General features: G+C 42.9%; 2 protein-coding genes and 1 non-coding gene across 4 annotated transcripts; 2 read left to right on the top strand and 1 right to left on the bottom strand.

Moving 5' to 3' along the window:
* Positions 1-554: 554 nt before the first annotated feature.
* On the bottom strand, positions 555-627 carry TRNAK-CUU (transfer RNA lysine (anticodon CUU)). Its single transcript has one exon. It is a non-coding gene; the product is annotated as a tRNA-Lys (tRNA).
* A 104-nt stretch (positions 628-731) lies between these two features.
* NRM (nurim) lies at positions 732-13,663 on the top strand. The gene is made up of 4 exons (XM_073598897.1): positions 732-963; positions 5,173-5,372; positions 9,841-10,017; positions 13,212-13,663. Exons 1-4 carry the CDS (start codon positions 786-788, stop codon positions 13,509-13,511), a joined length of 855 nt encoding a protein of 284 aa, XP_073454998.1. The 5' UTR covers positions 732-785; the 3' UTR covers positions 13,512-13,663.
* Positions 13,664-32,466: 18,803 nt separating this feature from the next.
* PPP1R18 (protein phosphatase 1 regulatory subunit 18) lies at positions 32,467-133,814 on the top strand. 2 transcript variants are annotated; one of them, XM_073598896.1, is made up of 5 exons: positions 32,467-32,484; positions 78,524-78,668; positions 82,345-83,753; positions 124,187-124,379; positions 128,491-133,814. In XM_073598896.1, the coding sequence occupies exons 3-5, from the start codon at positions 82,488-82,490 to the stop codon at positions 128,508-128,510; spliced, it is 1,479 nt and encodes a 492-aa protein (XP_073454997.1). In that variant the 5' UTR covers positions 32,467-32,484; positions 78,524-78,668; positions 82,345-82,487; the 3' UTR covers positions 128,511-133,814. The 2 variants fall into 2 exon arrangements, with proteins under 2 accessions (XP_073454997.1, XP_073454996.1); XM_073598895.1 differs by lacking the exon at positions 32,467-32,484 and adding an exon at positions 63,095-63,225.
* Positions 133,815-144,179: the final 10,365 nt, after the last annotated feature.

Genomic DNA, 144,179 nt, shown 5'->3' with positions numbered 1-144,179 from the left:
TTAACCCCTTCCCTTCTGGGCAGCGTGGAGAACGAATTAACCAACCTGTAAGAACCTGCTTAAACTTTGACCGTTCATTCCTAATGGCACCCCAAACATGGCGCGATTTTCCAGCGATGATCGTGCGGCAATTGCAGCAAAATGTGCGTGAAAAAAAATTAAATCACGTGAAGCTTGTCACCCAAAAAGGTGCAGGAGCTTCTTTTTCGCAACAAATGTGCATGGGGCACCCTCTCAGGTGAAAAGTCTTCCCTATGAGCGCCACATTAAAATGTGTGAAAAATCACCCCCACAAAATTGCACACATTCCCGCTATGTGAGGGGTGAATGGGGCCTTAATTGCTGTTACCGTAACGTATAGTGACACGCTGTATGAAAATGTCGCAATCTGTTAAAAAAAGGACATTGAGAGGATTCCGTGTAAAAAAACAGTCAAGGATGATTCCAGTAGACTATAGTCTAATTTTGTCTACTCTGGGAGGTAAGACTGAAAATCACGTTAGATATTTTCCATAACAATCTTTATTTCCATTGTATGAGAAAAAAATACTTATCGCCCAACGTGGGGCTCGAACCCACGACCCTGAGATTAAGAGTCTCATGCTCTACCGACTGAGCTAGCCGGGCACTTGGTGGCAGTGCTTGTACCTGGCTATGTGTCTTATATCATAAAGCAGGCGTGGTTAGGAGACGGTTTAGACTAGAGCGTGGTACTGAGTTGGCTGGGGCGGGGTTTTGGTGTGGCCGGGGGCGGAGCAGTGGAGTTTAGAGAACTGAATGCGAACATGTCGGCGGGAAGTGAGATGAGCGGTCCGGTGTCTCCGGGACCCTCCATGCCGGTGTGCGCGCTTCTGGGTCTAGTCTCCTTGCTGTGCTTTGTGGCTGGGTTCGGTACCGGGGTGGAGTTTGTGCGGTTCCTGTCATTCGGAGCTCTGTTGAGGAATATCAGTGAGGGGTCGGAGGGTGAGTGAACATGGCGGGAAGGTTATGGTGACTTTAGCTTGGCTCACAAACGGATGAGGGGAGTTTATATGAGGTCGGGTCACGTGATTCTTAAATGTGCCCCTGCAGGTGCCTGATGGTCCTGTGACTTCTGGGGTCGGTGTGTAGTTGTGTCCCTGAGGAGCTCCCCACATATTATACAATGGAATTGTATGATCTCCTTTAGGGTTAATATACATTTCAGGCACTCCATGCCCTTCTGCAAAGACATGAGTGGGCAACAGGGAGATTTTAACCTTTTAAAAGCCTGCAGCAGTGTGTGTGCAATGCAAGTGGTTCTGGTGTGGCCCTAATCACATGAATGGGTCGTGTTGGGCTTCGTTCACACGGGGTGATTACATCCATACTCTGTGTAGGGCCGTGTTCCCACAGGTGTGTGTATTTGTGTGCCAACAGTACTATTGGGATGCAACGCCAGCACAGCCGCTGCGCCCAATATGACATCTGTGTGGGTGCATTTCCCTGGTCTCGCCCTTTGTGTGCGTTCAGGGACCCGCACCCACATAGATGTCACGTTGGAAACGACGGCTGTGTCTGTGCTGGCGCTCCATCGCAATAGTCAACAATAGTATGGAGATGTACACACCTGTGAAAACACAGCCCTGCATCCCAATAGACAGCAATGGGTGGGACACGCACAGGGCATGGATCACCCCATTTGAACAATGTCTATAAGCAGAGGTGTTTTTTGTTTTTTTTTATTGAGAATAGATGCAGGAACTCCCCCCTTTTCTAGTTACCCCTCGTCTCCGCCCCCCCCCCCCCCCCCCACCTTCAAGCACCAATCCTTGGTTCCACTCCCTATCCACCTCCCAGGACCACTGCTTTTTAGAGAATACAGAAGCATGTAACATTTGTGATACTAAGTAATCTGTATGGAACTTGTTGATAAGAAAAGCAATAAAAATAGATCCCATACAGCCAGTAACAAAAGATCTTCCCAGCAACAATAGACCCCATGCAGTAGCAACAGATCTCCCCACATCCAGCACAATAGACCCTTCAGCAGCCAGCAAGAATAGATCCCCCCCCAGCAACAATTGCCCCCCCAGCAAAATAAAACCCACCCCCAGCAACACACACACATCAAAATGATATCCCATCCAGCCCCCCCAGACAGCATCAACCGACCCTGCAGCACACCCCAGTACCCCTTGCCATTACATACACTCAATGCTGCAGGTGGCGGAACTGCATTCACACTGGAAAAAAAAAAAGCCTTGCCCATAAGCCTAGTACACAGTACGCCGAATGTTCAGTGGCATTGGCTGGTTTAGTAGAAACCGGCTGACTGGGCCTGTGTGTACAGCAGCTGGTCTGACAAAAGCTGGCTTGATCAGAAGGGGCACGATGGAGAAAAAGGTCTAACGATCGGCATCCAATCAGCGCTCTCAGCCATTGGCTGAGCGCACTGATTGGATGCAGATCGTGTGTTCTGGTGGTGGGGGGCGCCCCTGTCAGAACACAATAGCTCAGCGGGGGAGATCGCTGTACTAACATTACATAGTACAGGGGCTTTTCCTCAGCGCTAAAGTTGTTTGTTTTTGTTTTGTTTTTTTTTTGTTTTTTTTATCGTTCAGTCCACTGGGTTGAAGGGGGGGGGGGACCCCTCAGTGCGTGCCAGGCTTTTAGGCATTGATAATGCCTGATGATAGTAACAAGGGGTAAAAAAACAAAAAACATTGCAGCCACAAAGCATCACATCCGCAGCATGTGAACAACATTGGCTGCCTTTTGTAGCTTAAAGGATTAGTTCACCTTTTACAAAAAAATGCCTATACAGATAAGGGGCATCTGCACAGTTTGTTTTTATCTACAGCTCTGACTAAAATTGATTAATATCCTTGCTTTAGGTGTAGGCCATTTATGTATCTCCTGAGCCTGGCAGGAATGCTCCCTGAATGTTGCTAAGTGAGGCCCAGCTGGTACTGCTCACCACCTCCATCACAAGAGTGAGCGCTCAAACTGAATCAGGGGAGAGAGAGAGAGCATGTAAGGGGGGTGAATCAGAAAGAGCTCACTCCTGTGATGATGAAGGTGATCAGTAATGACTAGGCCTCACTTGGCAACATCCTGGGAGTATTCTAGTCAGGCTTCAGAAGTGTGTAAATGACCCACAACTATAGCATGGGCATTATTCAACTTTAGTCAGTTTGTTTTTATCTACAAATACCCATTATCTTTATTTTTTGAAAGGTGAACTAACCCTTGGGGGGGGGGGGGGGGGGGCACTATAAAACTGCCGCCCTTCCCCTTTTTGACTGCAAGTGTGTACGGGTCCTTAGAAATTGTTCACACATGCCCATGGGGGTGTAAAACAAGGCAGTTGAGCCGTGGTTTTACCGTCCACCAACATGCAGTTTAAGTTTAGCTGCTGCGATTGTATGTTACTTTTGGCAGGTGGTGCCTCCGCTGAATATGACTAATGCAATTCTATGAAGTTGCGCAACAACTGCGTGCAATGTGCACAATTGCAGTGTGGAAGTATGGCAATTATGGGGTTAAATCAGGTGGTGAGGAGGCAACTGAGGTTCCTGTCAAATACCTGAAACTCTGTTTGAGCTTGGATCACTTGACTTTATAGAGGAGCAGCAGTTCATGCTGCACATGAGAATGAGCCCCAAGAGCCACCAAAATATTGTAGTTCAGGTGCATGTCAGATTAGGTCTGGTAAACTGCCATGTATTCCATTTTAGTTCTTGTACTTAAAGTGGAGTTCCACCCAAAAATGGAACTTCCACTTTAAGTGAAGGTGATCCCCTGACATGCCACATTTGGTTTTTTTGTGCATGTCCGTCTGAGAAGCCACAGCCGGGCGCCCACAGTCAGAATCCCGGCACCATGGGGAGGGGGAGAGGAGCTGGGCTTCATTCGCCCGCATCGGTGTACCGTGGGACAGGTGAGTGTTCGATTATTAAGTCAGTAGTTGCTGACTTGTATATGGGTGGAACTCTGCTTTAAGGCTTGATTCACACCTATGCATTTAGTGCTTTTTGCAGATTTGCACTACAGAACTTGTTCCATAGGAAACCATGTTAAATGGACTGTAGTGCAAAAAACACTAAAATTGCATAGGTGTGAATCAGGCCTAAAAACCCCTGTCAGTTTGTTTTATACTGACTCTATTCCATTAGGTAGATTTCCCTTCTTTGTTTCTTCTCCTAGAGATGCAACGGGAAGTGAGAGGAAATGTCTACAAAGGAATGGATTGTCCTCTTGGTTGTGCTGTGCATACAAAGTTTTGGAAGTTGTTGTTTGCATAGACTTGGGCATGTTCTCCAGCTCATGTGTGCCAGCACTGAGTGCAGACACCAAGCACTGTCAGAATATGTGTGTTTTTTTTTTTTTTTTTTTTTTTTTATCGATATGAAAGGTTCCTCTACAGTGCATAAAGCTGAACTCCGGGCACAAAAAAGTTTATTGAAATATATTCCTCAATGGTCACCAAGGAAATAAATCCACTTTGTGTGCACAAATGCCTTTGTGCACCTAGATATTAGCTTGTAAAAGTAGTGGTGACATCATGACTTTTTCACCTCTGCAGAAAGCAAAGCTGTGGGAGGGACCCAGCAGGCCCCTCCCACTACAGGAGATAAGACCAGGCACCCTGCACAAGGACTGAGAGCAGCAGTGACTGGTCTTGATTACGGGAAGCTCCTACAGAGACAAGGAATACTGCACAGATCTTGAAGAAGTACACAAAGTGCACCAAGATTCAACTAAGAATACACATGCTGCTTCTATATAGACAGTTTTGCTTATCTCAGAGTACAGCTTTATTACAGCTAGGTAAGATAAATATTAAAAAGTGTTTCTTGCAAAGAAAGTAGTAAGCACTCGTCTGCGCTGCCACTCTATGGTGACGAGAAACTGCTGAGCGAAGAATCTTGTGACACTCTGGTGGCCTACCTGGTCTCCCACCGCGCGCTCTCATTGTTACATTCTGAAGACTCTTCAGCCAGCAGTTTCTTTTCACCATAGCAGAGATTGACAGTGCAGTCAGCGATGAGAGATGAGTATTCACTTCTTTCCTGGGAATATTTTATTTTCTGTAGTCATTATGGTGAAAGTCTCTCTTTAAACGTAATCTTCTTAATGTTGTATAGAACAATCCACACTTGAACCTGTAAATAGACTGACACTTGCTAACTGTTATCTTTCCTTTCACAGGTGAGTCCCCTCTGCTGTGGAAAGATGCTATTGGAGACTCTGAGTTCCTGCGCTCTCTCGGGATAAATTTGGCCTTGCTTCTTGTATTTGTTTTCCAGCACAGCCTCATGGCCTGGCCTCTATTAAAGGAGGGGGTGACTCGGGTGTTTGGTGTTCTTCAGCGCTCCGTTTATATACTGTGCACTGCTGTCTCCCTCCAGGTACTGTGTCAGTCTTAATAAAAAGCATCATGGTTACACCTTCTGTTATGCATTTTCTACTAGAATAGGAAACAAAACAAAAAAATGCAGTTCTTTTTACATTTAACATAAACTTGTAAAAAAAAAAAAAAAAAAAGTAGTTTTCCTTGAAAGGAGATATACTTTTTTTTTTCTATGGATCACAGGAGTGCAGTTAACTCTACGTGTGTGTGTAATATAATATATATACCCGCTGTCGGGTGACCTCATAGACCCGGTCAAGGCTCTGAAAAGGTGCCGTCCATATGGTCGGAGCCTGGACTGGCAGTTGGCTCAGCCTCTCAGCGAACTGCTGAGAGTCTTCTCCCTCCCCCTCCACAGCTCAGTTCTCCAGTGGGCGCTGGAGGGGCAGAGCAGAGAGCCAGTGATTGACATTGCAGGCTAAAGACTGAGAGTTGAGTAATCAGCAGCGTTTGATTCCTCAGTTCTTGGTCTTAGAGGTTGCAGAGGAAAGGTGCAGCTGGGATCGGTGCTACAGCCATTTGGGTAAGTAATACATTTTTTTTTTTTTTTTTTTTTTTTCTTATCCCATACTTCTCTTTGAAATGATAAAAGGCTTCATTTTCAATTCAATGACTATTAGTGCCTTAAAGTATTCCCCTTGAAATCTTCTACATTTTGTCAGGTTACAACGAAAAAACGTAAATGTATTTTATTTTGATTTTATGTGATAGGCCAACGCAATGTGGCACATAATTGTGGAGTGGAAGGAAAATGATGGTTTTTCAACATTTTTTACAAATAATCATATGAAAAGTGTGGCGTGCATTTGTATTCAGCCCCTCGGAGTCAATACTTTGTAGAACCACCTTTCGCTGCAATTACAGCTGCAAGTCTTTTTGGCAATGTCTCTACCAGCTTTGCACATCTAGAGTGACATTTTTGCCCATTCTTCCTTGCAAAATAGCTTAAGCTCTGTCAGATTGGATGGGGAGCGTCTGTGAACAGCAATTTTCAAGTCTTGCCACAGATTATCAATTGGATTTTGACTGGGCCATTCTAACACGTAAATATGCTATGATCTAAACCATTCCATTGTAGCTCTGGCTGTATGTTTAGGGTCGTTGTCCTGCTGGAAAATGAACCTCCGCCCCAGTCCCAAGTCTTTTGCATACTCCTAAAAGGTTTTCATCTAAGATTGCCTTGTATTTGGCTCCATCCATCTTCCCATCAACTCTGACCAGCTTTTCCTGTCCCTGCTGAAGAAGAGCACCCCCACAACATGATGCTGCCACCACCATGTTTCAAGGTGGGGATGGTGTGTTCAGGGTGATGTGCAGTTTAAGTTTTCCACCACACACAGTGTTTTGCTTTTAGACCAAAAAGTTCAATTTTGGTCTCATTTTGACCAGAGCACCTTCTTCCACATGTTTGTGTCCCCCGCATGGCTTCCTGCAAACGGGACTTCTTATGGCTTTCCTTCAACAATGGCTTAATTCTTGCCATGTTTCCATAAGTGCCAGATTTGTGGAGTGCACGACTAATAATTGTCCTGTGGACAAATTGTCGCACCTGAGCTGTGGATCTCTGCAGCTCCAACAGAGTTACCATGGGCCTCTTGGCTGCTTCTCTGATTTAATGCTATCCTTGCCCGGTCTGAGATATATATATATATATATATATATATATATATATATATATATATATATATATATATATATATATATATATATACATACATACATACATACATACATACATACATACATACATACATACATACATACATACATACATACATACATACATACATTTTTAACCTAACCTTGCTTTAAACTTCTCCACAACTTTATCCCTGACTTGTCTGGTGTGTTCCTTGGCCTTCATGATGTTGTTTGTTCCCTAATTTCGCGTACACATGATCGGGATTTGGGTCAGAAAAATATAAGATGGCTTTTCCGACGGGATTGCTGTAAGCTTGTCTTGCATACACACGGTCACAAAAAAGTTCTCTGAGCTTTCAACTGCCAAAAACGCGGTGACATACAACACTACAACGAGCCGAGAAAATTAAGTTGAATGCTTCCGAGCATGCGTGATTTTTCGCGCGTCCGAATTGCATACAGACTATCGCTTTTTCGGATAGGAACTTTTTCCGACCGAAAAATAGAGAACCTGCTCTCAATCTTTTGCTGGCTGGAATTCCGCCAGCAAAAGTCTGATGGAGCATACACGGTCGCATTTTCCGACCAAAAGCTGACATCGGTCTTTTGCTGGTGGCATTTCTGATCGTGTGTACGGGGCATAAGGTTCTTTAACAAACCTCCTGAGGGCTTCACAGAACAGCTGTATCGATACAGCAATTAAATTGCACACAGGTGGACTCTATTTACTAATTAGGTGACTTCCACTAGATTTTAGTTAGGGGTATCAGAGTAAAGGGGGCTGAATACAAATTCATGCCACACTTTTCACATTTATTGTAAAAAAAATTGGAAAACCATTTATAAGTTTCCTTCTACTTCACAATTATGTGCCACTTTGTGGGGTTCTATCGCATAAAATACATTTTTACGTTTTTGGTTGTAACATGACAAAAGGTGGAAAATTTCCGGGGGGTATGAATACTTTTTCAAGGCACAGTATACAAGTTGTTTTTACCCTTGTGATTGCCTTTTGTATTGGCTACCAAAAATTACCTTTATAACACATAATCATTACACCTTAAAGCCTCGTACACACCATGTGATTGTTGGCAGGGGATTGTGTGATGACAGACTGTTAGCCTAAAATCCGACTGTTAGTACGCTCCTTCAGACAATTGATGTCCAACTTTCGGCCAACAAATGTTGGATGGCAGGCTAGTAAATTTTCGGTGGACAACGGTCTGTTGTCAGATTTGGGTATTGTCTGTACACAAGTCCAAAGTACAAACACGCATGCATGGAATCAATGCTCATCAAACGCAACATTAGCAGAAGGTGCCCAAAGGGTGGTGCTCAAGAGCTGAAATTCCACGTAGTACGTCACTACGTTCGTGTTTGTTGGCCGACAATTGTGTGCCGTTAGTATGCAAGACAATATCCAGGCACACACCATTTTGACAAAAGTCTGACGCTATGGCCAACAATCCGATCGTGTGTATGAGGCTTTAGACTGGGTCCAGACTGGAGCACGGAACAGCTCACAGCAGGAGTCCGGTGCTCTTTATTCACTGGTTCAGGTCTAAATTCGGCCCAAATTTTTGGCTTAATTCAGACCTGAAATGGACCAAAAGACGCACAGGACTCCTGTGCAATTCGCATCAGAGCCGCTCCGGAGATGTGTGAGAACTGGCTCCATAGAGAGCCGGGCACAATCTCCTGTTAAGTGAATTGGATGCGGAGAAATTTGCAATAGTGTGAACCCAGCCTAAATTGTAACGCCACCTTTTGTAACATACAATGTATCACCCAACCCTTAAGATCATTAACCCCTTTTTAGGGCGAACATTGTGGACATGTAGTTTACAACTGATAGTGATATCTGGCAGCATAGCAGGGTTAAAATGACTTAGATGGGGGAAGCTAAGCAGGAATTCTATGCACGTAAAATCTGCAAATAGCATGAAATTTATCACAAAAATTGATATGTTTAATTTAGTTGGTAATATTATGCCTAGAATTTGCATGTCCTAGCTTTTCAAATGTTTTATGCTTGTCTACCTGCTTTGATTTGGTGTCCTGGTTGTGCACGACCCTAGATATGGCTCTAATGGGCGCTTACACCTACAGACCGGAAGATTTTCCCCCTTAATGACCAGGCATTTTTTTTTTTTTGCGATACGGCACTGCGTCGCTTTAACTGACAAATGCGCAGTCATGCGACGCTGTACCCAAACAAAATTGACTTTTTTTTTTCACGCAAATAGAGGCTTCTTTTGTGGTATTTCAACCTTACCTCCCCGCCCTTTTTTTTTTTTTTTTTTTTTCTCTTTCTATAAACAAAGACAATTTTGAAGAAAAAAAAAAATCTCTCTCTCTCTCTCTCTCTCTCTAGGGGGTGATCAAGGGATTAAATGTGTTCCTAACTGGGGGGGCGGACTGACTGGAGGAGGAGATCAATCGCTGTTCCTAATCACTAGGAACAGCAGAACACTCTCGCCTGTCAAAACGGGGATCTGTCTGTTTACATTGATCCCTGTTCTGGCTCTCTTTCCCGGGATCGCGGCCACGCGCATTGTGTCCCCCACCGTGCAGCGGGTGCACGCCTGCCTTGGTTCTTAAAGGAGCCGATGTACAGCTATGGCGATTTGCGGGATTGAGCCAATGTATAATGACGGCAGCTGGTCAGCAAGTGGTTAAGGCATTGCCATGACATCAACTACAATACTGGTATGCTGAATTGATATCTGATGTGAACTACATGTACTTTTAATGTCTGGTTGTACAAATTTGTGACATCTCAAACCTTTGCCTGATAAAAACACATGTTTTTCCTCTATTCATAGATCATGATGAGATACTGGCAGTCTTTCCCACGTGGGCCCTTCCTGTGGAATGTCCCTACTGCTCCATGGAGTGCATTATTCCCTGTAATCTGCGCTCTGCTACACACCATATCGTGGCTGCTTATTTTCAGTGTTCTACTTATTTTTGACTATGCAGAGCTCATGGGAATTAAGCAGGTAAGTGGGTGGGGTAAAACTTGACACCTTTTTGTTTCCTAGTCCCTTGTGTTTTTCCAGAAACCAGAGATACTTCTATTGCTAAAGTAAAATCAGGACAGCAGATAAAAGTGTTACTAAGGTATACTTGCCTGCTCTGTGAAATAGTTTTGCACAGAGCAGCTCAGATCCTCCTCTTAGGTCCCTCTTCGGTGCTCCTGGCTCCTCCTTTCTGTTGAGCGCCCTCACAGCAAGCAGCTCCGTGTTTATTCTGACATGGAGCCACGGCCCAGCCCCGCCCTGCCTGTCACTGACTTTGACAGCAGCAGGAGCCAATGGCGCTTCGCTGCTGTCTCAGCCAATGAGGAGGTAGAGTCCCGGACAGCTGAGTCTCTTGCACAACATTGCTGGATCTAGATGGGCTCAGGTAAGTATTGAGAGGGGCTGCTGCACACAGAAGGCTTTTTATCTTGATGAATAGAATGCATTAAGATAAAAAAAAAAAACCTTGTGCCTTTACAACCACTTTAAAGTTTTCAGCTTATCACTATGGATTCAATAAACACATTAGGGTACTTTACCTCAAAGAGCACTGACTAATTATAGGATTAACCCTTTGACTACCAGGGATGTGTTTCAATCAGAGGGCTTAAACAATGTCACAATTGCCAATGGCAGTAACAAGCTTGTTTGTTTTTAAATCAAATCTGAAAAATGCAAAAAAACTGTGTAGTCTTCAGGCTCTCCCACTCCTCGTGGGACTTTGAGACAACAGCAAACAGTTTTAAAGAAGGCATCGGTTTCCCAACAACAAAAATTTCCCTCTCCCTCTCTCTCCTATTTAAGCGGTAGTAAACTCCTTTCTGCTATTTTTGCCTACGGGTAAGCTTATAATAACTTACCTGTAGGTAAAATGAATATCTCTTAAATGTGCACAGTTTAGATGGTATTCTAGTGAGCAGCAGCTGGTGACATCACTGGCGCATACGCTCTAAAGGAATGGCATGCTCGTGTCGTTACTTAAGAGCTATGACTCCTGCGTGCATACACGGTAGTGATGTCATCACGGCTAGGCCATTCAAAGCGGCTGGAACCCACGAACCTTAAAAGCAACATCGGGTGAAGATGGAAGGCCGGTCTGCAGTGATAGCGCACTGCTGGTGGGCTTCTTTTTAAGGCAAGTCCCTCCATAATGTGGCAGTAGGCGATGCACATTTTATTACCTTGCAGGGATTTTTTTTTTTTTTTTTGAGAAAGTTTACTACCGCCTTTATGTACCATATGCTGTGAAAGAAACCAGAATACCTGTAGAATTGCCCACCTTTTGAAAAGTGGTGGACTATCTTACAGCACATAGATGTCTTAAAGTGCCAGCATTCTGCAATGGGGCTCTTTTATATCTCCTACCATATTATTATTGGCCTTCGGCGGAAGCCGTCATCCACCCATTTTAGGCACCGTAAGGGCAATCTTTTACATCTTCTCACTAGCGGGTGGGACAAACCTCACCCGATTCACGCCACATACTCTACTTTCCCAGCCTCAGTGTTATGGGCAATTCAAGCCCAAGAGCAGTGGAGTAGGGTATTTTGCATATATATTTGGGCACCTTAAAGGCTATGGGCAAAAGAAAACTTTTTAATACTTGCCTGCTCTGTGCTGTGGTTTTGCATAGAGCAACCCTGATCCCCCACCGATGCTACTGGCCCCTCCTTCCTGCCGAGTGTGCCCAGAGCAAGGTTTGGTCCTGAGCCGCTGCTCTGTCTGTCCATTCAGACAAGGAGGCACTGCTTAGCCGCGCCCCATCTCTCTCCTCATTGACTCACTGACTTTGACAGCAGCAGGAGCCAATGGTGCCTGCTGCTGTCTCAGCCAATGAGGCAGGAGAGCCGAGCACTTGATTGAGATAGGGCTCAGGTAAATATTAGGGTGGCCTGCTGCATACAGTATTTTTTTGTTTTGATCTTTAAAGTGAAGCTCCGCTTGTTCGCACTCCCCTTCCACTGTACATTTGCCACTTTTTGGGGTTACTTGGTTTTGACAGGTACCTGCTCCCACGTCCGGGTAAGATCGGCGATCTATGACATTTCCGGCCTCTTCTCCCCCCGCTTAGGTCCCAGAAGATAGCAGGACCATTCAGAAAGTCTAGCATAACTCATGCATTTGCAGTAGGGAACCGACTGTGAAGACGGAAGGCTTTACTGCCGGTTTCTCTTACTTACAATGCCAGCACCTGGGGTGCCAACATCGCACGATCCCCGGACAGGTAATTTTCTTTGTATTAAGTCAGCAGCTACAGTATTTGTAGCTGCCGACTTTTTTATTTTTTATACTGGAGCTCCTCTTTAATGCTTTAAGATAAAAAACCTACCTTTTTAGATCCACTTTAAAAGTCTTGTGTTTTCTAAATTGAGGGATATTGGTGCCCACCTGTGCGATCCTAGCAATACGTATATACATGATCGGTTTCTCAATGTCTTCTGCAATAAAGGTACCCGGAAGTGCCCAGCTCTGAGCAGCAATTATTGAATGAACTACAAGTCCCATCTTCCACCGTGGCAGACCGCTTGTAGTTCTCAAACTGCAAGGGAGCTGATGAGCATCTTTGTAGTTCATTCACAAGCCCTGCAGCTTTCAAACTGACTCAAATTTTATTTTTTACTGCATTTAACTGCCTTTTGAAGAACAAAAGCAGTTGTCTGGGTATAAAAAAAAAAAAAAAACACAGCAGCAGTTATTTCCCAAGATTTGTCAGCCAGGGGTGTCTGCATAGGTTACTCAGAGCCAATTTAGGTGCAGTGTTGCTACCATTTGGCTGTAATTGACCAAATCGGGTAACAGTAATGTTTGCAAGAATAGCTAGTCTTGCATAATCTATAACTATTATCAGCTGCACCAGTTTTACACTTTCTGTTTAAATGCCAGAAGCTACAAGTGGGATAAGCATTCAATACTTTAAAGCAGGGGTCTTCAAACTATGGCCCTCCAGTTGTTCAGGAACTTCAATTCTCATCATGGCTAGTCATGTCTGTGAATGTCAGAGTTTTACAATGCCTCATGGGAAGTGTAGTTTTGCAACAGCTGGAGGGCCGTAGTTTGAGGATCCCTGCTTTAAAGCGTCACTTCTGGTATTCCTAAGGTTCCCAGCAACTTAGAATGCAGGCAGTGAGCTGAAGTATTTTAAACTCCTTTCTGTTCAATTTACTTTCTCACAGGTGTATTACCACTGCTTTGGAATGGGTGACCCCTTGTCTCATAAGTCGCCTCGTGCTGCTCGCCTCTATGCCCACCTCAGGCACCCTGTCTTTTTGGAATTACTTGTAATCCTGTGGGTGGTACCCTCCCTTCCTCCGGATCGCCTTCTCCTGGCCTCTGCCCTCACTCTGTACGTCTCCTGTGTTCATCGACTGGATGTCCAAGATTACAGCTACCTCCGTTCTCAGCTTGAGAAGAAGTTTTCACTTTTCACCCGTGAGGAAGCTAACACTGACCGGGAAACGTGGAAAAATGACTGAGACAGCTTTGTAATTTTGAGTTTTGAAAAGTATGTATAGGAAAAGACTAACTTGGTTGAAGTATTTTGAGCTGTAAATAAGTGTTGGTCTACGGAAAACAAGTGCCTCGGATGGACCTTGACTGTGGTATACGATGATGGATAAACTTTTTTTAAGAATTTTAATAAGGAAGAAACTTTGCCTCTTAAACCCCCCCCCCCCCCAACACCTCCTCATTGGATTTAAATTATTTCTTTTATATTTGCCAAGTTTTAAAAGTAAGATAAACTCGATCATGTCTAGAACAATACTTTCGAGATTAAATCTAACTTGCTAACCGTGTGTTTAAAAAAAAAAAAAAAACACCCATGGGTTGGCATATTTATGAATCTGCAGCAACTTTTAAGGAAGCAACCGTCAACGTTGTCCATCATCTGGTAATCCTAGACAAGGCTCCATGTACCAAAGGACTGGGTTTCACCGTGTAACTCCCATGAGCACAGCTTCCTGTAGAGAATTGCTCTGCTTTTTTGTTTGTTTTTTTTTTTTTAGCTAGTGCTGCCATGCAAAACCTGACCATGTGATTGGGAGGTACATATCTCTACAAAGCTATTTTTGCTTTTTGATTATACACTGAAAACAAAAAGGGGGGTGGGGGGGTCTTCTTCTTCCTTTTTTTTTTTTTTTTTTTTTTTTTTTTTTTTTTAATTTATTTTATTATTTTAAAGCATTTTATATTTTGTGGAAATATTGTATATTTCAAATAAAAAAAAAAAAAAAAATATGAACAGTTCGTGTCCTGGTTAGAAAACTTTAGCATACACTAGCTTTAATGCTTACATCATTTGGAACCATGCCCTGTAACTTTGGCCTGCAATGATGCAGTTCATTTAAAGCAGAGGTACAGGTAGTTTATTCTCGTCTTTCCTCCAGCTACCCTGTCCCTCTTTACCGCCTGCATCTTTTCCTTTGTGCCAGGTTTCGGGCATCTTCATTGGCCAGCACAGGGTGACATCACATCTGCAGAAGCCTGTAATTCTGGCATACTGGGGATTGGGGTGGGTCTGCTTTAAAAATAACCAATCACCTGTGGGAATCTATATTATTCTGAATCTCTACTCTTGAGTTGTTTATAGTGCAGTCTTACTTTTATTAATTGTATTCTCTCCTTGCTGGGCTGTAAGACCTGAGGTCTGTGTTGAATGCATATAATCAAGATATTTAAAGGTTCTGTTTAAAGGTTGAAAGGATACACCGAGTGGGTTACGCCAGGGAAGCAAGGACAGAAAGACCAAGGGATATCATCGTTAGATTCAGGTTCTATGAAGACAAATGGGAAATTTGGAGGAATCTGAAAGGAAAACCACCAATTAGGGTCGAGGGAGTAGAAATCCAGTTCTACGCAGACCTCGCGCAAGAAACCCTAATAAGAAGAAGATTGCTGAAACCCCTATTGGAATTAATGAAAGTACAAAACATCAAATATACATGGGATTCCCGGCCTGTCTGAAAGGATATAAGGAAGGGAGGTCTGCTAAATTACGATTCCCGGAGGAATTAGAAGAATTTTGTAAAAAGCTGGACATTCAGATTCCGGAATTACCAGGCTGGACACCAGAAGATTAGGGGACTTACTAAGTCCCCAGCCGGGGGGAGAGGGGGGGGGATGGGATAATAATAGAGAAGAAAATCAAGTCAAGATAAGAATGGAATAGGCAGGCCACCCCACTCCAATAGCTAATCTAAGGAGTGGGAAGAAGCTGAATACCTGGAGCTCCACCTTTTGATTAAGGGGTTCAGAAAGGGCTCAGATGGAGATCCTGGATGACTTTAGGGGCCAAGAGGGGCCAATTGGGGGGGGGCGGGAGGGGGGGGGGAGAGGTGAGGGGTGGGAAGGAGGGGGGGGAACACAAGGTGCAAAGGGAAAAAACATATATAACTCAAATTAAGCCAGAGAAGCGTAGCTATCAGGTAGGGGACAAACATGACAACTCTTAAATTTTTGACATATAACGTTAAAGGCCTGAATTCACCCTCTAAAAGATACAACTTATTAAGAGAACTGAAAGAGCAGGGAGCAGGAATAGTGTCATTGCAAGAAACTCATCTGACATATGAATCGAACAGCAGATTATGGTCTAAAAATTTCCCGACATGGTACTATGGAGATACAATATCTAATAGAGCAAGAGGAGTGGCAATAGGAATGGCAAAAGAAGTACAATTTAAATTAGATGGAAGAATGCAGGATACGGAAGGAAGATTCCTTTTTATAAAGGGATCTTTAGGAGAGTTGGATTGCACTATTGCAAGTATTTATGCCCCTAATAAAAACACAGTAAAATTCCTGATAAGTACACTGGAGAAACTAACAAATTTTAGGAAAGGGGGTCTGATAGTGATGGGGGATCTAAATGTGTGTCTAGAACCAACGTGGGACAGTGCGTCCGGTGTGCAGGGGACGAATAACGTGCAACTTAGAAGGTTGAGACAGAAACTACACGAGAACCAACTGGTGGATATATGGCGAATTTTGAATGGTAGAACAAGAGACTATACGTTTTACTCCCCTGTACACCGGACGTATTCCAGACTGGATTACATACTACTGGAACACAGGTGGCTAGAGAGGGCCACTGAAGCAAAAATAGGTGTCGTCACACTGTCGGACCACGCCCCTGTAGTAATGGAATTGCGCATCTCCCAAACGCAGAGAAAAACCCCCCTATGGAGAATAAATGAGGATCTGCTGTCAGATGAGGGGGTGATTCAAAGGGTGGAAGAGGAACTCAAACAGTACTTTAGGATAAATGAAACTGGAGACGTCTCGGGGGCAGTGGTCTGGAAGGCCCATAAAGTGTACATAAGGGGAATACTAATAAAAGAGGGAGCCAGAAAAAAAAAAGAAAGGAACAACAGAATGGGTAATCTTACGACTGAAATATTTAACATCGAACAAGAACACAAAAAAATGAGAGGACTCCATAAAGAAATATATCAAAAGTTGATAGATAAAAGAGATGAATTTAAAAGACTGGTAGATCAGAAAACAAAAGAAAAATAATTTCTAATTGAGAAAGAGAGATATCAGTGGGGGGATAAAACAGGGAAACATCTGGCCAGAATGCTAAAGAAAAAAAAAAACTCGTAATTTCATAGGCAGGATACAGACTAAGCAGGGCTCAATGGTTTATGAAACAAAAGAAATAGGAGAGGTATTTAGAAACTATTACAAAGAGTTGTATGCAGGAGAACATAAGGGGGAGCAAGAAAGGTCAAAGAAAAAAAAAAAGATAAGGGAATTTTTAAAGAGTGCAGGGATACCCGAGATTCAGGAGAGAGATAGAGAAGCCCTGGAGGAAGCAATTTCGGAAGAAGAAGTAAAGGAAGCAATACTAGAGGCAGCACAAGGAAAAAGTCCAGGGCCAGACGGATTTACTGCAATCTACTACAAAAAATTTAAGGATATCTTAATACCGAAGATGTGTCAGTATATGAATGTGTTAGGAAAAGATTGTAAACTGAGTAGAGAGGCACAAACGGCCCTGATCACGGTGATCCCAAAGGAAGGAAAAGATACAACCCTCTGCTCCAGCTACAGACCCATATCACTATTAAATACAGATACAAAGATCTATGCAAAAATATTGGCAAAAAGGATGAAGGGGCTAATGAATTCATTGGTCCATCCTGACCAAACAGGGTTTGTGGCTGGAAGAGAGGGAAAGGACCATGGGGTGCGAACACTACTCCTTCTACAAAAAATAAAAGAGGACGGGGCCCCCGGTCTACTCTTGTCCTGCGACGCTGAAAAGGCGTTTGACAGAGTAGACTGGGGGTTCATGTTCCAAACATTAGAAAAAATGGGAGTAGGCCCAAGGATGTTGGAAAGAATAAAAATATTGTATAGACAACCGAGAGCAGCAATCAGCATCAACGGGGTACTCTCAGAAACTTTTGTAATGAGGAGAGGGACAAGACAAGGGTGCCCCCTGTCTCCACTTCTTTTCATCCTTTCATTAGAGCCCCTTCTTGCAACATTAAGAAATGACCCCGATATTAAAGGACCAAAAGTGGGCAATGAAGAGCACAAGGTATCGGCATTTGCCGATGATGTACTCTTCTATATAATTAAACCAGAAAGTACCCTGCCAAAATTAATCGGAACGATAGAACAATATGGAGAGCTCTCAAATTTTAAGATAAATATGGGAAAATCTGAAATCCTAAACATAAACCTAAGAAAAGCAGATGAGGAAAATTTGAGGAAGAAATTTCAATTTATATGGAAAAAAGAAATAAAATACTTGGGCGTAAAACTAGCTAACTCCCTGGATAAAATCTATAAAGGGAACTACATCCCCCTACTGGATGAAATCAGAAAAGAGGGTAAAAAAATACAAATTAGACCAATTTCTTGGATAGGCCGGATAAACGCCATAAAAATGACCCTGCTTCCAAAAATTACTTATAAATTCCAAATGTTACCTATAGATCTACCAATATATTACCTCAGAAAACTAAAAACAATACTAACAAATGTAATCTGGAAAAATAAAAAACCGAGGGTATCTTTAAAGACGCTAAGAAAAGGAAAAAAGAATGGGGGTTTGGCGGCTCCGGATATTGTAACATATTATAACGCAATAATCCTGTCACGAGCGATAGAATGGGTAAGGGATAATCAAGAAAAAAGATGGGTAAATCTGGAAAAATTTTATAGTAAGGCACAGCTAGGAGCAATTATTTGGAATCCCCCCCAACACAGAACGATAGATGAAAATACACATGGGTTAACACGGGTGGTAATTAAGATGTGGGATAGAACTTACAAACAGTTAAATAAGACTTATAACTCACCACTTATAAGAGTAAACGATAATGAGTTTTTTGCACCGGGGAAAGTAAGTATAGGGGGGAAATGGATAAAGAAAGATAAGGTGGAATTAAGAGAGATAATGAAAAAGGGGAAAATTAAAACAATGCACGAGTTACAACAGGATACAGAAACATGGGTGATGAATGGATGGCGGTATGCACAGTTAGAAAGATTTATTAGAAAACTACCACAACCTATAAGATCAGGAGAAGAGTTGACGGGATTGGAAAAACTATGCACGTTAGAAAACACAAAAAACACCATATCAAAATTATATAAATTATTACTAGATGAAGACGAAATAGAGAAGCCCAGTTATATTAAACAATGGGAAAAGGATTTGGGGACACTGGTTGAACTTAACACGATAAAAAAGATTATGAACCTTACCCACAGCTCGGCGATAGATGTTAAAACAACCGAAATGAATTATAAGTGTTTAGTGAGGTGGTATATAACACCAGAGAGGGCCAGTAAATTCCAAAAAGAATCATCGGCAGAATGCTGGAGAGGATGTGGGGAAATAGGTACTATGGCACACATATGGTGGAAATGTCCGAAGATTCAAAAATATTGGGAAAAAGTTTTGAGTATGGTCCAAAAAATTACGGGCAAGGAGGTGAAAAAAGAACCATGGTCGGTGCTCTTCCACGGCATTAAGGAAAGTGAGAAACAATATAAAGCCTCGTTGGTGCCTCATTTAATTAATGCAGCAAAAAAACTAATACCCAAAAATTGGAGAGAAAAAGAATCCCCACAGATTTGGGAGTGGATTAATGCCGTGGAGGAAACCTACACCATGGAGAGGTTTTATGGTAGCAAGGAAGAAGGGGGTGAGGGAAGGAAAGATAAATGGAAGAGTTGGAGAGAGTTTAAAAAAACATGGAGTTACGCTGAGAAAATTAGGTATCAGTAGAGTTATATATGGGAAGAGGATGTACACCAGGGGAATAAGGGAGGGGGGAGGGGGGGAGATGAAATGATGTATACTATTAAGGGAAAAGAGTTATTGAGATAATAGAACAAAGGTTGTTTTTGTTTTTTTGTATAGCTTTTCTTTTATTGTTTCTAATTTATCTCTTTCTTTCCTTTCTCTTGGTCTTTATATACAAGGGAGGGTAAAGAGAAAGAAGGGAGGGGCCTATATTGAGACAGGAAGAATGCTACATTATGGGAGATCTGTATCGTTCCTACCCCTTCCTAGTTTAATTCAAATTTTATAGTTGATATGAAAATTAGCCACAGTGATGTGAAGGAAAAGAGAGACGTACATGAATGGAAAAGTTGATGGTTGTCTCACTAATTAAAGTAAGCTGAGTGGCAAAAAAAAAAAAAAAAAAGATAAAAAAAGGAAAAAAAAAGGAAAAAAAAAAAAAAAATAAAGGTTCTGTTTGCATTGTATTAAAGCTAAAGGTTTTATTGGTTATCAATTTTATACTTTCATCCAGCAGTATGTAAGTTCGTTATAAGCCCTGAGCTTAGGCAAGTGACAGTGCAGCCCCCGTATGGGCCTTTCAGTCTTAAGCCGCATGTACACGATCGGATTTTCCGACGGGAAATGTTGGATGTGAGCTTGTTGTCCGACCGTGTGTATGCTCTATCGGACAATTGTGAACTTTCCACCAACAAATGTTGGCTAGCAGGTTCTCAAATTTTCCGCCAACAAATGTTTGTTGTCGAATTGTCTGATTTGTGTGTACACAAGTCCGTCGGACAAAAGTCCAAAGTACAAACATGCATGCTCCGAAGCGGCCGGTCTTGTAAACTAGCGTTCGTAATTAAGAATTAACATTCGTGACGTGGCAAATTATGAAATCTCCAAATGCAGCGCACAATTCTCTTCTTTAATGGGATAATAATGAAGCTGCTTTGCTGGAGATACTGATGGAGTTATTGCAAACAAAGTTTCAAAGGCTTTTTTTTTTTTTTTTTTTTTTTTCTAGTGATATCAAGAATAATATTTATGCTTTATTTTATTTTTTGGGGGGCAAATTACCACAACACCATTATCCCCTAGTTTTTAAGATACAATTATGTTTGTTTGTGTCCCTTGTTACATTTTATAAAGTACAATGTAAAATTACCTGCCTACTCCCAAACTGTAATTTTAAGTAAAACACATAGCCAAGTATTATTCTTCACAATTTTTTTTATTGTGCATTGAAATAAATAAATTAGACGTGCTGTTTGCCAATAGAACTTAAAGGGGTTGTAAAGGTAAGGTGTGTGGTTTTTTTTTTTTTTTTTTTTTTTTTCACCTTAATGCATCCTATGCATTAAAGTGAAAAAAAAAACCACCTGTCAGTGACCTGCCCCCATTTTACTTACCTGAGCCCTCGAACTTGTCCCACAGGGACGAGCCTTCTCTCTGCCCGCGGTTCTCGACTGTTGATTGGATAGATTGATAACAGCGCAGCCATTGGCTCCCGCTGTTGTCAATCAAATCCAATGACGTGCCCGCTGGGGGGCAGGGCCGAGTTCTGCGTCTATGGAATGCTGCACACCTGCAAGGTAACCCCCCAGGAGAGCGCTTCTCCCAGGGGGTTATCTGATGCGGGGAGGAGCCGAGACAGCCGCTGAGGGATCCCCAGAAGAGCAGGATCGGGGCCACTGTGTGCAAAACCAGCTGCACGATGGATACTAAATCAAATCATCATTATTATTCAACCCCAAAAATGTCAAAGCAATAACTCCAAGGCCGATAAGAAATAGCACGTTATCTCCTCTGATTCCACAATATGTCTGGTTGATGAATGGCCGTTCAGAAACTAACTGTAAAGCACTAAATGAACAGCGCGAATCAACACTCACCAAACTTCTAACACAAAATTAGCAGAAGGAGCCCAAAGGGTGGCGCTAAAGAGCTGAAAAACCACGTAGTACGTCACTACGTTCGTAATTGTTGGTCAACATTTGTGTGACCGTGTGTATGCAAGACAAGTTTGAGCCAACACTCTTCGGACAAAAGTCCACGGTTTTGTTGGCCAACAATTCGATCGTGTGTACTACATTACACTTCTGCTTTGAGGGGGAAAAAAAAAATCTGCAACGAAATAACAGTGCATGCACCTATGGCTGAGAGGTAAAGCTGCATTGTTATAACCAATAAAAGTGATTTTTGTGCTTGGCCTGTGCAAATCAAAGCAAATGGATTTCCCCTTTAATTTTTAGTTAAGTGATACTGTATATTACACTTGGGGACAGGGCTGAATCTATATCTGCACACACCAGTGAGAAATTAGATCAGGAGAAACAATGTTTCAATAACAGAATAAAAGGTAATCGACACTAATATTGCATAGTAAGCTGACTCCTTAAGAGAAACACATTCAACATGTATCAGTCATAAATGTAAACCAAGTTTATGCAGGGAGGGGGTGGGGTTATGGTAATTCAGATAAAGGACAGGTAAAGAAACAGCACTAAATGTTTCATCCTGTAAATTCCATGGGCTGAACGTGAGAAAATCAAGCTGTGTATGGCTACCATGGTGGATCCAGGACTACAAATACTGTTAACAGTAAACCAGCAAAAAAAAAAATGAAAGAATACAGTGATATGCATAAAGAGTTATGTGGGGACGCCCTGTCTATACAAATTTAGACCTCCAGATCTCGCACATGCTCAGAGCAGCACACGCGGTGTAATAGGTTGTAGGTCTGGTTTCCATAGCAACAGGAGTGTCAGGAAGTTGCCACCCCTTAGCTATGGAAACCTCTCCTCCCCCTCCAGGAACATTAGAAATATAAAAAGCTCCTGCAGAAGGTAATTACTTTTTAAAAGATGCTAATTATAAAATGTATACCTTGCTTCTGTGCAGATTTTTTATATATAAATATATATTTATATATAATTACCTTCTGCAGGAGCTGCCCCATTAAACCTGCCCCATCATACTGCCCCCATTAAACCTGCCCCATCAAATTTCCCCCATCATGCTGCCACCATCAAAAATGCCCCCATCATACTGCCACCATCAAAATTGCCCCATCAAAACTGCCACCATCAAAATTGCCCCATCATACCGCCACCATCAAAACTGCCCCATCAAAATTGCCTCCATGAAAACTGCCCCATCATAGTACTCTTTTATAAATGATTAGTAAAGCCTGTGCTGTCCCCCGGGCTCTGTATATAATCAGAGCTAAGATGTTCCAGCCACCGCCCATCACTGTATAAGAAGCATTGGTAACCATGGCAACAAAAGCCTGGGTAACCCTTTTTAAAAATGCCGCTATCCGCCGCCTTGCATCGTATCATTTCCAGTTTTGAAATAACGCGATGCCACGGCCCAGCTATGCCTATTGCCTCCATCATACTGCCTCCAAACCTGCCCCATCAAATTGCCCCCATTAAAATTGCCCCATCATACTGCCCTATCAAAACTGCCCCCGTCATGCTGCCCCATCAAAATTGGCCCATCAAAATTGCCCCATCATACTGCCACCATCAAAATTGCCCCATCAAAATTGAACCCCATCATACTGCCCCATCAATATTGCCCCCATCGTAGTACTCTTTTATAAATGATTAGTAAAGGCTGTGCTGTCCCCCGGGCTCTGTATGTAATCAGAGCTAAGATGTTCCAGCCGCCTCCCCCACAGCCCATCACCGTGTATAAGAGCCTTTGGTAACCATGGCAACAAAAGCCTGGTTGCCCTTTTTAAAAAAGGCGCTGGTCGCCGCCTTACATCGCGTCATTTCCGGTTTTGAAATAAGGCGATGCTACGGCCCAGCTATGCCTATTGCCTCCTGGGATTGATGACAAACATCTCCCAGGAGACATTGCAGACCAGGAAATGAAGTGCTCGGCTGCGCTCGAAAGGAGGAACCGAAGATTTCAATCTTCATTATAACAGTGAGTTTAAAAAAAAAAGATATGCGAAATCGTTTTCAGCATACACAGCGGCTTGGGATGCTGAGGACTTCAAAAAGTGGGTGGAACTCCGCTTTAACATATGAGGGAGAAATGGGGGGGAAAAAAAAACCCTATTGGTTTTGTAGTGAAAGGGTTAAAAAAAGAATTTGGTTTGGCACTAAAAAGTCACATGACTCTGCCTATGATGTCATCGGCTGAGCCACTATAAACAGGCGCAGGAAAGGCAGGCAGCAGAAGCTGAGTGTTCACTGAACAATGAAGACGTGTTTTTTTATCTCTCCTGAGATTTTTCTTGCGATTTTATTGGATTTGATTTCATTCAATTCAATTTCATTGCGATTTCTATTGTACATTTAAAGCGTGTTTTTTTATTCTTAATCATGAACCGATTTAAATGTAATCAGCTTCTTTCTCTGAAAAACACCAAAGAGAAACCCAGCAAAGGGCGGGCAGCTATGTTAGAAAGTATCTGTTACCAGCCTGCAGATACCCCAATCAAAAAGTCCCCCAAAATGAGGACCCGGGCGTTTGTGCGCGGCTGTTTCAGAGGCGTTGTGGGATTTTTCAGTTTCGGCTGTAAAGCCAACGGACATCACCGGGATACAGACACCGAGTCTGGTAAGTAATATGGATAGTGATAGATACAAAAAGTACTCCTACACTCAAAGCAGTGTTGCCAACCTACCAGATTGAAATTTACTGACACAACACCCAAAATTTGCTGGCACAGCCACGTTTTTACTGGCATTTACAAAAGTTACAAAATTACAGTTTTAAGTGCAAATGAGAGTATTTAGGCTACAAATACAATATGCAATTAGCAATATGATTTAAAGTAGATAAGGCAAAAAACATATTTCTTATTTTATTTTTAATATAGTAAGTAAGTAGCTCAGGGACAGGACTCAGGAGGGCAAGAAATTAGAATGGGCGCACACACATAAAATTGACTCTCACAGTGACACTGACAGCAGTGTGCAGCAGCACAGATGATGATAAGACCTCACTGACACAACACATCCCCTCCTGAGTCACAGTGACAGTCTCTGTCCAAGCCAAGCACTCCCTTCCAGTCCACTCCAGTCTAAACAGCACTGGTGGTCCCGGTCCCAGCTTGCCTTGCTTCAATACCACAGACCCACACACAAGGCTTTGGCCACTCTCCTTGACTCCATTGTACCATGACATCACACGACATGCTCAGGCACCACCTCCGCAAGAGCCGCCCAATCACACTAGCAGGCAATGGGATGGTCTCAGCCAACTCCGGACCAAGCCGAGCGTCAGAGCCATATTTTTTTACTGGCAACCTTTTACTTTTACTGGCAGGAGAACATTGCCTGTTTTTTTACTGGCTGCCAGTAAAAATAATGACGGTTGGCAACACTGGATCAAAGGCATCTTCATCCCAAAATGATTTATTTTCAAAGAATTTTAGAACAAAAGGAGATAATAAAGTGGTTGTTAAGCCACTATCTGATCTTTATATCATCCCCTCTGTCAGATAAAAAGCTGCATCCTAGTGCCTGTGTGTTATTTAAAAATAAACGGTTTCTACCTGTATTAAAGCAGAAGTAAACCCATCGATTTAAGTTTCAAAAAATATTTCTATTTCTGGCATGCCGAGAATGCTAACTGTCACATTGGTTGTGCTCTCAAACTGTCAAACCATCCAATGGCTGGTGTCATAACGGATCACATGTGCAGCATTATGGCAGTTTGAAGATTAATCACTTCAATACCAGGCACTCCCCCCCCTTCCTGCCCAGGACAATTTTCAGCTTTCAGCGCTGTAGCACTTTGAATGACAATTGCGTGGTCATGCAACACTGCACCCAAACTACATTTTTATCATTTTCTTCCCACAAATAGAGCTTTCTTTTGGTGGTATTTGATCACCTCTGGGGTTTTTATTTTTTGCTAAACAAACTAAAAAAGACCCAAATTTTTGAGAACAAAACCTTTTTCTTAGTTTGTCATAAAATTTTGTTTTCTCCTTCACTTATGGGCACTAATGAGGTGGCACTGATGGGCACCATGATGCAGCACTGATAGGCGGCACTGATATGTAGCACTGATGGGCACTGATAGGCGGCGCTTTAATGGGCACTGACAGGCGGCATTGAGGGGCTGTGACAGATGGCACTGATGGACACTAATAGATGGCATTGATAGGCAGCACTGATGATGATGTACTGATAGGGGTTACTGCTGGGCACTGATTGGCACTGTGATGGGCACTAATTGGCACTGTGGTGGGCACTGAGAGACTTTGTGGGGGCACTGCTGTAAGCTGTTGGGCACTGATTGGCACATCTGATGGGCACCTCTCATGGGGGCTGCGCTGATAATCAATGTGCTGATTATCAGCACAGACCCCCCCCCCTCTGACAGGGAGAGCTGCCGATTGGCTCTCCCTGTCAGTGCGAACCGAGGACTGCCGTTTACCGGCACTTCTTGGTTCACACGATGATCATGTGGTGAAAAAGCCTCTGTCAGGACACCGGTGTCAGAACATGCAGCCCTGATACATGGGAGTCAGCACAGAGAGGGCAGGGTAGAAACTGGTAGGATCAGCCAGCTATTTCATACACAGCACAAGCACTGTGCTCTATAACAGGCTTTAAAGGAACAGGATCTTCTTTAATGGTGCCAAAACACACAAAAAAAATGTTGTTAGAAAAACATCTTTATTGGAGTCCAAAGTAATAAAAGAAACGGGGGGACAATGAATGTTGTCCACATTTCATAAAAACAATTTAGTGCACATGTACAATATACACATAAAGTAGCTACTGTAACCAGTGTGATGCTGGTTGCTCGACATGTTTCACTTTTCAGCTTCTTCAAGAGCTTATAAAGCAATATGTAGCTACAAAAAGACATACAATCAAAATGAAAAATAAACAGCAACAATAATTCCAAAAATTTGCATAAAGAATTTTTAGTAAGTATGCATGACCGTAAAACATTTCTGTTATCAAAGTAAATGCGTATCAAAAAGATATAAGATATAACAATATAAATAATATGTTCAATGAATATCCATGAGTCTGAGCACTATACAGAGGAGCACACATGAACATAAAACTCACCATGTATATAGAATGTAATCATGCTAATGCACACTGATGTAAGAAGAGGTGCCAACACCAGCAGCGGCAATTGATGGCAGGAAAAGCACAATGGGGACGGTGGAAATACTAGAAATGTCAAAATAAAAGGGGATATATGTATATATGTGTAAAATATATATGAACTGAGGAAAGAAATATGTCAAGGATACATAAAGGCCTCAATCAATTAGATATACAGCTTAGGTTTACCTTAAATGTCATTCAAATGCTCCTTCCACAGAATGTAGAGGGTAGCAACAGACCAATCCAGGACTATTTCTTTCAGTGATGAAGGAACAATTTCATGAAGCCATGATGAATGCGGACACATTAAAGCAATAGCGTCCCCCAGGCCACCCACAATGTGCCATCTGATAACAAATAGAGATCATGCACCCATCAGCAAGACCAACATACACATAAGAAGGGCCAGAAGATAAAACCTACTAAGCGTATCCTCAAAACTCACCGCATCTGTCAGAACAAAGACAGCGGCCACTAGGCCAGACGGCACTGGTGGCGCCAGCCACAGAGCCAGCCATGGAGTGGGAGGTGGCCGCTATGTCTTTGTTCTGACAGATGCAGTGAGTTTTGAGGATACGCTTGGTAGGTTTGATCTTCAGGCTCTTCTTTTTTTTTGTTTCAAAAATTTTTATTGATATTTCAAATAGAAATATTTCAGGCCCTTCTTATGTGTATGTTGTTCTTGCTGATGGGTGCATGATCTCGATTTGTTATCAGATGGGACACTGTAGGTGGCCTGGGGGATGCTACTGATTTAATGTGTCCGCATTCATCATGGCTTCATGACATTGTTCCTTCATCACTTTGGAAGAAATAGTTCCGGATTGGTCTGTTGCTACCCTCTACATTCTGTGGAAGGAGCATTTGAATGACATTTAAGGTAAACCTAACCTGTATATCTAATTGATTGAGACCTTTATGTATCCTTGACATATTTCTTTCCTCAGTGCATATATATTTTACACATATATTATATATATATATATATATATATATATATATATATATATATATATATATATATATATATAATATATATATCCCCTTTTATTTTGATATTTCTAGTATTTCCACCAGTCCCATTGTGCTCCTCCTTCCATCAGTTGCCACCGCTGGTGTTCGCACCTCTTCCTACATCAGTTTTGGTCCCTTTAGTAGTGTGCATTAGCTCGATTACATTCTATATACATGGTGAGTTTTATGTTGATGTTATGTGCCCTTCTGTATAGTGCTCAGACCCTCATGGATATTCATTGAACATATTATTTATGTTATATATTTTTGATACACATTTACTTTGATAACAGAAATGTTTATTTACAGTCATGCAAACCTACTAATAATGGTTACAGTAGCTACTTTATGTGTATATTGTACATGTGCACTGAATTGTTTTTATGAATGTGGACAACATTCATTGTCCCCCATTTCTTTTAAAACTTTGGACTACAATAAAGATGTTTTTATAACAAAATATTTTTTGTGTGTTTTGGTACCATTAAATTCCCCTTCTGTTCTAAAATTCTTTGAAAACTATTGATAGATACAAGATAACTGAAACCCTTTGTTGTAGATACAAGATAACTGAAACCCTGATGTTGTATACAAATATATATATAATGTAGGTGAAGGTGCTAAATCTGTCTCTTTTTTTATTGCAGATGTATGTGGTATTTACTGCAGACACAGCTCACAAGGCAGGACTACCCCAGTGAGCGAGACAAAATATGAAAGCTACATTGGGACTTCACCAGTATGTGACGTTCACAAGGAGACACCACCAGCGTGTGACGTTCACACGGAGATGCCACCAGCATGTGACGGTCACACGGAGACACTACCAGCATGTGACAGTCACACGGAGACTCCACCAGCATGTGTCGTTCACACAGAGACTCCACCAGCATGTGACGTTCACACGGATACTTCACCAACATGTGACATTCACATGGAGACTCCAACATGTGATGTTCACACAGAGTCCACCAGCATAAGACATTCACATTGAGACACCACCTGAATGTCACATTCATGATGAGACTGCAGCACAATGTGACGTTCATGTTGAGAACCCATCAAAATACTAGGGCAGCCATTTGAATATTTGAATAAGCTTGAGGGCAAGCTTAAAGAAAAGGGTAGGCAGATCCTGGTGGTAGGGATTCTGTTATTAGAGGGACAGAGAGGGCAATCTGTCAGAATGACCGTGAATGATGAACAGTATATTGTTTCCCGGTCGCGCGAGTTCGGGACATTGCAGATCGAATGGATGGATTGTTGGATGGGGCTGGGGAGGACCCAGCTGTCATGGTACATATTGGAACCAATGACATTAGAAGAAAATGGAGCACCCTACAAAATGATTTCAGGAACTTAGGGGCTATATTGAAGAAAAGGACCTCCAAGGAAGCATTTTCAGAAATACTGCCAGTACCTCAAGCCACACCAAGGAGGCAGCAGGAGCTTAGGGAGCTTAGCAAGTGGCTGAAGAACTGGTGCAAGAAGGAGGGGTTTGGCTTCATGGAGACCTGGACTGACTTTCCAATTGGTTACTTGCTCTACAGCAGGGATGGATTGCACTTAAATGAGCAGGGTGCAGCTCTGTTGGGAAAGAAAATGACCAAAAAGTTGGAAAAATGTTAAATCAACCATGTGTCATTCACATTGAGACTCCTCCAGCATGCAATGATTCTGTTGATACTCGGGCAGAATGTAACTTTCCCACTAAGACTCAGATAGTGGCGTTACCGCTGAGACTCTGGCAGAATGTGACGTTCACAATGAGACTCCTCCTGAATGTGTTATTCACAATGAGTCTTCTCCAGAATGTGATGTTCACAATGAGACTACTCCAGAATGTGATGTTCACAATGAGTCTCCTCCAGAATGTGATGTTTATAATGAGACCCCTCCAGAATGTGATGTTTACAATTAAACTAATCCAGAATTTGCCGATCACAATGAGTCTCCTCCAGAATGTGACATTCATAATGAGACTCCACCAGCTTCTGAATCACAAACTATCAATGTAGTTGGACAAACAAGACAATTGGCTTTTTCCTAGAAGAAGACTCAACCAAAAGTCTGGGGAACCATCCCAGGGACCAGGTACGGCTGGTATGGAAGAGGGAGAGAGGGAGGAAAAGAGAGGGGGGTTGGGGGAAAGGAAGGGGTGTGGAAGTTCCCCCCAACCCTCATCCCCCTTCTTTCCTCCAGCCTCCCTTCCCCCCTCTCCTTTCCTCCCTCTCTCCCTCTTCCATACTCCCCCTCCCCCTTGTTCTACCTTTCCCTTTAGAATGTGATATTTTTAATTAACCTTAAAGCTTAATGTCTACATTTGGACAAACAAGACAATTGGCTGTTCCTAGAAGAAGACTCAACAAAAAGTCTGAGGAACCCTCCCAGGGACCAGGTACAGCTGTACCAACACAGGTCCCTACACTGGTGGCGGCTGCCACTCCAGTAACTGGAGGGACTTCCCATCAGCCCTCTATTTCCCTTTCTGCAGTTTCTGTAGAAGCTTTAAGGTTAATCAAATATATCACATTCTAAAGGGAAAGGTAGAACAAGGGGAGGGGGGAATATGGAAGAGGGAGGGAGGAAAAGAGAGGGGGGTTGAGGAAAAGGAAGGGGTGTGGGGGTTCCCCCCCAACCCTCATCCCCCTTCTTTCCTCCAACCTCCCTTCCCCTCCTTTCCTCCCTCTTCCATACTCCCCCTCCCCCTTGTTCTACCTTTCCCTTTAGAATGTGATATTTTTGATTAACCTTAAAGCTTAATGTCTACATTTGGACAAACAAGACAATTGGCCGTTCCTAGAAGAAGACTCAATGAAAAGTATGAGGAACCCTCCCAGGGACCAGGTACGGCTGTACCAATGCAGGTTTCTACACTGGTGGTGGCTGCCACTCCAGTAATCGGAGGGTCCTCCCATCAGCCCTCTATTTCCCTTTCTGAAGCTTCTGCAGAAGCTTTAAGGTTAAGCTTTAAGGTTAATGAAAAATATCACATTCTAAAGGGAAAGGTAGAACAAGGGGGAGGGGGAATATGGAAGAGTGAGAGGTGGAGGAAAAGAGAGGGGGGTTGGGGGAAATAAAGGGGTGTGAGGGTTCCTCCCAACCCTCACCACCCTTCTTTCCTTCAACCTCCCTCCCCCTCCTTTCCTCCCTCTCTCCCTCTTCCATACTCCCCCTACCCCTTGTACTACCTTTCTGTCTACATGTCTATATTTGGCAACTCTTGGAAGACTTGGTTTGGTTCCCCACGGGCCTAGCAGGCTGTTTACCACCAACATCTCAGGCACTTTTTTTACAGGTGATTATGTTTGATGTATTGTCGATCTACATTAAGTAATTGATTATGTTGTGAAGTTTGGAGGCCGGTAGGCTTTTGAGGTGTGTGTTTGACCAGCTATAAGAGGAGGTTGGAGGCCTGTATGTTTTTGAGGCGTGTGTTGGACCGGCTATGAGGGGAGGTTGGAGGCCGGTATGTTTTTGAGGCTTGCGGTGGTCCGGCTATGAGGGGAGGTTGAAGGCCTGTATGTTTTTGAGGCATGTGTTGGACCGGCTATGAGAGGAGGTTGGAGGCCGGTATGTTTTTGAGGCGTGTGTTGGACCGCCTATGAGGGGAGGTTGGAGGCCGGTATGTTTTTGAGGCGTGTGTTGGTCCGGCTATATGAGGAGGTTGAAGTCCAGTATGTTTTTGAGGCGTGTGTTGGTCCGGCTATATGAGGAGGTTGAAGTCCAGTATGTTTTTGAGGCATGTGTTGGACGGGCTATGAGGGGAGGTTGGAACTCTTTGGTGTGCTGGTTTGGGGGTAAAGCAGGCAGTGAAGAGGTAAGTAAATAGCAAGCTGGTCCAAACTGACTAAACGCTTGTGGACAGCCCACTATACATAAAGTGCGGCAGGGCGACCCCTCTGTGCCAGATTTCATACCTAGTATATAAAGCTGCACGATTCTGGCCAAAATGAGAATCACAATTTTTTTGATTAGAATAAAAAGATCACGATTCTCGTAACTTAATTTTTTTTTATGGAGAGAGAGAGATTGATTGCTGCAATCGTGGCAGGAGAATCGCGATAATGATTCTCCGCGATTATTTGTGCAGCTCTACTAGTACATGATCTGACACTTTCGGGTCTGGGGATTGCGTGTGCCACCGGTACCGCAGACTCTGCCGACACCTGATGATTATACAGTACACAGGCAGAATGACGATCTCCCTATGTAAACAAAGCCAATCACTGTTCTGTTAGAAGGGAAGGTATTGATCCTGTGTGTCTGCAAAGCAGGTAAATAGATCAATGCCTTCCCCTAGTCAAAGCACCTCCCCCACAGTGAGAAAGCACAGGCTAGGAACACATTTAACCCTTTGATTGACCCTGATGTTAACCCCTTCCCTGCCAGTGTCATTAGTACAGTGACAGTGCATATTTTTAGTACTGATGACTGTATTAGTGTCACTGGTCCCCAAAAAGTGTTAAAAGTGTTGGTTAGTGTCTGATTTGTCTGCCGCAATATCGCAGTCAAGTCACTGATCGCCACCATTACTTGTAAAAATAAATAAATACAGTCAGTTCCATAAATATTGTGACATCGACACAATTCTAATCTTGTTGGCTCTATACACCACCAAAAAGAAAAAAGTACAATTGTGTACAAAAGAACACAAATCCAACTCAACCAAACGAGAACCAAAAAAAAAAAAAAAGCCTCCTTTCCCTGTTGATGCCTAGTATGGAGAAACGCAGCGTCGGGCAGAGCTAGAGGATCAGACGTCACTGGCGTGAGCCGCGGCTGTGTTTTTTCGCTCTGAAGTACCTGCTTTTTGTCCATGTCAGTGTTGCAGTGTTATAATAAAGGAACCTTTATTTTTAAAAGGGACTGCACCATGAAGCCCTCTTTTTTGTTTCCATGACTCATCCTTTGAAAATCCCCATTCCTACTCGCAAACACGGGTCCCACGGAGTATAGTGGAGCCTGGACTTATCGGTGGAGGAAAGGATCCGGACGGACGTTTGAAACTGCCGCCCTTGCCTGAGTGTTCCCTTCTGTCTGTGCCCATTAGACCTCCGTAATAGGGGTCCTACGGTTCTGGTAAGTAGCCATCCGGTATTTCTTATTATCCCTTGGCTATCCTGTGGGACTATATTCAGAAAAGGATCTATTGGGGTTTTCCATTTAAAATCTACTTCTAATGGACTCTATAGAATACTTTATGGACTTTTTCCTGTGTCTTTGTTAGCACAGTTCTTTCTTTTTCAGCACAGGTTTAATTTATATTAATTCATATTTCAGCACAGGTTCAATTTATGTTAATTTATTTTGAAATGTTTTGCTTGTTTTTTGCTGTTTTTTTGTTCTCATTTATTTATTTATTTTTGGTCCTCATTTGCTTGAGTTGGGTTAATGGTGCACACATTGCACGGATTTGTGTTCTTTTGTACACATTTGTACTTTTTTTCTTTTGGTTGCGCATCTATTTCTAACTTTACACATACTTCCAAAGCTGAATATTCCATTTTTTTTGGAGATTGCAGCAACATCACATATTATTAAACTGCATCAACTGCATATTTTTATATATATTGATTTTCATTAGTATCTATTGGGGGTAGCCCGGATTGTCCACGTTACACTTTATACACCACCACAATGAATTTGAAATGAAACAAACAAGATGTGCTTTAACTGCAGACTTTCAGCTTTAATTTGAGGGTATTTACATCCAAATCAGGTGAACGGTGTAGGAATTACAACAGTTTGTATATGTGCCTCCCACTTTTTAAGGGACCAAAAGTAATGGGACAATTGGCTGCTCAGCTGTTCTATGGCCAGGTGTGTGTTATTCCCTCATTATCCCATTTACAAGGATCAGATAAAAGGTCCAGAGTTCATTTTAAGTGTGCTATTTGCATTTGGATTCTTTTGCTGTCAACTCTCAATATGAGATCCAAAGAGCTGTCACTATCAGTGAAGCAAGCCATCATTAGGCTGAAAAAACAAAACAAACACATCAGAGAGATAGCAAAAACATTAGGTGTGGCCAAATCAACTGTTTGAAACATCCTTAAAAAGAAATAACGCACCCGTGAGCTCAGCAACACCAAAAGACCAGGAAGACCACGGAAAACAACTGTGGTGGATGACCAAAGAATTTTTTCCCTGGTGAAGAAAACACCCTTCACAACAGTTGGCCAGATCAAGAACACTGTCCAGGAGGTAGGTGTATGTGTGTCAAAGTCAACAATCAAGAGAAGACTTCACCAGACTTCAGTGAATACAGAGGGTTCAGCACAAGATGTAAACCATTGGTGAGCCTCAAAAACAGGAAGGCCAGATTAAAGTTTTCCAAACAACATCTAAAAAAGCCTTCACAGTTCTGGAACAACATCCTATGGACAGATGAGACCAAGATCATCTTGTACCAGAGTGATGGGAAGAGAAGAGTATGGAGAAGGAAAGGAACTGCTCATGATCCAAAGTGTACCACCTCATCAGTGAAGCATTGTGGTGGTAGTATCATGGCGTGGGCATGTATGGCTGCCAATGGAACTGGTTCTCTTGTATTTATTGATGATGTGACTGCTGACAAAAGCAGCAGGATGAATTCCGAAGTGTTTCGGGCAATATTATCTGCTCATATTCAGCAAAATGCTTCAGAACTCATTGGACGGCGCTTCACAGTGCAGATGGACAATGACCCGAAGCATACTGCGAAAGCAACCAAAGAGTTTTTTAAGGGAAAGAAGTGGAATGTTATGCAATGGCCAAGTCAATCACCTGACCTGAATACGATTGAGCATGCATTTCACTTGCTGAAGACAAAACTGAAGGGAAAATGCCCCAAGAACAAGCAGGAACTGAAGACAGTTGCAGTAGAGACCTGGCAGAGCATCACCAGGGATGAAACCCAGCGTCTGGTGATGTCTATACGTTCCAGACTTCAGGCTGTAATTGACTGCAAAGGATTTGCAACCAAGTATTAAAAAGTAAAAGTTTGATGGATGATTGTTAATCTGTCCCATTACTTTTGGTCCCTTAAAAAGTGGGAGGCACATATACAAACTGTTGTAATTCCTACAGCGTTCACCTGATTTGGATGGAAATACCCTCAAATTAATTAAATTACATCTTGCTTGTTTCATTTCAAATCCATTGTGGTGGTGTATAGAGCCAGAAAGATTAGAATTGTGTCGATGTCCCAATATTTATGGACCTGACTGTAAATATATCCCATAGCTTGTATAATCTATAACTTTTGCGCAAACCAATCAATGTACATTTATTGGGATTTATTTTTTTATTTTTTACCAAAGACATGAAGCAGAATACATGTTGGAATAAATTGATTAGGAAATTTGATGTTTTACATTTTTTTTGGATGTTTTATAGCAGAAAGTAAAAAATATAGATTTTTTTTCTTCAAAATTATCAGTCTTTTTTTTTTGTTTGTTTATAGTAAAAAAAAATAAAAACTGCAGAGGTGATCAAATACCACCAAAAGAAATTTCTATTTGTGGGAAAAAAAGGACGTCAATTTTATTTGGGAACAGCGTCGCACGACCGCGCAATTGTCAGTTAAAGTAATGTAGTGCCATATAGCAAAAAATGGCTTGGTCATGAAGGGGGTAAATCTTCCGGAGGTCAAGTGGTTAAACCTCACTAGAACCCGGGTTTAGGCTTTAACAGAGCAAAAACAGGAAAAATTGGAGAAATAGGTTGTTAGTGGTTTGTATGCCCTTTAGAATGGCGGATTTATGAAATGTTAATGAATTTCTTCTGAGGTAATGGGAGCCGGGTATGTGCTCTAAATAGACAGCGCTATCACAGGCTCTGCCTCCCATCCTGCAGGGGGCACGTCACCCCTCCCCCACCATGCCAGCACTTGGCATACAGCAGGATTATCTATATTTATCTTGTACTCCTTTCTTGTATATATTAAACTACATTACTGAAGCCCTGGCCCTAAAATGAAGGGGGGCCACATCTCCCTTTTTATCTAATAAAGGGTTTCTCAAGGGGGAGGAGCTGTTCTGGGTGGTCAATGTGGATGGTGAAGCAGCCTGAGACAAGTCACCCTGACCTTATCAAACATGAACAGATCGGTGAAATGGGCCATTTATTGATACCTAGGGAACATCAAAGCCTAAGTTTAGTTACATTGTCTAAAAAAAAAAAAAAAAAAATTAAATCAGCACAAGGGATGATATTTACATTCCACAAGCAGTGTCCCTGGTACTGGTTGCTGCTGTATATGTTGAAGTCTTCAATCTTCTGCCCTAACCTCCCCCCTCGTGTCAGTAAATGTCCAGCAGTGTTGCAGGGGTTAACACAGCCACTGGACCTATCATAAGCCCTCATCAAGAGTGCCAACTATGCTTGCCCTTCCCCACTCCCCCCCCTCCAATCATAGAAGCTGTACTATAGCTTCCATGAATGAAAAGCGCTCTATGAATGGAAGGAAAGGATGAAGGAAAGAAAGATCTACCTCCTCCATTCATAGAGCATTTTCATTGATGGAAGCTGTGGTAGCACTTTTATGAATGGAGAAGGAGGGAAGGGGGGGGGCAGAAAGGGTGGGCAGTCCTGAGGAGAGATTATGGCGGGTCCAGTGGCTGGAGAGCAGAGGATGGAAGATTTCCATAGACAGCAGACACCAGCACAAGGGACACTTCTCACGAATGGAAGTACCGTCCCTTGTGCTGATTAAAAGAGAAGTAAAGGTTTTGGGTTCTTTCCATATTTATACTTACCTAGGTGGATGAAGCATCGGTCCCCCGGTGCCTCTACACTGAGATATAAACTAAAATTGTGCGCTAGCATGAATATAACATATAATGTGTTTCTGCAATTGAGAAGCTCCTTGGGGTAATACCCAGAGCTATAGCATGTTTAAATCCCAGTGCAGAGAGATAACAAAACAAAAAGATTATAAAACATATCATATCTCAATAAAAAATTAGTAGAAAAAAAGTAAAGTTCTAAGCATGCGATTGGACCCCCAATCGCTGGAAAGACACCACATTCAGTCCATGAAAGACAAGTTGGTAAAAAACAAAGTATGTGAAGAGGAAAAGCCGTTCCTTTGGTGTGTCACATCAGGGTAGAAAAGTGAGAGATGCAGAAAAAACACTTCCAAGTCACTGATAGTTGCGGGAGAGGAGTAATGGATGTACCCTTACCCCACTTGTTGGACCTCCTCTGTGGCGAGGTCATACGAGCTTGCAGATATAACCCTCTGCAGGGACAGATGGATATCGATGTCCGGGTCTTGTTTACGAGCACCACCAACTTTAAGCTAATCTTACTGCTGCAGCATCAGGGGGGAGACTCATGATTCAGAGGATCCTCCTCTACTGCCACTTCCAGCAATGTCTCCTCTCTACTTCCTCCCGACTCACCTCTCACCCGGAACTTCCTGTGTGTGGATGAAGCATCGTACCCCCCGTGCCTCACAACTGAGAACTGAGCGATCGAACACCACTGATGGCTCAGTTCTCACAGCTCCCCGAGCAGAGAGCTGCTGACTGTCAATCATCAGCTCTCCACTCTGCTCCTCCTCACTCATTGGAGCGCTGAGCTGTGGTGAGGGCGGGAACGGCCATCTCAGACTCTCAGCAACTCGCTGATAGACTGAGACGGGTGTCAGTCCAGGCACCTGGCGGATCCAGACTTTATTGTCGTGATGACGACAATTCCTGTAACGTCACAGGAGTGCAAAACGAATTGCACTTCTGTGATCCATAAGAGAAGCCCAGCCAAACGAGCTCAGGCAGGTATGCCTGGAGGGAGCCCACCCCTCCTTAAATGTACAGGGATGCACAGGACACCCAGCAGGGGCACAAGAAGAGCTGGGGTGCCTTGATGTGGCCACTGCAGCTTACACATACAATGCATCCGGAAAGTATTCACAGCGCTTCACTTTTTCCACATTTTGTAATGTTGCAGCCTTATTCCAAAATTGATTAAATTCAGAATTTTCCTCAAAACTCTACAAAGAATCCCCCATAATGACAACGTGAAAGAAGTTTGTTTGAAATCTTTGCAAATGTATTAGAAATAAAGAAGGAAAAAAATCCCAAGTACATAAGTATCACAGACTCCTCCCATGTACATAAGTATCACAGACTCCTCCCATGTACATAAGTATCACAGACCCCTCCCATGTACATAAGTATCACAGACTCCTCCCATGTACATAAGTATCACAGACCCCTCCCATGTACATAAGTATCACAGACTCCTCCCATGTACATAAGTATCACAGACCCCTCCCATGTACATAAGTATCACAGACTCCTCCCATGTACATAAGTATCACAGACTCCTCCCATGTACATAAGTATCACTGGCTCCTCCCATGTACATAAGTATCATTGGCTCCTCCCATGTACATAAGTATCACATACTCCTCCCATGTACATAAGTATCACATACTTCTCCCATGTACATAAGTATCACAGACTCCTCCCATGTACATACGTATCACAGACTCCTCCCATGTACATAAGTATCACAGACTCCTCCCATGTACATAAGTATCACAGGCTCCTCCCATGTACATAAGTATCACAGCCTTTGCCATGACACTCAACACTGAGCTCGGGTGCATCCTGTTTCCACTGATCATCCTTGAGATATTTCTACAACTTAATTGGAGTCCACCTGTGGTAAATTAAGTTGATTGGACATGATTTGGAAAGGCACACACCTGTCTATATAAGGTCCCACAGGTAACAGTGCATGTCAGAGCACAAACCAAGCCATGAAGTCCAAGGAATTGTCTGTAGACCTCCGAGACAGGATTGCATGGAGGCATAGATCTGGGGAAGGGTACAGAAACACTTCTGCAGCGTTGAAGGTCCCAATGAGCACAGTGGCCTCCATCATCCATAAATGGAAGAAGTTTTGAACCACCAGGACTCTTCCTAGAGTGGGCCACGCGGCCAAACTGAGCAATCGGGGAGAAGGACCTTAGTCAGGGAGGTGACCAAGAACCCGATGGTCACTCTGACAGAGCTCCAGCGTTTCTCTGTGTAGAGAGGAGAAACTTCTAGAAGAAAAACCATCTCTGCAGCACTCCACCAATCAGTCCTGCAGTGGCGGCCCGTGCATTGTGGGTGCACGGGCACCGCCCCCCCCATCCTTGTGCCTGGCCCCATTCAGGACGGCGGATGCATGGATTCCTATGGCGGGGGCGGGAGGAGGTGGTACTTTTTGAAGCACCTGATTAGAGCCAGAGGCTCTAATAGGCTTCAAAATAGGGTGGGCTTGGGGCGCAGAGCATGCACCCTGATCCCACGAAATTGTGTGACAATAGCGAATTAGTTTTCGCTATTTTTACACTAACCTTCCTCCCCGCCAATCAGGAGGCAAGGCATCAGACCTGCTTCCCGTTTAGCCAAAGCGCCAGGCCACCCTATTGGATGCCTGGTGCTTAGGAAGAGGAGCGGAGGAGACACACACAGGAGCGGAGGTCCCTGCCACTCTGGTGCACTTGGAAAGGAGCAGCAGCGTTAAGTGCCAGGGGGTCTGTCAGAGCCGCACGCGCATTGGGGGGGGGTTGGGGGTGCTGCCAGAGCCGCGAGAGGTCGGTGGGCACAGTGACTGTATTTGGTGGGCACAGTGGCTGCATATGATGGGCACAGTGACTGTATTTGGTGGGCACAGTGGCTGCATATGATGGGCATGGTGACTGTATTTGGTGGGCACAGTGGCTGCATATGCTGAACACAGTGGCTGCATATGATGGGCACAGTGACTGTATTTGGTGGGCCTAGTGGCTGCACATGATGGGCACAGTGGCTGTATTTGGTGGGCACAGTGGCTGCACATGATGGGCACAGTGACTGTATTTGGTGGGCACAGTGGCTGCACATGATGGGCACAGTGGCTGTATTTGGTGGGCACAGTGGCTGCATATGATGGGCACAGGGGCTGCATTTGAAGGCAAAGTGGCTGCATTTGATGGGCACAGTGGCTGCATATGATGGGCACAGTGGCTGCATTTGATAGGCACAGTGGCTGCCTATGATGGGCACAGTGGCTGCATTTGATGGGCACAGTGACTGCATTTGATGGGCACAGTGGCTGCATATGATGGGCACAGTGGCTGCATTTGATGGCACAGTGGCTGTATTTGATGGGCACAGTGGCTGCATTTGACGGGCACAGTGGCTGCATTTGATGGGCACAGTGGCTGCATATGATGGGCACAGTGGCTGCATTTGATGGGCACAGTGGCTGCATATGATGGGCACAGTGGCTGCATATGATGGGCACAGTGACTATTTGGTGGGCACAGTGGCTGCATATGATGGGCATGGTGACTGTATTTGGTGGGCACAGTGGCTGCATATGCTGAACACAGTGGCTGCATATGATGGGCACAGTGACTGTATTTGGTGGGCACAGTGGCTGCACATGATGGGCACAGTGGCTGTATTTGGTGGGCACAGTGGCTGCACATGATGGGCACAGTGACTGTATTTGGTGGGCACAGTGGCTGCACATGATGGGCACAGTGGCTGTATTTGGTGGGCACAGTGGCTGCATATGATGGGCACAGGGGCTGCATTTGAAGGCAAAGTGGCTGTATTTGATGGGCACAGTGGCTGCATTTGATGGGCACAGTGGCTGCATATGATGGGCACAGTGGCTGCATTTGATAGGCACAGTGGCTGCATATGATGGGCACAGTGGCTGCATTTGATGGGCACAGTGGCTGCATTTGATGGGCACAGTGGCTGCATATGATGTGCACAGTGGCTGCATTTGATCGCACAGTGGCTGTATTTGATGGGCACAGTGGCTGCATTTGATGGGCACAGTGGCTGCATTTGATGGGCACAGTGGCTGCATATGATGGGCACAGTGGCTGCATTTGATGGGCACAGTGGCTGCATATGATGGGCACAGTGGCTGTATTTGATGGGCACAGTGGCTACATTTGATGGGCACGGTGGCTGCATATGATGGGCACAGTGGCTGCATTTGATGGGCAAAGTGGCTGAATTTGATAGGCACAGTGAGGCTGCAATTGATGTTTTTTTTAAAGTGTTTTTTAGAATTTTTCAGTTTGTTTGCACCCCCCCAAAACATTTTGAGCACCAGCCGCCACTGCAGTCCTGTATGGTAGAGTGGCCAGATGGAAGCCACTCCTCCAGTAAAAGGCACATGACAATCCGCCTGGAGTTTGCCAAAAATGCACCTGAAGGACTCTCAGACCATGAGAAACAAAATTCTCTGGTCTGATGAAAAGATTGAACTCTTTGGCCTGAATGGCAAGCGTCATGTCTGGAGGAAACCAGGCCCCGCTCATCATCCTGACCAATACCATCCCTACAGTGAAGCATGGTGGTGACAGCATCGTGCTGTGGGGATGTTTTTCAGCGGCAAGAACTGGGAGACTAGTCAGGATGGAGGGAAAGATGAATGCAGCAATGTACAGAGACATTCTTGATGAAAACCTGCTCCAGAGCGCTCTGGACCTGAGACTGGGGCGAAGGTTCATCTTCCAAGACAACGACCCTAAGCACACAGCCAAGATAACAAAGGAGTGGCTACGGGACAACTCTGTGAATGTCCTTGAGTGGCCCAGCCAGAGCCCAGACTTGAACCCAATTGAACATCTCTGAAGAGTTCTAAAAATGGCCGTACACCGATGCTCCCCCTCCAACCTGATGGAGCTTGAGAGGTCCTGCAAAGAAGTGTAGCACACTCTACCAGTAGGTAGGTGCTAGTAAGGGTTATATTAGTAGGGTTTGTTCAGCACAGGCAAATTTAGGCAGGCTTATGCTGCAAGCTAGGCCTGTCTGTTTTGATCTGGGGGCTGGGAGTGGTCAGAGTAGCAGTGGGTGTGATCACATGTGCTCCAGTTCTGAGGCGCCTCCCCTGCTTCCAGGGAGAATGTTCTGGAAGAGAGGCTGGGTCAAGAGCTGGAGTGGCAGGCAGCTCATGTGGGAGCACTGACCAATACCTATCTGGCGTTGGCAGGGGGTGGGTCTCTTTATGAGCTGAGGTCACATGCCACTGAGGAGGAGAAGGTGGCTGGTTGAAGTGAGGAATGGAGTGCTAGACAGCCGCAGGAGGACACCCCCATCTGGGGGGGTGTACCGATCGTAGGAGGAGGCCCGGGGAGAGCTGTGAAGGAATATTGCCTCTACACGGTCATTGGCAATGTCTCTGTCACCACACAGTCAGTGGCCGGGAACTCCTGGACCACTCCATGGTCCAGACAAGTTCCTCATCAAAGACTCAGGGCTGGAAGGTCGGTGAGTGTTACCACAGTGGATGGCTGGAGGTGCCAGGGAATCTGTGAGGGAACTCTGCTTCTACACGGTCATTAGCAGAGTCTTCATCATGCACACGCTGGATGGTGGGGAGTCCTGGATCAAAGAAGAGACTGTGGGGATCTGTGTGAAATCAGTGTGGCCGAAGGGCACATGGTTTGCAAGTTGGGCAGGCTGGGAGCAGCAGTCCATTTCCTAGAAGACAGGCTTTTAACCTGCTAGGCCTCCGGGGAGAGGTTCTGCAGGCCTCAGACCTAGTAGCAGCGAGCCACCAGAGCCAGTATAGGGGCTTATTCAGAGTGAGTTCATACTACCCAGTAGAAGAGGATGTGTCATACTTCAATTAGCAAATACAAGTTTGTGCAAGAGGAATCAAGTTTGCACAGGAGGAAGCAAGTTCTGGGCAGGAGGTGAAGAGATCTAAGACCATTGCTTTTACATGGTCAAAAGTGATGTTTCTGTCCTTTACATGGTGACAGATGGAGAATTCTTATGTCGCGTACACATGAGCGGACTTTACGGCAGACTTTGTCCGGCGTACTTTTCGACGGACTTTACAACGGACTTTCCGAATGAAGGGACTTGCCTACACACAATCAACCAAAGTGCGACGGATTTGTACGTGCTGACGTATAATAATACAGGATTTATATAGCGCTGACAGTTTACGCAGCGCTTTACAACATTAGGGCAGACAGTACAAGTACAATACAATTCAATACAGGAGGAATCAGAGGGCCCTGCTCGTTAGAGCTTACAATCTAGGACGTATGACCAGACTAAAACAAGGAAGTTCATAGCCAGTAGCCAATAGCTGCCCTAGCGTCAGTTTTTGTCCGTCAGACTAGCATACAGAAGAGCGGACATTTCGACCGGACTCGAGTCCGTCGGACAGATTTGAAACACGTTTCAAATCTAAGTCCGTCAAACTTTTGAGAAAACAAAGTCCGCTGGAGCCCACACACGATCAAATTATCCGACGGACTCTGGTACGCCGGACCAAGTATGCCGGAAAGTCCGCTCGTGTGTATGCGGCATTAGAGGAGTAACAGTCTGCATGGAGATGCAGAAGAAGATTTATACCTAGTCTAACATGCACATTCAATCTTCAGGCTCTAACTTTATTCAAAGTGTACTAAAATCCTTAAATACGATGACAATGATTAATTCTCTGGGCATCCCATATCCCTATCCCTATCCAAGCTGTACCCCCCAATAAAACAACAAAAACAAAGCTCGCAAAAGTCTGTTCATTCTCTGGAAAGGATGTGCGAAGTCTGGCAGTGGGGTGATTTGGCGGATTGTTTGTCAGTAGTGCTAACACCATGGCTACAGAAAAATGGGAGAAACTGCCCAAAAATAGGTGTGCAAAGCTTGTAGCATCACACTCAAAAAGACTTGAGACTGTAATTGGTGCCAAAGGAACTTCATCAAAGTATTGAGCAAAGGCTGTGATACTTATTTACATGGAAGGAGACTGTGATACTTATGTACATGGGAGGAGCCTTGAATACTGATGTACATGGGAGGAGTCTGTGATACTGATGTACATGGGAGTAGTCTGTGATACTTATGTACATGGGAGGAGTCTGTGATACTTATGTACATGGGATTTTTTTTAATTCTTAACCACTTAAAGTGGAGTTCCACCCAAAAGTGGAACTTCCACTCATCAGATTCCTCCCCCCCTCCGGTGACACAGTTGGCACCTTTCAGGGGGGAGGGGGGTACAGATACCTGTATATTACAGATATCTGTACCCACTTCCGGCATAGATAGCCGCAGAATCTGCGGTTATTTACGCCACTTCCTGCTCCCTCCCCGCTGCCTGCTGGGAAACACACAGGTCCCAGAGGCAGCAGGGACCATCCGTATTGCGCTGCGCGACTCGCGCATGCGCAGTAGGGAACCGGGAAGTGAAGCCGCACGGCTTCACTTCCTGATTCCCTTACCGAAGATGGAGGCGGCAGCACCCGAGGACGGAGAGACGCTTCGGCCTCGGGTGCCGACATCGCGGGCGCCCTGGACAGGTAAGTGTCCATGTTTTAAAAGTCAGCAGCTGCAGTATTTGTAGCTGCTGACTTTTAAAAAAAAATTTTTCGGCGGCGCTCCGCTTTAAGGACCGGGCCTATTTTTCAGACTTATTATATTATATATTATATTATATTATTATATGTAGTTATTTACAAGTTAAACATTTTTTTTTGCTAGAAAATTACTTAGAACCCTCAAACATTATATATATATTTTTCTAACACCCTAGAGAATAAAATGGCGGTGGTTTGCAATACTTTCTGGTACATCGTATTTGTGCAGCAGTCTTACAAGCGCACTTTTTTTTGGAAAGAATACACTTTTTTGAATGAAAAAATAACTCAACATTAACCACTTGCCACCCACCATATAGCAAAATGACGGCGGCAAAGTGGTTTCGATATCCTGACCGGACGTCATATGACGTGCCAGGATATCAAGCCACTGCGCGTCCCCGGGGGTGCACATCGCGGTGATCGTTGTTGAGGTGTGTCAGTCTGATGGAGACTCTTTACCACGTGATCAGCCGTGTCCAATCACTGCTGATCACAGTGTAAACAGGAAGAGCCGTTGATTGGCTTTTCCTCACTCACTACTTTCAGACGCGAGTAGAGGAGAGCTGATCAGTGCTCCTCTGACAGGGGGGGTCTCTGCTGAATGATTTTTTTTTTTTTGTTTATAGGTGATCAAATACCACCAAAAGAAAGTTCTATTTGTGGGAAAAAAAGGACATCAATTTTATTTGGGTACAACGTCGCATGACCGCTCAATTGTCAGTTAAAGTAACGCAGTGCCTTATCACAAAAAATGGCCTGGTCATGAAGGGGGATAAAACCTTCCAGAGCTGAAGAGGTTAAACCCTAATGGTGGTGATAATCACATATTCTGATTGATCTGCTTCAATAGAAATAATCGATCTATAGATGACAACCCATTCAATCAATATGATACATCTGGGGAAGTGGATTTCAATGGAAAGCATACAATCATAATCATTAATAAATGCATTTCTGTTTCCATGTTGTAATCCCATAATCTGATTGGTCACAATAGTAGAGTGGGAGTGGTTTAGATCCCTCTGACAAGTCTTTATCACTGTCTGGGGTCCCCATAGTGGAGATTTAGCCCTCACTTCCTCCGGGGTCAGAAAGGCAGGAAGTGAGCAGAATCTCTCCCATAGCAATAAATAAGGGGAAAAGGAGCATCTACTCTACACACAGCAGCCATCTTGGATTGCAGAGTCTCTTTCCAGGGATAAATGTTTTTGGGGACCACTAGGATTCCCCCAAATGGTTACAAGGGAACCCATACTGAGAGAAATATGTAGGCTGCCATTGCTGATCGCTTTCTGAAAATGCTATACTCCTGGCTGGCTCTGGCTCTGGCTTCCATGCTTTCTGCATCACTGCATGTTCATTTAGAACTTCTTCCCAATCAGTGATGGAGAACGGACAGAAAGCAATAGATCAGACTGAGAGCCAGGCAACGAGTAGATTCCGTCTCTGTATTCTCCCATAATAAACAATCCAGGGGCTTTACAAGACACCCCCCCACCACCACTACCCTCAGAGCAAATACTCTAATTTCGTTACTCAACCTCTGATTGGTTGCTATTGGTTACATGTATGTATACTTGTTCTAGAGAACATAGGGCCCTATACATGAGATGTCAGCTAAAAAGGTAAACAACCTTGTTGTCATAGCAACCATTTTGTTTACAAACCTGAGCTGTAAAAAAAAGCATCCTCCCGCTGTCTATTTTACATCTCAGATGTGTAAACAAACCGTATGCTGTGGCAACAAGGTTTTTATATATATATATAAAAAAAACAAAAAAACATAAGGGCCCTCTACATGAGAGATCAGCTAGAAAGGTAAACAACACTGTTGCCATAGCTAGCAGTTTGTTCACTTGTTTACAAACCAAAAAGGTTTGTCAGCTAAAAGGTAAACAAGCTTATTGTCATAGCAACCATGTTGTTTACTTGTTTACAAACCTGAGCTGTAAAAAAAAAGAAACACATCCTCCCGCTGTCTGTTTTACAGCTCAGGTTTGTAAAAAAGTAAAAAAAACGGTTGCTATGACAGCAACCTTGTTTACCTTTTAGCTGGTAACAAACACCATGCATTACATCATGAAATCAATATCCAGATTTGTTATAAATGTGAAAAAAACCCCCAAAAAACAGTCCTTGAAAATGTTCATCCACAAAATTCTGTGTTATTGTATTTATCAAACGTCATCCCATCCCCCGTGCTTTTATAGAAGTGATCCTTAAAATTCAATATAAAAAGTGCTCCCCCAACAGTGATGGTGCTAATGCTCCTCCCTCCAGAACCCTGAGGACCTCTGGGCCAATCACAGGTTATTCTATCACCAAGAACCAACAAATCAGCATTTCTTCATCCAATAGATTTATTCTCCCCTCAATGGATTTCCACCAATCACCCAAAAAGGAAATGACAAGGTCATCGTACAATGCGCTTTTATTAATAAATCCCCTTTAGAAGCTCCTCCCACAATCTATATGCTTCCACATTCCAGTGCCCAGACATCCATCCATCAGCAGATTACTATCCATTAATATCCTCCAAGTAGTTCCCCTAGCACCGCCATTCCTCCCACCATCTTCCCTCTCTATACAAACTATTCTCTTTTCACTCTCATTTCTCTCGTTTGGCTTTTTAATAAAATTACATTTAAATATAAAATTGCCCAATGAATAACTGCTTGTCTTTGACAGACTAAGATGTTCCTACGAGTCCAGCTTAATCCACATGCAGTGCAGCATAGGAGCTGTTACATTGTACAGAAACATACAACAAGAAGCTGCAGTCCCACCACAAGTTAGAGGAATTAAGTGGTTAGCTCTTCTGCCTGGCAGCACCGGGGTCAATGCTTCAATTCCCAACCACAGCGCCACCTGCCTGGAGTTTGCATGTTCTCCTTGCACCTGCGTGGGTTTCCTCCGGGTACTCTGGTTTCCTCCCACACTACAAAGACATGCTGGGAGGTACATTGACCCTAGTATGTGTATGAATGTGAGTTAGGGTGCTTAGATTGTAAGCTCATTGGGGGCAGGGACTGGTGTGACTGTACAATATACAGGATGGAAATAGATGACTGAGCACAGCTGCAATGTCTCCTGAACTGACTGAGCATTATCACATGACCTACCTGTTGGATTGGCTCTGCAGACTCCTCTTCTCCGTTGCTGATACCTGCAGGTTTCCTGCCAATCCCCTGGACAGGTTTGTTGGTGGCAGGGGTCCTCTGGGCTTGTACAGCCCTCTGTGGAGACACCAATTACACAGCGAGACCCTTTATCTCCATTACCCCCCATAACCCAGAAATTGTGGGGAGCCCCCTCTAAGAAAATATGCCCCCCCATTTTCCTTTCGTCTTCTGCAGCTTTGAGAAGGTTTGTGGTTTGCAGGGACTCATCTTAGGAAGGTCCAGTATTCACTGATCAGAGCCATAGACGTTCCCTGTCTGCTTACATTCACAGCACATTTTACAGCTATTCATACTCAGGAGTAAAGGAGAGAAAATACTTTCTTCCAACATTTCCATCCAAAGAAAACATGCGCACTTTACACATGTCTGCCCGCTTCTAAAAAAAAAGTTTTTGTATGGTGGTCACCGATAAAAAATGGAAATATGGAGGAACACGGCGTGCCGTGGTGACAGCTTTCCACCATATCAGTCTCCGGTCACATTTGCACGTTCCGGTAATGCGCACAGAAATGCACATTTCCATGCAATCCCGGAATGTGCAAAAATATGTGCCTCATGCTTGTAGTGCCATTTATCGTAAATGTCCCCCCAAAACGTGAGACCCCAATACAAGAAATGTGGCAAAATGCATGGGAAATAAATCAAAGCAGATCTTCCATTCTATTACTAGAGTAGGACCGACTAATTCAGGGTACTTTGTTGCAGTAAGTGGGCTTAGCACTATATGACCATATAGTGTTACCAAACCCCCGTATTTTTTTAATATGTTCAGGTGTTTTTAACTAGCCTTGCAGGAAATGTGATTCTTGAATGTGTGCACTGTAATATGTTTTGTACTGCTTGCAAGGTCTTATAGCAGCACCATCTTGAATTTAAACACATTGTAGGGTGTGCCCCCCAAATATGTTTTTGAATAAATCAAAGTGGAACGCGCCATGAGCTACTTTGCCACGCTTGTGGGGCATAGGGCAAGGCACTGAAATCAATGGGGGCACTATGCTTGTTGGGTGTTTGTCATCCAGGTGTATGTCAGAGGTGTGACTGGGGTCTTCATCATTTCACAAACTATGGAATGCTGGGAGAGCAGAAATCAGCAAAAATCTCCAACAGTGAAAGGGTTCAAATGACTATCTGAGCACTCAGCCCCCCCCCCCCCAGCCCCATGTATAATGTGCTGCACCCTCTTTTATACCGAGTCCCCACCATCCCCCACATACCAGATAAAAGAGTGAATAGAAATAAAGACAAAATTTTTTTTCATTTACAATACAGTAAGGGGGGACTATAACCCCTGTCAGGTTTTATTTGCCATCTGTGTCACCATTGGGGGGATTTCCCTTCACTTCCTTTCCCATAGACAAAAAAGATGTAAGAGAAATCCTCCCAAAGTGACATCATCCCTGGGTGTCACCAGAACTAGTGTCCCCATTGGAAGTATTCCCCTCTAATTCCTGTTCTGGTGACAAGCCAACATCTGGGATTTTCTTTCACTTTTGTTGGTAATGGTAAATAGAGAGAATGAATCTCCCTAAAGGGGGCACAGACAGCAATAAAAAGCTGACAGGGGTTCTAATCCCTCTCCACTCCATCCAACACCAACAATAAAAATATTTTCCTTTATTTATGATTTAACATATGAGGGAGAAATGGAAAAAAAATGATTTGGCAGTGAAAGGCAGTGAAATGTGTGCGTGGAGGGGAGGGTTTACTTGGTTTGACAGTTAAAGGGTTGAAACAAATGAACAATATAGTTTGGTAGTGAAAGGGTTAAAAACTGAAAGAAAAAAAATTGATTTGGCAGTTGAAGAGAATGAATCTCCCTAAAGGGGGCACAGACAGCAATAAAAACCTGACAGGGGTTCTAATCCCTCTCCACTCCATCCAACGCTAACAATAAATGGGATTTCCTTTAGTTATACTTTAATCACTTGCTTGCTGGGCACTTAAACCCCCCTCCTGTCCAGACCAATTTTCAGCTTTCAGCGCTGATGCACTTTAAATGACAATTGCGCTGTCATGCTACACTGTACTCAAATGAAATTTTTATCATTTTTTTTCCCACAAATAGAGCTTTCTTTTGGTGGTATTTAATCACCTCTGCGGTTTTTATTTTTTGTTAAAAAAATTTAAAAAGACCGAATTTTTGAAAACATTTTTTATATTTTTTTATATTTTGTTATCAAATTTTGCAAACAGGTAATTTTTTTCCTTCATTGATGTACGCTGATGAGGCGGCACTGATGGGCACCGATAGGTGGCAGTGATGGGCACTGATGGATGGCAATAATGGGCACTGATCAGCACTGGTTGGTTACACTGATAGGCGGCACTGCTAGGTGGCACTGATTGGCACCACTGGTGGGCATTGATAGGTGGCACTCATGGGCATTGATAGGTGGCACTGGTGGGCACTGGCAGGTGGCAATGGCAGGTGGCACTGGCAGGGGGTACTGGTGGCACAGATGAGGCAGAATTGCCTCTTCCTCTTCGGGACCAATGTCCCTTGCACATAAGCCGGTGGTCGGCATTTTTTTTCTCCTCACGCTGTCAGCATGAGGAGGAGAAAAAAATGATTACCGAGCTTTTGTTTACATTATGTGATCAGCTGTCATTGGCTGACAGCTGATCACGTGGTAAGGGGCCGGGATTGGCCCCTTACTCGGATCTGTGATCGCCCGAGTCTCAGTGACTCGGTGATTACAGCGCGCGCCCTGCAGGGGGCGTGTGCAAAGGGGGAAATTCAGGTCCGCGCCGTGGCCGTCATTCGGCTATAGCGCGGACACCGAGAGGTTAAAGCGGTGTTCCGGCCGAAATTTTACTTTTTAGAAAAAAATACCCCTATAATCCTCATGAAGCCAGACTGTATCTCTTCCTCTATTCCATGCATGCTGGTTACCCAGCATGCACCTCCAGATCTCGCACATGCTCAGAGCAGCACGAGCAGTGTAATAGGTTGTAGGTCCGGTTTCCATAGCAACAGCAGTGTCAGAGGAAGTTGCCGCCCCTTAGCTATGGAAACCTCTCCTCCCCCTCCAGGAAACAGGAAGATTATAAATCTAGAAATATAAAAAGCTCCTGCAAAAGGTAATTACTTTTTAAAAGATGCTAATTGTAAATGATATCCCTCGTTTCTGTGCAGATTATATATATATATATATATATATATATATATAATCTCTTGTTATTTGTACATATATATATTTGTACAGAAATAAAGCATATCCTTTACAATTAGCATCTTTTAACTACCTCCCACACGGCCACTGCACATAAACGGCCGGGTGGTCCTTTCCTCATTCTGAGTGCACGTTCAGGAACGTCCCTCAGAATGAGTGCTCACAGTGCGGCCACATTCTGTGACCATTCTGATCACAGGATCCAGCTGAGCAGAGATTGGGATATGGGCACTGTGATTGGCCCTCCCGATCACCTGACAGCTGTGTCCAATCACAGCCGTCACAATGTAAACAGAGACGCGTGTCTGTGTGACAGGTCTCCCCGCCGAGCTCAGTGAGAGCTCAGTGTGGGGGGGGGGGGAATCTACAGATCTGTGACAGCTCTCTGTGTGAGGATGATTTTACACAGCTGTTACAGATCGCCCCACAAAGTGCACCAAGCACCACTGATATACCCCTGTCCCTATACACATTTCAGTATCCCAATAAAAAATCTGTCTGTCCCCCATCACTGCCAACACCAAAACACCAAATACACACAGATTTGGGTTATTTTTAACAAAGAAATGTAGCAGCATAATTTTTGGTCAAAATTTATCAACACAAATTACTTATTTGCAAAATGTCATTACAGAAACTAATGCCGCGTACACAAGAGTAGACTTTACGGCAGACTTTGCCTGGCGGACTTTTCGACGGACTTTACGAGGGACTTTCTGAATAAACGGACTTGCCTACACACAATCAACCAAAGTCCGGCGAATTCGTACGTGATGACGTACAACCGGACTAAAATAAGGAAGTTCATAGCCAGTAGCCAATAGCTGCCCTAGCGTGGCTTTTTGTCCGTCGAACTAGCATACAGACGAGCGGACTTTTCGACCAGACTCGAGTCCGTCGGATAGATTTGAAACACGTTTCAAATCTAAGTCCGTCCAACTTTTGAGAAAACAAACTCCGCTGGAGCCCACACACGATCGAATTGTCTGACGAAATCCGTCCGCCGGGCAAAGTCTGCCGTAAAGTCCGCTCGTGTGCACGCGGCATAAGAAAAATGCATTGTTTTGGAAAATTTTCGGTCAGTTTTTATTTGTAGCGTAAAAAATAAAAACCCCAGCGGTGATTAAATACCACCAAAAAAAAGCTCTATTTGTGTGAAAAAAATGATAAAAATTTAATTTGGGTACAGTGTTACATGACCGTACAATTGTCATTCAAAGTGTGACAGCGCTGAAAGCTGAAAATTGGCCTGGGAAGGAAGGGGGTGAAAGTGCCCAGTATTGAAGTGCTTAAAAAAGTAATTACCTTTTGCAGGAGCTGCCCCATATTGCCCCCATCAAAATTACCCCATCATACTGCCCCCATCAAACTTGCCCCATAAAAACTGCACCCATCAAAACTGCCCCCATCAAAAATGCCCCATCAAATTGCCCCCATCATACTGCCTCATCAAAATTGCCCCATCATACTGCCCCCATCAAAATTGCCCCATTAAAACTGCACAATCATACTGCCCCCATCAAAATTGCCCCAATCAAAATTGCCCCATCATACTGCCACCATCAAAATTGCCCATCAAAACTGCCCCATCATACTGCCACCATCAAAATTGCCCCATCATACTGCCCCCATCAAATTGCCCCATCATACTGCCACCATCAAAATTGCCCCATCATACTGCCCCCATCAAAATTGCCCCATCATACTGCCCCATCAAATTTGCCCCCATCATACTGCCCCCATCAAAATTGCCCCATCAAAATTGCCCCATCATACTGCCCCCATCAAAATTGCCCCATCATACTGTCCCATCAAAACTGCCCCCATTAAAATTGCCCCCATCAAAACTGCCCCATCATATTGCCCCCATCAAACCGACCCCATCAAAATTACCCCATCATACTGCCCCCACCAAAACTACCCCATCAAATTGCCCCCATCATACTGCCCCATCAAAATTGCCCCATCATACTGCCACCATCAAAATTGCCCCATCAAATTGCCCCCATCAAATTTGCCCCATCAAAACTGCCCCATCAAAACTGCCCCATCAAATTGCCCCCATCGTAGTACTCTTTTATAAATGATTAGTAAAGGCTGTGCTGTCCCCCGGGCTCTGTATGTAATCAGAGCTAAGATGTTCCAGCCGCCTCCCCCACCGCCCATCACTGTGTATAAGAAGCTTTGGTAACCATAGCAACAAAAGCCTGGTTACCCTTTTTAAAAATGGTACTGGCCGCCGCCTTGCATTGCGTCATTTCCACAGCCGAGAGGATTTCAATCTTCATTATAACAGTGAGTTTAAAAAAAAAATGCCAAATCGTTTTCAGCACACACAGCGGCTTGGGATGCAGAGGACTTCAAAAAGTGGGTGGAACTCCGCTTTAACCGCTTCAGCCCCGGAAGATTTTACACCCTTCCTGACCAGAGCGTTTTTTGCAATTCGGCACTGCGTCGCTTTAACTGACAATTGCGCGGTCGTGCGACATGTCTCCCAAACAAAATTGATGTCCTTTTTTTCTCCACAAATAGAGCTTTCTTTTGGTGGTATTTTATCGCCTCTGCGAGTTTTATTTTTTGCGCTATAAACAAAATAAAAGCGACAATTTTGAAAAAAACGCATTATTTTTTACATTTTGCTATATTAAATATCCCCCAAAAATATATAAATTGAATTTTTATTGTGACTGCAACATTATGGCGGACATGTCGGACATTTTTGACACATTTTTGGGACCATTGTCATTTATACAGCAATCAGTGCTATAAAAATGCACTGATTCCTGTGTAAATGACACTGGCAGTGAAGGGGTTAACCACTAGGAGGCGGGGAGGGATTAAATATGTCCTAGGGGAGTGATTACTAACTGTAGGGGGGATGGGCTAGCAGTGTCACTACACTGATCACTGCTCCCGATGACAGGGAGCTGTGATCAGCGACACTTGTCACTAGGCAGAACGGGGAGATGCTGTTTACATCAGCATCTCCCCGTTCGTCCTCTCCGTGAGGCGATCGCGGGTATCCCCGCGGCGATCGAGTCCGCGGGACCCACGACCCGACTCACCGAGCTCCCGGCCGGCGCGCATGCGCACCGCCGCCGGCGCGCACGCAATGGCACGGCGGGAAATTCAAATAGACGTACCTGTAAGTCCATTTGCCCAGCCGTGCCATTCTGCCGACGTACATTGGCGTGCGCCAGTCGGGAAGGGGTTAATAAAAACAGTGATCTTCAATGGATGATCAATGTGTGGTATCTGATGTAATCTGTTTTTATTTGATTCTTGTCTTAAAGCGGGGTTCCACCCAAATTTTGAACAATATCTGTATGTATTCTCTTCCTTGCCTAGATGCTGACATGCCGTTTAAAAAAATTTTAATCGCCGTAATTACCTTTTATTTTTCTATTTTTCTTTGCACTTCCTGGTTCTCCTCCCGTGGGAGTAGGCGCGTTTCTAGCCTCTCCCAGACTCCTGGGAGCTAGTCTCAGGCTTCCCAGGATGCCACTGAGCATGTGCAGGAATGAGCAGTGAATGCTGGGAGCACAGCATTCACCACATCCAGGAAATAAATGCTTGTGGGCTTCAAATGCCCACAATGAAGATGGAAACCGCCTGCAGTGAATAATATAAGTTATTCTTTCCGACGAAATCTGACACAGGCGGACATATTACACACAATATGTGAGTATGTAATGTTGAGAAGAAAAGTTTGTGAATGAACAAAAAAAAAAAAAAACGATAGATAGGTGGACCCCCGCTTTAAATATGTGATAAAAAAAATGTATTTCATCTGTGTGATTTTTCAGTGGCACATATAAAGTCCCGTAGAAGTAGAAGAACAACAATGGCGCCACTCTAAGTGCAGTATTAAAACAAATTTAATGAGCCATAAAAACAGGTACTCACAAAAGTGCAAGTATTCAGGCATGTAAGTGCTGGGCAGGAAATGCCAGGTGTCCCAGGGGTTTGTTCCGGTCACGTCCTCAGATGTTGTTCCGCTCGGAGACGAGATGTGCTGCTGTATGGGCGGCAGATCCGGCTGCTGGAACGCACTGTGTGTGACGTGTGGATCTGTGGGAACGAAGGCACTTCCGGGTCTGTGCAGGGGTGACGAATAGGCGACGCGTTTGCGGAGCTGCGCTCCTTCCTCAGGCCTAACGTGACCTGTGATTGGTCTATTATGTTATAGTCTGACATGGGCTGGGATTGGAGGAAAGATCTGTCAATCACTGTTAGGCATAGGCTGTGTGCTGGACGCTGTGTGCTGGTATGACTGCGTCTACAGCTGTGTCGAATCCTAGTGCAAGACAGCGGCATGTGTTTGCAAGAGGAGAAAAGATGATGTTATTAATTGAGATCATATAGTCTATAAGAAAACAAGAGGGAAAAAGAGAGAGAGGATGTTTAATTAAACCACAAAGAAGGAAAAAGGATGGGCATATGTTGGTAAATACATGTGTAGCTGGAGTTACTGCTGTTAGATGAACTCCCTATTGTGACAATGTTGTAAATTAAGAATTATGCATACCTAATGAAATGGGGAATGGGAAATTTAGAGAGCTCAATAAACTATGGTACACAAGGATAATAGGAAAATATTGTGTTATTACAAAATGATTATGGTAATAGAATGATGGTGATGGATTGATAATAAGAATTGTGTTGTTAAAAAATTATATATATATATATATATATATATATATATATGTGTTATAAAAAAAAAAAAAAACGTAAATAAATAAAAAATTAATAAAAAAATTGATTAAAAAATATATGCTGGAGAAATATATATAAAAAAGGGATATTAAATACATAAAAAAGGAATATTATATGTATAAAAAAGGAATATTATATATATAAAAAAAGGTAAGATTGTTGAGAAAATAATGAATAGATATTTATAATGTTGGGGTGATTTTGATATTTTTGGCAGAACTGCTGAATTGTGAAAGGGGGTTGGGATATGATTTGGTAGGAGACCGCACTGGTAAGTTTTTGATTATGAAAAGAAGGGGGGAAGAGTATATCCTGCTAGGATTTGGAAGTTGAACATGATGTGTTAGTGGCCAATAATACATCAAATGGAAAAACCTGAGGGTAAGGGGGGGGGGGGGGGTGGGGGGGGGAAAGATGGGGGGAAAAGAGGCGGGGGAAAGAAGGGGGAAAAAAGGAAAAAAGGGGGGGGGGGGAAGAAAGGGGGGGAAAACAAGAGGAGGGGGGGGGGGAAGGAACAGAATTCATCCTAGAGGCCACAGAATTCTGCCTGACCCACAATTATTTTGAGTTCGATGGCGATTTTTTTCTCCAAACAAAGGGCACAGCCATGGGTGCGAATTTCGCACCCAGTTACGCGAATCTAACCATGGGCTACTGGGAGGCCAACCACATCTGGCTCAACAACCCCTTTACCTCCCATATAGTGTTCTATGGGAGGTATATAGATGATATCATCATCATTTGGGATGGCCCGGAGTCGCTTTTCTCTGACTTCATCAAACACTGCAATAACAATGAACATGGTCTCAGCTTCACCTCCGAACATGATCAGTCCCAACTCGCATTTTTAGACCTCCTACTTTTTCATGACAAAGGCAAAATTCTGGCCAAAAACTATAACAAGCCGACAGCAGGCAACTCCTTCTTGCACCATCAGAGTTGCCACCATCCAAGATGGATTGCCAATATTCCCAAGAGCCAGTTCTGCAGGTTACGCAGAAACTGTACTAGACAATCTGACTACATCACGGAAGGGTCCCACTTAAAACAAAAATTCTCAGACAAGGCTTTCCCACCAAAACTCATAAACGAAGCCTTTGATCTTTATCTGTCAGAACCCCCCATATCCATTAGCGAAACCACCCAATCCGCAACACAGCCGGTGAGATTTGTAACCCAATTTCACTCCAAACACAAAGCCATGGAACGTATACTCACCAAACATTGGTCGATCCTTTTACAGGACCCACATTTAAAATCCACCATCACTCCCAAACCCAAATTCACCTATCGAAAGAGCAGAAACATCAAAAATCTGGTAGCACCCAGCAAATATAAAAGTCAACAAAATCCCAAGACAACATCTCTCTGTCTCGTCCCCCTCATTGGGATGTACCAATACCGTAAAAAACTATGCCTCACATGCAGCCATGTCCATCATGGCCAGAAAGAATTCACCATCAAGGGACAGACTTATCAGATCAGTAACTTTTATAACTGTTCCACAGAATTCGTCATCTATTGCTTGACATGTCCTTGTGGGTTACACTACGTAGGCCGCACCATACGCACGTTGAGAAAGAGGTTTGGTGAGCACCGCCGCCTAGTAGAGGCAGGAGATGACCATCACAGTGTTCCCCTCCACTTCCTACGCAAACACAATCATTCTTCATCTGGTCTCAAGGTCTGGATCATTGAGTCAGTTCCCAGTACGTTCCCACTGGCAGAGCGTTTTAAACGCCTTTGCCAGAGGGAAACTTACTGGATATTCACTTTGGACACTTTGACCCCTGGAGGACTCAACGAGGAAATAGAGACAAGCAGTCTCATCTGACTACTCTCCTAGTCCTCCAAGCCCCACCGGGATGCTCCAACTCCCAACATTCAGTCTGTCCTCTAACCCCCCTTTTTTTGCTTTCTGAATCAGGAACCCCAGCAACATCAACCAATCTGTTCCTTTCCCCCCCCCCCTCCTCTTGTTTTCCCCCCCTTTCTTCCCCCCCCCTTTTTTCCTTTTTTCCCCCTTCTTTCCCCCGCCTCTTTTCCCCCCATCTTTCCCCACCCCCCCACCCCCACCCCCCTTACCCTCAGGTTTTTCCATTTGATGTATTATTGGCCACTAACACATCATGTTCAACTTCCAAATCCTAGCAGGATATACTCTTCCCCCCTTCTTTTCATAATCAAAAACTTACCAGTGCGGTCTCCTACCAAATCATATCCCAACCCCCTTTCACAATTCAGCAGTTCTGCCAAAAATATCAAAATCACCCCAACATTATAAATATCTATTCATTATTTTCTCAACAATCTTACCTTTTTTTATATATATAATATTCCTTTTTTATACATATAATATTCCTTTTTTATGTATTTAATATCCCTTTTTTATATATATTTCTCCAGCATATATTTTTTAATCAATTTTTTTATTAATTTTTTATTTATTTACGTTTTTTTTTTTTTTTTTTTTTTTTTTTTGTTTTTTTTATAACACATATATATATATATATATATATATATATATATATATATATATATATATATATATATATATAATTTTTTAACAACACAATTCTTATTATCAATCCATCACCATCATTCTATTACCATAATCATTTTGTAATAACACAATATTTTCCTATTATCCTTGTGTACCATAGTTTATTGAGCTCTCTAAATTTCCCATTCCCCATTTCATTAGGTATGCATAATTCTTAATTTACAACATTGTCACAATAGGGAGTTCATCTAACAGCAGTAACTCCAGCTACACATGTATTTACCAACATATGCCCATCCTTTTTCCTTCTTTGTGGTTTAATTAAACATCCTCTCTCTCTTTTTCCCTCTTGTTTTCTTATAGACTATATGATCTCAATTAATAACATCATCTTTTCTCCTCTTGCAAACACATGCCGCTGTCTTGCACTAGGATTCGACACAGCTGTAGACGCTGTCATACCAGCACACAGCGTCCAGCACACAGCCTATGCCTAACAGTGATTGACAGATCTTTCCTCCAATCCCAGCCCATGTCAGACTATAACATAATAGACCAATCACAGGTCACGTTAGGCCTGAGGAAGGAGCGCAGCTCTGCAAACGCGTCGCCTATTCGTCACCCCTGCACAGACCCGGAAGTGCCTTCGTTCCCACAGATCCACACGTCACACACAGTGCGTTCCAGCAGCCGGATCTGCCGCCCATACAGCAGCACATCCCGTCTCCGAGCGGAACAACATCTGAGGACGTGACCGGAACAAACCCCTGGGACACCTGGCATTTCCTGCCCAGCACTTACATGCCTGAATACTTGCACTTTTGTGAGTACCTGTTTTTATGGCTCATTAAATTTGTTTTAATACTGCACTTAGAGTGGCGCCATTGTTGTTCTTCTACTTCTACAGTTCGCAGAGGATTGCTTCTTCTTTAACAACAGGGCTGCCTTCTACAATTGCTTTTAATGGACTTTAATTCAGTTTTATATTGGACCGCAACATCCTACAGTTGCTGATGTTTAAAACACCGTTTATACTTACCATTTCAGATTGTCATTTTATGTTATAAGTTATACAGCACCCAATCACCCCATCTACTGTTCACAAGTAGACCTATCACTGCTGTCTGACCATATTGAATATAGCGCTCACATCCACATGTTACATATAAAGTCCCACCTATGTTCTGTCCTTTATGAGCAGTGAAGGGTTCTTACAGTTTCATTACAGAGTGATATGCACTAATTAGTGGTGCACTGAAAGGACATTTTCGTACCGAAAATTCAGGATGCACTTGGCCGAAACCGAAAATTACAGTTTTTAATAATTATATATATTTTCATATATAATTGTATTCAACTTTTTAATTTAATATCATGAATTTAAATGAATATGAATTTATTGTCTGGCCATTATCAGGACCTTAAGCACAAGAAAAGCGCATCCCCAATAAATTCTATGTATGTATTCACTGGTCCATTGCGCTTCCATTGTGGTGTTAGCAAAACTGCAGCAAGCAAAATTTTTAAGTTAAAAAAAAACGCACCTCCCTCCTTGAAATGCATTGAAAACGCGGCAAGAACACATAAATAACACACCTGTTACATTTTTGATGCAGTTTTTGAGTCATATGACCTATGAAAAACACACCATAAGCACAGTAAAATCGCAGCAAAATCACGTGCGTTTTCGGCACCATTATCGGCACCTTTTTCTCTATTGGCAATATGACGAAAACACCATTTTTGGCCGATATGTTTCGGCTGCTGAACTTTTGGTTCATCTCTAACACTAATTGCCTGCAGTGTATGCAGTGACTGGGGTGTATAACTGCATGCAATCCTTCTAGTGTAGTATGTCCATTATGATGATTTAGTACAGACATTGCAGAGTAGGTTATCATCCTTGGTGTGATTAGGATGCCATCGATCTTGTGGCCGCCAAACTTGAATCTGGAGAGTTCTGTGTTAGTCATCCAGCGTCCTATAGAACGGTCAATCAATGCACTAAGGGGTTGCACTTTAAAATCCATGCAGTTGTAGGCTTATGAGTAAATGTATTTAATCTTCTGGTGGTGTTTTTATTAAAAAATTCACTTTTGTTAAGACCATGATACTGGTAACCTTCAAGACATAGTAATATTGTAGAATTATAGGTCAAATAAACTGCATTCACGCTTAATCAAATATCACATGGCACAGACTCAGGTTTTGGTGCCACCTTCAGTTGAATGGACACTGGCTAAAAAAAAAACAAAAAACAAAGCAGGAATCTCCTGCCCCAGGCATAACCCCTCCCAGCTCAGCTAAGCCCATTTTTGGCTAGTGTTCTTAGATGATGGATGGTGCCCATCTGTGTCTCTATGAAGATTAATTTTGTGGGCTTTAGTTTCCCTAATTCCTGGTCTGCTCCTAAAACCCCTGATAGAGAATTTCTTCCAGACCAGTCGCTATGGCCAGCAGGCCGAGAGGGACCAGACCCTGCAAGTAAGAATAGGGATGGCCTGTAACAATGCCAGTTGGCACTGGATCCTGTGGGCAGTGATCTCCAGGATAGTGTACAAGGTGAACTCGCTGGCCGGGTGCTCCACAGATCCACGGCAGTGATCAAACAAAGTAAAAGTTGCGTGCCTCTGGGCTAAAGTGGAGCAGTTAGTAGTCTTTTCCTGGGTGTCCCTAGTGCAGCGGGGCTGTTTCTCAAAGTTACAGCGCAGTTGCGTTGTTTAAAAGGGACAGTGCATGCCCGATGTCGTCATTATGCATACATGCGGGCTCCATTTTGCTGGTTCTTTGTGTGAGCAACACATGTTTTACAGCTCCTGCAGCTTGCTTCAGCTACTTCAGTTCCTGCATGGTGCAGCAGGTTTCTGCAAAGGGTGCAACAAGTATCTGGGGATATCTACTGTTCATCTCTTACCAATCCTACCAGGTATTCAGATGTCCTTACCTTATGAAGTTATAATCAGTTGGGTGCCTCCTTCCAGGTCCCTTGCTGACACTGTTTTCACATGCAGGATCCACTAGTCCCGTGCTGCACTCTAACCATGCTGAGTGGTCCCCCTTACTTCTCTTGACTCAACATTAGATCTTTTCTGGATCCTATGAGGACCTAGCTAGTGGGAATTGTTAATGAAAGAAGGACTGCAGCTGGAAGTAAACAGAAAGGTAAGTGAAAAATGGGATTTAGAGAGGTTTATATTTTTTATTTTTTTTAGCCCAGCGATCACATAGAGAGGGTTGAACATCCCAACTTTTTTTTCCTGTGCTCTCTCAATTACAGGAAGTGATTATACTTCTTAGGCTCATCTGGAGATGGTGTTTTTCTCTCCAAGAGATTTTCTCAGCAGCACCCCATGTAGGTGGAATTCTACAAGAGATGGGGCTCTCTGGCTTTGCCTACATGAACAAGACCCTAATGGTACCTGCGTATGAGAACCCATCTTTAAAATGCCACAGATAAGAGGTTAGAGTCCCTCTGGTGAGGGCGGATCTGCAGCCTGCTGTAGGAGTTTGCCAAGCCCTTAAAATATCAGCAAAATGTTTGCTCTGTTCCAGAGAATCAGACCCAGGGGCATCTAACAACTGGCAGTTCCCAGAAGATTTTTTGAGAGCACTGAATTTCTTGGGGAATACTATAGAAGATTCCATGCGGCATCTTTCTTTTTAATTTGGAAAAAAAAACACAGAAAAAGCAATTCAGTACAATACCGACAGACCATAGGTCACAAAGCTGAGGAATACAACCATTATTTCTACAGTTTTCCAAAAGAAGAGTATAAGAAACATCACCTAGTATAAATATGGCAGCTTTCAAGGACGGGCACTATGAGTAGTATCCTATAACTCAAGTTTTGGATGGCGGAACTTCTCTGCAAGAAACAAATTGAGAGGCTACTTTTTGAGGATAAATGCTTGTTCAGACCATTCTTGGATGCCTTTATCCAGAAGGTGACTGTGGGTAAAAGCATGCTATTTCCCCCAAAGAAGGCAAAAGTAGCAAATCAGAAACTGGTGACAGTTTCCGAATCAAAGCAAGTTCTTTGCATAAGCAACAATGTTCAGGCTTTTGGAGCTAGACAAAAATCCTCTTTCCAGCGAAGGGGTGCCCCCACTCAGTACGGGATTGGGGATATTTATTGACCTTTGTGACCGTCTGTACTCAGGAAGTCACAGAAGACTGGATCTGCAGCTATTGAAGTTCATGGCTTTGGCCCTCCATGCTTTATGCCCTTCCCTGGCTTTAACAGCAGTTTTCTTTGCAGCTCTGGAAAGGCTGCTATCCCAGGGGATCTTACGGCTTCTATTTTTAACTATTATGGTTCCCAGGCAAAAAGAAAGGCATGCGGCCTATTCTGGACCTTAAAGTGGTAGTAAATTCTTGATAAAAATAAAGTATCTTCCTGTAAGGTAATATCATAATGTGCTAGTATGTACTGCTGCGTGCTGTCACCACTGCAGAGGCTTTCATCTTCACCCTTTGGGCTTGAATGGTCGGGGCGTGATGACGTCACTCCCACTTATGCGCGTGGGAGTCTTGACCACGGTACTCAGCTCTGAAGGAATGCCACAGATATGCTGTTTCTTCACAGCGCATTTGCCGGTGACGTCACCGGCTGCTGTTTGCTAGAATATCTCCTAAACTGTGCACGTTTAGGCGTTATTCATTTTCCCTACAGGTAAGCTCTATTATAAGCTTACCTGTAGATAAACAAAAATTAGTTTAATACCACTTTAAGAGTCTCAACAGGTTACTGAATACATAGAAATTCAGGATGAAATCTACCTGATCAGTGGCTGCTTTGCTTCAGAAGGGGGACTTCCTAGCATCAGTGAATATAAAATGAGCCTAACTATATATCCTTATTTTCCGGCCATTTCCAGTTTGTGCCATTACTGTTCAGCCTGTCCACCCCCCAGACTGTTTACCAAGGTGTTGACTCCAGTTCTGGGGTTCAGGTCGCCACTGTGAAAGGGCCCTTACAGTCAGGCTGTTCCCGCTTGTCAAAAATAAAGTTCCTTATATATCCGATCCCTCATCATAACAAATATTCACTATGAGCATTGAGGAAGTGGGTAAATTTTGATCCTTGCATTTCCCCTGTTCTCCCACTAGCCTCTGCCATTTGACTTAGATTGTCTAACCGTGATATGCAGAACAGATTTTCTTTGTGCAGTACATTCAAAAGTAGGTTCCTAGACCAAACCCAATAAATCATGCTATTGATCCCATTTTGTGTGGTTGGTATATGATTTTGCGAATGCATGTTTCCTGTAGTGCTACAACTAAACAACAGAGGGCAGAAAAGTACCAACTCATTTTTGAGCTAATAATTCATTGTTTGGAGATTGCTATATTAACATTTACAGCAGGAAGAGATAAGCCATAAGTGGAGATGTCCTTAGATGCTCTGTATCTGCTGAGAATGCGTAGGGGGCATCTGCTTATTTTTCATGTATTTTGTCTGACAGTACAGAATATAATTATGTAATACATATATATATATATTCTTTTTTTAGGCAAGTCATTTACCTGTAAAAGCTTCCCTTGTGTAGACATCCAAAAGCCGTGACATCGCTGCTGAGTATTGCTATCCTAGATGTGATATCAATAGACTCAGAGCTGTCATTAAAGTGACACTGTACAATCTTGTTTTGCTTCTCCCCTGGCTGCTGCTTATATGTTTATGAAGGGAGGGTGGAGGAGCTGGGCCAGCACTGAGAGTAGCTAGACGCTCTCAGAAGAGGAGAGGGCTATGACATGGCTGGAGGCAGGGGGTTGTGCTATGGAATTGATTCTTCCTTGAGTAGTCCTATTTGCTAGCATGTTCAGAGGCACATTGCAAGTCAATTAAATCTTTGTGGAAAGGAAAAACACTGCAAGTAAGCATTTAAAATACTTAATTTTTCTGTGCTTTTACCTGCAATTTTTTCAGTTGATTCTATATTATGCTCTATATCTGCAACTTGATTTTGATGTACTCAGATGGTCATGTTCTAAATGGTTTTGTTGTGGCTTTTTTTTAAGTTTTTTTTTTTTAATTAAGTTTACAAGATACAAGTAGAAAGGATAGTGTAAAATTGACCACTGTTGACAATCGTAGGTACGTCCGAATGCTGGTTAAGGTTGTAGATGTTGCTATATTATTTAAATCAGGTATGCCAAATGAGACTGTGTGGGAGACTGACAGACCCAATGGCCCTGAGTGGAGATCAGAGTAAAGACAGGATAAAGTCAAAAGAGAAGAATGTTTTTTCTTTTTTTTCCCCTTTTATACTGACCTAGGTGAATACAGCATGGGACCGATGCTGCATCTGTCCCCCAGCATCTCTACACTGAGAACCAAGCCATCGAACACCGCAGATGGCTCGGTTCTCACAGATCCCTGAGAGGAGAGCTGCTGACTGTCAAACAGCAGCTCTCCTCTCTGCTCCTCCACGCTCACTGGAGCACTGAGCTGTGGAGGGGCGGGGATCGGCCATCTCAGTGGCTCGCAGAGACAGGCATCAGTCCAGGCACCTGGCCGATCCAGACTTGATTGTCGTGATGACGCGGTGCCTGGACTGATTCCAGTGACATCAGCAGAGAGCTGACTTCAGCCTGCTCTCTGCTGAAAACAGGAGTGCAAAACTAATTTCACTCCTGTGACCCTTAGCAGAAGTCCAGCCAAACAAGCTCAGGCTGGACTTCTTCTCCTTTAAGGTTTGGAGAGAGAGGAAGAAAAGAAGAGAAAAGAAGAAAAATTCATCAAGACGGGGAAGGGGATCGTGGTAGGCTGGTCTCAGATCCCCAGTTTGTATTGGGACTCAGGTTAGCTTCAATTGAGATGTTGATCTGGGCTGGTATAGACAGTCCAGGTAGGAGGAATTATGGAAAGGTAGGAAACCTAAATGTTGTATTAGTTATATTTTGGTTTTGAGTGCAGGAGAATTTTAACATCTTGGAAGTTGGCCCAAGCTTACATACAACCTTCTAGAACATGCACAAGTGGCTTGTGTAAACTGTGATTTCTACATGTCTGTGATGAACCGAAAAAGGCAAGACTCAACTAAAGAAAGCCACATGTTAAATGGATCTCACCAGTGGTGTAACTAGAACCTTCAGGGCCCGATGCAAGAAACCATGAAGACCCCCCTGAGCCCCAGACGGGGCCCTTCCTTCAAAGCCTAGTGGAAAAACACCAGGGCCCGATTTCAAGTGACCCTGGTAGTTCCGCCACTGGCGTCAGTAGTTTGTTTATTTTTAATTTTTTTACAATATTATTTTACATTTTTTTTACGGAGCCCCATGGGGGGCTTTGGTGAGATATCAGGTGTCTAAAAAGACCTCTGATATTTTGCCTTTGAGAGAGAGAAAGGAGATTGAGGGCTGGGTCCTCAATCTCCTTCTCTGCAGCCTCAGCTGCACTGAATGAATGGATAGGAATAGCTCTGTACAGAGCTTCCTGTCCATTCATAAACTGAAGCATAATAAACACGGATCACTGACTCTTCATTCAGAAACGATTCATCCTGACAGATTCCCAAATGTTTGTTGATCTCAGGGTCGCATCTACAAGGGGTCGCAATTGCAACCTGGTCCCATGTCTCCCACCCTCATACACCTGGATCGGAGAAGTGGTGGGGGCAGCTACATATAGATGAATCGATCTCTCCATTTTCCTCCTGCAACCACTTAATGCCTGCAGGAGGTAGAGGAGAAGTGGCCATTCAGCGGCTGCAGGAGGAAAATTGAGAGATTGGCTCCTCCTCTATATGCAGCCTTTGCTTCTATCCAGCTTCTGTCTGCTGCCCCTTTGTGCTCTCCAGCCTCCCTGTGCTCTTTCCCAGCCCCCCCCCCCTCCGCTTGTCCTCCGCATCTTTGCCGGTGTCCTGTCGAGAAAGGTCTGCCCTGTACTGCGCGGGCGCAGTGCTTGCGCAGTACAGAGGATAAAGGAGGCGCCGAAAGTCTCCGAACATGAACAGCTGTTCATCAGCTGTACGCGGCGCTTGCGCAATTAACACTACATCGTGCCGTGCGCTCCCGATGCTCGTGCAGCTCTGCAAGGGGCGGGTGTAGGGGCAGATGCATACACAAGAGGCCGGCCGCATGATGGCCAGAGCTCATAGGATACAAGCACTTATTTGTTTCTTAGTTTTGCGAACAGTCTTGATATTTACAGTTTACTTGTATATTTTTTTTGCACAAATGTATTTTTACATGTAATTTTGATTGTATATTTACATATCAATGTTGCTATACATTTAGAGATAAGTGTTTGAATAAGTGCACTGTTTTTTTATTAGTTATTATTTTATGCAGTGTTGGAGTTCACTAATCAATGGTTGCAGCTGTTTTGATTATTTTTATGGCTAGCTCTTTCTGGTGCTTCTATTTATATATATATATATATATATATATATATATATATATATATATATATATATATATATATATATATACAGTATCTCACAACCGTGAGTACTCCCCTCACATTTTTTTTTGTAAATATTTTATTATATCTTTTCACTGAAGAAATGACACTTTGCTACAATGTAAAGTAGTGAGTGTACAGCTTGTATAACAGTATACATTTGCTGTCCCCTCAAAATAACTCAACACACAGCCATTAATGTCTAAACCACTGGCAGCAAATGTGAGTACACCCCTTAGTGAAAATGTCCAAATTGGGTACAAAGTGTCAATATTTTGTGTGTCCACCATTATTTTCCAGCACTCTCTTAATCCTCTTGGGCATGGAGTTCACCAGAGCTTCACAGGTTGCCACTGGAGTCCTCTTCCACTCCAACAATTACAGAACAATGCACTGTGTCTGCGTCTCTCCCTTCAGCTGGAGGGAGTGGAGGAGAAATCGGCTTTCAGCTGCTGGAGGGAGAGACACAGACACAATGCATTGTTCTGTAACTGTTCCCCTGTCCAGCCGCACTGATCCCCCTGCTGTCCAGGCCCCCCTGTGTGCCCAGGTCCCCTACAGGAGGCCTGGTGGTACCCCTCCTATTGGCGGCCCTGGTGTCACCCCCCCTGGTGTCACCTAGGTGTGGTCCACACCCCTGTAGCGACTTCACTGATCCCCATTAGGATTGGTCAGACAAGCATGCAAGAGGCAGCGGTATCCCCTCTGTAAACCCACTGTACACCATGCATCATGGATCACTTTTTAGAGAGTGGTAAAGTTTGCCACTAGTGTGAAAGAGTCCTTAAACAACATATCTGAACATATGATGTGAATGAGGCCATGGTGAATTGAAAGAAAAAAATATACAATATTATTTTGAGAATTGCATCTAAAATCTGCTAGTCTGGTTTTACAGATATGTTGTGCTAGTATTTCTGTGTACACTCTGGCATCGCAGGTGGTTCTTGTCTTCACGGAGGATGCTGTTAGGGGAGACTCAGAAATATTGCCCGGGAACAGCTTGTACGGCAAAGGCAGTGCATTGATTTGAGTCCCAGCTGGAGACTGGAATCTGGCTTGCTTGAAATGCTGACCATCCTGATAGGTGACTGAAGCATTCCTCACGCCTTGGTAAAGTAGGAATGAGTTTCCGGTCAGGACTGCAGTGAAAGGCGATTGTAGTAAAATAGCACAATGGCATTGGGGTTTATTTACTAAAGCTAGGGAGGGCAAAATTAGTCATATTTCTGCATAGGAAACAATTAGCTTCTAACCTCAGCTTGTTCAATTAAGCTCTGGCAATAAAACCTGGAAGCTGATTGCTTTCTATGCAAAATTGTGACTAATTTTGCCCTCTCTAGCTTTAGTAAATAAACTCCTATGTTATATTCTTGGGTGAAGGGAAGATTCCAAGATTATTTAATGTTGTGTCGGGTATGACTGGTCTCACGCATGCAGAAAAGTCTTTTGTGATCAACTTCAAGTTGTTCTTTTCAAAATAATCATTTCTCTAATTATGGAAAAAAATCACAAAGAGGAATAAGAAAAGTTTATAGGCAATGGCACTCCTCTTTAGTAGGTGCAGATTTCCAACTTTTTTTTTTTTTAACACCTCTCAGATGTATCAGCAACTGTTTATCCTTTTCTCAGCAGAATTTCCCTGAGCGAGAGGTCTGTCTATTCGTGGACCTTAGGCTACATTCACATAGGTGCATATCTTCGGATACTTTGTTGCATTCAGAGGTGGCCGCATGCTGCCATAATGCACGGTTTTGTGTTTGTTTTTTGCAGGCCCAGCATAGGGCAGTCTATTCAAGCGACAAATGCTCCCAAGTAGCTCCTGTACCTTTTTTGGGCATTGAACCTTGGATTTTTACCGCACATTTTGTCATTTTCTCCTAGCCATGTTTGACATGCCATTAGGAAATAATGGTGCCGCAAGCACGATGGCTGTTTCTGGGATTGCACTCAGAAATGCTTGTTTCTGCGTGCGTTCCTGGAACGTGAAAGTGTGAATAGAGCCTGATTTAGTGATTATTTATTTGTTAAATTTTTAAGCTAACGAATGGAGGTAAATGAAGAGCATTTGTCGCTGGCAATCTTGCCACTGACATGATCTACTGTTCAAACTCCGTTGCTCAGTGACTGAGCTACAGATCGCTGTAGGATTAGCAAGGTAGAAATTTTATAAAAAATAACTGATTTCTTTAGCAAAAATTTGGATGTGTAAAAGTGTAGCGCTATTAAACCATAAAGAAAAATGTGTAACCATTAAGGTAGTATTAGAGTAAACTCCCTAATACAAGTACTGAAAAAATCCCAATGTGCAAGGGATAATAAAGAAATACAAAACTAACCCAATGGGGAAATAACACGTGTTACATATATAATACAGTGCATGTATACATAAATATCCTTAATAGGAATGAATAAATAATGGTGACAAAAATAAGTGATAATACCACAGTAGATAATTGGAATGTGAATAAAGTGCCAATATACAGACACAAAATGACCTGGTAAAAAACAAAAGTCCAGAATATATTGACCCAGTGTGTTAATAAAAGTCCAAGGATAGAGAGGATAATCCTGGAAGCACTTCCAGACAGATATTCGTCAGACGTCAAAACACTTCAAAGAGACTGAGATAGTGAGTAAGCCACCACCAATGAACATAAGGAGGCTTACCAGATGTTGATGACTTGGAGAGGCTTATACCACCCAAGTCATAAAGGCTTTTGAACCAGCTAGCTGGGAAGGTACATCTGCCTGGGCAGGCACAACGGATCCTGGGTCAGATCTACAGCTTGGCACAAACGATCTCAGACGACAACATAGAGGTAATACTCCAATGGGAGCCAGAGGTTCGGTGTTTACATACCATGGGAAAATAGATTAAAAAACTTGCAGATCGTGATACCGTTTGACATAGGATTTATTAAATAAAATAAAAAGTTGTAAACTCACATGATAGAAGATCATCAAAAGCATTCATATAAATACAAGAACAGGAGCGGTATGTGAAAGTAGGTCCACCCGACGCGTTTCAGCTAAAAAGCCATCATCTTCATTTCTATTAAGGATATTTATGTATACATGCACTGTATTGTATATGTAACACGTGTTATTTCCCCATTGGGTTAGTTTTGTATTTCTTTATTATCCCTTGCACATTGGGATTTTTTCAGTACTTGTATTAGGGAGTTTACTCTAATACTACCTTAATGGTTACACATTTTTCTTTATGGTTTAATAGCGCTACACTTTTACACATCCACACATGTTGCTTTGGTCTATAGCTGTGTTAGCTGCTGTTTGTACCTTTATTCCACACAGCGCTGTATTTCCCCCCCCCCCCTCTTTAGCAAAAATTTGCTTTAAAAAAAAAAAAAAGAGGATGGCCTGTTTAAAATGGTCCTTAAGAGAAAGGCTTGTTTGGATGGGATCCATAAGATATGTTCCAGAGGTCACAGGGGTAATAAAAGAGCAAAAACACACTCAATAGGTACATTTACACTTCTTGAATTTAATTTACAATGTGCGTCTATAAAGTTTGGTTAATGGCCCGATATCTCAACGGCAACATGAGCCAAGTGCACACGCATGCACATGGCTATCCAGAGACATGTCGAGAAGTGCCACCTAGCATGGAGTACACATGACCTTCAGGGTAAACCCACCACGAATGAACATCAAGTTCTGCTATAAATGGTGGAAACCGGCGACGGAGACGTATAAAATGATGGGGCAAGGGTACAGGACGGAAGCTATGAGTAGAAAATGTGTTTACGTCAAATGCTTTCACAATGGGGATAAAATGACTGAGGATGGGCCACATTTGGGCCGGCCGTTGACGAGCAGAACCCCAGACACGATGGAGCGAGTATGACAGATGCTGGCATGAGATCAGCGACTGACTCTACAATTGATGGCGGAGGAATTGGGCATTAGCAAGGACACGGTGTGCACCATTGTCTGCAAAGATTTGGGTGGAAGATCTGTTCCTGGTTTGTGCCGCACAAGCTGACAGACGAACAGAAAGCAAAACGGATGGAAATCCCCGTTGCAGGGGATAAGACATGGTGCTACATGTTCGTTCCAGAATCCAAGCAGCAAACGGTAGCATGGCGTTCACTGTCTTCCCTGTGACCCAAAAAGAGTCGACTGTAAAAGTCCAAGGTCAAGACAATGTTTTGCAAACGTGGCGGCAATCCAAGAATGTGTGACAGCGGTTCTGTGATTGATTCCTAAAGAGGCCTTTGCTGACAGTTTACAGAAGCTTTATGAAGGTTGCCAAACGTGTTGCTGAAGCCTGGCGAGTATTTTGAAGGCCAATAAAGGTAATTTGTTTGTATCTTCTGTTTTGTTTGCTTTCTGATACCATTCACCGAACTTTTTAGACACTCCTCGTAGATAGACAATAGGAGGGTGTGATTCAATAATGCATTGCAACACTTTTCTGTTTTACATTTTTTTTAAAAGCTATGCAACAGTTTTCCTGCTATTTCTGATGTGACAGTTTACATTCTGTCACTTTAGCTGTGATAAATTCCTTAGGAAAATCCGCCATGTTGGTAATAAGTGGAGGTAAATAAGACCTCTTCTATGTTGAAGTAAATTGTGTCGCATATATAAGCATTGTGTTGCAGACAAAACTCTGCAATAAAGTTTATATACACCTTACCGACAGGATTCATGCTTTTTGCATTTTTGCTTGATGTATTTTCTGTGGAAATCAATAGGAACGCATATTAATGTATACAGTGACGCATGTTGATGCATAATGGTGCATGTAAATGGGTAATGACACTCATCAACGTGCACGATGAGGTGATGATGCACTTTCAATACAAAGTGCATTGCAACGCACATTTAAAATGCTCAACAGCATGTTAATATGCATTTATATGCGTTTCTATAGATTTCAATGGAAAACGCATTGGGTATAGATACATAGTTGTAAACCCAGCCTTAAAGGAGAAGTAGAGCCAAATATTTTTTGGCCATACTTCTCCTGTGGGTCACAGGAATGCACTTCGTTCTGCACTCCTGTGACCCGATTTCAGCTGACAGTTGGGCTTCAGGCTTTGGAATGATCCCGACTATACAGTTGGGATTCACCCAGATGCCTGAATCGGCAGCTGGCTCGGCCTCTCAGAGAGCCACTGGAAGACTGAGACAGCCACTCCCACCCCCTGCACAGCCAACTGCTCCAGTGAGCACTGGAGGGGCAGAGCACAGAACTGGTGATTGACTGTCTCTGCTCACTGAAGACTGAGGTCTGAGCAGTCAGTGGTGTAGAAGAGGCGGGGGACAGCTGCAGCTTGGATCAGTACTACAGCTATCTAGGTGAGTATGTATGTTTGTTTTTTTAGATTCCTGAACTTCTCTTTTAAGTCTAGGTTTATACTTGTGTGTCTGAACGTTCATCCATTTTTTGTGCATTTTTCATGCGTACCTATCAAAGTTTTTAAGGGGCCAAACATGCAACAAAAAAGTCTTATCAGACTATTGAATTATGCGCTGGAAGCTTCTTGTATACAGCAATACACTTTACTTTCATGGAGGATTGCGGTATATATCTTTACATCATGGAGACAGGAAGAGAACAAACAAGTGCATTGAGCATAGATAGACAATACATCCTGTTATATCATAGAATACATACTATGACACTATAATAATACAGCACTGCCTGCTGCATAGATAAGTATAATGCATACAGTATATAGTTCACAGTACTTTACATTACATGCTGTTGTCCTTCCAAGAAAAAGAACCTTTTTCCAGTCGTACAGAAGCTCGCTGCATAGGTTTGAATATGCCCCAAAGACAATAATGGGATTCCTGTTGTCGCACAACATCCAAAGCACAGCAAACCACACAGGTGGGAACAGAAACACTAAACTGTTACTAGTTGCACCATTTGTTGCCTGGATGGGAGGCAGATTTTTGATGAATGTCTATAGCCTCCCCCAATCCAGCGACGTCACTGGCGCATCCACTCTGAAGGTCTGGCATACTGTACCGGACCTTCAGAGCACCGTGCCGTAACCGAGGGCTCCAAAATGCGTGCGCGGGGGTGACGTCATCGCAGCTCTGCCCATACTTTTTATTATCTGCTGTCCTCAGGGACAGATCCAATCCAGAGATTCCACTGTGTGGTGATCTCTGAATTGGATCTGTCCCTGGGGACAGCAGATAATGGCATCATTGGCATTGATGATTTGATTAATGATTTGATTGGTGTACTGCTTGCTGCACCGGATCTGATGACCGCAGGGAAGATGGCAAGATGCTGTGACCTGCCGACAACAAGGTGTGTTGCTTGCTGGACCATGGTAGACTGTATCTGATGGCTGCAGCCAGGGAAGATAGCAAGATGCTGCTGTGACCTTCTGCTTGCTGGACAGAACTGATGTGGGTGTGGGTCACTGTCCACACCTGTGCTGTGGACATCCCCCCGTTATCAGATCAGCTTAGGGTGGCTCAGCTCAGCTACTATACCTGGGTGGTGGATACAGCTATATTTATATTATAATATTATACACAGGCATAGTAGCTGACTAAGCTGCCCACCCTGAGCTAGTCTGATGGGGGGGAGGGGGGGCTGGACACACCGCTATATTGTGTGTGTGTGTGTGTGTATATATGTATATACAGTATCTCACCAAAATTAATTACAATCATATATATATATATTTTTTTTTTAACATTAGCATTGTTTTGGGAATATAATTTTGGCCGCGGCTATTTATCATTGTTTTATTTTAATACCATATAACTTAAGAAACTGTATATCACCATTAATACATATAACACCTTTTCTAAAACACACCCAGCTCAGCCACTCTGACTCAAGCTGAAATAAACTTTCAATACTTAAAGTTTATATTTCATTTTTTATCAACAACATTCCCCAACCAACAGGTGGGTGACATTTTAGGACACCCCACCTGTCACACCACCCCAAAAGCCTGCGGCCAATTCTATACTAGTTTGGAAATCTAAATTTAGTATGTCCAGGCCAATTTCTGACAAATGAACCCCATCATCCCGGTATAGGCCCGGACGCCCACCTTTTAGGTCAACGTGTATAAAAGACAACCCTTAAACTGGGCACATGAACTTTTCCATGGCTTTATTAATTCTCTTACGTACTCTTTCTAATGGTTTTAACATCAAAGATTCAATCCACCGCAACCGTGGTATAATTTCTGAAGAAACTACCATTAAATCAGGAAAAGATAGTTTAATTTGGTGGATAGCATGCTGGATATTCAAAATTAAATCCAGAGTTTTCTGTTGAACAACATCATTGCCTCCCAAATGTATTAAAAGGATATCCAGGGCAGGACAGACTAACCGAATCCTACCAAATTCAATTAACAATTAACAATTCCTCCCATAACATACCCCGTCTCCCAAACCAATAAACTTGAAACGAAGGATCCAATCCAAGATTAGTAGAGTATGAATGAGATGCAGCTCTCCTGTGTGCCCAATAAGTGAACGAGTGTCCACTCATGGAAGGCCACTCTCGGGCAACCTATAAAAACTAAAAACAATTAAATAAAACGTTAAGGCCGAACATACAATTTATAGGAATCAGATTTCCATCTGCCCAATGTTTTAATATCCTTGCAATCAAGACCAATTCTAGCAGCTTCCGTAGCAGCTCCAGTTCTGAAATATTATCATTTAACTGCAAAGACTGGCACCATTTAGATAAAACCTTATTAGATTGGAATTTGGTTAAAGGTGATCCGTTTGCATGTATGAATAAAAGGGCAACACATCAGGGCAAGTAGCTAAATAAGTCTGCATACGCATCACAGGGAAAATCGGCGAACCAGGGTATGAAGATAAAATAAGCCAGGTACCTTTGCCCAATTGATCAGTTTTGCTGGAACGAATAAAGAGTTTTAGTTTTCTTTCTTCCATAACCACATGTTGTTGCAGTAACCCTGTAGGGTTCTTTTTATTAACAGAAATTATTTCAGAAATGCGCAATGCTGCAAAAAAAGCTAAAGTAAATACAGCATTAAAAAGTATAGCCTCATAAATAGAAAAGCAAAATGAACTAGTCCTCATGCATAAAGAAGTAAGTACATCAGGGGTAATAGGACTCCTGTCATCAGGGGAAAAATTACCCTTCTTGTATCCTTTCAATGCTTGGCGAACTGTAAAGAAACTCAGACAAGACGTCAAATTTTTTTATTTTTTGAAAAAAGGAAATTCCTGACAGTGACTTGTATATATGAGACCAGGAATAATGTTTACTCATTAGAGACTCTAAAAATAACAAAACTACATGTTCAGAACACAAAAACATGTCCATGTTATTAGTGTTCAAAAATTGCAACCATAACATCCAAGAAGATTCATAACCAACCCATGAAGAAGAAGCTAGAGATTGTTTAATACAGTCAGAAACGAAATAATTTCCCATACACGTTGAGGGCATTGCGTACCTTGAGAATTTGCTGTTGGCAACAAGAAAAAGAAACGCTCCATCTGCGAACGAGAAAGTGCATCTGCAAGTGTATTCTCCTTACCTGGAATATATTGTGCCTTGACCCAGATATTTAAACAAAGACACTGGTATACCAAGTAGCGCAGTAGAGAATTAACTGGTGGTGACCTTGAAGAGAGGCAATTAACATCAAACAGAACACCCCTGTTATCAGTGCATACAAGGAGCCTTCTATTTACAAAATGCTCTCCCCAAATCTCAACGGCCACTATTAAAGGAAATAGTTCCAGTAAGACGATATTGCTACAAAAACCTTTGCTTATCCAATCAGCAGGCCATGGAGCCGAACACCAATGAGTGCCCCAAATAGCTCCAAAGCCAACGGATCCAGCAGAATCAGTAAACAAATGAAAATTGCTATCTACAATAAATTCCTCATGCCAAAATGTCTTTCCCTTAAAATGACTTAAGACATTAAACCAAATCAACATATCCTCTTTTAAATCGGTGGTCAACCTTATATGTAAAAATGGATTCTTCAATACAGAAATAGCCATATAAAGCCTTCTAGAAAATATTCTACCTATTGGCCATACCCGAGTAGCAAAAGCTAAATGCCCTAATAATGACTGCATGTCCTTTAACAATATTTTCTTTTTTCTAATTAATGACAACAGCAGCTCGGTAATTTTTAAAATTTTTTCTAAAGGGAGCCTAAACTCTTTTTCAACAGTATCAATTAAGATACCTAAAAATTCAATGCATGTTGTGGGCAAAATAGTTTTTTTCCCCTGCCAAAGGAACCCCGATTCAGTACAGGTTTCACAAAAAAAATTTAACAGGGAAATACATTGCGCAGAATTCGCAGCCCCCATAAAGAGAAAATCATCAAGGTAATGTATTAAAAAAGGAGAGCCTGACTTGACCGAAACCACCCATTCTAAAAAAGTAGAGAACGATTCAAAATAAAAACAAGAAAGAGAGCACCCCATTGGAAGACATCTGTCAAAATAAAACTTACCGGCAAAATGAAAACCCAAGGAATTAAAGTAGCTGGGATGTATAGGGAGCAACCAAAAAGCTGCTTTTACATCAGCCTTAGCTAATAAAGCATTGTCACCCAATAGTCTAATTTTTTGTATCGCACTATCAAAAGAGGTATAATTAACCGAAGAAAGATCATTATCAATTTGATTGTTTAAAGAAGAACCCAGAGGAAAAGATAAATGATGGATTAAACTGTAAGAATTAGGTTCTTTTTTGGGTACCAGCCCCAGAGGGGATCATCGAAAATCTTTAAAGGGCGGGGAAACGAAGGGGCCTGAAATCCTGCCCTCCCGAAGCTCTTTTTGTAACTTTTCTGCCACTACTTGTGATAGATCCGAAGCTGAAGAAAGATTCTTCACTATAGAACAACCCGAATCTTCAAATGGTGGAAGAAGAAAACCATTTGAAAATCCATCAATTAATAGAATTGCCTTCTCCTGATTTGGGTAACATTGGAGCCAGGGGAGGATGCTTTCCAATTTCACTGGGGTGGCTGCTTTTAAGAATAAAGCTCTCTATTAGACTGTGATTGATGATTGTATGACATTTTTCTAAAACATTTAGACACTGGGTGTGTACCGGCGCATAAAGCACATTCATGCTTATATTTACAATTAGCATGCCATTTACACATACCATCATTGTAAGCAAAACATATCCCTTTTTTGTATTGCATAGGCGTGCTAGTATTGGTAGTTGGTAATGATGGTCTAGAAAAACTGGGTCTTGGCGGAACAAAAAGATTAAGCCGAAGACCAACATCTTTTGTACCCTACTGTAGACCTGACTGAAATGCCTAGACTAAACTAGACTGCTCAGTACAGACATCCCCAAATACAGGCCCCTAAGTACTCACCCTCCCTTCCACAGACCCTCAGTACAGACGCCCCTTCACAGTAAAGACGCCTCAGGACAGTCACCCCCCCCCAGTACAGACCCCCCCCCCCAGTACATACACCTCAAGACAGTATTTTATATATATAGATATATATATAGATATATATATATATATCTATCTATATAGATCTATATATATCTATATATATATAGATATATATAGATAGATATATATATCTATATATATAGATATTTATTTATTTATTAATAAAATAAATATATATATATATATATAGATATATATATATATATATATCTATATATATATATATATATATATAGATATATATATATATATAGATATATATATCTATATATATATATATATATCTATATATATATAGAGAGAGAGAGAGATAGATAGATATCTATATATAGATATACATCTATATATATAGATATATTTCTATCTCTCTCTCTCTATATATATATATAGAGAGAGATAGATAAATATCTATCTATCTATCTATCTATCTATATATATATATATATATATATATATATATATATATATATTGATATATATATATATATTGATATATATCTCTATTTATAGAGATATATAGAGATATATATATAATATAGCTGTGTCCAGCACTCCCCCAAACCCCCCATCAGACCAGCTCAGGGCGCCAGACATGTAAACTCCTCCCACAGCTCTCAGGTGTAAGTGGGTGGCGTGGCGACACCATAGCAACCCCCCCACCCCCCTCACCTAAGGCTGTCACACCTCAGGCTCAGGCCGATGGCAGACACCCCCTCATCACAAGCCAACACCCTCCCACCCATTACAGCACCAGCTCTGGGCCAGGGCAGGGCGGGCGGCTCACAATACACTGGTGACCCATCCCATGCGGCAGCTGGAGAGGACAGTGTGCAGCTGCGCCACTCGGGTGGAGATAGTAACATGTGACAGGCTCAGCAGGGAAGTAGGAGGAGGAAGAAGGACACAAGCCAGGCCACGGCGCTGGAGGTGTTCCAGCCGTGTCAGCTGAAAAAAAAAAAGAGAGCTTTCCTCAACCTCGGGAGAGTCGGGAGGGTGTCACCCCTCTAGCGGGTGTCACCTGGATGCGGACCACACCCCCGTAGCGACGCTACTGTCTCTAACATCCACCAGCTCTGTGATGTCATGGAGGAGTGGAAGAGGACTCTAGTGGCAACCTATGAAGCTCTGGTGAACTCCATGCCCAAGAGTGTTAAGGCAGTGCTGGAAAATAATGGTGGCCACAAAAAATATTGACACTTTGGGCCCAATTTGGGCATTTTCACTTAGGGGTGTACTCACTTTTGTTGCCAGCGGTTTAATGGATGTGTGTTGAGTTATTTTGAGGGGACAGCAAATTCACACTGTTATACAAGCTGTACACTCACTACTTTACATTGTAGCAAAGTGTCATTTCTTCAGTGTTGTCACATGAAAAGATAGAATAAAATATTTACAAAAATGTGAAGGGTGTACTCACTTTTGTGAGATACTGTACATGGATTGTAATTCAGCCAACTTGTGCACAATCAGCCTGTTGGGTTTTTCCCGATCACTGCCGCCGGCTGTAGCTGGAAACACTGATCATTGTATTCTGACGGTGAGGAAGGCTCCCCGGCCGCTAGCCGAATACAATAGCAGGAGTGACTCCCCCATCCACATTGAATGTGTTGATGAGGAAGTCAGTAGAATTAAGCAAAAAAAGGAATTGTGTACGGCCAGCCTAAGAAACTCTTTATGAATTGCAAGGCATGGATAGTCTTCGGGATATTTTTTTTTAAATCTGTATAGCTCTCTCATTGATATTTTTTAAAAAGTAGACAAAGATTTTCCTGTTCTAACATGAAGCTTCTGTGTGCTGATTGTTTAATTGGGACTTTTGCGCAGAAGAGACGAAGAGGAAGTTATGATGGGAAGTGAGCAGTCAGCATCGGAATGTGGTTTTGAGTAACATTATCGGAGCGTTTAGCAGAAGCCCCTCAGCAGTGGCAGGGTTAATAAGCCTGTATCACCCCCCCCCCCCCCCCCTCCTCAGTATCTCCACCCTCCCCCTTTACTCACAGCATTATTCATAGCAGTAACCTCACCCTCCACCCCCTCTCTCTCCTTCTGTCTCTGATTCAATTTCTTCTTTCCACACACCCTCTTCCTTCTCTCTCTCCTTCATTTAAAGGGATTTTATTCCACATTATCTTATCCAAAAAGAGAAACTTTAAGATTTTTTTTTTATCCTCCCAAGTAGAAGCCCCTCATATTCTAAAAATCCCAACTTTTCTCCTGGAGAGATCCTAGAAGAATCCTTCAGGATCTGGCTGTGATTTCTGTGACTGCTAACCCCAGTACTCACTGTAAGCATTTGTTGTTATTTTCACCGAAACTTAGGTTGTAGGAGGAGAGTCGGCGACAGTTATCCCTGGTCCATTGCCACGGATGGACGTTCACGTCAGGATGGGTCACTGGACATAGCGAGAGCGAGCGAAAGATTTGGAAGCTTTTGTGTCCAGCTTTGGAGAACAGGCAAGCAGTGGTATGTACATCTGTACTGTCCGTCATGTCATTTCTGAATATCGCTGCTTAATATAAGGTGTACACGTATGGATCGTCTCACTCCTAGACCCATATATATATATATATATATATATATATATATATATATATATATATATATATATATATATGTCATTCTATAGTATGTGTATACTGACGATGAAGTCTTTCACGCTGGATAATGTACACATAACTACACTTTTAGTCTGTTTTATATGTGTGCATGTATATAGTTTATACTGTGTATGTATGTTTATATATCTATATTATAAATATAACACTGGGCCTCATATATGTTCCGTCTTCCTATTTACAGCCCATTACATTTTCCTTTACAAGTTTCTAGGGAAGCTTAGAAAGGGAAAGGAAGAATCTGATTGGTTGCCAAAAACAGCAAAGACTGTTCCCTTTTTTTTTTTCTTTTTTTTTACTATTATATTATTTTTTTTATTATTATACAGGATTTATATAGCGCCAACAGTTTACGCAGTGATTTAAAACTTGAGGGTAGACAGTAAAAATACAGTACACTTTAATACAGTAGGAATCAGAGGGCCCTGCTGCTTTAGAGCTTACAATCTAAGAGATATATTGTATGTTGTAGTGTGTGCTGCTTGTTCTTTCTCTGTAATGCTGTATGTTGTACTATAAACCTCTATATACTGTACACCTTTATATTGCTTTTTTAATAACATACATTAACATACATTTAGATTATAACTTTTTTATATACAATAGATTTGTGTCATACCCCTTTTTACACTGTACCCCCTATACATACTGTACATTATAACTGTGTAAAATGGTAAATATAATTTATTTTCTTTGACACATACAATCATCAATGCATTTATTCTCGATCTGTCCTTACAGTAATGGGTACTTGCTCTATATGTTGCCTGTGTGTCAGATTTCATAGCAGAAGCCCCCCTTGTATGTGTATATATTAGAGTGTGTGTGAACAGCTGCGCCTTTGTCTTGCCATTGTCTCTATAGACTGGCCTGATTACCCAAACTGTGCATGTCTTCCAATCACGACTGTCTGGACTCAGCTCAGTGACACTTGTCTTGTCATTTGTGCTGTCTTTGCATCAGTCTAATTGCTCTGTGTTGCCCCTACAATATTATGAAGCTCTTCAATGCCCCCTTCGCCCCCATTTCTAGGATCTGTGTCCTGCTATATTAAGCCTGTGGTGTCTACCCCCCCCCCCCCCCCCCCGCCTTTCCTTGTCTGGTTGTTCTAAGATGTCTCACTATTCTGTGACAATGCATAGAGCCCAATCTAAGGAGGTATGTACTCTCTCGTTGCCTTGATGGCTGATTCTACTGTACTGTACTGTCCAGTTCCTTTGTCTAATTGCACTCGAGTGTCTCACTCCCTTTTTATAATGGTGCTACCCCACTGTCTTCTGTGATTGCACTGTGCTGTCTCAGATCTCTAAATAATTCCACTTTGTTGTCTCAAATCTCTATATGATTACACTTTGCTGTCTCCCTGCTATGAATGATTGTGGTGATACATCCCTACTATGTATGATTATGCTGGGTTGATTCTCTACTATGTATGATTGCGCTGTGTTGCCTCTCTCCATCTGTTATGTACAACTGTACTGTTTAACTCCTATGCTACCTACATGTGATAAGCTTTGGCGTCTTATTCTGTATTTTTTTTATCCATTTTTTGACTTTTTGATTGGTGTTGCTTTATTACCATTCCTAAGTCCATTGTGATCCTTCAGTATATCAATTTATCTCCAGTCTACACCATCCTTGCTGTTTACAAATCTTTGGCTATCTCTCACAACAAATCCACAATATTGCATAAAATATTATGCCAGCCTATCCTGTTCTTCAAAAGAAGATAGGAGGACCTTGTCACAACCCACCACATTCTACCGGTTTAGAAGGTTTACATTTTTGTTCTATAAATGCCACTAAGGCTACTTTCACACTGGAGCGGGCGGGCACCGGCGGTGGTGAAGCGGCGCTATACCATAGCTTTAGAGGCGCTATTTGGCCACTAGCGGGGCGGTTTTAACCCCCGCTAGCGGCCAAAAAAGGGTTTAAACTACCCGCAAAGTGTCTCAGCGGTGGCGATTTGCCGGCAGGTTTGCGGCGCTGACCCATTGTTTTCATTGGGAAGGGCACTTTAGGAGCGGTGAATACACCGCTCCTATAGCGCTGCAAAGATGCTGCTTGCAGGACATTTTTGACCGTTCTGCAAGCGCACCGCTCCAGTGTGAAAGCCCTCGGGAAAACCAGCAGCCGACCGGCTTACAATCAGCTCTCTCAGCCAATGGCTGAGAGCACTGACCGGAGTGTTCTGGCGGGGGGGGGGAGCAGAGGTGATTGCTGTACTGACGTCGGAATGTTAGTACAGCGGCTCCAACTGGGGCTGTCAGTTTTTTTTTCATTCAACCCTCTGGGTTGAACAAAAAAAAAACTTGTGTGTACTAGATTTAGTCTGTAGTGTGCCCTCTGAATGAATCAAGGTAAATGGCCACAATGACATCGATATGGCCATTGAGAAACCAGACATTGCACTTATTTCTTGTTTTCAGTGTCAACATCCACCTCTTTATCTCTTCTTACATTTCTTTTATGAATTTTTTCCATTCATATGCAGCTCATGTGTTTTTATAGATTTTCCAAACTTGAACTATTCTGCAATATTATAAACTCAACCTTCTTTCCAGCACGTTTAATTCTTTTTTTATTCATCTTGAGATTATTTTATCACAAAATATATGCTATATGTCTTTTTGTGTGTTTATTGCTCCAATATACCTTTTTAGCATTATTCAGAGAATTTTGTTGCCCACAAAGTAATGTCCCTACTACAGTCACAGACTTTTTACGGCCAATCGGATGCCAAATTGGAAGCCAATTTATATACCGGTACCTCTTTGAGGTGTGGAAGGAAAGTGAAGAACCCAAAGAAAACTTAAGTCAGTCATAGGTGGCTTGAATCTTGGCTGGTTCAGCAGGGACCAGCCAAGATTAGAACCTTCTATGGGGAGGGTGATTGTCCCCAAGTCAATCCACTGATCGACTTTGTTACAACCAGCATCTCAGATTTTTACATGCAATTTTTGCCAGCCGCTAGCAATAATCACTGTGTTCTCCCAGCAGGGATAGCTTCCTGCGCCCCCCCTGCCTGGAGAACACAATAGCTCCATGGGAGGGATTCCCAATATCAACACTGAATATGTTAATGGAGGAATCTCGTGATTTTCTTTCCTGCAACCTCTGGTTGCAGGAAAGAAAATCGCATCATGTATGGCTTGCCTTGCACAGCATGTGTAGAAGAGGCTTCATGCACATATGCACATGAACAAAAAAAGATTCTTCTATCTGCACAAACAAGGTGAATGGAGGAATCACTCCCCCCAGGATCATTGTATTCTAACAGCGCAACCCACAACTGTCAGAATACATTTACAGAGGAAAATTTTCCAACATGTTTCTTCAACAGAAGTTGATTAAATATTGGCCTTCTGTCAAGTGGTGGAGGCCACAAACTGATTGAAATTTGGCCCGTCCCTGCTAAACTGGCAGAATTTCAGTCAATGTTTGGCCAGATTTATTTTGCTGCTTCTTTTGTTTCTAGATCTCCTGCTGCCATTCCTTAAATTTTACTTTTTTTTCTTTCCCAGGAGTATAAAAAAAAGTAAAGCACACTAAATTGTCTTCTGTACAACAATGCCGCCTTGGAAGATACTGGTCACTGTGTTTGGACAATAGGCCAGAGCTGAGTCCACAATCACACTATATAACTGGATTCCACTGCCAGGACGTGATGGAAGTCCCCGACTGGAAGTTCCATCTACTGGAGCGGAAAAGAAAAGAAGAGGAAGAGGGAAAGAGGAAAGAAAGGGAAGAGGAGGAACGACTTGCCAAGATGCCTGCCTGGAAAAGGGAGATCATTCTACGACGAAAGGCCAAAGCTGAGGCATCAATGTTGGAGAATAAAGTTGAAGTGGAAGGTGGGGAACAGGAGGAAAGAGAGAAGATCACTATCATCGAGGAGGAGGAAAAAGAGAGCAGGGTCCTAAGGGAAAACATTGGGCCGGTTCAGCAAAATCCTTTTATCCAACAGGAGAAGCAGAGGAGGATCCCAGAGTATTCCTGTACAAGGTCCAAGCCTGTCACGGAGCAAACAGTCCCCCGCACTGCAAAGACAGAAGACATAGTCAGGGATCCTCACCTGGCTAATGAGGTGATGGACCAAGAGGCTTGTTTGGAAGACCACCAGCCTCTTTCTGTAGATGGTAAGGGAAGGGTGAGCAGGTTGCTTAGCCGTTTTGGAGGCTCAAGGACAGAAGATGAGAACAGTGATCCTTGTTTGCAGCAGATGAATGGAGAGGCAGGCTCGCCATCCAAGACACTGCCACCCAGTCCTGTTATATTAACTGACTTTGAGACCCAGTCTTCTACTGCTTTTGCCAGCCCTTTTCTTTCTTCTCTTTCCTGTCATCGAGCTGTCACGGGAAGCCAGACTTTAACTCAGGAAACCACTCTCTCCTCCCACGTCTCCCCTTCCCCTTCCTGCATTGACTCTGAGCCAGCTGAGCTCTCGCCCTACGTGGCCCCCACGGCCATGAGTGGCTTCAGCAACAGGCCTAGCATGACAGAAGAAGTCAGGTCTTTTCCTTTCCAGCTACGTCCAGCATCTGCTGGCTCTCCCAGACAGTTCAAACAGACTGCCCAGATTTCACCAGCCAAAACCAAGCCAGAAACCTTGAAACCCAGTCCCGAGAAATTAGTGGAAGATGGAGAAAGAAGCCTCAGTCCATCCACGACTCCTTCCAACCTCCAAACCTTCAAAAGAGCACCGGTGGAGAGCCAAGCCATGCAGAGGAGGAAAGGTAACACCATTACTGTCAACCCACGTAAAGCGCCTATCTGTGAGAATGGTGTCGCTGCCACAGAGACTAAGACCCCAACTTCTAAACCAGACTCGGGCAAGAAGCGTTATCCAACAGTAGATGAGATCAAAGTAATTGGTGGCTACCTGGCTTTGTCTAGGTCCTGCCTTGCTAAAAACACCAGGGACAAGAAAAAGGTAAGACTCTATATTTGTTTGCTTTATGTGTTATTGCTGCAGGATTTGCTTCCATTTTCTATATTCATCTATTGATCATTTTCCTTACTGCATAGCATTCATTTTCCTTCATGCATCTACCTCTTTGAGAGTTTAAACACCTGCAAACTTAATAATCAGGAAAGGTAAAGCCCAGTAACCCAAAGCAACCAATTACATTTCAGTTTATTGAATCAATTTTTTAAACAAGAATATAGATTAGTTGCTCTTGGTTAGTGCACATACTTTTAGTCCAGCTTATGCCCCATAGAAACTGTTTGCAGTAAGCATGGTGTCCTCTGGAAATGAGGGGCACAATGCATACATGTTTTTTGGGTTTTGTGCACCCCCTGATTGCATCCTGCTGTACATACTTGGTAAATCATTCACTGGACACATCCCAGACCCTGCAGGAGGAAAAGTGAATGCTTTTTGCATATGTACAGCAACCATTGTTGCAGGGAAGACATAGGAAGATATTTCCCACCGCATTAAAGAGGCCCTGTCCTCTCCCTCCCATACTGAGAAAAGGTTCTTAAATATCCAAGCAAACTGGCTTTATTTTTCTATTTCCCTTCCTGCTGGGCAATAGACTTCATATTTGTAAGCACCTCCAGCACTTCCAGGAGTGTCGGAGGCTGTGTGTTCTACAGAGATCAAGTAGCTTTCCCCTTCTTGGCCCTGATGTCAGCTAAGGTCTTGGCAACTGAGGAAGCCTTGTATGATTTCTTACGCAGTATGTTTATATTGTTGGGCACAGGGTGGTGACAGGGTCTCTCGGCAATCTGCCCTGTGTTTTAAAACCTGGCAGGATTGTTTGCCATGAACATCGTGTGCTTTGCCAAATGCCATTTTTTTTTTTCAGTAATGCATTTTAGTGTCGGGATTAGTAGTTAAATGTGTACAATTTCATATTTATATAGCTTTCCTATATCGTCATAATAAATCATGTTTACTGATATTTCCACCTTGCATATTTCAGCATGTTATAACTTGCTACACCTGTGTTGATATTATTCAGCAATTGTGCAACTTCTTCAGCTGATAATGATATAAAACACCTGGCAATATAAGGGTATGTCCCTACACAGATAGATTCCCATTGAATTTAAACTTCCCCTGTAATGAGAATTGGGCCACATATGAGTGCTCTAAGCAAGGAGACCATCTCACCCACAGTGCTTACTGCTACACACAGATTTTCTTGCTAGTTTATGTGGACACTTTGTTTTAATATAGAATAGGGAAGGAAGTGTTAAAGGGAAGGCATAGTATATTCAGTCTGTTCATATTTTAAGTTATTTTTGCAGTTAGCCCTAAAGTAAGCTTTTATTTGACTTCCTAAATGTGCTTATTCATATTCAAATTATTTCTTATTTTTGTTTTTTGTACCTGTAGAGATTTGTAGATGAGGCACAAGTAATACAGATCTGCTATTAAAATGGTTTTGCTTCCCTTCTTAAAGAAACACTGGGGGTTATTTACTAAAGGCAAATCCACTTTGCACTACAAGTGCACTTGGAAAGTGCAGTCGCTGTAGATCTGAGGGAGACTTGCAAGGAAAATAAAAAACAGCATTTTTGCTTGTACATGATTGGATGATTAAAAAAGCAGAGCTTCCCCTTATTTCAGAGCTTCCCCTCAGATATACATCGATCTACAGCGACTGCACTACAAGTCGCTGCACTACAAGTGCGCAAAGTGGATTTGCCTTTAGTAAAAAAAACCCATTGTCACTTTGCCCTGAATAGGCAAAGTAACTATGTATGTGAAAAACACTCCTTCCCCAACCCATTGATATCATCTCTCCAGTGATCCCCTCATGGGAGCCTAGATTTGTTGGGAGCATCACCCTCTCCATCATATGCTCAGGCTTAGCAATAGTCTGCTGTGTCCAAACCATGCATCATGGGTGGAGGTAACATGCTCTCCTGTACCCGGGAGCACTGAGTCCTTTCTACTGGCTGCAATGGTGGAAGGAGCAGCAGGGTACACTGGAGAAATACTGTAAGTATCAATGGGTTGGGAGGGTGGACACACACAAACACTGTCAATCTTCCCTGAATGTACAAAGTGACCACTTCTCTTTGAAGTAAATTTAAATCTCAGCTGGATGACGTGTTTTACAATGAGCAATTACCATTTCTTTTATTTGAATCAAATACTGTTTTCACATACTTTTTGGCATTTCAGTGCTGCTGATCTCCTCCTGACTTTCAGCCATTTCCTCTTTACATGCACTTACTCTAGCACATCATAGCTATAAACTGGTTTACTGACAGCAGTGAAACATTCCTGAGAAATATTTGGCAGCATGTCCGCTTGTAGTCTTAACCAGGTGCTCATGTGACATGGTGACACAGTTGATAGATGGATGTCAGCCTACAACAAAGTATATGTAACCATCAACACATATGGTGACACAGTTGATAGATGGATGTCCCCCTACAACAAAGTATATGTAATCATCAACACATAATGATAAGATTATCTACATAAAGCGGATCTTTTACTAGTATTTGAAAGCAAAATAAAAGGCTATATATTACCCTTTAAAGCTGGCCATAGACAAACTTAGTCCAATTCATTACAAATCAGCTGAAATTTTAATGTTTGGTGACTCTGCACTCCCCACCCAGCTCAACAAGGGTCGAATTAAAAATGGACTTGTTTTGTTGGAAAATTATCGGCCAAACAGTGACTGCAGGCTATCCGATGCAGCGCCACTGTATTCAGACAGCTGTGGTTGCCTTGGCTGCCTGAATCCAATTGATATATAAAATCCAGTGACAGCGCCAAAAAAAACATCCAAGAATCTAAGTTAATTTAAAGCGGAGTTCCACTTAAAAAAATTAAGTCAGCAGCTACAAATACTGCAGCTGCTAACTTTTAATAATCGGACACTTACCTGTCCCAGGGTCCAGCGATGTGGGGGAATGAAGCCCTGCTTGTCTCCCCCTCCCCTCTGCGGCGCCGGCATTGTCACTGTGGGCGCCCGGCTGTGGCTTCACAGCCAGGCACGCAATGCGCATGCACGAGCCATGCGGCGCGCTGTGACTGGCCGGGCAATCATCTGGGACCTGTGACATGTCCCAGATGATTGCCGAGAGGGAGGGGGGAGAGGTGAACTCGCTTCTGGTGCCGCGGTGCGCTGGGAGGAAGTGGGAGCTGGAACCCTCTAAAAAGAGGGTTTCTGCTCCCCCCCCCAAAAAATTACATGCCATCCATTGTGTGTGCCACAGCCGTGACTCCACCATGTATGCGCAGGAGTAACATCATTGCGACTCGGCCATTCAAGCAGCGGAAGCTCGCGAACCCGGAAGGAAGACTGGGTGAAGATGGAAGCCCTTTCAGCTGGGACAGTGCGCTGCCGGAGGGCTTCGTTTTAAGGTAAGTCTTTCATAATGTGCTAGTATGTAATGCATACTAGTACATTATGACATTACCTGCACTGGCCCAATTTTTATTTTATTTTTTCTTATTTACTACTGCCTAAATACCAACACCATACCTTACAATTTGATTATACAATCTTCTTTTAATCGGCGCCTTAGGTTTTTGCACTGTGATTATCACTGCCCTTTATAAACCATATAAAGAGCCAAGTTCTAGCGAATGAATGAGGGCGACAGAAAAACATCATTCCCAGTTGGCACACTACTGGGACCCCTCCATAAAGGGACAATGTTGTAGGAATGTCATTAGCAGTGTGCACCATCCTGCTGGGGAAGACTCTGACCTCTAACTTGTCCCAGCCTGTCAGTGGAATGATGATAACATTCTACTGCATAGATAGAGAGCAAAGTTATGTGTGAGGGGGCGAGACATCAATGGGGGAGGGAGGGACAGAGAACAGCACTAATGGACAAATTCAATTTTGTAGAGAGAGAGAGGAAAGAGAGAAAAGAAGGGAACTTTTATTTCCTGGAGATGAAGTTTTCCTTTGTTCACAGAACGCTTGGAAAGTACAGCTTTACCATTAAAGTGACAAGTCTTCAATCCCGTCATCTCAAAATGAAGGAACACATTGCCTTTTTGCTTGCCTTACATGGAAGTCTTATTGCTTGAAATCTCTGGGCCAAAAATCTTCTGTGGGACATTAGTTAAAAGTGCTGCACAGTTAAGCTAGTCATACACAGCTTGAACCATGGCTGAAATTCAATCGATTCTCCCATCCACACAAAATATTGTGGATAAAGGAGAGTTCACTGCCATCTATTGTATTCAAACCCAAGAACAAACAGGGGCGCTGGATTCAGATTTTCGAAGGCTCCGTTTACATATGCTGCAGTCGCAGCTCACAGCAGGGGTTTGGTACATCCCTGTTCACCGATTCAGGTGCAAATTAGGTCCGAATTTTTGCCTGAATTGGCACCCAAGTCTGAAACAAAGACGTACAGGACCCTTTTTAAGTGCAGCCCCGGAGCTGTGTGAACCGGCTTCATTGAGAGCTGGTCACACTCTCCTGTCATGCGAATTGGATACGGGGAAAACCCGGCCTAAGGGTCGCTGAAATTGTCACTGGGCGCACTGGTTCCAGTTTGACAGCAATCCACAAAACAGGGGCAACCCTCAGGAATAGGGAAAGGACCCAGAGTTGGGAATCCACATACATTTAATCCAATGAGAGCGCCAGACATTCAAGAGAGAATTCTGCTATGAATAAATTTTATCATTAAAGTGGAGTTCCACCCAAAAAATGTAACTTCCGCTTGACACACGCACGATTGCACATGATGATGACTTAAAGTGGCCTTCCACCCATATAAAAGTCAGCAGCTACAAAAAGTGTACGGACACTCACCTGTCCCACAGTCCAGCGTTGCGGGCAAACAAAGCCCTGCTCCTCTCTCCCTCCTCTCTGCGGCGCTGGCATTGTCACTGTGGGCACTCGGCTGTGGCTGCACAGCCACTGAGCATGCGCGAGCCGCGCTGCACACTGTGACTGGCCGGGCAATCATCTGGGACCTGTGACGTGTCCTAGATGGTTGCCAAGAGGGAGGGGGGAGAGGTGAACTTCCTTCCGGCGCCGCGGTGCCCCCTGGAGGAAGTGGGAGCTGGATCCCTCTAAAAAGTCCTGCAAGCAGCATCTTTGAGGCACTGTAGGAGCGGTGTGAAATCAATGGGCAGCGCTGCCGAAGTGCCGGGAAAGCGCCACTGCAGCGGTGTTTTGCGGTGCTTTTAACACTTTTTCGGCCGTTAGCGGGGGTTAAAAGCGCCCCGCTAGTGGGCGAAAAGGGCTGCAAAAATGATGGTAAAGCGCCGCTAGAAATAGCGGCGCTTTACCGCCGACGCCCCCAACGCCCCAGTGTGAAAGTAGCCTTCCTATAGTACAGGTATTATTGGAGAGCTTCCTTTAAACCAAAATGGTGAGAGCAAAGAATAATCGCTCTTATTTCATAAGGCAATGCACCAAGTAATACTGTTCTTCAAAATATAGTATGGCACAGCAACCAATCAAATTTTAGTCAAAGGGGAATTTTGATTTGTTACAGTGCTTTATTCCACTTTGCACTTTTGATTTATCTGATTTTAAAGGAAATCTACATAGAGGTAATAGGGGCTATGGTTTCTGTTAGTTGTCTGGATGTCATGGTGATCTTTTGGCTTTGCTACATTTTGATGCACAGACTCAGAACAAGTATGAGGAGCAGGTTGTTTGATTTCACTCATTTACACGCTTGTTGCAGGTCAGCGATAAGTATTGAAGCCAAAGACAGCAAGGCCATTGTCATAGGAGGTTGGCAATGGCTATAGTTTTTTTTTTTTTTTTGATTATCAACCAATCATACTTTGAAATTCAGATGTAAATTGAACACCAGATATTGTCAAGTTCCATTGAGTTCTAAGTACATGTAAATATGCGTGCCTGTGTTTTTGTGTTGGTTAGTCTGTTTGTTATTAATGGCCCTTTCAAGCACGGCATCCTATAATTTAGGTTTAGCGATCCTGTAATTTTCCTGGGAGACGGTTTTTCGGTTGATATCCCCAGAGACAGGGAGTAAGCCTTCAGCGGCTCTCGTATATAACGATCACTGAAGAAAAACTGTATTTCAACCAGATTCTATCTCGTGCTCTCCCAGTGCAGGTGGAAACATGAAAAGTAGAAGACGACTGGCTGCTGTGGTTAACAGAGGTTTCAGCTTCTTCTGGGCTAATCTAGAGATATTTTAAAGAGACCCTATCGCCAGACCATCCATTGCAACAAAAATCTTCCCACAAGATTGTGCATTTAACATTTTCTGTATCGTATCTACCCATTAAAGATTCCCTTTTGTTGACATCCAAAAGGCCTAAATCTCCTGCTGGGTGCCACCATCTTGGATCTGGTGTCAGCAGATTCAGAGCTGTCACTCTAGTGGCATTCTTTAATAGTCCCCTTCACTCCCCCCCCGGCAGCTATATAAAGTTATGTAGGGAGGTGAGGGATGAAGAAGCTGGGTCAGCACAGATAGTAATTGCACGCCTGCAGAAGAGGAAAGAGAATGATGTACGAGGAAGGAGGGGGCTATGCTAGGAAATTGACTCTTCCTGGAGTAGTCAGTTTTCAAAGGTACATTGCAAGTCTGAGTAAAAATAATTTATGGAAGGAAGAACACTGCAAGTAAGCATTCAAAATACTTGATTTTTTTTTCTGTGTTTTTATCTGCAATTTTGTAAATTGATGGCAGGGTCTCCTTAACCAAACAAGTGGCCTAAAGTTGGCTGAAATGTGACATTTTGTTCCATGACATAGTGCTAGTAAAGTGTGAATTTAGCATCTGCTGTCAGTGAAAAGATATCATCAGATGCTAATGTCAGAAAATATATAGCGACAGAAGATGATAGGTTTTCCTATGTTGGCTTTTTATGGCATTTGTTAATTTATAATTCTGTCTCAGCATCTATCTTTTGGAAAGTGTCTAAGTCTTCATGTACATGGGACTTTTTTACAACCTCTCCTGAATGATTTAACTTGACAAATAGTAACCCACGTTTAAAATGTCCGTTTTGCCGCGTTTGCGCCCAGAACCGTTTAAAAAAAAAAAAAGAAAAGAAAAATAGCTAAAAATGAAAAACTCCTGTAAACGAACTTTGGCTAAACGCGAATTATCGCTTTTAGAATCATTTGGCGCTTGCAATGCCTGTAAACGCAGCTTCTGAACGCATTTTTTTCCGTTCCAAAAAATGCCTCTAAACTCGACTGCCTAGAAACGACTTGTAAATGACCCTGTGTACATGTACTGATAAGATAACAGAGAGGAGAGTTCAGGAGCAGTTGCAGCAGCAGTGTACATGAGGTCTAAATGACTTTGTTGTCAAAAAAAGAAAAAAAATGTAAAGAAGTATAACTTGCAAAAAGGGGGTTTATACCCAATTACTCCAGACCATCCCTGTTCACAATGGCTTCTACACATTCAACACCTCTGAGTATTGTCAAGATGCCTAGTTCATCTACTGTGCTTTGTGGTTCCTTTCACTGGTCCCCCTTCATTACTTCAGGACACAGAAGTGACATAGGAGATCAGTGGAAGAGACCACAGCAAACAGTAGAATTGTATAATAAAAATCAGAGGAGCAGGCAGTGGGAAAAGTAAAGTTGGCCATATGGATCGAAATTTGTCTGGTTCAACAGGGATCTGCTGAAATTCAGTCCATCGTTGGCCCTTTCCATTTGAGAAGAGTCGACCTAGTGATCAATTCCTTTGGAATGGGACTTTTGGAAAATTTGTGTTTGATCAGCGCATTCAGCCAATCCATTGCAGAACTGATCAGTGTAGTAGGGCAGCAGAGGAGTCCCTCTGTCGGAACACAATAACACAGCAGGGAGAATTCCCCTATACACCTCAAATGTGTGGATGGGGGAATCCGTTGTGGTGTTTTTTTTTTTTTTTTTTTTATTGGCTGGCTGATCAAAAAAAATCATCTATGGCCATTAAGCCTGTTCTTTACAGGTCCTGAATTTTTACAGTTTTTTTTTTTTTTAAACCCAGGGTCATAGCGACTCTAGAGCTGGCCGTAGGTGAATAGAATTTTAAACAAAAATTCTTAGGAAAATGCTGGAGAAATCATACGAACATTTTCACAATGGTCTCAACATTCGTTTGTCATTTTCGTTTGCTTTTGTATCATTTGATTTTGAATTATATGGACTTCACTGAACGGAAAACCACATACACTGTTAGAAATTTGTTCATTCGGGAACATTTTTCCAACCTGCTCCTTCAAATTTTCTTGCCATTGTAATGGAAAATGAATGCCGATTTGACCCACTAATGATCAGATAACTGAACAAACTTTCCTAGAACCTTCTTTTCATTTGAATTTCCCATCTATGGCCAGCCTAATGTAGAGCATTTTTGGGTGAGTTGCTGTCCAAATGGCAGCCAGACTACTACAAAACGACCACAAATAATCTCACCAACTCAGCCCTTTTAATTACTGACACACTAATTACACAGGACCTGTGGCTGATTCAATGAGGATAAAGCAATGACTGAATCTAATTTACAAGGGAACCCTGTAGAACTTAAATATATCAGTAATTAAAGGGATTAGACAACAACTTTGGCAACCACTGACACCACAAGGACCCCAGCCAATAATCCAGTTGTATCCTAAGATTACTTACTCGGTCGGTTACCCAACCTCAAGACAGTCCAGGTCATAGCTAGGAATTCCTTGACAAGTGAGCCTTGGTGGATTCATCTCCTATCTACACTGACCATTACCGTAAAAGAGCAATTTTCCACTGTCAGTGTAAGGGGACAATTTCTTTTTGCGACTTTCTGATCAGATCATTATACCATGAGCTTTAGATATATAATTAGATTGATATTATATAAGCAGGGGTTTCTGAGACCTGGAAATTAATGCAAGAGTTCTTTTGGAGTAAAAAGGTTTAGAAAGGCTGGTATTGTATAATGTGACTTGGTTGCTCATTCCCATTGAACCTACACTGCATTTTTAAAAGAGAAGCTCAATGTGATGCCGTGTACACACGAGCGGACTTTTCGACCGGACTGGTCCGACAGACCGAGTCCGGCGTACAATTCGATCGTGTGCAGGCTTCATCGGACCTGCAGCAGACTTTTTCGGTCGAAAATCTGATGGACTTTAGATTTGGAACATGTTTCAAATCTTTACATCGGAACTCTGCCGGACCCAGTTCCTATCGAAAAGTCTGCTCGTCTGTATGCTAGTCCGACGGACGAAGACCAACGCTAGGGCAGCTATTGGCTACTGGCTATCAACTTCCTTATTTTAGTTTGGTCGTACGTCATCAAGTACGAATCCGTCGGACTTTGGTGTGATCGTGTGTAGGCAAGTCCGTTCATTGGGAAAGTCCATTGGAAGTCCGCCGAAAGTCCGTTGTATAGTCCGTCGGACCAGTCCGGTCGAAAAGTCTGCTCGTGTGTACGCGGCATTAGGGTTTACATTCATTTTAAGGTTGATGGGAAAGAATGCTGGAACACCTGTTTTGGAGCGGGATGCTGCTTATTTAACACCTTGGGTGAATAGACTTCAGAAAAGATTATAATTTATTATTAGACAGATTTTTTATAGTGCCAACAGTTTTCAAGAATATTATAAGCTCAGTTTTAGAAAGACTGAGTTTGAGGAAGTGGTGTGACATGCATAATGATATGTCGGCCTGATAAAAAGGTCCATACAGCACCTTTTAGCATTTTGTAGATTTTACATCAGTTTTAGTACATGACAGATTCTAGGAATAACTCCTCTGTGCTGTTTGTTACCAGACTGACCACCTCCTAAAGAGATTGTAAACCCATTCTGTAAACTTTTCCTACAGGTAAGCCTATAATAAGGCTTACCTGTAGGTACTATGAATATCTCCTAAACCTGCTCTGTTTAGGAGATATTCACACTTTATGGAGCCGTTGATGTCACTGGCGCATGCGCTCTGAAGGGCTGGTATACCCGTGTGCTATCCCTTCATAGCTCCATGCTGTAGTCCCTGACTTCCGTGCGCATGCACAGGAATGAAGTCATCGTTACAAGGCCAATCAGACGGCTGGAGGACCTGAACCCGGAAGGAAGACCAGGTGAAGATGGAAGCGTCTGTCAGAGCTAACAGCGTGGCGGTGCAGGGCTTCGTTCTAAGGTAAGTAATTCATAATGTGCTGTTATGCGATGCATACTAGCACATTATGCATTTACTTTGCAGGGTTTAAAAAAAAATAACAAAATGGTTTACTTCCTCTTTAACCTTTGCTGTGATAAAAATAGTGTGTATGGTGGCCCCATAACTAGAAGAGCCCATTTACATATGTGTGGTTAAGGAAGCCCATTGAAATGAATTTACTGACAACGTGCAAAAAAGGCTTGAACAGAAGACATGCCACACATTTTTCAGCGCATAATGTGCGCTGCAGCTCGCTGCAATGCATGTGCATTTGCTTAGTGTATTCAGGTAACAGTTCAATGAAATCTAATTTTGGGAAAGTAAAAAATGCATTGCGTTAACAACCCATCAAACCACTTCTATAAGCGTGTGTTATTTGAATAATGGGAGTCAGCTGATGTAAACAGGCCCGCTGTCAATGCAGAGGTCACTCTGATTTTGGCACTCGTCTGATTTGTATACTGGCAGCCTCCAGAATCAGAAACAGAGTTGTAATGGTAATTGGTTATATAAAAAGATCTTACATGAAAAAAAAATGGGGGGTAGAGAGAATGCTAGGTTAGGGGTGTTCTTTAAATATCATATCTCCGGAACAATAAGGATGGCCATTTCTCCCGCTACCGATTGTAATGATGAAAGGTAGCTTGTTAATGTGTTCCAGTAACTGGATTCTCCGTGTTACACTGTGTATGAGACATATTGGCGGACGCGGGTACAAAGATAGCTGTGTGTTGCACTTACTGGATATGTACATGTAAATACAGGAAGCTAGCGGTACAGTACACAGGAAGTTCTTTAGAAAGATGTTTGTTACAGATTTACACAACATGATGTGACTTTGTAACCCCGTGAAGTTGGATCTTGTTGGATGTTCTTATTAGTAAACTGTGTGTTTGGAATTTATTTTTGATACAGATATATTACCAGGATTTAGAAAGTGAAAACATTTGTTTGTATAATTGCCTTTTGGTTAAAGTATAACCAGAGACCACATTTTAGACTTGGATAGAGTGTGGGGGGGGGGGGTTATTACTTCTGTTGTGTTTTTATTACTGTCTGTGTCCCCATTAGGGGCATTTACTAGCTGTACTCCCGTGCACATCACATGTGATGTGTGTGCGGTGCAATTTCAGCCATACATTTTGTATGGCTGAAATCGCATCACATCCGCACCAAAATGGTGCAGGACCCCCCCCCTCCCGCACCTAAATTGTATGGCATGAGTTTTCACACTCATGCCATGTGATTCTGGCAATCCCACCGTGCTTTGCAATCTGTTTCGGGGTGTTGTTAAGATAACATTGACACCCGCAGCAGATCGCATGGATCATGTGCGAGTGCAATGCGGTGTGGCAAACGCACAGGATTCGCTGCGTTTCCCACATCCCATACGTTTGAACCTGGACTGAAAGTAAAAGTATAAGGAAATGTCAAATTTTAGGTTGTTCCCAGAAAAGTAACAGAGAATATGTGCTTTTCAGCCACGTGCTAGTAGATTTTTGTACATAAATTTGAAAGAAAATTCTCAGTATGTCTGTTGATCTACAAATCACAGGTGTCAAACTGACGGCCCTCCAGCTGTTGCGCATGAGGCATTGCAAGGCTGACTTACAAGCATGACAGGCAGAGGCATGATGGGACTTGTAGTTCCGCAACAGCTGGAGGGCCGCCAGTTTGACACTGATTATTTTATTTTACATCATCTCTTTCTATGTTTATACTCATATGAACACTTACAGTGTTAGGCCAAATGCGACTGCATTAATATATTGTATGTTGCCTTTTCCTGTATGTTTTATTGGACTGTTTCTATGTGTGCGTGGTGGTCATCTTCCTCGTCCCTAAATGTACATTTAACTTCTCTTTCATTGGCATTTTACGCCTTTGTAAAGAGAGAACAGTCAATAAACCTTTTGTTAAAGGAAAAAAAAAAAGTAGTATTATTTAGATAGGTTAGATACATTACCGATATCAGTGTTCGTTAAAGCGGAGCTCCACCCAGTAGCTATGGTATTTGTAGCTGCCGACTTTTAAATTCTTTTGGAGGAGACTGGACCTCCTCTTTTACTTGTGATCTGCCCGACTTTTTCTGCTCATCAGCTATACTTATTGTTAGTGTATTTTATGTGTGGCTCAAGACAATTCCTCTTCCTCCAACGTGGCCCAGGAAGGTCAAAAGGTTGGACACCCCTGCTTTAGGCTGGGTTCACACTTACTCACACAAATTGGATGCAATGGACAGGAGACTGTCCATTGAAAGCCAGTTCACGCAGCTCTGAGGCGGCCGTGGTTCGCACTGGAAAAGGGTCCTGTGCATCTTTGGCTCTATTTCAGGTCCGAATTCAGGCAAAAATATGGACCTGATTCGCACCTAGAAGGGAGAACAGTGACGCACTGGACCCCCTTCTGCGAGCCACGGCCACAGCTATTTTGAACCGGGGCCTCAGAGAATCTATAAAACAAAAAACCATGCGCTTACTCACAATTGCAAGCAGCTAACAACGCAAATAGAAATTTTTGCTAATAAACCATATATATTTATAAATAGTTAGCGCTAATAGTGATGCAAAGATAGAAAATTATGAAATGGAAATATGATGTTAACAAATATTTTTAAACACTTGATACATATCCATATAAGATAATTGGTCATTAAAATAAAAAGTCCATTTTTGTATAAACAATTGTGATCATCACGTGACAAAACAACTAAAATGCTGACAGGAATGTCCCAAAGGTGGATGAAGGTGTTCCAGAAGTAATAGACCCAAGAACTGATGTATACCATATGGGTCAAACAAATTTAGTGGCACTCTGAAGCACATATATATTCTTGAAAGCCTTCAAAGGAATCCAGTGTGAGGAAACATAGGATTGTGCAAATACCAACACCCAAGTGAATGGAGGCTTACCAGAGAGTTGGGACTCACAAAGCATATACTGTGCGAGTCAAACAGGCTTGAATTGCCAACTGGCAAATACCAGGGGAGCCGCGAAGGCGAACTGAAGACAGAATCCTAGTGGTTCATTCACACAGATATCTTCTCCATATAGAAGTCAAAAACGTCCTCGGACATAACCTGGTCTGTGTATCAGCCTTGAGGCTCAGAGAATCAGAGAATCTATGACACTCTTCATGAGTTCCGATCGTCACCCTGCTTTACCCACCCAATCAGCCTGCATCGGCATCCTACATGTGGCTGGTTTCCCATACATTCTCCATTCATTTTGGTTTTGCTGATCTTACAAGTTACACACACTTGGAAAAATTAATTTGAGACTCTTTAGCTTTCCGTTTTGTGGTTTTGATTCAGTTCTTAAAGTGACCCTGTCATCACATGAAAAAAAACTAAAACCAAGGTATCCTGTAAATGAGGATGTTTTATATATGCCTTTCCAATGTGCTATGTGTTATATCTTCGCTCTTTTTTTTTTTTTTGCTGTCTGTGCTTCCTTTGCTATATTTGCCTTTCCTTGTCAGTGGATTCAGATGCAGGTAAAAGTGTGTTAATTAGTGTCCCACTTTCGGCCGTTGGTGCTGATGGATGTCACATCATGTCACAAACACTTTCCTGTGTGCAGTGAAACACTCGGCGTGTGTGGAGGCACGTTCTGCCCCACCAGCTGGCCAGACTAGCTGCCAAGACTTCATGTTGCTCATTAATATCAGCCAGACCAGCTTGTGCAGAAGCTCAGTGTGGTCTGTTCTGATATTTTGGAACCAACCACCCGATTTGGGAAAATTACTTTGTATATTTTTTTTGCGAGAGGACACTTCTGTTTTTTTTTTTGTTTTTTTTTAACTAATTTGAACAATTCTACACAAGAATATACAGAGATCAGTCATAACATTATGACCACCCAGCTAATATTGAAAAGGTCCCCCTTTTGCCACCAAAACAGCCCTGACACATCGAGGCATGGACCCCACTAGACAAAGCATCAAACTGCTTCTGCTGGCTTGTCTTCTTTGCCTAGTGCATCCTGGTGCCATCTCTTCCCCAGGTAAGCGACACACACGCAACTGGCCATCCCCATGATATGAAAGGAAATCTGATTCATCAGACCCGGTTACCTTCTTCCATTGCTCTGTGGTCCAGTTCTGATGATCAGGTGGCCATTGTAGGTGCTTTTGACTGTGGACATGAATTGGCGTGGGCACCCTGACTGGTATGCGGTTACTCCACCCCGTATGCAACAAACTGCGATGCACTGTGTTTTCTGACATCTTTCTATCGAAACAAGCATTAACTTTTTCAGCAATTAGATCGGACTACATGGGCCAGCCTTCACTCCCCATGTGCATCAGTAAACTTTGACCCTGTCGCTGGTTTGCTGCTTTGCCTTCCCTAAACTATGTTTGGTGGGTACTGATCACTGCAGACCGGAAAAATCCCACAAGAGCTGCAGTTTTGGAGTTGCTCTGATCCAATCATCTAGACATTACAATTTGGCCCTTGTCAAACTCGCTCAAATCCTTAGGTTTGCCCATTTTTTTCTGCTTTCAACACATCAGCTTCAGGGACAACATGTTCACCTGTTGCCTATTATACCTCATCCATTTTCAGGTGCCATTGTCAAGTGATCATCAATGTTATTCACTTTATCTATCAGTGTTCATAATGTTATGGCTGATTGCTGTGTGTGTATACATTTTATTTGTATGTACATGTTATTTCTTTTTGTGGGCAGGCGTGTTAGTCCCATTCAGAAATAAACCAATAACAAGTAAATGCACCCATTTATACACTAGGGCAGAATACGGCGCTCAAAGAGTTGTATATCTCTCAAAATTTTGTCCATGTAAAAAATGGTGGCATCTATTTGTAATACAAGCCGCCTATGTAAATTTACCAGGCACTGGCTATTTCACTTTAACAAGTCTTTAAACTATGTAAACCTTAAAAATGAACTTCGATGCTGCATCTACCTCCCGCCAGCTTTTAGGCTGAGAACTGAGCGATCAAACACCGTCAATCGCTCGGTTCTCAGAGCAGTGATATATATATATATTTTTTACAATTTTACCCTTTAAATATTTATTTATTTATTTTTTTAATTATTATTTTATTTTAATGTTTTAAACAGACCCCTGACATCTCCCCTTTGAGACAGGGAAAGGGAGTGAGGACACTGAAGATGAATGGACAGGAGACAGAGGCTCCTGTTCATTCATAAACTGAGACATCGTAAACATAGATTACAATGCTCAGTTATGTGAATGGACAGAGTCAGTGATCACTGAGCATTCAGAAAAGGAAGGAGCTCCTTCCTCCGCTCTCCATCCTGACAGATCCGGGACAGGGGGGACCAGAGGAGGACAGAGGGGGCCCGGTGGAGCAGGGAGGGCATGGCGGGGGACCGGAAGAGCACAGAGAGGGGGACACGGAGGAGAACACAGGGGACAGTCAGGGGTGATCGGTGCGGGGGTGAGGGGAATTACAAGCACCAATCTCCCTGTATAGATTTCAATAAAACAGCTGAAAGCCGTGGGGGGAGAAGTGGCTTTATTGAAATCTTTACAGGGAGATCAGTGCTTGTAACTCCTCCCACCGCCACACCGATCACCCCTGACTGCCCAGGTATCAGGTGAAGCATCGGAGCATTTGCAGGAGTACAAGTACTCCTGCAAATGCTCGGTATCGGCACAGATACTAGTATCGGTATCGGTGCAACCCTAACTATCAGTCACCACTGTCTGCTCTGCCTCTCCAGTGCTCACTGGAACACTGGGCTGCGGAGGGGGTGGGAGCGGCCGGCTCAGGCTCTCGGCTGTTTGCTGAGAGGCTGAGTCGGGTGCCGATCCAGGAATGTGGGTGGACCCTGACCACATGGTTGTGATCTTTCCCGACGGGCTCTTTGGCGTCATCTGACAGTGGGCTTTAGCTCGCTGTCAGTTATAAATGGGTCACACTCCTGTGATCCACAGGTAAAGTACAGCCAAACAAGCTTTGGCTGTACTTCTCCTTTTAAATTTATACCCCATTCAGACCCTTGAAGTGCATTACCACACTTGTTAAAAGGCTGTGTGCTTAGGCAGGTTCTTAAGTTTTAATGGGCTGCCAATACGCTTTTGTGCCCCTTAAATCAGAACTGACCTTTTCATTGGCATTCCAGCACATCACAATGTATAGTAGTACGTTACAATGAGTCTTTTTTCACCCAAAGTGAAAGGGCCAAAGTGCACCCCCCCCCCCCCCCCACCCCCCCCCCCCACCCATAGGCTGTGAGCTGCTTTAGCACACAAGGCTGCCACCTCTTCTGCCTAATGCCGTGTACACACGGCCGGATTTCCCGATAGAAAAAGTCAGATGGGAGCTCTTCGTCGGACATTCCGACCGTGTGTATGCCCCATCGGACTTTATCTATCGGCATTTTCAACGGACTCAGATATAGAACATGTTCTAAATCTTTCCATAAATGCAGACGGAGTTTAGCCCATTGGCAAGTCCGCTCGTGTGTACGCGGCATTACCCTTGGTCCAGCCATGCTATGGTGCAATGCATTGCAGTGATGCAAAGGTATAAAGCTAACCCTAAAAATTTACAGCAGAGGGGATTTTTATGTGATTCATTGATCCTAGGTGTTTACAAAGGGCTCAAATAACCCCATATTATATAAACTGGCAGATGACTGTTGTCCTGAAATCAGGTGAAAGACTCTCTGAATGTTCACATTTGGGCATTCATTTGAGTGATTCACATCTCTGGTTCACATAGCACTGAAATCAGCATTGCTCTGAGAAGAGATGTTTTTTACTGTTGCAAAATCCTTCAGATTTGGCTTTCAGAGTGCAGTGATGTAGCAGAGGATACAGGATTGGCGTCACAGGCGGAAATGGAAGCAGTGAGTAATACTGCTATGAAGACATAGCTGGTGAGAGGAGGAGGGGTGAGCACAGTACAGAGGGGGACAGCTGATAATGGCTATGGCAGCTGTTACACTGTTCATGATATTAACCCAAAAGAATTTCTGTGCAATGTCATGTTGTGAACAGAATATTTTTTTCTTTTATACATACAGTATATATACCTGTAAAATCAGTTCTATTTCATTTTTTTTTTTTTTTTTTTTACAGAAGGGTACAAAGTAAAAATGTACTCATAACACTACAAAACCAATCAGAGCAGGTCGAATGTGTTATTTAAACTTTGCCACGCCCACAAAGAATCACAGCCACAGCACGTGTACAGCTCTGTCCGTCTGTATTGTTACAATTTGAGTAGTCAGCCAAAGGGCAATAAAACCACGGCTCAGCCGCCTGTCTGAAAGAGCCCAAAGACTGCATTCACACCTGGGTATTTTGAATCACGGGCAGATTTGCCGCGATTTCAAAACGCCCAGGTGTAAATTACAAATCGTACAACCCACATTTCAGATGCCATTCATTTGAATGGCACATAAAAATGCAGTGCGGTTCTGCCGCAATTGACGCACGATCAATCTTGTTAACTGCATCGCTTGAAGCATGTCGCCTAAAAGAAGCTCCTAAACTTATTTTGTTTGACAAGCTTCACGCAATGCGGTTTGCTGCAATTGCAGCGCGATTTATCGCGGGGACAATTGTGGCAGAGCCACAACCCATTATTAGGTGCCATTCAAGTGAATGGCATCTGAAATGTGCATTGTGCAATTTTTTATTCACACCTGGGCACTTTGAAATTGCGGACAGAATCGCGGCAAATCTGCCCGCGATTCAAAATGCCCAGGTGTAAATGCAGCCAAAGAGGTAGGTATTATACCTCTCCGTTTGCATGGGGCATCATTCTGAGTTTTTTTTTTTTTTTTGGGGGGGTGGGGGGCGGCAGTGTTATTTTAAAGAGACGTTGTTGTGTAAGGTCACCTCCTGATCACCTAATACTTGCCTCACCAGCACTACTTTACTGCTCCTTCCTTTTCTGCATCTGCCCCCAAAATACCCAGTGTTGGCTGCTGTTGGAGCTCAGGAGGAACAGTAATACCACCCCTCCTAGTGTGACAGCATGCAGTCACAGTGCCAGGGAAGCGTGATTGAGGGCACTCCCAGCACAATATACTGTAGTGTCACCACCTGTGCGCATATATGTGGCAGCACTACATAAAGCCCACCTCTGTGCTGCCACATATATGCATACACTAAGTGGGAAGGGGTTAATCATGAACCTAGACCATGAATGGTCTCCGGTAAGTGGAGAGGATGGAATATCATGCATTAGTGTGAAAGGCTGAGGGAACAAATGACTTGCAAATTGCTGTAATAAATGATTAGGAAATATAATACACCTCTCTATGTTTTCGGGGATCTTCAGTATTAATGATAATCTATTGAATAGTGTTCTGTGTATAGGGAGAGTTGCATAACTCCTTTTTTTTTTGTGTTCAGTCCTGTGAATGGAATTCTAATGCTTGGGGCTTATACACAAAACAGCCAAAAGGGGAATACTTGGTTCTCATGTCTGCATGAGAGAGGCAATGAGCCAGGTGACCTCATACATACGTGCCGTCCTCTCTTCGATATGCCAAAGTGAACTCCAGCAAATCTGTTTGGTTTGTTTTGGACAGTGTGGGCAAAGGTGAAGACCTATATTAGGCTGGGTTCACACAATTGTGAATTGGATGTGGGTTTTCCGGCTCTCTATGGAGACGGTTTACACATCTCCGCAGCGGCTCGGGTGCGAATTGCACAGGAGTCCTGTGCGTCTTTTGGTCCATTTTCAGATCTGAATTCAGCCCAAAATTTGGGCTAAAATCAGACCTGAAATGGTGAATGGAGAGCACCGGACTCCTGCTGTGAGCCGGAACGTGCTGCGGTGTGAACCCAGCCTCAATGTTTTATTACCATCTGTATTCCTATTTGGGAGATTTTCCCTCACCCACTGTCAGAAGAGATACAGTGAGGGAAAAAAGTATTTGATCCCCCTGCAGATTTTTGTTCGTTTACCCACTGACAAAGAAATGATCAGTCTATAATTTTAATGTTAGTTTTATTTTAACAGTGAGAGACAAAATAACAACAAAAATATCCAGAAAAACGCATGTCAAAAAAGTTATAAATTGACTTGCATTTTAATGAGTGAAATAAGTATTTGATCCCCTATCAATCGGCAAGATTTCTGGCTCCCAGCTGTCTTCTATACAGGTAACGAGCTGAGATTAGGAGCACTCTCTTGGGTGGGTTTACACTGGTTCGACAAACGCTCCGACATTGGAAGCTCATGTCGCATGACGTGTGAAAATCAATGTTTCCCTATGAGAGCCGTCTTAACTAGTCCGACATAAGTCGATCTGACTTTGAAAATGCTCCCTGCACTACTTTGGTCCGACTTTGATCCTACTTCAGCCCAATGAATATTACTGAAGTCAGATCAAAGTCGGATCGCGGTCCTAACTGATCCGACTTCAGCATACGACTTGTGCTCTGATGATCTTGAAGGGGAACTCCACGCCAAATTAAAAAAAAAAAACAAAAAAAAACGACATGGGTTCCCACTCCAAGAGCATACCAGGCCCTTCGGTCTGGTATGGATTTTAAGGGGAACCGCCATGCCGCAAAAACGGCATGGGTTCCCATCCCCCCAAAATCCATACCAGACCCTTATGCGAGCACGCAGCCCGGCAGGTCAGGAAAGGGGGTGGGGACGAGCGGGCACCCCCCCCCCTCCTGAACCATACCAGGCCGCATGCCCTCAACATGGGGGGGGTGGATGCTTGGGGGCAGGGGGGCCCTGCGCTCCCCCACCCCAAAGCACCTTGCCCCCATGTTGATGGGGACAAAGGCCTCTTCCCGACAACCCCTGCCGTTGGTTGTTGGGGTCTACGGGCGGGGAGCTTATCAGAATTTGGAAGCCCCCTTTAACATAGGGGCCCCCAGATTCCGGCCCCCCACCCTATGTAAATGAGTATGGAGTACATTGTACCCCTACACATTCACCTAAAAAAAAGTGTCAAAAATAAAACACAGTACACATGTTTTTAAAGTAATTTATTAAGGCAGCTGAGCCGTCTCTTCCGAGCTGCCTTAATAAATTACTTTAAGAACATGTGTACTGTGTTTTATTTTTGACACTTTTTTAGGTGAATGGGTAGGGGTACAATGTACCCCATACTCCTTCACATAGGGTGGGGGGCTGGAATCTGGGGGCCTCCTTGTTAAAGGGGGCTTCCAGATTCCGATAAGTCCGTAGACCCCGACAACCAACTGCCAGGGTTGTCGGGAAGAGGCCCTTGTCCTCATCAACATGGGCACAAGGTGCTTTGGGGTGGGGGGGAGCAAGGCCCCCCCCGCCCCAAAGCACCCACCCCCCATGTTGAGGGCATGCGGCCTGCTACGGTTCAGGAGGGGGGGGGGGGGGCGCTCGCTCGTCCCCACCCCCTTTCCTGACCTTCCGGGGTGCCTGCTCGGATAAGGGTCTGGTATGGATTTTGAGGGGACCCCACTTCGTTTTTTCGGCATGGGGGTTCCCCTTAATATCAATACCAGACCCAAGGGCCTGGTATGCTCTTGGAGGGGGAACACGTGCTATTTTTTTTTTTGCATTGTCAGGATCAAAGTTGGATCCCCGTTCATTGAAGTCGGACGGATGTCGGACTTCAAGTCGTAGGGCAAAGTCAGATCCAAAGTCGTATGACTATCGTGTCGTACCAGTGTGAACCCCGCCTTAAAGGGAGTGCTTCTAATCGCAGCTTGTTGCCTGTATAAAAGACACCTGTCCACAGAAGCAATCAATCATTCAATCACATTGGATTTTTTTTTTGTTGTTCTTCTGTCTCTCACTGTTAAAATAAACCTACTATTAAAATGATAGATTGCTCATTTCTTTGTCAGTGGGCAAATGTACAAAATCAACAGGGGGTCAAATACTTTTTTCCCTCACTGTAGGAACAGAAAATCTCTCAAGTGGGGAAGCAAGCAAAATACAGTAGATAAGGGAAGAATGCCTCTATTATCTTTATTATAAGAAGGTTCCCAAGCAAACAAAGGTAAATCACAAAACTGTTAAGCCCTGTACACACACAGGCTGAATGTTGGGAGACATCGTTTGGTTCAATAAAAACCGGCCGAAATTCAGCCCATGTGTATGTGAGCGATGACAGGAGTGTTCTTGGCAGGGGGAGGGGCATCCCCCTGTCAGAACACAACAGCTTAGCTGGGGAGATCGCTGTACCAACGTTGGATCGTTAGTACATCGGTTTCTGACCGGAGCTGTCAAGTTGTTTTTTTTTTTCATTCAACATGCTGGGTTGAATGTAAAAAAAAAACTAATCGTGTGTACTAGGCTTTTTGCTGGCCATAGATAACTAATTTTTTTCAAAACAAATGGATTCCTCTATCCACACAAATGAGGTGGATAAAGGAATGCTTCCAGCTGAGATACTGCATTCTGACAGAGGGGACTCAGAATTCACTGATCTGCAGCTGCAGCCGCTGATCAACAAAAGTTTTCCAATATTCCCCAATAAAATGATCTAACAGTTGACTTCTTGCGAGCGGAGAAGGCCATGTATGGATTAAAATGTGAACGGTCCCTTGTGAACTGGTTGGATTTCGATCCATCTGTGGCCAGCTTTCGATTCTTCTCCTCAGAATTTCCAAAGAACTTAAATCATTACCAATTGCATTATCATAGAGTAAACATTTGGTAGTGGCACTAAATGGATCAGTTCCAAATCTTAACATACCCAACAGCTAACATAATGACAATCTTTGTCTATTGTATGCAATATCTATTTGTATCACTGGGATCAATTATTGGATATAAATGAGGTTGAAGATTTGGTATGTAGCAAAGTTCTGGGCCTCCTTGAGTCTAATGAGAACCTCCAGAGCCAGGGACAGCTGACATCCTTTTGTATAGAATGGGTTGCTAGGCATAGTGGGTACAATGTAAAGTAGATTCATGGGTGCCAGACACTTCTTGAATGCAAAGAGATTTATTTTCTCTTGAACAGAACAGTGGGAAAGAGTGTTTAGGGCCAGGATACCCTTAGAGAGTTGCAATGTCAATTAGCAGACTCTGGGACTTCTACAGGTAGACAGCCATGCAGGGAAAGGCATTCAGCAAGACACCACATCTGCATGTGTAGGAGCGCTGTCTTCTATGGCAACAGTCTTAGAACAGTTCCTAACATAAATTGTAACAAACTCCTTTACTTTTATGCAGTCACTTCTTATAGACTGTCAGCCCACTGAACTCCCAGTCTCTCTCACTAGACTTGCTGTTTCACTGCCACTGAATCCAGTGAGCTCTTCTAATCTTCTTACTTTAGTATCTTCCTCAAGCGTCACCCCCGCTTGTCTGCTGAATCCCTGGCTTGGCACTCCAGATACTCCTCAAGTGTCACCCCACTGGCTGGGTCCCTGGCTTGGCACTTGCTGAAGTTTCCTGATTCTTCAACGTCCGTGGTTGGTGAGAATACTGCTCCGGTACTTGCTTCAGCTACTCACTGTGGTCCCTGTCAACAAGGTGGTTGGTCCCTTAGTGGCGATAGCTTCCCCTCTACCTCTGACCACGACAGGTTCTCTGGCCGGCAGAACTGTCACTTCTATTTGGACTGCAAGCTGCAATCCCAACCTTACGCTGCTCTCCTGCTTCTGGATAGGCCCTCAGACAGCCTAGCAGCCACATGTGCCCTGGATATACCCAAACTCCAGCCTAGCAGCCCAGGTAGCACAACACACGTCCACCCAGACAGCCGTCCAGGTCCCAAATAAATAGGCTCTCCCAGCAGGCCAAGGGACCCAAGAAAATCCCTGCCCATTGGCTGAGATACCCTATCTAGTCCTAATCTGTTCTTGCAATGCCCTTGTCTTATCTAATGTCACCAGTAAGGATGGGCTCAGGCGTGTTCGCACAGCCCACATGCAGAGCCCACCAGGAAGTCGGCACGGCGCTGCGCTAATCACAGGCAGTGAGACATTTTCCCGATGTGCGGCTGCAGAGATCGGGAAATGTCTCACTGCCTGTGATTAGGGCAGCGCCGTGCCGACTTCCTGGTGGGCTCTGCACGTGGGATGTGCGAACACACCCGAGCCCATCCTTAGTCACCAGATACCCGGCCATCTAGTGACAGACGAGAGAAGTGCAGCAATTCCAGACTTGAAAAATCAATTGATCCCTCACAATTGGCCAAGGCAATGATACCTGGCAGGTAAATTTAGGAGCAACCCTACCTAGACATCAGGGTGCTACATCCTCCCCCTGCCTACAAAACTACATCTCGGAGTTTGCAGAAAAAAATATTTGAACTCTCAAGCCTGAGGGCGAATGTCCTGGCAAAAACTGGGATAGTTGGGGAAACAAGGAAAGAATAACAATGACAACAGTGCATGTGGCGCACCACATGAAATAAACATGAGTATCAGATACATGAGAAATGGTAGGTCATATATGACAGATTAATATAAAAAATGATGTACAATTTTAAATGGGACGTACCACCCAAATATCTAAAGGCAGACATAAGCAATGACCTTACTTCCTAACTATCTATCTAATGTATACAGTGATAAGAGGGCATAAAGGGTTAGTGTTGTCGTCGGGTTGGATCCCCGTCTCTCCTTGTCCAAGGAAGACGTACCGATGCAGCAACACCTGAAAGAGAGATAAACAGCAATGCAAATGCATCCCATCCTATAATAACATGGTGCAATATGTATACATATGTGATTAAGTGGTTTTTAGTTGTTTTCAGCCGAGAACAGCATAGCAGTGTAAATACACCCCATAATATATCTACATTACACACATGAAAGCGGGCCCCATTCTCAGCTGAGAATGCTACCCCCTTTTTTTGATCAAAAACAAAACTTCCCTAATGTTTCATCAAGCAACAGTCCCGATGCATGGATTAGTCCGTTATTCACAGAGAAGGTAAGAATTTGCCCCTTTGCCACAGCTCATTCCACCTAACTAACTACACACCCAGTGTCCATGACATGTCACAGTCCATCAAATTTCACTCGGGGTGGACAACACTTTGCAGCAGTTCCCCTTCTTCCTTAGGGGTAATTCCGGGGACAAAGAGGCACAGCTGCGTTCAGACAACAAGTAGCCAGGCCATGGTGCAAGGACTGCACTCTGGGACACAGGTCCTCTTGAAAGGATGTCCTCAATCTGTCATTATGACAGCCGGGGACTGAGAAGATTTTCTTCATTAATTGGAGAAACAAAAACCTGCGGAAGATCACAGGTCACTTTTCAGAGTGAAGCACCCTGAGAATTTCTATCACTAGCCACCGTGGCTCAGGTGGGCACTCCCTGTATCTTCCGGCAGCATTCAGTCCAGCACAATCTCAGCAGTACAGCCCTGGAATGTTCTCATCTAGCAACAACTTTTGTGCAAAGGTGAAGTGGCTTACAGCATAGCGTCCTTAACTTCATACAGCGCACATCTGTAATCCACACAGGGTAAAGAATAGATGCACTTTCATAGAATTCACCAGTAGTACCCAGGATTGGGCAAGATTAAGGACTTTCCTTTAGCATTCACCGTAGTTACAAAGCGTTTAATGTCCTTCTTGTCTGGCCTACGGATAATTACACTGTCCAGATTGATTTTCTAGCCGTAGCCCCAGGTGTGTAGCACTGAGAGGTATCTTTCAACCACTTTGGGTGACAGTTATGGAAAGTTTAAATGAAGAGGGATCTGGAGAAAACTGCACACAGCTTCATCCACCCACTGGATCTCTTCATCCAAATTTTCTTCTTCCAGGTGAGCTGGTATACAGGGATACAGATACCTGTATTCATCCGCCACTTTCTCTATAATGATTCGCTGCACTTTAGACAGCCGAGGCAGAGTTCTAGGGTCTCCGTACCCAGGCAGGATCCTTACATTTGGAACACACTGAACCGAGCACCCAGCGACCAAATCTGGCTTATAATCAGGCTTGGTTACGGGCATTGGCTTGGTAGAGCGAACTTTGGGGACCCATCGAGCCCAACGGTCCTCCTCAAAAGATTTGATCATATTTATCAGCGGGGCGATATTAGCAGACAACTCAATTTTCACACTAGTGGCCGTGGCAATGGGAACTTCATCCTCCTCTACTTCACTCATCTGCTCCTCATCACTTTCGCTCCACTTCCCTGTCCAAGATATCACACGGCACAGTGGTTGAGAGAATTCTAGACAATATATCTATCACCCATTTGCAGTATACATCAACAACACGGCATAGCCACATAACGTGAATGAAGTCTGCACGCTAGTTGGTACATCTAGTACACGAATATAAATTGAGTCCGCGCAGTGGATATGGGTACAGATGGAATATAGAACTGCTGCCTCTACAGGTACAATTCCACCTGGGTGGAGTGTACTAGAATATGTATAGAAAACAAGTGTAGATGTGGCGCTGTTCTAGTGGGGTAAATATTTGATGGTAAAACCGCCGTTTTATACCTTGTGTAGTCTCCTAGACTAGGTATGAAAGCTGGATAGTTTAAATTATACATACTATAAATTAGTGGCAAGTGCCTCAAACATTGTGTGTGTGCACATATATCACAGTGTGGTGCTACGGATTTATAGTGTCCATTAGCAATTAGACTAGTTCAAACAAAAAATGAGTGGATGAATAAAAAATATAAAAAATAAAAGAACCAACGTGTGTTGCAGCCTCTGTTGCTCAGTTTGCGGTGGATTTTGGATTGTGCTACAGCCTCTGGCGGCTGCTTGGCAGTGTAGTTTCAATAGCCCTAGAATGTTTTTCAATGTGTATTGTTAACCAAAGGTGGTATGTGGGTTACAGTCCGTGAATGTTAGTCACAAATATTATATACTATTTTGCAAATATAAAAATGGAATCACATTTAAATATATGCCCAATATTATATCACATACAATTGCATTAATGAATTTTTTAGTAAAGTGCAAGAAATGGTTCGTGATCAAAATATGTGTGCTAGTTTAGCAGCTATTAATTAGCAAAGTGACTAGTGCTCAAAAGGTTAATTAACAAAGTGACTTGTGCTCCAAAAGAAAAACCAGTACTTGCTGGAAAAACAATTTTGTTTTTAAAAATCTTCTTATATGGCAAAGTGACTTGTACTCAGAAAGAGTGAGTCCTTATTGAGAGACAATATTATTTAAAAATCTTCTTATCCAGGTGCTGGCTTGGTGATAGTGCTTCTTAATCGTGCTCCTAATGTGCTTACACTCACCGTATAGCCTCACCCCTGCAGGGGTATTACGCGGTCACAGTATCTGCCACTGTGTAGCAACCCTGGATGGCTCCGGTCCATGCTTTAAATGTTGTCTAGTGTTCAACATATAAAAAAGAAGGGATGCCCATAGCGTAAAACCGTTTTAAAAGCTTTATTTTAACATAAGCAAAGATCGTACTCACATTTTAAAAGGTTAGTATAAGCATGAAAGGATAAGAACCGTCACAAATGGCACGCTCCTGTAGACGGCCAATGACGAAACGCGTAGGGAGGGGTTTACGAACGTCTTGCGTCACCTCCAGTCAGACAAACACAGGCCATTTGTGACGGTTCTTATCCTTTTATGCTTATACTAACCTTTTAAAATGTGAGTACGATCTTTGCTTATGTTAAAATAAAGCTTTTAAAATGGTTTTACGCTATGGGCATTCCTTCTTTTTTATATGTTGAACACATTAAAAGTCGCTAGACAACATTTAAAGCACAGACCGGAGCCATCCAGGGTTGCTACACAGTGGCAGATACTGTGACCGCGTAATACCCCCAAATTTCCCCAAAAGCAATGATATGCGATGTTCAGGATATGAGGAAACATAGGGTTGTGCCAGAGGGGTAAATCTAGATTTGTATCATCAAATTTGTCCATCTGTTTAGCCTCCCTTGACACCATATGTGCCAGAGTCAGAATAGGTATGCGTTCCATTCCCAAAGCTGACAGTGGAGCCTCTAAAGCTATCAGCAAGTGTTTAAGTTTTAACACCCAGGCCAGATGTGATTCCATCATCTCTGGAGTGACAGGTGACAACCAGTTAATCAAATGGCGTAATTGCCCTGCCAGATAATAGTAGTAGCGCCATGCCAGCTTTAGCTTTAGGCCACTGTAGAACAGAGAGTTTCAGTTTCCGTCTATTGTTTGCCCAAATGAATGTTGTAAATAGCGTATCTAACATTTAAAAAAAAATGATTTATGCACCACCGTGGCTATATGAGAGGTCACATACAAGCATTTTGGAAGAAGAATTATCTTTATCAGATTAATTCTGCCTGCCACTGACAGAGGTAGCCTGGCCCAAATGCAAAGTTTAAGTTAAATCCTCTGGAGTAAGGGGTCTAGATTAAGACTCAAAGCCTCCGTTTGTGATAAGGTAATGAGCACTCCTAAATATTTAAAAGAAAACACTACTTTAAGAGGGAAAATCACTACATCTCTAGAATATGTTTGGGGATAAAAAGGGATCAGAGCTGACTTCTGCCAATTGATTTTAAGGCCAGAATAAGCCCCATAGTCATCTATAATCTGCATGGCCTCCTTCAATGATGCTGATGCATACTGCAAGTATAGAATAAGGTCATCTGCATACAGACCTATCACCCAGTATAATGCTTGTTATGAGGGAAGACTGTCGGAATATCAGTGCCAGTGTCTCAATGGCCACTGCAAACAATAATGGGGACAGAAGACACCCCTGTCGGATACCTCTGTACAATGGTATGGAAGCTGACAACAGACCATTAGCCAAAAATTGGGATATGAGGTTTGCATAAAGAATAGTGACCCACATTTGAAATTTCTCTCCAAATGACCGTAATGCAGCCTGCAAGAATGGCAAATTTATTGAGTTAAAGGCTTTAGCCATGTCCAGGGATGCCAATACACTAGACTTGGGTAAATATTTTCTAAGTTGTCCAATTAGCTATGTCCTTCAAATGTGTATAGATGTGGACTTCCCTAGCATAAAGCCAGTTTGGTCTGGGTGGATAATACTGAGAATTACAGAATTAAGACGTTTGGCCAGAATTTTCGCAAGGATCTTCTAGTCTATATTGAGTAGAGAAATTGGACAGTAGGAGGCGCAGTCAGTGGGGTCCTTATTGGGTTTGGGCATAAGTACTACTGATGAGGAAATACATAGATAGCGACAGTCTACCCTCCTGAAATGCCTTGGCTACAGATTTGCATTAGAACAGATGCTAGAATGTCCAAGAAGCTGCAGTAGACCTCCAGGGGAAGGCCATCCAGACCAGATGCCTTTCCAGCTGCCAAAGAGGCCACCGCTTCTCTAATGTCATCTTTCGTGATATCTGCATCTAATAATGATACTTGTTCCTGCGATAAAGTAGGAAAGTTTAAATCTTCCAAGTATGTGTCAATAGCCTGGCTGGTGTGCGTAAGCGAAGTATTATACATATTCATATAGAACTCGTGAAAGCAGCTAAGTAATCCCCAGTCGTATGAGCCTCAGTCTCATCTGCGTTCACTATTTTATTCACTACAGAACTGGATATTTGTTGCCTGGCCATATGTGCTAGCAATTGACTAGACTGGTTGCCATACTCAAAGTATTTAGAATGCATATAATGCCTTTTGTTTTGCATTAGCTGATAATTGAGATAAATACATATGGGATGCTGTTCCCAATGTATTCAATTGGTATTGGTGGGGGAAGCCAGGTAGGCTGCTTCAGCCGTCTGATACTTTCGAGCTTTAATATATGCGATAGTAGATTTTAGGGCTCCTCTCAAATAGGCCTTTAGGGTATTCCAAAGCAGTTACCTTGTAGAACCATGAGCTTCCAGGAAGACTTGTAGTTGATCAGGAATCCTGTCATTATCCCCTATCAGAGATAGCCAGAATGGTTAGACAATATTATAATTCACTAGACCTAATGGCTAAAGATCTATGCACACCAAATCTTCAATCTCATTTATATCCAATTATTGATCCCAGTGATTAAATAGACATTGCATACAATGCACAAAATTTTTTTTCTATGTTAACTGTTGAATTGGAACTGACCCATTAGGTGCCGCTACCAAATATTTACTCTCAATAACACAATGGGTAATGATTCACATTCCTTGGAAATTCTGAAGCCTCCTTATATTAATTATAACGGAAACCTTTTGGATTTAGTCTTCCGTATGCAAGTTTGAGTTAACACAGTGTGGCTTTTGTTTTCCGTTTTTTAATGCATCTCCATGCAGGCAGTCCCATTTATGTAAATTAAGATGCAGAGGCTGCAAGGACACAGTGGCTGTTCCCAATTTATTTTTCATTTTTGTTAATAAATTCTTTATTTTCATTTTGCAGGGAGAAATGACAGACCGTTACACCTTAGTAATTCAAAGCAAACCAGAGATATTCATAGAACTATATGTATAAATAAAAGTATAGTCTAAATACAGTAAGGCTGTGTGCATGATGTTGGAGACATTACATCGATCTCTCAGCTGTATGGCTGCAAGCACAAAAACAATTGAACAGGACGGGAACACAAATGAACATCCTCTCAGACATTGAGGTAGTATGGGAAAAACGCCCCATTATCAGAACTCTGCATCCAACACAGAATGCTACCATTAGCTACTGCTGTTCCCAATTTGACAGTGTGCGTTCGGGGACCTGCAGCCACTTGCATGTCAGATTGGGAGCAGCAGCTGTGTCCATGCAGCGGCTGTGTCCCAATTGACATGACTGGGACTGCCTGCCTAGGGATGCAGGGAACACTTGTGTATCCTGGTGCAGGCAAACATAGTTCTCGCATCGGCATATGCTTAAGTAGGTGCATGTGAACAAGCCCTTAATTTTGGTGTGATGCCTTGTGCTCATCTCATGCAAATGCCAGGCCTTGTATGGCAGCTATTAAGCTATTACCAAGTAGCAGAACAATTTGTGATTGATTCACCTCATTAATTTAAAAAAAAAAAGACTGCATAAGTGATTATACTGATTTCCCCACTCTACTTTTATAAGTGAAATACAAAGTTATCCATTGCTCTGCTTATGTAATACTTTTTTTGTATATTTGTGTTTGGAACATTTTTGTTATTTGGTAACTTTTCCCCTAGAGTAAAGGAGAAGGAAAACAGCTGACAGTTTGGAGGATATGAAAACACACTTGTAAAGGGATCAGGAGGGGGGAAGCAAATGGCAGAAGGAAAGCAATAGGGGCAGACAGACTTAAAAAAAAAAGACTCAAGACGGATACATCTATGCATTTTACCCGTTTCATTTTTTTTATAATTTGAAAGGGATTAACCACTTCCATACCACGCAAATTCTGACACTTCTCTCCTACATGTAAAAATCATCATTTTTTTACTAGAAAATTACTCAGAACCCCTAAACATTATATATATATTTTTAGCAGCCACCCTAAGAATAAAATGACAGTCATTGTAACTTTTTATGTCACACGGTATTTGCGCAGTCATTTTTCAAACGCTTTTTTTTGGGGAAAAAAACATTTTCATGAATGAAAAAAAAAAAATACAGTAAAGTTAGACCATTTTTTGGTATAATGTGACAGTTGATGTTATGCCGAGTAAATAGATACCTCACATGCCATGCTTTAAAATTGCGCACACTCGTGGTATGGCGCCAAACTTAAAAATCTCCTTAGGCAAATTTTTTACAGGTTACCTGTTTAAATTTACAGAGGAGGTCTAGTGCTAGAATTATTGCTTTCGTTCTAACGTTTGCGGTGATACCCCACGTGCGTGGTTTGGACGCCGTTTACATATGCGGGCGCGACTTGCGTATGCATTTGCTTCTGCGTGCGGACAGGGCACTTAATTTTTTTTTTTTGTTTATTTTATTTTTTTTTTTATTTTTACACTTCCCTTCCCTTTTTGACCACTTTTATTCCTATTACAAGGAATGTAAACATCCCTTGTAATAGGAATGATGCGTGACAGGTCCTCTTTATGGAGAGACGTGGGGTCTATAAGACCCCACATCTCTCCACCAGGCTGGAAAACATCAGATCAAAAAAATTATTTTATGATCTGATGCTTTTCTAGCCGAGATGTCGGCTTTGTTTACTTGTGCGGCCCAGACGTAAAATCATAACATCACGCCCGGGCCTCCGAGGATCATAGAGATTGCCAGGGACCATCTGTCCCTCGGAAATCTCTATGCCTCTCTTCCGGTGCTGGCCGATTCATTCTCTGGGTCCCCAATCGCACGGGAGAGCCTGGAGGGAGGCGGAATGGGGGGACAGCCGCTATGATCATTCCTGTTGTGCTTAGAATCGCCGGCTCTACAAAACGATATCTGGATGATGCCTGTAGCTGCAGGCATCATTCAGATATCTTCACTGAAAGCCGAGGACGTCATATGACGTTTGACGGTATTTAAGTGGTTAAATTGCATGTTGTTGCTGTGCATTTTCAATGTGTGATAGAATGTATTGAATGTCAAAACGCATCATGGAGCACAATGATGCACATCGTGACATATTTTCGTTCTTTATGAAGCATGTGTTGCGATGCATTTTGATCCATTGCCATTGCAGAAATTCAGTTACGTAAATTGGCCCTTAAAGTGAACCTGTATTTTGCCTGTGTTGGGTTACTTTATGACAAACCAGCACTGATCTACGTCTAAGCTGCAGATGAACTTATTTCTCACCATCAGCTGACAAGACATCTGGCCTAACGTGGACCCACTACTGTGTTCTCTTTGGCTTGGCCAGTGAGTTAACGTACATGCTAACAGCTTTGACTTTTTCCACCAGCAGTAAGTCGCACAGAGATTTCCCAGCAGGTTGGAACATAAGGATGATCTTTTTTTATTGCAGCCCTGAAGTAAGATTTAATTCCAGTTTATCAAAGGAATGTAGCTGAGGGTGGGAGTGGTCACGCAAAGTTTGTGCAATGTATGCATTCATGCTTTGCATTTCATATTCCTTTTTTTTTCAATTTTTTGGTAATATTAACAACTTACGGACCGCCGCATGCCAATATACGTCCTAACTTTGAAGAGGAATATCGTGGTTATGGCAGCAGCTAGCTGCCATAACCATGGTATCCTCTTCTTCGGTCGGCGGTCCACTTTCAGATAAAAGTGGTCTCTGCAGGGAATCCACCGCGAGATTACTTTTATCGGAGGCGGCCCCCTCTCCCGCGACACTCCAGTGCCCTCCGTCGCTTATCGGAGCCATCAGCAGCGGTGGAGGCAATTGGATCTTCTCCCTTGCTGGGTATGGAGATGAGTGAGGGAAAGATGGCCCCCACCCGTCTCCATACCACTGCAGGGTAGAAGCGACGTCAAAATGTCACTTCCGCCCATAGCTCTTAAAGGGCCATTTTTATTTTTATTTTATTTTTTAAATTACATTTTTTTTTTTAATTGCATTTTAGTGTAAATATGAGATCTGAGGTCTTTTTGACCCCAGATCTCATATTTAAGAGGTTCTGTCATGCTTTTTTTCTATTACAAGGGATGTTTACATTCCTTGTAATAGGAATAAAAGTGACACACTTTTTTTTTAAAAGAACAGTGTAAAATAAAAAATAAAAGGTAAAATAAATAAGAAAAAAAAAAAGAATTTTTTAAAATGCGTCCCATCCCACCGAGCTTGCGTGCAGAAGCGAACGCATACGTGTTCAAACCACACATGTGAGATATTGCCGCGATCAGTAGAGCAAGAGCAATAATTCTAGACCTCCTCTGTAACTCAAAACTTGCAACCTGTAGAATTTTTTAAACGTCGCCTATGGAGATTTTTAAGGGTAAAAGTTTGTCGCCCTTCCACGAGCGGGCGCAATTTTGAAGCGTGACATGTTGGATATCAATTTACTCAGCATAACATTATCTTTCACAATATAAAAAGAAATTGGGCTAACTTTACTGTTGTTTTATTTTTTTTAATTAAAAAAAGTGTATTTTTTCCAAAAAAGTGCGCTTGTAAGACCGCTGCGCAAATACAGTGTGACAGAAAGTATTGCAACGACCGCCATTTTATTCTCTAGGGTTTTAGAAAAAAAAAAGTATAATGTTTGGGGGTTCTAAGTAATTTTCTAGCAAAAAAAAAACTGTTTTTAACTTGTAAACAACAAATCTCAAAAAGAGGCTCGGTCTTTAAGTGGTTGAGAAATACGTGTATCATTTGTAGACAGTGGAAGGTGATCTCCATCAAGCCAGCTTAGTGAAGAGTTATTAAATGAGTCAGTTTAGGAAAGAATTATTAAAGAGGAGGGGCGGAGACTGTGGCTTTGCATAGGAGAAGGCTCGTGACATCTGGGGTCAGAGAGGAAGAGAGACAGCTGGGTGCGACCAGAGGGGGGTGTGACAAAAGTCTGGAAATCCCCTGGAGAGAGAGAGAGCTAGAGATTATTGGTGGACAATGGGTAGACAGAATGAAAAAGAACTGCAGGCTGGAGACGAGAAAATAAACTCTTTTATTAACCGCTCTACAAGAGGATATGAAAGTGCCACTGTAATGGCTTTGTACAGCGGAAGGACATAGCTCATTTACTAAATACAATCATCCTTGTATCTTGTATGTATATTGTTCTTTCACCGTTATCTCCGCCTGCACACCTCGCCCTCCCCTATGCTCCTTTCCTGGACAGAGATCACCTGATCCACCCCCAGCCTGTCTCTCCTCAATGACCCCTAATGACATAATCTGGTTATGAACACATCCAATTTAGATTATCTGTGATTACCACACTTAACCCTTTCATAGGCAGAAGCCCACAATCACCTTGGGCATTCAATAAGAATTTTGTCCCTGTCAGGAGCCTTGCACCCCGGGGATCAGGGTTGAGGTCCTACTCCTTCGGGGGTGGACTAAAGCACACCCTTAAGTGCACTTTTTAGTGTGTGTGTTTCACATGCACGTTTTTTTGTTCACTTGCGGGTTTTTGCCATGTCAGGTTTTGCACCACTGCGGACTTAAACAAAAAAAATCAATAAGTACTACAACTGATTTTGATACCTCACCAGTATATGGGGTATACACAATGCAACCTTGCCATATACCAACTTGGCAACTTCAGCCACTGTAATTTTTTAGACTGCACTTGACATACTGTTTAACTGAACATCCCATTGCCTTTCACAGCCACTCAGACCCTGCTGCTAATATCACCCCAGTTGCATTCTTGGTTTCAAGAAAATGTGCTTCCAGGTTGACATCCCTGCATGCACCCCATCTGCCAATCCATATTACATAGTAGGCTGGCCTGCACTGTAAAAAGTCTGCTTAAAACACAAATCCAGTTTTTAATAGACTTAAAGTGGTTGTTACCTTTGAAAAAGATTCACTGGCAGCCCCTCTGTTTCATCTAGGGATAAGGCAGTCTGTAAGTGTTTTTTTTTAATAAACAATGCCTTTTTCTCAGCTTTATACAGGCCAGCCACGTGGCTCCCGGCCGCTCTGCTACTCAGATCAGGGCTACAGCGGGAAAGGCCGAGATCTCATTCTGACGTCAGCCAGGGAGGTCACGTGGCCGCTCGGCACCTCCCACTGTAGCCGTTGATCGGAGTATCAGAGCGGCTGGGAGTCACAAGACCGGCTTGAATATAGCTGGACAAAAAGGTATTTAGAGGCTTAGTTTATAAAAAAAAACACTTACAGACTGCATTATCCCTGGATAACACAGAGGGGCTGTCAGTGACTATTGTTAAACTTTTTATAACCACTAAGAGTGGCAGGAGGGGGTAGGATTACCACAGATCCACACGGAGCTGACAGACAGGGGAGGGGGAGAGAGAGCAGGGCTGCAGATGACAGAGGTACATAAACTGACCACGGTAATCAGGGCTCAGCAGCCATGATTATCGTGGTCAGTGCACAGAGGGGGACACAGGAACTGGCAGGATCAGACAGGTATTTTACAGCCTAGAGAGGGGCAGATTAGACAGCACAAGCACTGTGCTGTTTAACCCGCTATAAGGGAACATGAGCTCTTCTTTTTTTTTTTTTTTTTTTTAGGGTTACAAGGTTACAAGCACTAAAGTGACCATTATACAGTATAAAAAGACTCAATTCTTACCTTTCCGGGGGGGGGGCCAGTTTATTTAATTGCTGCAGCCTAGTTGTTCGTTGGGTGCAGCAAATATTGGACCGTTTGGGTGTGTTAATCCATTACCCCCACCGCAACCACTGTGGTTTCTTCCACTGCCCCATATGTCCTGTAGTAATGTATGAGCTAGTAGGACAATTGAAATAAAGTGTGACCTGACACAACCCAATGGCAGGCCTTCATTCCTGATATAGATTGCAAAAAAGGAAGGGAAAAGTGGGTCTTTGAATGAGGTCTGTCATTGCAAATGATAATGAGATATGTAGATGTATGAAGATTATAAAATTTATTATCGCAATCTTCATAATCATACCAAACTTTTAAAGAGACATTTGTATCGAATAAATTGGTAGTCAAAATGACTTACACTTAAAATATACTGCATATAGCATACAATACAATTGATCAATTAACATGATTGGTATATAGAGTACAAATCAAGTGATACAACTCACCACATGAACATGATTGGTAAATTCATAAATAACTCATACATCAAATGAATAAAATGATATAATATGTGAAAGAATACATATTGAAACCAGGCATGGCTGAATATCTTTTGACACTTGACGCGTTTCATGGCATTTCAGCCACTCATCAGGAATGCGATGCAGGAGAAATGGGTAAATGGATATTGATATATAGTGCCCTCTAAAGGAAAAAATTCTTAAATAATGACAACATGTCAGTTAGTTACTTACAACTCCAACTTCTAACAAGAGGTTGTGGGGACCCCAGATAGAATGTCTGCCCCAGGGTTGAGGCAGGGAACTCCCCAAGGAACAGAGGAAGGCCAGGTAGCCACGACACAATCCAAGTGTAAAATGTGTGCACATAGCGTGCATGGCATGCTACAAAAAATGTGTAAACAGAAAATGAGTGAATGAACAAATGATTGTGTGTAAATGTGAAGGGTGAGCCATCTACGTGTTCCTGCAAGGGGACTACAGTGAGAGTAATGTGTGTGAATGTGCCCACAAATCGAATTGTATGGTATACAGGAAATGATAATGGTGATACTCACCAAAAATGTGCTTTATAATGCAAACCACCCCCGATATGTGTAAATGGAGTTATTGAATGACCCCATGTTGCCTGAAATATATGGTGCATGAGAAAAATCGAGTTAGGATACCCTTCCAAGTGATAGGATCATGAGAAGTGATCAACCGGCCAGTTCAGGCTGATATATACCCCCAATCCAGGGAGGAGCCCCGCCAACGTCATGCCAGACATGCCACCGCAGCACGGGGAAAGGCGAGGGATCACATCCTGTCTGCGTGCAGCATTACCGCCAGCAGTGGATCCCCGCCCACCCCGTCTGCAGCGTGAGATGGAAGGAGAGCGTCCCCGCATTACGGCTTCAGCTGACGGTGTGAGCGGGGTGCATGTGCATGACGCTGATGCGCCAGAGATCAATCCCCGCAACCACCAGAGGATGAGGCGGGAAAAGAGCTGCCGCGCGTCGCAACCTCGGGAGCCAGACAAACCGATCCCCACCACCCATGGGCTGGGCTGACTAGTATGAGGTTAAAGATAAACATTAAAGGAAGGCACTAAATGTAACCCAATACACTCTGTTAGACAAAGAAATATATGTTAAAACAATAAACTGCTATGTTTGAGGATGTAAATACTCAATAGTTAAAAAATGATAGGTGTGGCAGGTCACTACGGATGCAGGTGTCTTCCACAAATAGTAGGACAATTGAAATAGTGTGACCTGACACAACCCTCAGCTAGTAGGAGGAACCACAGTGTGCAATAAGGGAGCAGGCATTTTACTCACCCAAAATTGGGTTATGCCTGCATTGGCCATGGAGCAGCAAAGCAGAAGCAATTTAAAACGTGGGCTATGGAAAGGTAAGTATGAAGTCTTTTCTTATAGGGCATCTTCCCACTTGTCTGCTTTAATGCGTCAAAGCCCTTATTTTTTGGTGCCTGAGAATGCATGTCATGTAGAAATCTCATTCTTTCCTACTTGCCTGATTTACATCTATGTGCTACACATTAGTGTGAAAGACAAAGGAAACTCTATGGACTCAGTGACATTGACACATCTGCGTTACCATGCGTGCCTCATGCAAATGAAAAAGTTTGCAATTCCAGCCTTACAGCCTGGGCATTGTGTATAGGTGACCATGTAGAGACAGGGTTACTTTAGGATGTGCAAATACTTATGTGTAAATTGTATTGATAGTCTTAACACTGTTAGAGAAGTTACCCCACTTCCTGTCCCTATGACAGCCTGAGAAGAAATAAAAAAAAAGCAGTTGTCACTAGGACAGGAAGACACGGACAAAAATAACCTGACAGAGATTCCTTCCCTTTTTGAAACAAACATGTAGATTAGCGGGTGGGAAGGCGAAATTACAGACGGCACTGTTGTAACAGAAGTGCCAAAAATGCTATATCATCAGCACACCATCCTAAAAAATGCAGACAGAACAATTATTCATCATCCATAAGCAGAGATGTTTCAAGGCCACTAAGGACCTTCTCCGTCATTACTGCCTGAGCAAGATGTCCTTAGTAGCCTTGAGACGTCTTTGTGTAGGGGTAATGAATAAATGACCTGTCTGCATTTTTTTGAAAGGGTGTGCTGGTGATCTTTTATTTAAGGCATTTAGTGTCCCCATTGTGGAGATTTCCCAACACACCTTGTCCCGATAGAAAAAAAGGGGAAATCTCTACATTAAAAACCTGATGAGTAGACTGTGACTTGTACACAACTGCAGTATTTTCTGAATAGTTTTAACCTTCATTGATAGAAAATGAACCACGTATGACAGGTGAATTCAAAGTAACAATTAAAATATAGGCATATGTTATTATAAATATATGGTGGAATATGACAGGGCAAAAACTGATAATATCCACATACACACTATGGCCCCTTTCACATGGGCTTTCCCATCAGGTCCGCCTGTCAGTTTTTCAGGCAGACCTGATCAGACCCTCTATTGAACCTTATGGAGCGGTGGATGTCAGTGGTGACATGTCCGCTGACACCCACTGCTATCCGATCCAATCCTCTCTGTCAAAACCAGAAGAATGGTGACCATATTTTCCATCCGTCTGGTGGATCAGGTGAAAACGGACAGGCGGTCCGTTTTCATTCAATCTCCCCATAGAGAAAAGGGGGACTCTGACAGGTCCGTCTCTGCACAGTAAGCAGAGGCAGACCTGTCATCCGCCTGCTCAGTGGGGATCATCGGAGTGTTCCCCCGCTGACTAAAGCGGAGTCCACCTGACGGACCGACCGTGTGAAAGGACCCTAGAAGCTGATTCAAGGTTCAGGTCTTCCTCCTTTTGGGGTCTGTAGCCACAGCGTCTGTGTTATAAATTGTCAGAGGATTATCTCCTGTGCCAGGACAAGGTAATTTAGAGCCCAGGGCGAACTTGCCAAACGGCACCCCTTCCCCCCTCAAGATGTATGAGCATTATGTGTCGGCAAAAATTCCCTCCCTCCCAATACAGTCGAGCACTAATCTGTATGCTTACCCCTAAGCATAAATTACCCCTCCTCCCAGTACAAACCCCCCCCCAAGCAGACGTATGCCCCTCCTCCTTCCCAGTCCAAATTTCTCTCTTTCCCCAAATCCCCCTCCTAGCACAAATCCTCCACCTCAGATTTCCCCTCCTTGCACAAACAACCCCCAAACATCCTTACTAGTACAACCCCCCCCCCCCCCAAAAAAAACAAAAAAATACAAATAAAATGCTGCTTACTAAAGTTGGCCATAGACGTATGCCCCGTACACACGTTCAGAAATTCCACCAGCAAAAGTCAGATGTGAGCTTTTGGTCTGAAAATCCGACCGTGTGTATGCTCCATTGGACTTTTGCTGGCAGAATTCCAGCCAGCCAAATATTGAGAGCAGGTTCGCTATTTTTCGGTCGGAAAAAGTTCCTATCCGAAAATGCGTTCAACTGTATGCAATTCGTATGTGCAAAAAAAACGCATGCTCGGAAACAATTCGACACATGCTCGGAAGCATTGAACTTTATTTTCTTGGCTCGTCGTAGTGTTGTACGTCACTGCGTTTTTGACGGTCGAAAGTTCAGAGAACTTTTGTGTGACCGAGTGTATGCAAGGCAAGCTTGAGCTGAATTCCGTCGGAAAAACCATCCAAGTTTTTTCTGACGGAATTTCTGATCGTGTGTATGGGGCAGGAGCGATTTTCTTTCCTTCAACCAGTGTTGACAGCGGAATCCCTCCTGCGGAGCCATTGTGTTCTCCCGCCGGGAGAACACTGTGATCGATAGTAAAATCCTGCATGCTGTTTGTACCCAAGTTGATCAATCGATCAACTTGGGTACATTCAGTCTACCCATACATAGTTCAAATCTTGGCCGGTGCCTGCTATGGCCGGATTTACTTTGATAAAACGTTATTGTTCAAAAAAGCAACAGTATCCCACTAGAGTAAAGGCTGCTACAGTAGGGGTTTCATCAAAGTAAGTAAGCAGCGGTGCAGCTGCTTGTAACTATGATTTAGACTTGTTTGTCTGAAAAAAAAAAAATTAGCCCTACACCAGTAGAAATAAAAAAATGCAATTCCCAATGACATCCAGCATCATTCATCCTACTTCCTGTGAGTGTTGGGTGTCAGGGGCCCACCCCCTGGGGTTGTACTCTCAGTACAATAATGCAGAGAGCAGTCCTGACCTCCATCAGGGCAACCTTGTGGATTATAGAGAACTGCCCTGCACGTCACTTGGCAAAAAGACATCTGAATGATGGTAATTATTAAAATAAAAAGTACAAGCTGGAGGAGGGGGGACTGGAATCTCGCGCATGCACAATGCTTCCTTAGCCAAGCCTTGTTCTAGCTTCGGGATTGCTATGGCAACCGCGTCCCGCCTATCACAGCAGGTCTTTTCTGCCGATTAAGGTCACATTGGTATCAGACACTTCTGAATGGGACTAAAATCTTGCGGTATCACAGCGCAGTGGCGCAGAGAGGGGAAATGAAGGAGACAGCATACTTACAGCACAAAGAGAATGCCGTGAATCAGGGAGAATATGCGCAAGCGTGAGTGACGTCAAAAAATAGAATGGGACAGATTGCAAGCAAACGGAGTTTGCAGTGTATTCACTGATGATTAATATGTGTTAAAGTTATGTGGGAGGGTTTACAACCACTTTAAAGTAGAACTCTAATTTCTTTTTTAATAGTTGCTAATGCCGCAACCGTTTAAATATCAAAATATCACCTATTTACAATTATGCTTCCATTTGTAAATTTTGCAAAGCTGCCAATATAAGATTAGCTGATATACGAAACTCAATGATCTGTTTGTCTTATTCTCTTCTAGATGAACATCTCTTTTCCTGAGGCGGAGCTTGAACGCACCTTTGAGTATCCGTCTGAGAGCTGTCTGCTGGCAGAGTATGGTCCCTGTGAGGAGCCTGAGGTCCCTGTTCCTCCTCTCGCTCAGCCAGAGGAAGATGAAGAGGAGGAGAGTGCCCTGTTAGGCGGCATCTTAAGGAGGAAAGCTCTCATAGTGGGTGAGTAAAGCATCTTTTAATCAAGCTTTTTTTCTCATACAATTAGCATGAGAAGGGGGTCACTGTCAGCAACCACAGCAGCTCCATTCTTCACACTACAGATTTTCTGTAGATTACATAGGTAGGGTTGTATGTAAATCAGGACAAGGAAGCTAGGCAAGAATTATGTCCAAAAGAACAGGTCATATTCCAGGTAAAAACTTACATAAGAGGTTACATATAAATAAAGACTGGATACCAACATAGTTAAAAAGATTTGATCAGCTGTTGAACGCTTTTATGTTTTCTTGTAAGCTAGAAGACTGTGGGGGTTATTTACGAAAGGAAAATCCACTTTGCACTGCAAGTGTACTTGGAAATAAAGTTGCTGTAGATCCGAGGGGGACATGCAAGGAAAATAAAAAACAGCATTTTAGCTTGCACGTGATTGGATGATAAAATCAGCAGAGCTTCCCCTCATTTCAGATCTACCCCTCAGATTTACAGCGACTGCACTTCCAAGTGCACTTTCAGTGCAAAGTGGATTTGCCTTTAGTATATAACCCCCTGTGTCTGATGTCAGGCAGTTGATAGGGCAGCAGTTGATCTCTTCCCCCTGACAATCAAACTAATATGTCAAAGTGTCAGCCACAGAGAGTGCAAGCAAAGCTTTATAGGGGGACAAGCAAAAATAATCATTATAGGCCTAAGTAATTCTAATAAATTAGAACTATGTATTCAAATTTCTGTATAAGCCCAACCATGTCTGTTTCCCTTTAAAGAGACCCTGTGGTTAGACCATTCATTTGCACATCAATCTTTCCATAAGTCCATATATGCATTTAACATATTTTATGCATGCTAGTTACCAGTGTATCCCTCTTGTGTAGGCATTCAAAAGCCAAGAGCCTTGGATGTGATGTCAGCAGCATCAGTAGACATCGTGCTGACACGCTATTGTATTCCCCTTTGCTCCTCCCTCTCTGCTACATAAAAGGTTATATAGGAGCTGGGCCAGCTCAGACAAAAGACACTCCCAGTAGAGGAGATAGCTATGTTGTGCAAGGAGGGAGGAAGCTGTGCTAGAGAACTGAGACTTCTTGTGGTCAAATTAGCTAGCATGTTCAGAGGTGCATTGCAAATCAATACAAAATTGTTCATGGAAAAGAAAAAGGCTGCAATAAGCATTTAAACTACTTTATTTTGTGCTTTTGCCTCCAATTTTTAAGGTTGCTGACAAGATTTCTTTAAAGTATAACTAAAGGCAAAACTTTTTTTTTTGTTTTAGACTGAGTGCAGAGGGATTCAGGGGCGGACTGATAACTCATGGGGCCCCCGGGCGATAGGAGATTATGGGGCCCCCAGGCAATCAGAGATTATGGGGCCACTCAGTATACACGCACACAGTATACAATCACACAGTATACACATACATGTACACACAGTATACACAGACAGATGTAAAATACTAAACACAGATTTATACATACTGTCCCTGGTTTTACTGAGGCTGGCAACCCTGATGGGGCCCCCTAGTGGCCCAGGGCCCTCGGGCAGTGCCCGAGTGGCTCAATGGTCAATCCGCCCCTGGAGGGATTATAGGTTATATACTGACATTGTACTAATGACACTGGCAGGGAAGGGGTTAACATCAGGGGCGATCAAGGGGTTAAATGTGTTCCCTCAGTGTGTTTCTAACTGTGTGGGGGGGGCAGCCTGGGACAACACACAGATCCATCTTCCTGCATAGCAGGAACACAAGATCTCTGTGCGATCCCCTGTCAGAACAGAGATCTGTCTAGTTTACTATGGCAGATCCCCGTTCTGTCTCTGCGGGGAACAATTGGGGGCGGACATTGAATCCACCGGACCTGCTGATTGGCTCCCCTGCTGGCCAATGGGTGCACGCATTCGCCCACAGTACCTCTGCACAAACCAATGTACAGCTATGGATTTGCGCAGCCAAGTCAACCTGCAGCACTATAACTGCGGCGGCTGGTTGGCAAGTGGTTAAACAAGCTGAGGTTAGAAGCTGATTGCTTTCTCTGCAGAATTGTGATTAATTTTGCCCTCTCTAGCGTTAGTAAATAAACCTCATAGTGGCCACAGACATACTATCACTCATGGCCATTTTCATGGGAAAAATTTAGCTGACTGATTTCCTCCCCGAATCTCGAGGAAGACCTAATGAAATAATTCCTCCTAGCTAGGATGGTGCTTCACAGCTATTTATTCCTTTATAAATCGGTACACTATGTTCAGCTAATAAAAGCAGAGCAGAAGCTGAGTTTAGAGGCATTTCAAGTGCCAAACGCTTCTAAACCCGGCTAAACGTGGTAACATTTCGTTTAGAGCCGTTTTTCATTTTTGGCTATTTTTATTTTTTTTAAATGCTTCTAAACGGAAACGCAGCAAAAAATAGATTCAGAAGCTGAGTTTAGAGGCATTTCAAGCGCCAAACACTGCTAAACGTGGTAACTCTCGTTTAGCTGTGTTTTGTTTACAGCCGTTTTTCATTTATGTCTATTTTGGCAGCAAAATGTACGTTTTAAACATGGGTTACTATCTGTAAAGTTAAATCGTTCAGGAGAGGTTGTAAAAAAGTCCCGTATACATGAAGCCTGTCTGCCCTCTCAGTGGCCTGTATGTGAAATATTACCATATTTGTGCTTTTTATATCATTTCCTGTTTCCTGTGATAAGCTCTATCAAGCAGAGCTGCTACACCTTATGACTCAATTTATAGTCTATACATAATGTGCAGGATTGTATCCTGAATTCTCTATTGTAATGTATTGCTGTGGTTACTGTGGTGGGTAATAAAGACATTACCCAAAACACCAATTAAAACTTTGGGTTTACAGTTGACTTTATTCTCTTCTCATTGTAACTGCTATTCTTTAGGAAACATTTCCTCAATGGCGTAAATTTTATTGTAATCTGAAAGTTACATTTAAAGTTTTGGATAGCGCAAGGAAGGATTAGAACATCTTAGTTTTTATTGTTATGTCCTTACTGGGTTGATTCACCCTCTCTGTTTATCTTGGTGATTGTCACTGGGATAGAAAGTGATGGGAAATTCAAAATGTTAGCATTGTCACCAGAACAAGAGGTAAGGAGAAATCATCCAGTAAGGATTGTTCCAGTGACAGTTGTCTAAGGTTGGGTGCATACTGTCGATTTCTTCTATACAGCAAATTTAACGATTAGAAATGTGTTCATTCGCAGTAAATTTGACAAAAATTTCCATCCTAGTCTTTTGATTTTGCTTGCTCTGGGAAAAACCTATTGTCGAATCGTCCCCTTTAACTCATAGATAATCAAACAAATGTTCTCAAAACTAACAAAATTCTACAGGTGTAAGGCCGGTTTAAAAAGGAACTCCAGTCCCCCCCAAAAAAAATAAAAGTCAGGATCTACAAATACTGTAGCTGCTGACTTTAAAAAAAAGGACACTTACCTAACTCAGGATCCAGCACTGTCCTCAACCAAGCCAACTCTTCAACCGGCTTTGGGTCCAGGAGCCTGCATCTTAACTAAGGGAAACTGGCAGTGATGCCAGCTTCCTACTGCACATGCGCGAGCCGCACTGCACTTTGTGAATGGTCCCACGGTCTTCTGGGATCTGTGATGTGTCCCAAAAGGCTGCAGGCGAAGGAGAAGGGGCCGAACCTCTGCTCAGATTGCCACGACAATCTGGCCAGAAGTGGGGGGAGCTGGTACCTGTCAAAACCAGGTACCCACTCCCCTCCCCCCAAAAAAGTGCCAAATGAGGAGGGGAGAAGGGGGAGGAGGAGGAAGAGCTGAACTTTCCCTTTTGAGTGAAGTTCTGCTTTAAGAAGGGAATGCCCCTCACTCTCTCTTCTAACTTCCTGTTGCATCTTATTGGCAGGAAGTTGAGGTAAAATTCCCCAACAGGACACAGACAGCAAAAAACAAAAAACTGACTAGGATTTTAACCCTTCCCAATTTTTAGAAAAAAAAAAAGTTTTGGCTAGACTTGCACTTTAAAGGGCACCTGTAATGATAGATACGTGTATCTGCATTTGCTGATTTATTTGTAAAAATGCAGTCTCTGCCTTTTCAGCCTTCTTTGTCCTCACCACCATGCCTCTTTGTTCTGTTTGTTACAGATGAGTCTTGCAAGCGCTGAAGATCACACTCCATGTATCCTTGGTACAGATCAGCAAGCACCTGTGGATCTGGGTTATTAAACCCCTGGAACTTCAACGTTTACCGATTTAAAACCAGGCGACCAGCTCACATCTGCTAGTTTACCAGTGGATCTTTGTTACTTCCAAAGCCAAGAGCTGGAACCTGTCTACCAATGAATGGTAGCTTAGCCACTTGGCTTAGTGTTACAAGTGATGATCTGGTTACTGTTGAAGCTGTTAAACATTTATACAAAATTATGGGTTCCGTTAAGACTTTTTGCTAAGAATTGGAACAGTTTATTTTTTTTCCCCTGCAACTTGGTGGCTTACCAACTGTTTATGGACCTAGCTACACTCAACTTTTTTGAAGCAGAGCTGGTAACAATGACTTGTTCTTATACAAGTTTTAGAGGTGAAATTAGATATAGCTAATGAAGCACAAAAAATCAACCTAGTTTTGACCATCTCATTCAGTTCACTTTAACTTTTTCTCCAAGCTAACTGTGTCATCACACCTTTAATAAATTTAATCTTCCCAGTTACTAGCATGCCAGAGTTTAGTTTTAGCGGAACTAGTTATCCCTGCCAACCACTGAATGTAGACCTAGTAGCTGCTTGCTTTTACATATCCTTTTGCATGCTAGTTATTGTTAGCAATAATAATTAAAAAAAAGAAAATAACCATTTGTATTTAGTTAGCCAGTTAGTTTAAGCAAGCTTCTAACTTTGAAACAAGTTTCCAGTGAACTGTTTTAACTTTACTAGTAAGCCAGGAAAATTGCTGGTTAAACTAGTCAAAGGTACTGGTAAATAGAAAGAATAGTAAATACCACTGGTATAACTTAGTTGGCTGGGGATCACCACTTGCAGCCATTGAACAAAGGGCAAATATTGGCTCAGGTTTGTTACACTTTTTAGTGAGGACACACTGGTTCAAGCTAGTTTACGTTACTAGTTAGTGTTACCGGCGAGTATTTTTTTTTTTTTCAACTGCTTTTGTTTTCCTTTTTTATATATATATTTTTTAATATTTTTGTATTTTTTCTAAAGATGCTGATAAGCAAAGAAGCATTTGCTACCCAGGCTTTAAAGTTCAGTATACATTTGAGTGCCAATTCCTGTGTTGATTGGTTGGAGCGAAGAGTAGTCGTATTATAATGGCTTGCTCGCTTCAGCTGTATTGAATGTTACCATGTTTTTTGTTTTTTAGGTTCTTGTTACATTTTTTTTATAATGGAAAATCAGTTGAAGAGGTGTCTGTGTATCGGTGGCAGCCATTGTGGAGTCAGTCATAAGAATTTGAATATTTACAGTCTAGAAGCTCACTAGACTGAGCTCCGAGGTGTCAAAAATGGTTTACAGTATAGTAGAATAAGCTGTAAAATGCAGCATTGTAGACTTAGTGGACGCTGCATTTTTTAAGATTTTTTTCTTGTAAATGCTACCTACTATTTCTTGTAAAGCATGTTAAAGAGACAATGCACTTGCCCATTCAGCAAAGCATACTCACTAATCATGCTTTTTTGGTGACTACCTGCTAAGTTGAAGCTCAAGCTCTGTTGCTGTAATGCTACCAGGTTACATAGTTAGTCTGGTTGAAAAAAGACACAAGTCCATCTAGTGCACCCAATAAACCAGGTATGGGGGAGCACTTGACTTTCCCTATATGCAGCCAGTCACCCGGCCTGATCACTGTCATGTAGGCAGTGATATTCACTTAAGCTGGGTATACACTGTGAATTTCTTTTTTCATTTATCCAGCAGGTTGAGTGAATAAAAAACACAAGAGGTGTGGATGCAAGGAGAACTCCTCTGCTGCGCTTTTGTATTCTGACAGCGGTGCCAATTCCCCCTGGCAGGATACACTAATCACTGTTGCAGCCATTGGCTGCAGCGGCTGATTCAGTGCTGGTTTTCTTGAGAAGGTTTCACATGGATCAAGATTCGTCTGGTTCCCGCTGAACTAGAAGAATTTCGATGTGTGCACCCAGCTTTAGGTAAACTCCTACAATGCAGCTTACCTGGGTTAGGTTCTTGCAGCAGCAATGGCGTGAGAGAGCATCTTTGGGTGAGCATACCCTACTAGTTGGGTTAGTGGTTGTGAACTCCTGTGTGATCTAGGAAATTCCTAAACTCTCCCCTTTGCAGTCACATTCTTTTCAGTCTTCTAGTAGTTTAAGTGTGATTAATAAAAGCAGAAGAAATGAAACATGTTTCAAGAAGTAGGCCATTAGTACTTTGAGTTGGTGCTCCAGGATGAGGTGTAGTGCCCCATTGGGTAGTAGGGATGCTAGCATAAGAAAAACTCATCCAGTTAGCAACAAACACAAAACCGCCGCTCACGATAGCCGATCCTAGTGTGGATGTATACATATGAAAGCCTCAGTCAATGTCGTTCCTCGGGCCACACCCCCTGACATGTTTTACTGGGGGGGATTAATCATAGTGGGTGGTGCAAAACATGTCGGGGGGCATGGTCCGAGGAGTGGCATTGACTGAGGCTTTCACATGTATACATCCACACTAGGATCGGCTATGGTGAGCGGCGGTTTTATGTTTAAATGCTTTAAGAAGTGCACTCCCAGCTAGCTGCATGAGGGCTGAGCACTTCAGGCATGTAGCTTGCTTTAATGCCTAATGAATGCAATGCTCTTCAGATTAGCATTTACAAGCTAAGAATAAATGCCCTTGTATGATTACAAGCCTTACATGCCTAACCATGACAGCATGTCAGTCCTGACTGGACTGAACCTGATTAAGGCCTGGTTCACACTGGTGCAACATGGTATCCGACTTGTGAGAGCACAAGTCGCATGACATGTCAAATTCAATGTTTCTATACGAGAGCCGTCTTAACTGATCCGTCACAAGTTGCTTGGGCTTTAGAAAATGTTCCTGCACTACTTTGGTCTGACATTGATACGACTTTAATGCCATAGAGCAGTGATGGCGAACTTTGGCACCCCAGATGTTTTGGAACTACATTTCCCATGATGCTCTACACTGCAGAGTGCATGAGCATCATGGGAAATGTAGTTCCAAAACATCTGGGGTGCCAAGGTTAGCCATCACTGCCATAGAGTGTAAAAAAAAGTCACATTAAGTCGGATCAAAGTCAGACTGAAGTTGCAGGGCAATGTTGGATCGGAAGTTGCATGACTTTTATGTCGGAGCAGTGTGAACCTGGGCTTAGGGCTTTGTTCACACAGCACCTTTTGCTAAAATGCTTGATTTTAACATACAGGCTGCTTTTAGTTCAGGGGCAGCGAGTTTTTAGTGTGATGTGCACTTAAGCACAGCAAACAGTTTACTTTTTTTTAAATTTTATTTGAAGTGTCACAAAGTGACGTTTCAATAATGTCTCCACATAGCTGTGCCCTGTAGTGACATGCGGTGCCTTCCAGTGTGCTGAGGCAAGATCCTACATATCTGCATTGTACTGTAACTCACTGCACCGCACCTCCGGCTGCATTGCAGTGTGAACAGGGCACATAGAAAACAATTGTTTTCTGTGTGCCTTGATCTAGTAAGTAAAAAGCACAGGTCATTGCAAGTGTAAACGAGCCCTCAAGGTTAATAAAGGTCTATTCAGGACTAAAACGTAACTATGTTGGCTGAACAAGGCTTTCAATTTTTGTACCTTACTCTGCTGTACTGTGGACTCATTTTATTTCTGATCTGGTAGCAGTAAGTGATGAACACAGTTTTACCTGCTCTGTTTTATATTATTGCTGGCACAGGCAGACCACAGCATGATGGCTGCTATGGTTTCCTGGGGTCACATACATGTGCAACAGACTCTTTTAAAAGTTTTTTATTGAGCAAATGACTATAAATACAATCCATTCTATGGCTCTTTAAGCAAAGCTTTTAGTCTCACAAACCTTTGAATTTTCTAAATGCCCACAATACAGATATATGGACATTTCCATTAGGCTTGTAGCACATAATGCAGGGCGGAAAATATTATCCTATTTCCAGATGTGGGCGGTGATCTCCCTTTTGGGACCAAGAAAATTGTAATGACCCAGTTAGGATCAAAAGCTTCCCCACTACAGCCAAAAGAGAAAATTCCAGTTTGGGTAAGCCTGTGTTGCCCACCACCACCGGATTCCAAATTATAGACTCCCAAGGACACCTCCTTTTTGTTTTTACCGTTTGGCAGAATAAAGTCCAAGCATTGAAATCCAGTAGTTCTTCTTGACAAAATGGCTGCCTCCAGTGCGTGGCTATGACAGGTCTTCTTTGCACCCTTTACACGATAATACTCCAGCAGAGTTACCTCTGCTTCAGTAATGCACTGTGTTTTGCACTTAATTTGTAATGTTTTAATATGTGTTTGTATATGTTTTGTCATTTGTATTTCTTGGATGCATGAGAATTAGTAAACTGTATCTCATCTATGTACATGCTGTAAAATCAGACATGAGCTTTACTTTTGGCTGCCAGGACCTGTTTGGGTTTGGGACATCAGGAGTTGTAAAAATCAGACTAACCAAAGTCTCAGAAATTTTAAACAGTTAAGGACCGCCCTATAGCATATTTACTGCTACAGGGCGGTCCTCCTGTGCAGAATCGTGCGTGCGTGTGTATGTGTATATATGTGTGTGTGTGTATATATATATACAGTAGAAGCCGATCAGTGGGTGCCGACCAATGAATGTCTGCCAGCACCCACTGATTGTTGGCCAGAGACATAGAAAGGAGCTCTGCCTATGTAAACCAGGCAGATCTCCATTCTGATAGGGGGGAAGGAATGGATTTTGTGTCCCTGCAAAGCACGGAATAAAATCCATCACTTCTCTAAATAAAAGCAGCACACATAGTACAGAATAACACCGGCTAGGCAAATGGTTAACCCTTTGAGTGCCCTAGATGTTTAACCCCTTCTCAACCAGTGTCATTAGTACAGTGACAGTGCGTATTTTTAGCACTGATCACTGTATTAGTGTCACTGGTCCCCACAAAGTGTTAGTTAGTGTCCAAGTGTCCGGTGCAATATCCTGCTATAAGTTTCCGATCGCCATCATTACTATGCATACCATAGTTTGAAGATGCTATAACATTTTCTCAAAACATCCAATACACGCTTATTTTGTTTTTTGTTTTTTTACCCAAAATATGTAGCAGAATACATATTGGCCTAAATTCATGAAGAAATTTGATTTTTTTTCAATTTTTTTACTGGATATATTTTATAGCAGAACATAACAATTTTTTTTTTTAAATCTTCTGTCTTTTTTTTGTTTTATAGCGCAAAAAATAAAAAATGCAGTGGTGATCAAATACCACCAAAAGAAAGCTCTATTTGTGGGAAAAATATTATAAACATTATATTGGGGTACAGCGTTGCATGACCGTGCAATTGTCAGTTAAAATAATGCAGTTCTGGATTGCAAAACAAATGGCCTGGTCAGGAAGGGGGGTAAATCTTCCAGGGGTTGAGTGGTTAAACAGTTTTGAAATCCTAATTGGTTTAAATTGGCTAAATACATTCCAGGTACATCAAAACAAAAGGAGTACAACATTTTACAGTTGTTTCCTTTGGAAAGCAGCCACAGTCTGAGTAGAAAAGCCTTTTCCCTGCCAGGCTGCTTTAGAGAAGGGCCATTGCTCTTTGTGTTGAAGCAGTGGTCTCTCTACGGAGTCAGCAGTCAGCAGGGAGCATGAACTTTGCTGATTGCTCAGGATTACGGTTCATTAGGACAGATGATTTGCACAATAGGGGCATCAAAAAGCAGCATTTTTGCCTTTTTTGTAATGCACAGCAATGCAATTGTGGTGTGGTGCACTGCCCATGATTGTAAAAGTATATTAGGGTGCCATTCAAAAAATGAATGTTAAGCAGCAAAGAATATTCATCCACCTCGTTTGTGTTAAAGGAGGAATCTTCAATCATCTTGATCTACCATGTCACCAGCCTTAGTCATGCACCAGTTTAGAGACCATTTGCATGCTAGCCTATACACATACGCTATCCATGTTACTATAATGCTGCGTACACACAAGCGGACTTCTCATCGGACTGAACTCCGAAGGACTTTTCCACGGAGTTCCGATGGAGTTCCAACGAAACGGAATTGCCTACACACGATCCCACCAAAGTCCGATCGTTTAGAACGTGATAACGTACAACCGGACTAGAAAAGGAAGTTCAATAGCTAGTAGCCAATAGCTGCCCTTGGGTCGTTTTGGGTCCGCCGGACTAGCATACAGACGAACGTTTTTTTTTTTATAGGAATCAAGTCCGTCGGAGAGATCCCTTCAGATTTTTCGACAGAAAAGGTCCGATGAAGCCGACACACGATCGGAATGTCCGACGGATTCTTTCCTTCGGACTCTTTCTGCCGGAAAGTCCGCTCGTGTGTACGCGGCATTAGAGATGAACCCAGGCATCCTCCAAACTCATCTTTATCCAAACATAAAATGTGCACGTGTTTTTACGCCAATCAGCCGTGGGCTGGATGATTCCCTGCCCTGCAGTACCCAGGTAAATATGGGCATATGTGTATATAAGGGCACTGATGTCACCAGCATTCCACCCCTTTGTTTACACATGCTGCAAGGTGGGAAATATACTGCTTCGCAGCTCTTTGTGATTAAAAAAAATATATATTATATTATATAATAGTTGTATTTTTATTTTTGAATAAAGGTGAGTTTGGAGGATGGTCAAGCTTTTCTGTAGTCACTATGTGCATCTTTACATCCGTCTGTCAGTGTTCTAAATTACAGTTTGTACATTTGCTTGGAGCTCTTAGTATAGGTTATGAAACGTGACGTACAGGTGGGAGAAATCAAAGAATATTATAAAGTCCTCATTTGATTTCCAGCATGTTACATGATTGAGATGTGGAGTTTTGTTTGTTTTTTTTCATGAATGTGGCATGGCAGAATTCAAAACTGCATCTGAGTTTAATGAAAAGAATCGTGGGTAGATTGTTTTCACTGCCCTCAGCGCCTCATTATATATTAGTTAAGGGTCAGGGGATTTTTCAAACTATACACTGAGATACAATTCTCTTTCTTACTAAAAACAAACTCTTGTCACTTTACTATGCTTTCTTATATAGAGGTCACCTGTAAGGCTAGGTTCACACAATTTGCATGACAGGAAAGTGTGACCGACTCTCAATTGAGCTGGTTCACACAGCTCCGGAGCGGCCACAGAGCGCTCTGCAGAAGGGTCCTGTGCATCTTTTGGCTGAGTTTCAGGTCTGAATTCAGGCAAAAATTCGGACCTGATTCACCCCTAAAACAGTGTACAAAGACGCACCGGACCCCCTGCCACAAGCCACTCCGCAAATAGCGTGAACCCAGCTTGAAGAAGCAAGTAAAAGAAACAAGGAGGGGAGGCGCCTCTAAGTGTAGTATTAAAACAGTATCATTTATTGCACAAGATTAAAAACACTTAAGCCCCGTACACACGATCGGAAATCCCGCCAGCAAAAGTCCGATGAGAGCTTTTAGTCGGATATTCCGACCGTGTGTATGCTCCATCGGACTTTTGCTGGCGGAATTCCCGCCAGCAAAAGATTGAGAGCAGGTTCTCAATTTTTCGGGTCGGAAAAAGTTCTGATCGGAAATTCCGATCGTCTGCAGCAATTCCGACATGCAAAATTCCTACGCATGCTCAGAAACAATTCCATGCACGGTCGGAAGCATTGAACTTAATTTTCTCGGCTCGTTGTAGTGTTGTACGTCACCACGTTCTTGACGGTCGAAAGTTCAGAGAACTTTTGTGTGACCGTGTGTATGCAAGCCAAGCTTGAGCGGAATTCTTGGATGAAATTCCGCTCGTGTGTACGGGGCATTACAAGAAATTTAGTAATGCTCATCATAAGTATGTAGTCCTGGCAGTTCTACTGCATCCCACAGACTCCTCGCACGATCCGTGCAGTTGGGAAGGAGAACCTTTCCCAGCTACCCGGATCATGCGAGGAGCCTGTGGGACGCAGTAGAACTGCCAGGACTACATACTTATGACGAGCATTACTCCCACTTATATCTTGTAAGTGTTTTTAATCCTGTGCAATAAATGATACTATTTTAAAACTACAGTTAGAGGCGCCTCCCCCCTCTTGTTTCTTTTATATGTTTGCAGAGTTGCTGGACACACTCTGAGGATGGCTGCCTCTTTTTAAAATCAACCCCTTTACCGTGGTTCAACTTTGTTTTTACCTAAAGACTGACTAATCAAATGTACATTATCACAAACTAAGGGCATTGCCTCCTGGAGCGGCAGATACCCAATTTACCTCCAGCTTAAAGAAGTAAGTAAATACCTTTTTCTTCCGCCCGTGCTTCTGAATAGGGAACCTATCTCCTGAAGTCTGTAAAAAAGACCTACACTTCCAGGAGTATCGATCTCCTGTGTTTCCCACGATGTTCAGTGGTTCTTCTCTCATAACTTCACATCACTAAAGGCCACGGTAGTTACAGAGTTCAGCGAAAGGAACCACTGAGGTTTGATTGAGGCCTTGTTTACATGGGCAAACTACAGCGTATGCCCCTGTGAGGGCCGTGTACTCGCATGGAATGCACAGGTGTTCCATGCATCCCCGTGCAGGCAGTTCCGTTCATGTAAGATGGGATGCAGCAGCTGCGTTTAGGGTTGTGCACCCGCTCAAATGTCAAATTGTGTCCATGCAGCTGCTGTGTCCCAGTTGATAAGAATGGGACTACCTGCATGGTGCTGCACAGAACACCTGTACATCCCTGTGTAGCTAATCATGGCCCTCATAGGGACATACACTGTAGGACACCAAAGTGAATGAGGCCTTATGCTTCATTTGCAACTTAGTTAAAGTGTTTCGACCTTTGCAGCCAAATTGGAGAAACCCCCACTATATGTTTATGGGTTCCCATTCACACAGCATACCTAAAAGAAGTAATACATAAAAAAAAAAAAAGAAAATACTAGAGTCTATATGTAATTCTTACCTTTCTAGTTGTTACTTTTGTAGCAGGTTTATACATAGGCAGCTTATATTGTTCAGAATAATTTACAACGTACATATTTGGGGACGGATTGGTTTAACAGTGCATTAATCTGAACATAAACCCTCAACTTGTAAAACAACCCATTCAGGTTAAAATAGAAATGAAAGGCAAAATATTTGTGTATACATATTGTATAAAAAAACATATACACCTTTTTTCTCTTTTTTTATAAGTGATTACATTCCCTCTGTTCTCAGCTCAGCTACATAAGGAGCTTAGGGATCTGGAGGTGGAGAAACAGCAGAACACTGGTCTCCACAGTGAATGGCTGTGCGGGGGGGGGGGGATCAAGTCTGATCATTGGAGGAGAGCACACAGAGTTCCCAGCATAGCTAGAGAACTGACCATGGTGTGCTCTCATGCCTGGTGTGGTCCGTTTTTAATAGGAAAGCAGAGGGACTGGCAGGAATGCCACGGATTTCACACAAAGGAAGCAATACAAAGAGAACAGCATACTATTTCATTCGAGTACATGGTACAGCAGGCACATATCAGGAATATGAAATGTTGGGTTTACATGTTCTTTAACATACAATGTACCTTTGTTAGGACAGATCGTGTGCACATATAGTTAGCTGATGATGAAGATCTGCCAGTACAGTACAGACAGAGTTAATTATGGTAAACATAACTCCCATCCCACTTCTTAATATTACATGGAAGTGGAAAGCTAGTTAAGGTTTTTAGCAAATGGTGAGCAACAATTTTAATTATTTTTAAATGTATGCTGTGCAAATAGGAACATACAACTAATATAAAGTAGTTGTTATTCCAAGTTGGCTGACAAGGTGGAAACACACTTAGATTGTACTGTACAGTATGTATAGCCATGTTAGAATCCCTGTCAAATTTTTATTTTTTTGTCTGTGTGCCCACTGGGGAGATTCACCCTATTTGTCCTGTTGTCCGTTGTCCTCAAGACAGAAAATTATGAAAAGACAAAATTTTAGAGGCGTTATCAGAGGGGAGATCTTCCAATGGATGACACCTGTTTCAGTGACAACTCTCTACAGCCCCTTTCAGACGGAGTGGAATCAGCCAAGCAGATCCACCTACTCAGCAGGGGGATCTCTCCTCTGATCCCTGCTGAGCAGGCGGATGACAGGTCTGTGTCTGCTCCGCTATGCAGAGCAGACACAGACAGCCCGCTGTTTTTTATGAGGCAGTCAGATGGAAATGGACTGCCTGTCCGTTTCTATCTGATTGTCATCCGATCCGCCGGACGGATGGCAAACTTATACCCATTTGTCTGTTTTTCGCAGAACGGATCGAATGCCGGTGGGTGTCAGCAGACACATGTCCACTGACATCCGCCTCTCCATAGAGAACAATGGGTGATCTGATTGGGTCCGCCTCAAAAGCTGACAGCCAATGGGTCTGCTGGTGTGAAAGGGGCCTAAGAGGGAAATTTCTCTCACTTTGTAGAAATTTTCTATAACTTCCTGTCTCAGGGACCAAAAAATAAACTGACAGGTTTTAACCCCTTTTCTAATCTTTCAAAATTTAGGGAAAAAATTGATATACATACAATTTTTATACAAGCAATTTTTTTATTATAATCAGTAATAAAAATTATTATCTATTTATAAAAAATCTGTTAGGCTGAATAGGTTTTCCTACTATTGTTTTTTTTTTTTTCCAATGTGCATTTATTTTTTCTAAAGCGCATATTATTTCTAAAGCACTATTTGCAAACTTTTATTACTATGACCAATATAAGCAAAAATCACGTCTTTTTAAAGTAATATGCAAGAACATATTATTAATTGTTAACCCAGTGCAACCACTATTTATTAAAGTCTTAATTTTCAGCCCATCAGAGTTTTATAAATGTCCACTAAAGTGTTTTTTTAGTGAAACCAGACAAGGTTTGTCAATGTAATTTAAAAGGGCCCATATAGCTTGGTCCTTAATATCTTCTGCCACTGGTAGAACAATTGTGCAGGCAGGAATTGTTCCAGGATCCTTTATGTGCCACTTCTGCAGACCATTCTGGTCCTTTGTATGCTGACCTCCAGGAATAGTGTAATTATGCCCCTGATCCAGAAAACAGGACCTAAGGACATATCTTACTGAGGTCATACTGTACTCTGTGACAATTAGCCTTTCCTGACATGAGCCAAGTTGAGAATTGCATATCAGGTGGCTTCCCCTCTAGGGCTTCCATAAGAAGAGCATTGCCTAGTGCCCCCCACAGTTGCCTCTTGCTAGGATGGACACTGGGGCCTGCACAACCTGATACCCTCTACCAATTCTAATTATCCATGTTAGCAAACACAAAAAAGAGTCATAACAGAGCTTGGGTTATGTTTAGCGGCAGAACTTCTTACCTTTTCTAAGGGGTGGTCATTGTATGTGTTGCCTGAGGTGGCACAGAATGTAGAAATGCCCTCCGGTGCATGGGGTCGCTGGGGTAGATGAGGATGTTTTTACTCAGATGCAAAGAGCAGCTGCCACTTGATGATTTTTGTATTGTTAATAAAGCAGTATTCAAAGCATTTGTGTAGTTTATTTGTTCTAAATAAAGGAACTGAAGCATACAACCACCATTGGAGTGTTACCAACTCAGCATACACAACATGATACCATGTTTATGGCATTCAGGTGATTTTACTAGTTTATATGGTGACAACAACTTCTGGAACCTCCACCTAAAAGTATCCTACAGTGTCAGCTGGGAGCACTGAGAACAGAATTGCTGGCTCAGCACTGCTTTTATGTGTTTACCACTCCCAAATGTCAACTGCAGAGTTTAAACACCAACTTCATTTATTTCAATTTTTTTAATCCTCCTTGGTTAAAAAAAATGTCTCTGACCAGTACTCACTCCCTCTATGTTGCAGTACTGCATTCTGCACTTTCCTCTACACCAGGGGTGCTCAACCCTTTGAAGAGCGAAGGCCACTTAAGTGACTTGGTAACCTGTTTCGGGCCACAGTGAGCGGAATGGGAAAATTACAGGTCTGTGTCTACTCTGCATGTGCAGAGTAGACACAAACACAGCCTGCCCAACTTTATGGGCCCTCTGAACCTATCCGCCCAGATGGAAGGGGGTGGATCCCCTTCTGTTTCTTTTTAGCAGATCAGTTTGGAGGTAGGCATGTGTAAACGGACACTACATCTGCTGCTCCCTAGAGGTGAATGGAGGGTGTGATTGGCTCCGCCTGAAAAACAGACAAACGGACTCGATCGGACTGATCGTGTGAAAGGGGCCTAAGGCTGCTTTCACACTGATGCACTGCGAGTGTAGAGCAGTGCACCTGTGGCTTTCCTGCGGGTTAGTGGCACTTTGCCATAAAATTCTATTATATCTTGCAGGTGTAGTGCACTTTCTGAAAGCACACCAAACCCGCAGATAATGGCAGAAGTCTATGACTCTGTGCAGGTTACCCACAGGTGCATTGCACTGCACCTGCGGATCAGCTTAAAAGCAGCCTAGTGTAACAGTGTAGAGAACAGATATGCCCATTGCTGTTTGATTTTAATTAAAAACTGACCTCAACCTTCAATTCTTCAGAAGAATTCATGCGGGTATGGCTAGCAGCTGCTGCTGTCCATACCCCAGGACAAGCATGGCTGGTGGATGCTGCTGACTGTTCCCCAGGGTGGGTATGGCTGGTGGCTGTGGTCCCAGGCGGAGTGCATTTGGTATCACTCAGGAGCCGGCGCTATACCAGAAGCATCTACTCTGCTCTCTACTGCAGGCGAATGCTTCCTATAGCGCCGGCTTGACACTGAATATGGGGGGGTCTCAAAAATTTTGGGGGCATTTTATGTAATATTTCCCATATATGATGATTTTTGGTGACAGGTTCTCTTTAATGAGACATCCAGGGTCTAAGGCCTGATTTATACCTATAATAAAATAAAACCTCTATAATATACCGATGCATTTTTAGTTTTGCACTACAGAACGTTTTCCATAGGAAACCATGTTAAATGGACTGTAGGGCGAATCTACAAAATGCAAAAAGCACTTAAAATGCATAGGTGTGAATCAGGCCTAAAAGACCCTGGGTGTCTTCTCTGTGCTCCACTGAATGTAATTCAATGCAGATCTCATTGCATTACATTGTTTCTCGACCATGCTGGCAGGGGACACTGAGAGGCGGCCCTGGTAGTGACGTCAAACACGTCGCTTTCCGGGTCAGCAACAAGGAGGGGAGGAGAGTGGATGTATGTCTGCTTTGCTCCCTCCCCTCTACTCTTGTTGGCCTGCTCCCACTTGACATCCTCCGGTTAAAAAGTAAAAAATAAACTAGGTGAAACCTGTATCCAATCTGATGAATAAAAATAAGAAAAAATTGAAGGCTGTATGACCAGATTATTATTACCAAGCTTCAGACTGACTTCAAACTATTGTTAACCCTTTTAAGAAAAGCTTACAAAGTAGCTTGGGAAAATCATGAGAAAGATCCAGGCTGAAAATCATAAAAACATAAAATATATTTAAAAAAAAAAGTTTTTATTTTTTTCTCTATTTTTTTGTAGGCCTTAGTCAATCTTATATTTGTACTAAATATCCTAAATTAATTAATTTTTTTTTGCTTAGTTTGCCACTTTGGGGTTAAAATTTAGAGGCAATCAGATGGAACAACTTACCAAACCTGCTACAACCAGTTTCAAACTTAATCAAGCGAAATAACGCTGCAATTTGATCCCTGGTCCCTGGACTGAATAATTATATTTATCCCTGAAAGGGCGTGTTTCCAATACAGATTGCATCAAGGGCAGTCAAGGGATCCGGTCTGTTCTGCCCATATCTTCAATCATAGAGAGTCAGACGTTGCTATTAAAATCCTGGAACACAGGAAATGCAAAAGCCACAATTAAGATCCATTTCAGAGCATTCTTACACGAGCCTGCATAGATTAACCACAGTCACATGGCCTCATCACTGAGATGCTTTTTTGCTGGGCCTTTCTGTGACCATTCAGTAAACTAGTGATGCATACGTGTTCTGCACTGAAGATAATAAAATGTTAAAGAGACCCTGTCACCAACTTAAAGTGGAGCTCCGGGCTCCTCCCCAAATACTGTAGCTGCCGACTTTTAGTATAAGGACACTTAACTGCCCTTGGATCCAGTGATGTCCTCATCGGAGCTGATTCTTCAATCAGGTTCGGGTGCATGTGCCGGCTTCTAAAGTAAGGGAAATGGGAAGTAAAGCCTTGCGGCTTCACAGCCGGTTTCCTACTGCACATGCACAAATCGTGCTTCACCTTGTAAATGGTCCCGTAGTTTTCTGAGACCTGTAAAGTGTCCCAGAAGACTGCGGGGGGAGGGTCGGTGGGGAGGCAAACTTCAGTCTTGTCGCAGCAATCTGAGCCAGAAGTGGGAGCGTGTACCTGTCAAAACCAGGTACCTGCTCCCCCCCCCAAAAAGTGTCAGGGGGAGGCTGCAAACAAGCGGAGCTTCCCATTTTGGGTCGAGCTCCGCTTTTACAAAATTGCAGGCAAAAATACTGATAAAACAAGTATTTTACATTCTTTTCTGCAGTGTTTTTCCTATCCTGTTTCTTTTTTTTTTCACTTACTTGCAGTGTGACTTTGAACTTGCTAGAAAATTTGACTAGCCTCTACCTTCACACAGCCTCTTCTATCCTTGCATGTCACAGCTCACCTTTGATCTGGTAGTGTCAAATTGACGTTTATGCTGGCCCAGCTCCTCCTTCCCTTCCTTTACCTTATTACAAAACATGGTGGAGCAGGGAAGAGCACTTGAGCGACAGCTCTAAGCCTGCTGGGGCACCTGACAGCACATCCAAGATGGAGGTGCCCAGTAGGAGTTTCAGGGCTTTTGGAAGTATGTTAAATGTACTGTACATATGATGTTATGGTAAGATTGTTATTGAAATAAATTGTCTGGTGACCGGGCCTGACAGAGGTTCCAAGTTCCACATTTTGGCCTGAAAAACAATATTTCTTGAGTTGGCCTTGAAAATATTCTCTTTAAGGCCTCATTCACAAGGGTGTACCTATCCATACTCCCATGTAAAGCTGTTCTGTGCAGTCCCATTCATGACCCAGTCCCTGGTACTAATTTGACAGTTTTACGGGTGCGTCTCATGGAACACAGACAGTGTTGGGAATGCACCGCAACTGCATGGCTCAGATTGGGAGCAATGGCTGTGTCTGTGCAGCTGCTGTTTCCCAATAGACATGAATGGGACTGCCTGCATGGATACATGGAACACCTGTACGGGCAAAGGCGGTCCTTCGCACAAGTGTACGTATAGGTACGCCCATGTGAATGAGCCCTTACTGTGTTACTTACTCAGTATACTAAAATGTCTGTACAGCCAAAAGATTTATGTATAGAATGGTATAAAATTTAATGAGTAAATCCTATTTAAACCCTCTGAACACATAATTATTATATTTCAGTCCTTAGAGGTGGTGGCTGCATTCTTTTAAGTTTTTCAGGTCAAGAACATTTTAAGCAAGGTCAGAAAATAACTGTTGATCTTGCCAGAAATACAGTGTCTATGTCCCTTCCTGTGAGATAACAGAAAGCAGAAAAACCTAATCTGTGTTATGTAAATCACTAGTATCACCAGTCTGTCATGTAATAGAGATGAACAAAGCTTCCAGCCGATCAGCTATAACATTCTGATCACTCACCATAACCTGTCACAGCATGGACTCCACTAGACCTCTGAAGGT

The sequence above is a fragment of the Aquarana catesbeiana genome, linkage group LG09 (assembly GCF_042186555.1).
Source record: "Aquarana catesbeiana isolate 2022-GZ linkage group LG09, ASM4218655v1, whole genome shotgun sequence".
NCBI lineage: Eukaryota > Metazoa > Chordata > Amphibia > Anura > Ranidae > Aquarana > Aquarana catesbeiana.
The sequence above is the reverse complement of the archived record's forward strand: the minus strand, read 5'-3'. Positions and strand labels throughout refer to the sequence as shown.

What these genes read in the sequence shown, in the direction of transcription:
- NRM (XM_073598897.1), top strand. Translation starts at nt 786, where the DNA reads ATGTCGGCGGGAAGTGAGATGAGCGGTCCGGTGTCTCCGGGACCCTCC. An exon ending in TATCAGTGAGGGGTCGGAGG is followed by an intron (nt 964 to 5,172) that starts GTGAGTGAACAT and finishes TTCCTTTCACAG; the next exon opens with GTGAGTCCCCTCTGCTGTGG. An exon ending in GCACTGCTGTCTCCCTCCAG is followed by an intron (nt 5,373 to 9,840) that starts GTACTGTGTCAG and finishes CTCTATTCATAG; the next exon opens with ATCATGATGAGATACTGGCA.
- PPP1R18 (XM_073598896.1), top strand. Translation starts at nt 82,488, where the DNA reads ATGGAAGTCCCCGACTGGAAGTTCCATCTACTGGAGCGGAAAAGAAAA. An exon ending in ACACCAGGGACAAGAAAAAG is followed by an intron (nt 83,754 to 124,186) that starts GTAAGACTCTAT and finishes ATTCTCTTCTAG; the next exon opens with ATGAACATCTCTTTTCCTGA. An exon ending in GAGGAAAGCTCTCATAGTGG is followed by an intron (nt 124,380 to 128,490) that starts GTGAGTAAAGCA and finishes TGTTTGTTACAG; the next exon opens with ATGAGTCTTGCAAGCGCTGA.